Source organism: Bos grunniens, chromosome 9, assembly GCF_055505025.1.
Source record: "Bos grunniens cultivar Pamir isolate PY7600 chromosome 9, Bosgru_T2T1.0, whole genome shotgun sequence".
Classification (NCBI taxonomy): domain Eukaryota; kingdom Metazoa; phylum Chordata; class Mammalia; order Artiodactyla; family Bovidae; genus Bos; species Bos grunniens.
In genome coordinates, this window is record NC_141173.1 from 840268 (window position 1) to 984446 (window position 144179).

Sequence of the window (144179 nt, forward strand, 5' to 3'; positions counted from 1 at the left end):
CACATGTACCCCCGTGGCAGATTCATGTCAATGTATGGCAAAACCAATACAATATTGTAAAATAATTAACCTCCAATTAAAATACATAAATTAAAATAATAAATAAATTAAAGGAACATCAAAGTAAGAGATACAGGGACTCTCAACCCCTCAGGTGTCACAGTCTGCACTGCTATTCACTTTGTTGGTTATGTGTGGCCTTGTCCATGTAGGGAGACTCCCCAGAATGTGGGTTCAGGCCTCCATAGAGCTCAGTTCCCTTGCTCTGTTTACACCAGGTTTAGTGACATAGGGGAGCAGGCTGCATAGTCAGTTCAGTGATGGCAGGCATACATTTCAGGGTAAATAGTGGGTGAGAGCCGTGAAATAGGTGCCATTCTGTCCACGTGTTCTGAGGAATACCAAAGCTGTAGGGGAGTTCTTCTGATTTGAAAGCCTTCATCAGGTTCCCAAGAACCAGCACAGGTTATAGGAAAATGAGTGGAAAGTGAGTGAAGATCTAACTGTACATTCTCATAACTTCATGAGTGTCTTCCTTTTTAACATGAAAACATCAACACATATATTCAAACTGCACTCTTGTCCACGATGGGAGAAACTTTGCTGAATGTAGTAATAGACATCAATTAGTAGTCTGATGTCGAATCATGACTGGTTTGCAAGTTCAGATGGGGTCTGTGCCTATTTAGTTGACTGGTGGAATCTGACATGTAGCCCAATGTGTAGGTTGGTTTTGTTTGTGGATATTTGTATTTAAGGGCAGGTTGTGTTTTTGTGAGGATGTGTAAAGGCGAATGTTGTATTTGAAGGAAGTTTAGATTTCATACAGGCATACTCAAGGTGCGGATGGTTAGGTAATTGTAAATTGGTGTTTGGGGAATATTTTCACATGTGTTTTTTTCACCCATGAATTTGGAAATTTGTATGGGTGTAATGGTGAATTTCTGTATGCATAAAGGGCAGTGTTAGGAAAACTACTGGGGTATATTATTTTGGGTATACAGTCTTTTGTGTATTTGGGGAATGTAGGATGATCATTTGTGTATTCAGGATATCATTTGTGTATTGTGTATGTTGTATGGATTTGAGGTTTGTGCATGTGTGTATTTTCCAGAGCTGTCTCTGTGTGTTTTGCTGTGTAGGGGGCAAGTCTGTGGCTATTGCATGGGACTTGTGTAGGTGTTTTATTTGTGTGATTCTGTATTCTTCATGATGGAAGAGTTAATCTGTCTGAGAATTTGGGAATGTGGGGTTATGTATATGCCGATAGTGTGGTATTATATGTGTATTTGAAACAAAGGTTATATACTGCTCTATGTTTGCATATTTGTAGTGTAGTGGGTAATTGTGATTGTATTTGGGGCTTGTGGATTGTTGTGTGTATAATAGTTTGTGTGTGTATTCAAGGGGCATGGCCATTTGCAGGAATATTTGTGGCTGCTATGCATTTGTATTTTTACTAGGGGCCACTTAGGCTTACATATTTTGAGAAGTGAGTATATGTGTATCTGATGGTGAAGTGCAGTTCTATATTTCTACAGAGGAGATGCAGAATTGCATTTATATGTATTAGGAATATGTGATATGATTATTTGTTGGTCTTTGCAGACATAGGACCTGGCTCCTATTAGCGAAGGATAATCTGGCATATGGAAGGTATTTCCTAAATGATTTGCTGTAGGTATTTCTCTGTGTCTTCTTGTGTATTGTAATTTCTATGTCCATCACCATGTGCCTGAGTTATCAGTTTGTTCATAAGGTATGGAAGTGTTAGGTATATTCTAAGTGCATTTCTTTGGAGACTCCTAGGATGTTTATACATGGGTTTGAAGTAAGCAGTAGTCCGTTTGTATATTAGTCTGAGGGTAGATATATGTATATAGTATCTTTTGTTGACATTTTTTGGGATCAGTGGGAAGGTTGTATTCTGGAGAGGTAGCATAATGTATAGTGTTTGGGGCAGTCTCTACATTCAGGGGTTGGGAATGTTTGCACGTATGTGTCCATAGATGTGTGAGAACTGTGTATGTATATTAGTAAGATGCAAAGATTGTTGGTGTTTTTGTGTTTTGTGTGTGTCTGAGCATTTGGGGTGTATACACATGGGTGGTGTGTAGATGTGTGTATTTGTGATTTGTGAATATATCAGAAGGCTTAGAGTCCTCTTTGTATATGTCTCAAAATGTAATGCCTAAACATTTTAGTGATGTTGCTTGTATATGTATTCTCAGTATTAGTGAGTTGGACATATAAGTACAGTTGGCTCTGTAACATCATGGGTTTGAACCACACAGTCCACTCCTAGTGGTTTTGTTTTTTCTGTCTATTTTTAGTAAATACTATAGTACTGGATGAAGCACAAGCTGGAATCAAGATTGCCAGGAGAAATATCAATAACCTCAGATATGAAGAGGACACCACCCTTAGGGCAGAAAGTGAAGAGGAACTGAAGAGTCTCTTGATGAAAGTGAAAGAGGAGAGTGAAAAAGCTGGCTTAAAGCTCAACATTCAAAAAACTAAGATCATGGCATCCGGTCCCATCACTTCATGGGAAATAGATGGGAAAACAATGGAAACAGTGACAGATTTTATCTTATTGGGCTCCAAAATCACTGCAGATGGTGACTGCAGTCATGAGATTAAGAGACGCATGCTCCTTGGAAGAAAAGCTATGACCAATCTAAACAACACATTAAAAAGCAAGACATTTCTTTGCCGACAAAGGTCCGTCTAGGCATAGCTATGGTTTTTTTCCAGTAGTCATGTATGGATGTGAGAGTTGGACCATAAACAAAGCTGATGCCCAAAGAATTGATGCTTTTGAATTGTGGTATTGGAGAAGACTCTTGAGAGTCCCTTGGACTGCAAGGAGATCAGACCAGTCCATCCTAAAGGAAATCAGTCTTGAGTATTCATTGGAAGGTCTGATGCTGAAGCTGAAACTCCAATACTTTGGCCACCTGATGTGAGGAACTGACTCATTGAAAAAGACCCTGATGCTGGGAAAGATTGAAGGCAGGAGGAGAAGGGGATGACAGAGGATGAGATGGTTGGATGGCATCACCAACTCGATGGACATGTATTTGAGGTAGCTCTGGGAGTTGGTGATGGACAGGGAGGCCTGGCATGCTGCAGTCCATGGGGTTGCAAAGATTTGGACACAACTGAGCGAATGAACTGACTGACAGTACTAATACATGATCCATGCATACAGAAGCACTGAATGGAGGGTTGGCACCCTATACCCCAAGTTGTTCGAGGTTCAGCTGTATTTGATAAGTGTAGGTGGTTTGTGTCTGTGTGTGATTTGAGTTCCTGGAGTTATTAGGTGGGTATTCTGGTGGATGTGAGGATTCAGTAGACTGTGTAGGTTACGTATATGTTCAGAAATCTGGAGTATATGTATTTTAGGGCTGTGGGATTGCATGTGGGTCTTTTTGGAGTTATACATGAGGCAGTTGTGTACTTGCTGAGCCTGTGTGTGTGTGTATTCAGTGTGTACATCTCAGTGGTATATTAGTTGCACGTTTGTGTTTAGGCCCATGTTGTGTGTGTTATATATATAGTTGTAAGAGTGGCATGGACATCTTCAGGGTGAATAGGGCTTTGTCTGTAAAATTTTAGGTAGTAAAAGTTGCTCTGTGTGTATATTTATTCAAGATGAGGGTAGGAATGTATATGTGTGTTCAGAATAGATGTATATGAACACAAACATGCACACATATATGTATGTGTGTGTGTGTGTGTGTGTGTGTGTGTATAGTGTCCTTCTGCTTATATATCTGTGGTGGGAGTTGAGGGTCCTACTCTGGGTGTAAGTAGATTGTATGCACATGCTCATATGAAAAGATTTGGAATGTTCTGGAACTGGTTCATACTAGCATCAGATAGTCAATGGTACGTATCTCCTCCCAGCTCTGTGTTCAGTGATGTCAAGTAGGTAGCTTGAAATTGATCATGGTGGGAACATTTATGTAGATATCACAAATACAGTCCTCCTGCCTTTCTCAAAGAACTTTTTATTAAGCATTTATCATCACATATTGATGTTGTGTTTAGAAGTATATATGTGTCAGCAAGAATGTTTGGGCACCAGTGGGAACATTGTAGGACCCTCTTATGTGATTGTGTATCGGGCTTCTGGGGTTTTGGGCCCTTGTATGTGTGAATGGATGCCAGGAGCTGGCGAGAGGCACTCCACTCATGGCAAAGGTCATGAGGAAGGAGGCTTGGCATATGCAAAGGCGGGATCGAGCCTCAAGAGTCCCCCTGGATCTACCCCCAAAAAACCAGAGTCTGCCTACTTTACTGCTTTGTGCTCTTACCTCTGACTTTACTGGGGGCTGTCCCCCACCACCATCTCGTTCTCTCTGACAAAGAGTTAACTTACAGCTCCAATTATTAAAGTTCCTGGGCATTAGGAGTGTTTAAATCCAAACCCCTCAGATAGCTCTCTAACTGGCCTGACAAGTTTACCCAGACTCCTACAGCTATGCATACGATTGTTTACCGTCTCCCAGTCTCCAGAGGCACAGGAAGCTTAAGATATTCAAATAGCTTAGAGCCTCTCAGAGAGTTAGAAACTGTCAGAATAAAACTAGTAAAAGATTTCATTGATGAGCCAATGTTTGCTGCCAAGTTTCCACATCCCCTGTATTGTATGCTTGAATGTGTATTAATTAATATAGTTGGTATGTGGAAAAAATAAGTAGTGGCCTTGGTGTTAGCAACTTTAGACCCTTAAGGTAATAAATTCTTTCCTGTTGTAAACCCACTGCACCTCTGCCCTATAGGAATGCAACTTTATCTAACACCTTTGGAGGATGGCGCCAAACCTTAAAATAATTACTCTTAGAGAAAATAAGTCTTACGGTTGACAAACCTTTGTCAAGAGTTATAAAATGTTAATAGGCCTTCTGGCCAGAAGATGATGTAAATCACTTAAACCATTTGTATCTGATAAATTTGCAGGAAAGAAACCCTGGTTTTTGATAAGGATCAAAGACTGCTGACTTTGCATGATTTCACATCCCCTATTATCCTCTATGTGTAACTTAGGGTATAAAAGCCCCTGTTGAAAATAAAGCTACGGGCCTTGCTCACCGAAGCTTGGTTTCCCCATGTCATTCGTTCTTTTCACATTCCGGCTGAGTCTCCATCTGGAGCGTGGAGGTCCTCTGCGACCTTTATTTGCCTGGGCTTCTAAGACCCACTCGAGAAGGTGTCTAAGGTGGGGCACCTTCCGCTATTCGAGAGGGCGCCTGCAGCCTCCGTGGTCAGAGCTAACCTGGTGTCACAGGTTATACTGATTTTCTGCCTAAACCAAGCTACTCAGCCTCTTTTCTCCACTGAATTTTCCTACTGAGCTATTCTCATTCCATTACTCTTTATATCTCTAATAAATATTTAAATAAATCGCCAACACTGTCTCTCCTCCAAATACCCTGGGTCAGCCAGGGCTGGACCTCAGCAAATGGACCCTCATCATTCTGAATCATTGCATTGTTCCTATCAGGTGGGTCAAAGGATTCCCATCAATATTGGGGATTCCCAGCAGAAATCATGCAGATGGATAGAGGGATGTCTGTACCTCAGGCTGGTGGGCACTCCTTCAGCACTTGTGTGGTGGGTCCTAGCATCTGGGCCCCTAGAGGGGTGGGTCTGGTGGACAGATGGCCATGCAGAGGAGAACTCTCAGAGGTGTCTTGTTGGTGTAACAGGCAGCAGTCAAAAGTCATGGTGCTTCCTGGGTAAGAGGTCAAATAACCAAGTGCTCTCTCAGGAAAAGCCCCTGCAGTTTGGTGGGACATCGCCAGGTGGTGCTGGCTCTTCTGTGGGACAGCTGATGGGCAAGGACAACTCCATAGTGGGTCCAGGTGGTGTAAGTCTACAAAGTCATGTGTGCCTAAACACAGCTGCCCCAGGATGCCATGGGCACTATGGAGTAGCCATCTGTATCACAGTGATACAGTATCATCTGTATTACTAGGTCTCAACTAACCTGTGTGTGTGCGCTCAGTCGTATCTGACTCTTTACGACCTCATGGACTATAGCCTGCCAGGCTCCTCTGTCCATGGGTTTTCCCAGGCAAGAATACTGGAGTGGGTTGCCATTTCCTCCTTCTGGGTATCTTCCTCACCAAGGGATCAAACTCAGGGACCCAGGGATCAATCCACATTGTAGGTGGATTCCTTACGAGTAAGGCACGAGGGAAGCCCTTCAACCAGCTTAGATGTGTGGAAGCCTAACATCCCAGGGATACATAGGACCTCTGGGAATCAGTGAACTGACAAGGATGAAGGTGGGTGTTTTGCAGAAAGTTTTCACTTTTGTCTCAGATTCAAAGAATTTATTAACAAATTGGATGGGTTTTGACCAACACTCAGACATAAATAGTACTGGGAAGTCGCATGACATCACATATCTGGAGTCCCAGTTGGAAGAAGTTTCCAGGCAATGCGTGCACTCCATGAGTGAGATTTCAAATGTTACAATTTGGGATTCCAGTTTATAATCCAAGAACTCAAACTGATACCATCATCAATCTGTGAACAAACTGCAGCCCTGGTTTCATATTAATGCTGTTTGTTTGACATGCAAAACTGGAATGTTGTTAAACCTGGGACTTTGTTGGCCAGGGACCCTCCAGTTCAGTTCAGTTGCTCAGTCTTGTCTGACTCTTTGGGACCCCATGGACTGCAGCACTCCAGGGTTCCCTGTCCATCACCAACTCCCATAGCTTACTCAAACTCATGTCCATAGAGCTGGTGATGCTATCCAACCACCTCATCCTCTGTTGCCTGCTTCTCCTCCTGCCTTTAATCTTTCCCAGTACGAGGGTCTTTTCCAATGAGTCAGTTCCTCACATCAGGTGGCCAAAGTATTCGAGTTTCACCTTCAATGTCAGTCGTTCCAATGAACATTCAGCACTGATCTCCTTCAGGATGGACTGGATGGATATCCTTGCAGTCCAAGGGACTCTCAAGAGTCTTCTGCAACACCGCAGTTCAAAAGCATCAATTCTGTTTTTTTTTTTTTTAATTTTTAATTTTGTTTTATTCTTAAACTTCACATAATTGTATTAGTTTTGCCAATATCAAAATGAATCCACCACAGGTATACATGTGTTCCCCATCCTGAACCCTCCTCCCTCCTCCCTCCCCATACCATCCCTTTCGGTCGTCCCAGTGCACTAGCCCCAAGCGTCCAGTGTCGTGCATCGAACCTGGACTGGCATCTCATTTCATACATGATATTTTACATGTTTCAATGCCATTCTCCCAAATCTTCCCACCCTCTCCCTCTCCCACAGAGTCCATAAGACTGTTCTATACACCACTGTCTCTTTTGCTGTCTCGTACACAGGGTTATTGTTACCCTCTTTCTAAATTCCATATATATGTGTTAGTATACTATATTGGTGTTTTTCCTTCTGGCTTACTTCACTCTGTATAATAGGCTCCAGTTTCATCCACCTCATTAGAACTGATTCAAATGTATTCTTTTTAATGGCTGAATAATACTCCATTGTGTATATGTACCACAGCTTTCTTATCCATTCATCTGCCGATGGACATCTAGGTTGCTTCCATGTCCTGGCTATTATAAACAGTGCTGCGATGAACATTGGGGTACACATGTCTCTTTCCCTTCTGGTTTCCTCAGTGTGAATGCCCAGCAGTGGGATTGCTGGATCATAAGGCAGTTCTATTTCCAGTTTTTTAAGGAATCTCCACACTGTTCTCCATAGTGGCTGTACTAGTTTGCATTCCCACCAACAGTGTAAGAGGGTTCCCTTATCTCCACACCCTCTCCAGCATTTATTATTTGTAGACTTTTGGATCGCAGCCATTCTGACTGGTGTGAAAATGGTACCTCATAGTGGTTTTGATTTGCATTTCTCTGATAATGAGTGATGCTGAGCATCTTTTCATGTGTTTGTTAGCCATCTGTATGTCTTCTTTGGAGAAATGTCTATTTAGTTCTTTGGCCCATTTTTTGATTGGGTCATTTATTTTTCTGGAGTTGAGCTGTAGGAGTTGCTTGTATATTTTTGAGATTAGTTATTTGTCAGTTGCTTCATTTGCTATTATTTTCTCCCATTCTGAAGGCTGTCTTTTCACCTTGCTAATAGTTTCCTTTGATGTGCAGAAGCTTTTAAGGTTAATTAGGTCCCATTTGTTTATTTTTGCTTTTATTTCCAATATTCTGGGAGGTGGGTCACAGAGGATCCTGCTGTGATGTATGTCGGAGAGTGTTTTGCCTATGTTCTCCTCTAGGAGTTTTATAGTTTCTGGTCTTACATTTAGATCTTTAATCCATTTTGAGTTTATTTTGGTGTATGGTGTTAGAAAGTGTTCTAGTTTCATTCTTTTACAAGTGGTTGACCAGATTTCCCAGCACCACTTGTTAAAGAGATTGTCTTTAATCCATTGTATATTCTTGCCTCCTTTGTCAAAGATAAGGTGTCCATATGTGTGTGGATTTATCTCTGGGCTTTCTATTTTGTTCCATTGATCTATATTTCTCTCTTTGTGCCAGTACCATACTGTCTTGATAACTGTGGCTTTGTAGTAGAGCCTGAAGTCAGGTAGGTTGATTCCTCCAGTTCCATTCTTCTTTCTCAGGATCGCTTTGGCTATTCGAGGTTTTTTGTATTTCCATACAAATTGTGAAATTATTTGTTCTAGCTCTGTGAAGAATACTGTTGGTAGCTTGAAAGGATTCTTCAATATCCGCAAATCAATCAATGTAATACACCACATTAACAAATTGAAAAATAAAAACCATATGATTATCTCAATAGATGCAGAGAAAGCCTTTGACAAAATTCAACACCCATTTATGATAAAAACTCTCCAGAAAGCAGGAATAGAAGGAACATACCTCAACATAATAAAAGCTATATATGACAAACCCACAGCAAACATTATCCTCAATGGTGAAAAATTGAAAGCATTTCCTCTAAAGTCAGGAACAAGACAAGGGTGCCCACTTTCACCATTACTATTCAACATAGTTTTGGAAGTTTTGGCCACAGCAATCAGAGAAGAAAAAGAAATAAAAGGAATCCAAATTGGAAAAGAAGAAGTAAAACTCTCACTATTTGCAGATGACATGATCCTCTACATAGAAAACCCTAAAGACTCCACCAGAAAATTACTAGAACTAATCAATGACTATAGTAAAGTTGCAGGATATAAAATCAACACACAGAAATCCCTTGCATTCCTATACACTAATAATGAGAAAACAGAAAGAGAAATTAAGGAAACAATTCCATTCACCATTGCAATGGAAAGAATAAAATACTTAGGAATATATCTACCTAAAGAAACTAAAGACCTGTATATAGAAAACTATAAAACACTGGTGAAAGAAATCAAAGAGGACACTAATAGATGGAGAAATATACCATGTTCATGGATTGGAAGAATCAATATAGTGAAAATGAGTATACTACCCAAAGCAATTTATAGATTCAATGCAATCCCTATCAAGCTACCAAAAGCATCAATTCTATGTCACTCAGCTTTCTTTATGGTCCAACTCTCACGTCCATACATGACTACTGGAAAAACCATAGCTTTGACTAGATGGCCCTTTGTTGGCAAAGTAATGTCTCAGCTTTTTAATATGATGTTTAGGTTTGTCATAGCTTTTCTTCCAAGGAGCAAGCATCTCAGTATCATGACTGCAGTCACCAGCTGCAGTGATTTTGGAGCCTAAGAAATAAAGTCAGCCATTGTTGCCATTGTTTCCCCTTCTATTCGCCATGAAGTGATGGGTTCTGAGGCCATAATCTTAATTTTTTGAATGTTGAGTTTTAAGCTAGCTTTTTCATTCTCCTCTTTCACTTTCATCAAGAGGCTCTTCAGCTTCTCTTCACTTTCTGCCATAAGGGTGGTGTCATCTGCATATATAAGGTTATTGATATTTCTCCCAGCAATCTTGATTCCAGCTTGTGCTTTGTCCAGCCCAGCATGTCACATGATGTTCTCTGCATGTAAGTTAAATAAGCACGATGACAATATACAGCCTTCACCTACTCCTTTTCCAATTTGGAACAGGTCCGTTGATCCATGTTCAGTTCTAACTGTTGCTTCTTGACCTGCATACAGATTTCTCAGGAGGCAGGTAAGGTGGTCTGGCATTCCCATCTCTTTCAAAATTTTCCAGAGTTTGTTGTGGTCCACATAGTCAAGGGCCTTAGCATAGTCAGTCAATGAAGCAGAAGTAGGTGTTTCTCTGGAACTCTCTCACTTTTTCCATGATCCAAAGGATGTTGGCAATTTGATCTCTGGTTCCTCTGCCTTTTCTAAATCCAGCTTGTACATATGGAAGGTCACAGTTCACAAACTATTGAAAACACACATGGAGAATTTTGAGCATTACTTTGTTAGCATGTGACATGAGTGCATTTGTGCAGTAGTTTGAACACTCTTTGGCCTTGCCTTATTTGCGATTGGAATGAAAACTGACCTTTTCCAGTCCTGTGGCCACTGCTGTTTTCTAAATTTGTTGGCCTATTGAGTGCAGCACTTTCCCAGCATCATCTTTTAGGACTTGAAATAGTGCAGCTAAATCTCATCACCTCCACTAGCTTTGTTCATAGTGATGCTTCCTAAGGCCTACTTGACTTCACACTCCAGGATGTGTGGCTCTAGGTGAGTGATCACACCATTGTGGTTATCTGGGTCATGAAGATCTTTTTTGTATAGTTCTTCCATGTATTCTTGCCATCTCTTCTTAATATCTTCTGCTTCTGTTAGGTCCATACCATTTCTGTCCTTTGTTGTGCCTGTCTTTGCAGGAAATGTTCCCTTGGTATCTCTAGTTTTCTTGAAGAGATCTCTAGTCTTTCCCATTCTATTATTTTCCTCTATCTCTTTGCACTGATCGCTGAGGAAGGCTTTCTTCTCTCTCCTTGCTCTTCTCTGGAACTCTGCATTCAGATGGGTGTGTCATTCCTTCTCTCTGAGCCTTCCCTTCCCTTCTTTTCTCAGCTGTTTGTAAGGCCTCCACAGAAGCCATTCTGTCATCCTCAAGACCATCCCCAAGAAAAAGAAATGCAAAAAGTGTTCCTCCCAGGGCTCAGCAATTTCAAGACTCGTCCCCTATCTTACATATGGTGCCACCAGCCTTGCACTCACAATAGGCAATCAGGGTGCTCAGTGTTAGGGCAGTGTCCAGTTAGAAGCAGTCAAGTTAGAAGCTAGGTCAGAGGTCTGCTCTGCCCTGTCTCTGAAGCCTGGAAAAGACTATTTATTTAATTTCCCTAACAGTGGGGAAGTTGTGTCCCTGAGAGGGAGTTAAGGTCAGAGAACTGGAGAGACTGAGGAGTCCCACTATGAGGAGATATGGCTCTGATGTTCCCAAAGCCTTTAGACGTGCTCTCTGCTCTTTTGTGAAGACTTAGGATTCTTCTAGCAGTCGGAAGCTCAACTCAGTTTCATGTTTCACTGATGGGATGAAGTGACTCTGCCCCCTGCCACCTTTCCCTGCATCCGAAATTAGGGGCACAGTGTCCCACTCCCAGACAGTGAGGGGACTGCACACAAAGACATGTCCGTGCCCAGGGTCCGTGTCCGTGTCCGTACCCTGGCAGAGGCGGGTACTATGAGCAGGCTGTCCTCTTCTCCAGGGTGGAGGTGGACTGGCCTTTGGAGGCCTCCATGCTCCACACCACACACCCTTAGAGCTGAGAGTGTGTGGTCCTCATCCTCGCCACTGCTCCAGCACATGAGAAACACAGAGGAAGGGTGACAGGCCTGGTCCATCTCACTACAGCTCCATCCAGAAGAGGACAGAGCCATTCCAGGACAGAGCCATCTAATCCCACCATTACACGGGGACGTTCTCTCACCCTGGACTCCGGGCCAGCACTGCCCCAAAGTCCCCTCCTTATTCTGACATGTGAATTGTCTCTGACACTTTCTGAGCCTGAGCGGAATTTCAGCTTCTGCAAACTCCTCCCCTACAGCCTCACAATTTCAAGGTAGAGAGAGAAGTGGAGATGACAGAGCTAAATCCTGAGAAGAAGGAGATCTTTAGGTTTAGTTCATGTGACATATCCTGAATGCTGTTGCTTGTTTCTGTAATGCTGGTATTGCGGACACTGAGGTGCAGGGAGGGAATTAGGGTATGGATGAGTATCCATGCTGGGGTTCACTTTCCTTCCATGACCTTGTCCCATATGGAAGTCAAAGCAGGTACCTGGGAAGAGTGGACCCTGATCCATTTTCTTCCAGCCAGCAGGGCAGAAGAAAAAAAAAAAAATTATTTCAGGAAACTAACTGTGTGGTAGGAAGAAGCTTTTAGAACACAGAGGATGTTCTAACATGAGAGAACAATGTTTTCATATGCATGGTATGCATTTTTTTTGGAGAAGAGTTTTCCTTTCAGGAAAGCTGTGACAAGCATGTTTTGATTGACCACAAGAGGTGTATTTCTGAAGAAGACAGTGTCTTGGACAGTGGAGGGGATGGCCTGGGACACTTGTCACTCTTGATCCATGCTGACAGGCTCTGCCTGGAAGGGGACCTGACTCCCTGGGAGGGAAGGTCCACATACAGTCCCTGGGACTAGTCCACTTACTCTTTGTAGGGCAGCTGTGGCCCATGGGGGTAGCACACTCTTTGTCCCCAATTTGTCCCCCCCCCTGTTTTTCCATCACTCTCTTTTGCTCTTTGTTGGAGAGAAACTTATGGTAGCAGTAAGTATGGACCTATGGGTCCTGGAGTTCTCCTTTGTATCAATGAAACTCTGAAGCTGAGGTCCATGGTGAAGCTCCATCTTCTCCTCTAAGATCTGTCCAACAGCTGTCATGACAGCCTGATCCTCAACAGTCTTAATGTCCATAATCAGACTTCTTTGGACTGTTCCCTGGCTCTGGGCAGTGTCTGCTGCAGGCTTGACTTTTTGCAGGGGCTATTCTGGTCTTTTGATTTATTGGGGAAAATCCACTGCAGAAAGTGCTTAATCCTTTCTCTGAAGTGGTTTTCTGAAGAAATGTGTCCCTTCTTCAGGATTATCTTGTGAGACTTGCTTTGTAGGGACTCTGCTGATTCCTTTTTCTGGCCAGGGTGGCTCATCCTGCAGGCCTGGTAGGACTTCCGTACTGCCAATCACTTTCTATGCTGTCCCAGTTTGGGATTCCTATTAGTCTCTCTCACATCAGTGGAAATGAACTTCCTGTGCTGACTCTGATGTTGAGGCTGCCTTATCAGGGCCTCCTGCTGTCCCTGGCTGCTCCCCCCACTCGATGTAACATCACATGTGAGGGAATCGGACGTGTCTCCACTGGACAAGGTCTCAAAACAGCACAGAGACCCCTGAGAAGCCAAGGTGTTTATGGCAATGATTATATCCAAATGGCAGTCTTTGAGAAGCCTCTCAGTGGCATAGTCTTGAAGGAGCAGGAAAGTGGCCTGCCCTGAGCCTGTTTCTGCCAGTCTGTGAACCCTTGGAACTTAAGCTTTTGAAACTGTTCATCAAAGGATACATCTTCTGGATTTGTGGCAACAGATTTTGTGTTTGAGGAGGGATTTTTATGGGGCCTTGGATACCATGATTTCCTCATATCTACATTAATTATTTGGTGTTTGATTAAGAGACCAGGTTCAAAAAGTACCTTTCCAAGTAGTGTCTCTGCCCATTGCCTCTTGTTCTCCGGAAGATTGGGAATATTCATCGAGGTCCATGACTCTCTCACTAGAGCAAGTTTCTGGGGAGGCCCGTCCTCCAGATTCCTCCTGTGGCTCATTCATGAACAATGCTGGATTTGGACTGGGCTCCAGGCTGCCTTTGTCAGCCTCCACAACAGACTCATTGTGCCAAATTCTGTTCTATGTGGGGGCCTAAGAAGGTGGCTTGTCTTCCTGTCCAGTCAGAGGGGCCTCTGAGGGCCTCCGGATGCTTGCCAGTTGAGGTTCCTTCCAGAGCCCCCCGGGGTTTCCTCAGTCACACATTAGGGGGCAGGGAGGGGACTGTCCAGGGTGGGCACTGCCTACATTGTTATCAATTTCTCTCCTGGATGAGGGTGAGAATGTTTTCACAAGCCCTCTGGTAACTGGGCTTTTGGGTGGTCCCCAGAGTGGCCTTCAAGGTGGACCTTGGAAGGAATATACAGTGAGTACTTTTCAAATTCAAGCTAAAGGTGATCTTGAGGACCTTGGGTAGTAGGACCCATCTGTGCCTGATGCAAAACCTTGTCATATGCACTTCCAGCTCCTATTGAATATAAGGACTGAGGACAAGAGACTTCATGGGAAGTATTCATGGAGGCTTTCCTATCCTGAGAGGAACCTGCATTTTCTGTACCCGAAGGAGCATTTGACTCTCCAGGAAGGTCTAAGAAGTGGTTGGCAGTAAGCCTTGAATAACAGACACTGACAGGTATCCGTCACTCATACATCTGCTGTCCCTTCCTGCTTATAAGGACCACCAGGACTTCTGGATGCTTCCTGCCTGGGCTCAACTCTTTCTAACTTAGGTTTTGCACTTGAAACCTTCACTGGAGGGTTGGCTGAGATCATGTACAGATCTTTTAGGATCCTCCCCATGCTCTGCTTTACATCCTGGCACAGGTGTTTCCCTTGTGGGATCCTTGCTGGGTACCAGGACCTCATCTTTTGTGCATCTGGATTGCTTTTGCTTAGACCTCCAGAGGGACTTGAGGGCCCCTTCTTTTCCAGTGCCTGACAAGGCCTTAGGGAATAGCCCTGAATCTGCATCACTTTCTGAGACTCTTGGATTTTGCAGGGCAGGGCTCTCTCTTGTTGCATGAACCTTTCAGAAAGATGATACTCCAGTTTCTCCCAAACCTCAGGGCTGATCAAATACCTAGGAGTGATGGAAACAGAGGTATGGGCCTGAGAAGACCTGTTCCCCTGGGGAAGATTGGGGGTGACCTGGCTAAAGACTTGCTGAGATTTTTTAACCAAAGAGGATAAAGTTCTCCCACTTTTTAGTTGCTTTTTTTAAAAAATGATATTCCAGGATTTGAATTGCATTGGGGATCAAAGATTGTGGCTTATTTTGGATTATAGGGCAAGACTTCATAGTACCTAGTCTACAGTTGATAGGGAGATGGTTGGATTGGGAAATACAGTGTGAGATGGGCAGTGGTCTCTAACTGAGCCCAAAGTGGTCCTTGATCTTGGGGCATGGTTAGAGTCAAGAGTTGGAGTCGGGCCTGGATTGTCGTATGAGCCCCAAATTGTGGTTGAGAGTGAGGCTTGGTTAGAGTCAAAAGTTGCAGTTGGGCTGGGTTCTCTATGTGAGCCCGAAGTTGTTCTTGTGAGTGAGGCTTGAGTGGAGTCAAGGATAGGAGTTGGCCTGAGTCTTTATGTCAGCCCGAGTTTGTGGCTGTGAGTGAGATATGGTTGGAGTCAAGAGTTGGGGTTGGACCTGGGTTCCCATGTGAGCTCGAGGTTGTGGTTGAGACTAAGGTTTTATTGGAGTCAGCGACTGGGTCAGTCTGGGTCCCCATGTGAGCCTGAGGTAGTGGTCAGTGAAAGTGAGCAGTGGTTGGTGTCAAGGGTTGTGGTTGAGCATATGTGTCCACATAAGCTGGAGGTGGTTGTTGAAAGTGAGTCATGGTTGGAGTCAAGTGTTTTGATTGGATCTGAGTCTCCACTTGAACCTGAGGTGGTGGTTGACACTGAGGCATGGTTGGAGTCAAGAGTTGTCGTCTAGCCTGAGTCTTCATGTCAGCCCAAATGTGGTGATTGAATCTGGGGCATGGTTAGAGTTAAGGGTAGGGGTCTGGCCTGGGTCTCCATGTGACCCAGATGTGATAGTTGCAACTGGGACATAGTTGGAGTCAAGGACTGAGGCTGAGCCTGGGCTACAGCGTGGGTAACGGCTGGACCAATGACAGCTGTGAAGTTAATTTAGCTTGAATTTGGAATTGTTCAGCCTTAGAGCATTTATTGAATAAGATAGGGTGTTACTCTAGAGGGGACCCAGGTACTGTGTCAGTAGCCACCAGAGACTCACTTTGCAGAAAGGGGAGACCCCAGAAGAGGTGCCTGCATATCTTCTGTAGATGGTTCCCCAAAGTGTCAGGATATCAGGTTTTTTGGGGACCAAGCAGCTGTTCTGGTTTGTCTTCTATGTTCCAGAAGTTTTGGTGACCCAAGGTGTCCTGCTTGTAACTCAGTGACTTAATTCTCATCCCCAGTGAAGTCAGATGGTAGCCTGCCTCCTCCTCTTTTTATTTCTCCTTCCAAATCTTCAGTTCCACTCTCTTGGTAATTCATATCTCTAGCAGCTTCTGGACATACAGGTTGACAAGAGAAGCTACCAGCCTCTACCTGTCTGTTTCTGGGGTGTCTGTTTCTGGTGGGTGGCAGTGAAGGTGTTCTTGCTGGGACTCCAAATGTGTCAAGGTGTAGAAGCTCCATGCTCTGGCAGTCCCCTACCAACAAGACAAGTTTGAAAGAGGACAGCTTGAATGGACAAGCCCTGAGACAAGCTTGAATGGACAAGCTCCAAGGGGAGCATGGAGATGACCTTTGTGGGATGGTGCCTAGTGGGAGTGCCATGGAGTTAGCCTAAGTGAGACTCAGCATGGATCCTGATGGTGGTGAGGTGGAGGAGGGTGTCAGAGGTGGAGGGCAGGTCCCTTCATCAAGGTGACATGGTGGGGAAGGGGAAACAGCAAGTGGCCTTGGTGAAAGACTGTCCAGGGGAAGGAAAGGCTCTGATGTTGAGAGGCACTCAAGGATGAATTTGAGTGAGTGGAAATGAAGGAGGGAACTGAGCCTGGAGAAAAGGTGGAGGCTCAAGGCAGAGGTTGTTTGGGCCAAGGAGACATGGTGGGAGCAGGCTCTTCCCTGGAGCCTGCTGTTGGGCTCCAGTAGGTGTTGCTTTGCATGCCTCCCAGGAGTATCTTGAGAGAAGACCTGATGAAAGTCACCCTTGTCAGGGAACCTTCCCAGGTGTCTGCAGGAGACTTGAGGAGCAAGCTGCAGCCAGGAGCTACTGGGCCAGGAGAGATGGGCAGGTTGGCCAGGGTGGGCATCTACAGCCCACAGCCCTGCACGCTCCCCCCCCCCATACTGACTTTACAATGCTCCTGCTGTTCCTCACCCCAGGATTTTAGCCATAACCCACCCCCAGGACTCCCTTTCCCAGCTCAACCCCAGCCTACCTACAGCCCTAGGGTCACACCATAGGCTCTGGGAAGAAGAACCACCAAGGAGAGAAGAGGAAGAGTCTCTGCCTTTGCAGAAGTGATAGGTCCCAGACCTCTTCCAGTGCTTCCAGGCAACCTCTGCAAGCTGGAAATCAGCAGACTAGGTCATGGTGAAGAAGCCAGGACATAGGGGTACTATAGGAGGCTGATTGCTGTGTCCCTTTAAGGGGACACAACTGGGAGATTGGAATCCAAGTATCAGGGTCCAAGGCCACATGATCCCTTCAGTGATGGTGAAGCTTATGATAGGGTTTACATTAACAAAGTGCTTTCATATCCATTACCCCTTGATGCCCTCACCAACCCCTCTGTGGGGAAGAATAGACAGCAGTCACCACATAGACGAATATGAGAGAAGTTAAATGATGTGCAAAACTAATTATCCTCCTGTTAAAATAAATTAATTAAAACAAAAAATGTGTCCACAGTTGGACCTGGAGTCCCACCTCCCAATCCAGGTGCTATTGGCTCAGTGCAGCCCACAGGCACCTGCTGGGCCACACCTTTGGAATCTGGGTAGTATCTGGGTTCTGCTCTTCTTCCAGGAGCTTCCCTGAGGTTTCTGTTTCCCAAGGGATGGGCCCTGCCACTGCCTCTTCTGAGCCGATGGTCCTGGCCCTCAGGGCTGGAGAGATGGGGCTAACACCAGGGACACACGTTGCTGAATGGCCTTTCAAAACGTGCCTTTCAAAGCTCCATTTCCATCCCTACTCCCGCCTCCCCCTTTGGCTCCACTTGATGCTGAGACCCACCCAAACATATGAGGGCTTGAGACCCAAGTTTCAGGCTCCCCTCTCAAGAACTAGCATCAGACACTCAGTGTCCATACATAATATGATTGTCTGCATTTCACTAACAGAGCTCTGTGGTTTTTCTTTCTTTTCACGCATTTTTAAGGTGGATAAAAATATTTTCTGTTTTCATTTTTTGAAGAACATAAGGATTCTGAAGTGAGATTCACCTGGATATTTTGCCATTGTTCCTCTGCTCAAAAATGCACACATTGTCAGAACAGCGGCAGAACAGTGCCTTCTGTCAGGTGGGTCTCTGTTTCCCAAGTCCAGGGCCCCACTCCAAGACGCTCAAGACCTCAGCACTGTCCTCAGATCAGTCCTCGTCCAAGATACCTTTTCATGGCTGGTGAAGCAGTGCTCGCACGCCTGTGCTGTATTTGAGATTGAACTCAGTATCCAGTCCTTGGGCCCTGGTCACTGTGTTTGGGACATACCCTGGAGCCCTCAAACAGACCTGGACAACTGATACCTGAGATCTTTGGAGAGAAATGGTCACTCTGCCCAGCCTGGTTGTCCCCTGAGGGTGACATTTTATTCTTTCATGAGAATAGATGTCCTATTCTTTCCCTTCTCAGGGATCTCTCTAGATGATTCAGAAAAGTATAAATAATAATAGAAAAGAAATGAGGATCTCATACTTGTGGATCTCTGCCAAGGTTTCCTTCCCTTCCTGATGCTTCCACATTTCCTAGGAGGAGGAAAGGATGGGTTATTCTCGAGGTAGGGAAGAACCAGGAAAATGAACTCTAGTCCACACAGAAAGGCGAGAATGGTATCAATCGCCCAGGAAATGGAACTGGAGTTCAGCCAAATATCAAAAGTGCTTCTCAGATAAAAGAGAGGATTCTCCATTGCCTGCATCAGACTGCTGCCCTTAGGCAACTGCAAACAGGATATGTACTTGGGAACTAAAGTACTAGACCAACATCTTAGAGCTGTGGTCTGGTCACATTTGACTCCTGAGGGTGAGGAGGGAGTAGTAGAAGAGGAGGCTGAAACATGGCCCCTCCTCAGCCATTCAGCCCTGCAGTTCCATTCATCTCCCTTCTCTGACCTCCCATCCTGCCCTCTCATCCTGTTGCTGCTGCTGCTACTGCTTCTAAGTCGCTTTAGTCATGTCCAACTCTGTGCGACCCCATAGGTGGCAGCCCACCAGGCTCCCCCATCCCTGGGATTCTCCAGGCAAGAACACTGGAGTGGGTTGCCATTTCCTTCTCCAATGCATGAAAGTGAAAAGTGAAAGTGAAGTCGCTCAGTCATGTCCAACTCTTCAGCCTATCAGGCTCCTCCGTCCATAGGATTTTCCAGGCAAGAGTACTGGAGTGGGGTGCCATCGCCTTCTCCACTCATCCTGTTAGGCAGAGACATTAGTCAAGTTTCAGTTCATTCCACCTGGAACTCACAATTCTTGCACTTACTATGGTTTATATCAGCAGGATACAGATTAAAACCAGCAAAAGAATATAGATCAGAGCTAGCCAAAAAAAAAAAAAGATACAGGGAGCCATATGCAATCTTCCAGTTGTCTGGCCTAGTGGGGCTCTACAGACAGTGCTTAGTTCTCTCAGCAAACAGTGTGACAGCATGTGCAGAGTAGTGTCGACCATCATCAAGCCTTGAATGTCCAGGGTTTTTATTTGGGGGTGGAAACAGTGGCTGACTTATTTTTTGGGGCTCCAAAATCACTGCAGATCGTGATTGCAGCCATGAAATTAAAAGATGCTTACACCTTGGAAGGAAAGTTATGACCAACCTAGACAGCATATTCAAAAGCAGAGACATTACTTTGTCAACAAAGGTCCATCTAGTCAAGGCTATGGTTTTTCCAGTGGTTTTTCCACATGTATGGATGTGAAAGTTGGACTGTGAAGAAAGCTGAGCGCCAAAGAATTGATGCTTTTGAACTGTGGTGTTGGAGAAGACTCTTGAGAGTCCCTTGGACTTCAAGAAGATCCAACCAGTCCATTCTGAAGGAGATCAGCCCTGGGTGTTCATTGGAAGGACTGATGCTAACGCTGAAACTCCAATACTTTGGCCATCTCATGCGAAGAGTTGACTCACTGGAAAAGACCCTGATGCTGGGAGGGATTGGAGGCAGGAGGAGAAGGGGACAGCAGAGGATGAGATGGCTGGATGGCATCACCAACTCAATGGACGTTAGTTTGAGTGAACTCCAGGAGTTGGTGATGGACAGGGAGGCCTGGCGTGCTGCGATTCTTGGGGTCACAAAGAGTCGGACATGACTAAGTGACTGAACTGAACTAAACTGAGGTCACATAGGGATGAAGAGCCCATATACTTGACCTTAGTTACTTAGTCATTAGTACTCCTCCCTGAGATCAGACTGATACAGCCTTGCCAGGCCTCCATGTCAACTTAAAACAAGTGTACCCTGTAAGTCACATCATTTCCATAAACTATTTGGCAAGACCAAGGTCTCATTTATACAAATATGATCTTATCAAACAGGCTATTCCCAGGACTCAAAAGTTATCTTCAAGGATCGAAAGGTCAATGGTCACTCTGGAATGTGAAGGGCTTGAGGGACCTCAAGCTCATTGACTTAACACTTTGCTGCAACTTATGAAAGATGCTGGCAACTTATGAAAAATTTACCCTGAAGGCTTAACTATTTCAATTTGCTTTATATTTTGTGGCCTTGTAAATTTCAAATCATTTTTAATCTAATTTTTAATTCCCTGTATTTGAATATAGTAAAGATTAACTGATTTTTTTAAATTTAGTATCATAAGAGTAAAAATACATACGATTAACCAAAGTTAGAACTCCAGATTTTTATAAGTATTGATGAAGCTCAAGCAGTTATATTAAAGTAATCAGGAATTCTCTTGAGTTCTAGGTGGAATGAATCGACACTTGACTAATGTCTCTATATAACAGATGATAAGGTAGAATGATTGAAAGAGGAGAGTGAAAAAGTTGGCTTAAAGCTCAACATTCAGAAACCTAAGACCATGGCATCTGGTCTCATCACTTCATGGTAAATAGATAGGGAAACCATGGAAACAATGTCAGACTTTATTTTGGGGGGCTCCAAAATCACTGCAGATGGTGATTGCAGCCATGAAATTAAAAGACACTTACTCCTTGGAAGGAAAGTTATGACCAACCTAGATAGCATATTCAAAAACAGAGACATTACTTTGCCAACAAAAGTCTGTCTAGTCAAGGCTATGGTTTTTCCAGTAGTCATGTATGGATGTGAGAGTTGGAGTGTGAAGAAAGCTGAGTGCTGAAGAATTGATGCTTTTGAAATGTGGTGTTGGAGAAGGGACTCTTGAGAGTCCCTTGGACTGCAAGGAGATCCAACCAGTCCATTCTAAAGGATATCAGTCCTGGGTGTTGTTTGGAAGGATTGATGCTAACGCTGAAACTCCAATACTTTGGCTACCTCATGTGAAGAGTTGATTCATTGGAAAAGACTCTGATGCTGGGAGGGATTGGGGGCAAGAGGAGAAGGGGACGACAGAGGATGAGATGGCTGGTGGAATCACTGATTCGATGGACGTGAGTTTGAGTAAACTCCAGGAGTTGGTGACGGACAGGGAGGTCTGCCGTGCTGCAATTCATGGGGTCGCAAAGAGTCGGACATGACTGAGCAACTGAACTCAACTGAACTGAACTGAAGGTCAGATGGGAAGGCTCAGAGGAAGGGAGATGCATGAAGCTGAGGAGTTGGATGGTTAAGGAGGGGCTATAGTCCAGCCTCCTCCTCTGCTATTCCCTCTTACCCCCAAGAGCCCTTTGTGACCAGACCACAGCTCTATGAGGTGGGCCGAATACTTTAGTCCCCAAGTCCACATCCTGTGCTCAGTTGCCTGAGGGCAGCAGTATGATTCAGATGATGGAGAATCTGCTCTTTTCTCTGAAAAGCAATTTTGATATTTGGCTGAACTCCAGTTTCACTGCCTGGGTAGTCATTACCCGAATCACCTTTCTGTGTGGACTGGGGCTCTTTTTCCTGATCATTCCCTACCTCAAGAATAAGTCATCCTTTCCACCTCCTAATGAGAGGGTAACAAGTAGGAAGGCCAGGAGTCTCCAAACGGAAGAAATAGCCTGCAAGTGTCAGACATTTTTATCTCTCTTAAGCAGCAAGAGGAAACAAACTAGTGATAAATTTTTCCTTCTCTATACAAATTTAAAAGGAGGTTTCTCTTAAAATACTGTGCTGCCATAATGACATTTGGTTTCACCTGAAGTTAGCTATTCTCAAACCTTGAGATAACCAATGCATTTCCCTTATGGAAATGTTTGTCTTAAGCTATGCTAATGTACTGTACATTTACCCTAAACTCTGTCTTCAAGTCAGTTCCACCTCTTGGCTCAGAACCTACTTGACAAACCAGCATTTTATACTCAGATATTGTTCCCCTAATCTATGTAAATGAAACTATTTGTATGGTAATCTGTCTTTCTACAAGATTCAAGTTAATCATTTTATGGCCCAGGATGAACCATTTGGTGCCAAGATTATCCCAAAATGCATCTTATGGGTGAGGGGCCTGGTGCCATTCTGAGTTTTAAGACATTCCTTTCTTTCATTAACAGACTGCTGGTGACTATATAACATCCAGCTGAAGACTAGCAGGGGGTACTCTTTCTGCCCCCTTCTGATGCCTATGTCAGAAGCTTTCTCTATCTCCTTTATACTTTAATAAAACTTTATTACACAAAGCTCTGAGCGATCAAGCCTCATCTCTGGCCCCGGATTGAATTCTTCTCCTCCTGAGGCCAAGAATCCCAGCCAGGTTTTCATTCAGCAACAACCTTTCACTAAGAAACATGGAAACATCAGGAATGTAAGGAACTCTTGGTCCAGAGTCACAGGCACATATTTCTCTGTTCTTTTGTATTATTATTTTTACTGTTCTGAGTCAACTAATAAGACCCTTGAGATAGAAAAGAATAGGACATCTATACTCAAGGAAGAATAGATGAATATCTCTCTAGGGACAAATCAGGCCGAGGAGGGATACAGTGAACACTAGGATTTCTATTTAAAGATCTCAACCCATGTATCCAGGTCGGTAGATGGCTCCAAGGCAAGTCCCAAACACAGTGACCAGAGGCCAATGACTGGATCCTGAGTTGAATCTCAGCCAGAGGACAGACTCCTGAGCATCAGTTCAGCAGCCGTGAACAGTGTCTCAGACAGGACTGATCTTCTGGCAGTGCTGAAGCCCTAAGAGCCTCAGAGCAGGGGTTGGAGGGCTGGGGGCCTGGTATCAAAAAGAAGAGACCTACCTTATGGAGCTCAGATGCACCCATAGATCTGAGTATATGTGTGTTTCTTGAGCAGAGGAACAGTGATGAAAGAAGTCCAGAGTGAATCTCACATTGAAAATATTTCATTATGTTCTTCAAAGAAGGAAAACAAAATATTTTATCCCTTTTAAAAATGAGTGAAAGGAAAGAAAAATCACAGAACTCTGTTAGTGAAATGTAGAAAGTCATATTATGTATGGACACTAGTGTCTGATGCTTGTCTCGAGAGGGAAGACTGAGATTTGGGTCTTTAGTCCTCATTTTCTCTCTCTCAGCATCCAACAAAAAGAAGGGGAAGAAGCAGGAGCATCAGGAGAAATGTAACTTTGAAATTTGAAAGTGAGCTCTGACATCCATCCATGAGTGGCCCAAGTGTTAGTCCCCACCTCTCTGGCCATGAGAACCCAGTTCCACAGACTCTGAGGGGGTCTGTGGCATGACTTCTCCCTTGTGAAATGAACTCCAAGAGAGGCTTCTGGGAATGAGACCAGAATCCAGATTCTTCCCAGATTCCATGTGTAGAATGAAGCTATCCAAAACGGCATGCGGGCTGCATTGGACCAATAGGGCCTGGATTGGGAGGTGAGCCCCCCAGTACACGTAGGACACATGGTTTTACTTTGCTCAGATTCAACTGCAAAGTGATGCCTGCCCATTCTCTCCACAGGCAGGTTGTGAGGGCAGCAAGGGGTAATGGATATGGAAACACTTTGTAAATGATAAACGTTTTCAGAGCTTCACCATCACTGTCAGGGGTCATGTGGCCTTGGACACTCATGCTTGGGCTCCAATCTCTCAATGGTGTCCCCTTAAAGAGACAGTGCACTCAACTTCCTGTAAGACCCCTAGGCTCCCATGTTCACCATCATGACCCGTCTGCTGATTTCCAGCTTGAAGAGATTGCCTGGAAACACTGGAAGTGGTTCCAGACCTGACTTCACTTATGGAAAGGTAGAGAATCTTCCCCTTCTTTTCTAGGTGGTTCTTCCTTCTAGAGCCTTTGGTGTGACCCCAGGGATACTGGCAGCCTGGGGCTGAGCTGAGAGGAGTCTTCCCTGGGGCGGGTTAAGGCCAACGTCCTGAGGTGAGCAAAACCAGGAGCACTGTGAAGTCAGCACTGGAACCGTGCAGGCTGTGGGGTGCAGGTGCCCACCCCAGCCTGGCCCACCCAGCCTTCCAGGCCTGGCAGCTCCTGGCTACAGCTTGTTCCTCATGTCCCCTGAAGACACCTGGTGAGGTTCCCTGACAAGGGTGGCTATCATCAGGTCTAATGTCAAGATTCACCTGGTGAGGTTTGCAAATCAGCACCTGCTAGAGCCCATCAACCATGCAGGGAAGAGGCAGCTCCCACCATCTATCCAGCTCCTCTGACCAAGCAGCCCCTACCTTGGGCTTCTACCATTTCTCCAGGTTCAATGACCTCAGTTTCCATTCCCTCATGCTCATCCCTGAGTACCTCTCCAACACCAGAGCCTTTTTTCCCCCTGGAAAGCCTTTCAACCTGGCCACTTATACTTTCCCCTTCCCCACCAAGCCCCCCTTATGTGAGAGCCTGCCCTCCACATCCGACACCCTCCTTTGCCCCACCTCCATCAGGCTCCAAGGTGAGTCTCAGTCAGGGTGACTCCACGGCACTCACACTGGGCACCATGTGACACAGGTCATCTCCACACTCCCCTTGGAGACAAGCCATCACGGCCTTGTCCATTCAAGCAATTCTGTATCAACCTGGCCTGGTGGCAGGAGACAACAAAACCATGGACTTCTCCACCTTGACACACTTAGAGTTCCAGCAAGAACTCCTTCCCCTCTATCCACCTGAGGCCTCATTTTGGGAGACCCCACAAGCAGGCAGGTAGCCTCTCTTTTGTCAGTGTGGATGTCGAGAAGATGCTGGAGATACTAATCACCAATAGAGTAGAACTGAAGATTTGGAAGAATAAAGAAAAAGAGGACGAGGCAGGCTACCAGGTAACTTCACTTGCAAAGAGGATCAAGTCACTCAGTGACAAGCAGGATATCTTGGGTCACCAAAACTTATGGAGCATAAAAAGCAAACGAGAACAGCTACATGGTCCCAAGAGGCCCTGATATCTTGACACTTTGAGGGATCATCTACAGAAGACATGCAGCCAGCTCCTTTGGGGTCTCCTCTTTCTGCACAGTGAGAGCCTGGTGGCCACTGTCACAGTACCTAGGCCCCCTCTTGAGTTATGCCCTGTTTTATTCAGTGAACATTCTAAGGCCGAACTATTCCAAATTCAAGATAAATTAACTTCACAACTGTCATTGTTCCAGCCCTTGACTTACCTGTAGCCCAGGTTAAACCTCAAAACAAGATTCCATCCATGCCCCAGGTGCAACCGTCATCTCTAGGTCACCTCTAGGATCACATGGAGACTCACACCCGCCTCCAACTCTTGGCTCCAACCATGCCTCACTTTGAGCCACCACATCGGGCTCACATGGAGATCCAGGCTCGACCCCAAGCCTTGACTCCAGTCATGCAGTAGTTTCAACCACCACCTCAGACTCATATGGAGACCCAATACTGACCCCAAATTTGGACTACAGCCATGGCCCAGTTTCAACCAGAACCTTGGGCTCGCATAGAGATACAGGTCCAACCCTTACCCTGGTCTGAAACCTTGCTTCAATGTCAATCACCACTTGAAGCTTCCATAGAATCCCAGGCCAAATCCCTACTCTTTTCTACAACCATGCCCCAGTTTCAACCACCACCTTGGGCTCACATGAATATGCACGTACGACCTGTACACTTGAAAACAACCATGGCCCAATATCAACCACAACCACCTCGGCCTCTCATACAGACCCCAGCCATCTCCTACCCTTGACTCTAACCATGTCCCCATGTCAACCACTAGCATCTCAGGCTCACATGGAGACCCAGGCCCAACCCCAACATTTGACTCCAACCTTACCTCACTGTCAGCCACCTCCTTAGGCTCACATGGAGATTCAGGCCCAACCCAAACCCTTTACTCTGAATGTGTCAAGCATGACCTCAGGCACAGTTAGAGAACACTGTCCATCAATCACCCTCTCTCCAAGTCTGACCATCTTCTCAATACCAGATTGGGTCCTATGAAACATCTTCCCTACAGTCCCAAATGAGGCACATCTTTCATCTCAAATGCAATTGAAAACCTGGAATGTCACTTTTGGAAAAAGAGGCTGAACTTCCCCTCTTTAGTTAAGAAATCTCAGCAAGTCTTTATCCAGGTCACTCTCAACCTTTCCCAGGAAAATAGGTATTGCCAGGCACACAGCTCTGCCTCCATCCTTCCTAGGGAAAGGATCAGACCTGATATTTTGGAGGTACTGTGACATTAGTTTTCTTAAAGGTTGGTGCACCAAGAGAGTGGCCTGCCCTGCAGAATGCAAGCATCTGAGAAACTGATGCAGCCTCAGGATCAATCCACAAGGCCTTGTCAGGTGCAGGGAGGGGCCATCAAGGCCCTCCACAGGTTAGGCAAAATCAGCTGGGACACAGAGAAGATGAGGTCCGAGTGCCCAGCACAAATCCCGCCAGGGAGAGAGGGACACTATGATGTAGGGCAGAGTATGAGGAGGATCCTCAAAGATCTGTACCTGATCTCAGCCAACCCTCCAGTGAACAATCCAAGAGTGAAACCTGAGTAAGAGAGTTGAGAGTAGGCAGGAAGCATCCAGAAGTCTCAGGAGTCTTTATAAGGAGGAAGGCACAGGAGATCCACGAGAGTGAGATCCCTGTTGAATGTCTATATTTCAAGATTTGCTGACAACCTTCTTTTAGACACTCTGAGAGAGATGCATGCTCCCACGGAGATAGAAAATCCACACTGCTTTCAGGATGGGGAAGCCTCCATGAACACCTCCCATGAGTCTATTGTGGTCAGTCCTGATATGCAACAGAAGCTGGAAACACATGTAGTAAAGTTGAGGGTGAGACACAGGTGGGACCTAGCTTCAAGGTCCTCAAACTCATAGTTAGCTTGAAGGTGAAAAAGGCTCAAGGGTCCACCTTGAAGGCCACCTGTGAATCTGGGGACCCCTCAATAGCCCTATTAACCAAAGGGTTGGGAAAAGCTCCTTAGCCCCATGAAAGAAAGAAAGTAGTAACGAGAGGGGCCAATCCCTCCCTGGAGAGGCCGCTCCCCACTCCTTCACAGGTGAGTGAGGAAGCCCAGGGGCTCTGGGAGGACCCACAGCTGGTGACATTCGTAAGCCCTCAGAGATCCCTCTGAATGCACAGGAAAGCAAACCAACTTCTCATGCCGCAGCATACAGTTTAGGGATCAGAATTTGGCACAGTGCTGTCATGGGGGCTGACAAAGGCAACTTGGAGCCCAGCTGTAGTTCAGCAATGGCCAGCAATGAACCACAGTAGGAAGTTGGGGGATGAGCCTCCCCAGAATCTTACTCTATCATGACATTAGTGGACCTTGATGAATGTTCCACATCTTCCAGGGAACAAGAGTCTGTGGAAGGAGACCCTGCTGGAAAAGGTACTTTGGAACCTAGTGTGTGGGTCAAATCCCTACTCATTAATATGAATTTGAAGAGTCCACGATCTCCAAGGTCCAGTAGAAACCCTTCACTGAATACAAAGTCTCTTGCCTCAAGTTCAGAAGATCTAAAATTTGAAGCACATTTTCATAAGCTTGAGTTTCAAGGTTCACAGACCAGCAGAATCAGAATTGAATCTGGGCCACCAGGCTGCTCCTTCAAGACAGTACCATGGATACACTTCTTGAAGACTGTCACTCAGATATGTTCCTTGCTGCAAACATCTTGGCTTCTCAGGAATCTCTGTCTTGTTCCCAAACCTTGTCCAGAGAAGACACATCCACGTCCAATTCTCAGATGCTCTATGATGTTACATCGTGTGGAGGGAGCAGCCAGGGGCAGCAGCTGGCCCTGAGATGGAAGCCCAAATATAAGAGCCAGAAGTGTGTCCCCACTGAAGGGTGAGAGACATATAGAAGTCCCAAAGTAGGGCAGCAACAAAAAAGATTGGCAGAATGAATGGCTACCAGGTCAGAGGGATTAGTCGCTCTGGCCAGAAAAAGGAATCAGCAGAGTCCCTAAGAAGCAAGTTTCGACATTTAATGCTGAAGAAGGGACAGGTTCTTTCAGAAAGCTGCTTCAAAAAAAAAGGATTGATCTCCTTCTGCAGTGTATTTCCCCCAGTAAATGCAAAGGACTAGAAGAGCCACAGCAAAAAGACAAACCTGAAACAGCCACAGCCCAGAGCCAAGAGGCAGTCAAAAACACATCGACCACGGACAGCAGGGCTATTGAGCTCCAACTCTCATGACAGCTGTTGGACAGATCCTAAAGGAGAAGATGGTGCTTCACTATGGACCTCATGCCTTGGAGTTAAATTGGTACAAAACAGAACTCTGGGACCCATTGGGTCCCCATTACTGCAACCAAAGTTTTCTCTCCACCCAAGAACACACAAGAGTGAGAAGAGATATAGCCTGTGATTACCCAGTTACCCCCATGGGCCATAGCTCTCCAAAAGAGAATAAGCGGGCCAGTTCCAGGGATAGCAAGTAGGCCTCCCACCCAGGGAGCCAGGTCCCCTTCCAGGCAGAGCCTGCCAGCATGGCTCGAGTAACAAGTGTCCCAGGCTGTCCCCTCCACTCTCCAAGGCATTGTCTTCTTCAGAAATATGCCTCTTTTGTTCAATCAGAACATGTTTTTCACAGTATCCCTGGTAGCAAAACTTCTCCAAGGAAAAAATGCTTATCTTGCAGAGACCCTTTTTTCCCCCTCATATCAGTGCATACTGTGTGTGCTAATAGCTTCCTGTTACCACACTTTTTCTTTTTTTTTGTTCCTGAAATGTTTTTTCTTATGAGATCTGGTGGCCTCTGTCTGTGCCCTGCTGGGGGAAAGGCAATGGATAATGGTCCACTCTTTCCAGGTGCCTGCTTTGGCTTCCAGGTGGGATGGGGCCATGGAGGGAGGTCGACCCCAGAGTGGAGACTTACTTTCACCCCAATTCCTTCGCTGCAACTTCTGTTTCCATCATCTCAGCATTACAGAAACAATCAATAGCATTTAAAACATATCAAGGTGAACTAAATCTAAAGACCTCCCCCTTTTCAGGATTTGGCTCTGTCTTCTGCTCTCTCTCTACCTGGAAATTGTGGGGCTGTAGGGGAACGGTATTCAGAGGATGAAATACCCCTCAGGCTCAGAAAGTGTCAGAGACAAACTCACATGTCAGAATAAGGAGGGACATTTGCAGGCAGTGCTGGCCCCTCGAGGTAGGAGAAACCTTGTCCTCATGTCATGGTGGGATAGATGAAACTACCCTGGAAGCCCCTCCTCTTCCAGAAGGAGCTGGAATGAGATGCACCAGGCCTGTCACCCTACCTCTGTGTTTCTCGTGCTCTGGAGCAGAGGCAAGGTTGAGGACCACACACTCCCAGTCTGAGACTGGGTGGTGGCGATCATGAAGGCCCCCAAGGGCCATTCCATCCCTGTCCTAGAGGAGAGGACAGCCCTGCTCAGAGCACCCACCTCCCCTGGGTAAATGAGCCAGGTTCTTGGCTGTGTGTGGCATCACGTCATGGTCTGAGGGCAGGACGCTGTGCCCCTAGGGTGGGATGCAGGGAAGGAGGCAGGGGGCAGAGGTGTCCATAGACGGTGCAGTGACCAAAAGCCCGTGGTGTCCAACCACCATCTACAGGCCAGAGGAAAGAAGTTAGGGGCCCGGTGGCTCCTGGTGGCCCCACCTCAGACAGGCCTCCCCTCTACGCTGCTCCCAGAGCTCAGACAGAGGGAGAATTCCTAGAGCTCCTCCACAGAGGGCCAGGCTGCCAGAGGCAATGGAGCCTCCAAGAAGGGAAGCTGCACTTCTCCACAATGTAAATAATCAGATTTCACAGGACGGGGAGCCCAGGACAGACTCGTGGTATGTGATTTCTATCTGCACGTGTGGCCCAAGGAGGCTCCCAAGGGACAGGTGAGGGGCTCAACAGGCCCAGGGATGTGCAGGGGTCATAGCAAGTCTCACCTGCTCTCAGCCTCACTCAACCCAGAACCTGGAGAGGGAAGAGACCAGCAGACAGGATGTGTCACCGAGCAGGAAGTCACCTGTGGAGGAAAAGGGTGCTGTCAGCTTTCCTCCCAGGGCCCGCCCACACAGGAAAGTAGGGAGACAAGAGCAATCCCCTAGAACAACTGGGGGCTCTATGTCACAGTCACTCCCATGGTGGAGAGACCTGCTCCTGGAGGGGGTCCCTGATCCAGGAGCCAGCGGGAATGGCCCTGCCTCCATGCCTGTCAGGACCCCCACATGTGGGACCAGGCCTGGGGCTGTGGGGACAGAGGACAAGGGCCTGCTTGTGTTGTGTTTTCTCCCTAGAGACTAGTCCTACCTCTGCACCGCATCCTCCATGGTCAGCATGGCGGCTCAGCCAGGATCTGAGGGAAGGGGTTGCATCCTAGGCATCGAGTGCCCCCCAGAGTTCAGGAGAGGGGAGCACAGAGCATGGATCCTGAGCCCGCCTCATGCCAGGTCCTCTCAGGGGCGCCAAGAGGTGAGTGCTGAGTCGGGGGAGCTGGAACTAAGGTGCCTGTCTGGAGCAATGACACAGAAGGGACACTGAGAGAACAGCAAGGAACCAGATGTGGAGAGGCCCTTGCCCTTCTCCTGCCGTGAGGTACAGAAAGGACAGCAATGGAGGGTCCCCCTCAAAGAGTGGGTCAGACCCACACTGACCCCAGATAGGGACCAATCATATACCTGCACTGATCCAGCACACGGCCCCCAGAAACCCCACACAGAGACCTAGACAGATCCACACTGATCCCAGAGAGTGACCCTTGACAGACCCACAGTGTCCCCAAACAGAAACCTCCCACACACCCACACTGACCTTGCACAGGGCCCTCCCAGAGACCCACACTCACTCCAGAGAGGGACCTCCCACTGACCCACACTGACTCTGCATAGGGATCTCCCACAGACCCACAGCGACCCTGCACAGGAACCCTTGCACAGACCCACACTGAGCCCATACAGAGACCTCTGACAGACCCACACTAACCCCATACAGGGACTCCACTAACCTTATTCAGGAATCTCCCACAAATCCACACTGACCCCACACAAAGCCCTCTGACAGACACACATTTACCCACCCTAATGACACACAGGACCCCCTCACAAACCCACATGGAGCAATCTCACCCAGAGTTCTTTCAGATCATCATACAGAGACCCCCACATAGACCTCACAGGTGTTCTTTAGAATCAGAGTGTACATCTGATATCACTTAACAAAGCATGTGCACTGCTGTTTGGAATGTAAATTGGTACAACCAATATTAAAATAGTATGGACATTCTTCAAAAAAATAAAATTAGAATACCATGTGATCCAGGAATACCACTTCTGGTCATACAGCAAAAATTTTAAAAGACTGCAATAATTTCAGGTTATCTTTTCTGACCACAGTAGGATGAAACAAGAAATTCCATAAGAGTAAGAAAATAGGAAAATTGACAAATATGTGGAAAGTAAACAGTACATTCTTTCCCCCCATTCTGGTTTTATTGAGGTAAATTGACATTGACCACTGCATAATTTTAAGACATATAGTGTGATTATTTGGCTTACATACATCATGAAATGATTACCACAAGAAAGTTAGTGAACATCATCTCATACGGATAAAAAAAAAAAAAGTGTTTCTGTTGTGATGAAAACTCTTAGGATTTATTTTCTTAACCATCATATATAAAACACACCAATTTCAATTATATTTATAATACTGTATGACACTTTTTTAAAAAAATATTGAGTCAAAGACAAAAACCAAGGGAAAATTAGAAAGTACATTGAGACAAACTAAAATGGAACACAACACACCAAGACTTACAGGATGAAACAAAAGCAGTACTACAGGAGATGTTCCTAGTGGTAAATACATACATTAAAAGGTAAGAAAAACTTCAAACAATTTAATTTTAGGCTTCAAGGAACTATAGAAAATTAAAACACTAATCTCACATTTAGCAGAAGGAATTAGAGAATAGAAAAATAATAGAAATTTTAAAAAGTGGTGTTTTTTTTTAATCATAAATTTGACCGACTGTTAGCCAGATTAACTAAAATAAAAGAGTGAAGACAAATCAATGAAGTCAGAAATGAAAGAGGAGGCAATACAAATGATGTCTCAGAAATAAAAGAATCATTAGAGTCTATTATAAACAATTATGTCAACAAAGTAGATAACCTAGAAGAAACAGATAAATTCCTATAAACATACAACCTATCAACACTGAACCAAGACAAAACAGAAAGTTTGAACAGACCAATAACAAAGGAGATTGAATCAATCATATAAAAATATAGAAAATCCAGGACCATATGGCTTCACTGGTGAGTCTTACCAAGAATTTAAATAATTAATACCAATCCTTTTCAATCTCAACCAAATAAACTGGAGAGAAGGGAACACTTTCAAATTAAGTTTACAAGGCCAACATTACCTTGATACCAAAAGCAGACGAAGACATTACAAGAAGATTATAGGTCAATATCTGGAATGAGCACAGACTCAACAATCCTCCACAAAATATTAGCAAAGCTAATTCAAGAATAAATTAGAAGGGTCATACCCCATGATTAAGTGCGATTTATTCATGGGATGCAAGGATGGTTCAAAATACACAAATCAATCAACATAATACCCTACATTAACAAAATGAAGGGGAACACATGTAATACCTGTGGCGGATTCATTTTGATATTTGGCAAAACTAATACAATTTGTAAAGTTTAAAAATAAAATAAAAATTAAAAAAAAGAGAAAAAAAGAAAAACTCATATGGTCATGTCAATAGATGTGGAAAATGATCTGACAAAATTCAATATTCTTTCATGATAAAAACTCTCAGTTAATTGGGTATAGAAGGATTATACCTCAACACAAGAAAGGCATATATGAAAAAACCATAGCAAACATATTACTCAACAGTGAAAAACTGAAAGCTTTCACTCTAACATCAGAAAGAAGGCAAAAATGCCCACACCCACCGCTTTTATTCAACATAGCACTGAAAGTCCTAGCCAGAGGACTTAGGCAAGATGAAGAAATTAAAAGCATTAAAATCAGAAAGGAAGAAGTAACATTACCTTCGTTTGCAGATGACATGATCATATATGTAGAAAATCCTAAAGTTTCCAAAACAATAGTGACAACAGCAACAGAAACCATTAGAACTCATCAATGAATTTAGCAAAGTTGCAGGATATAAAATCAGCATATAGAAGTCATTATATAAAAGCAATGAACAACCCAAAAAAAAAGATATTAAGAAAGAAACACCATTCTTAGTCAATATAAAGAATAAAAGGCTGTGCCGTGCTGTGTTGTGCTTAGTTGCTCAGTCATGTCAGACTCTTTGTGACCCCATGGACTATAGCCTGGCAGGCTCCTCTGTCCATAGGGATACTCCAGGCAAGAATGCTGGAGATACACTATACTATCTCTCCAGAACACAAACTCCTCACCTCTCTCCCAACATATAAATAGAAAGACACTATACATGTATATATATCTTCAATGAATATACAAATATATTACCTATTACCTACTACAACACACATGTATAAACACCCTAGCAGTCTCCAAAGAAATACACTTGGATACTCCTAACACTCCACACATTATGAATACTTTCATAATTCATGCATCTGATGATAGACACATACAAACCAGTACACACAAGTAAGACACATAGAAATATCTCCAGGAAACCATTTATGAATTAACTTCCATATACCAAATGATCCCTGGCTAGTAGGAGCTGGCTCATACATCTGCATATACTAACAAATGAGCGTATCACATATTTCTAATACACTTAAATGAAATTTACTAAATCCCCTGTATAAACCTGGAACCTCACCTTCTCATCAGATACACACATACTTACTTCTCAAACTATATAAGCCTAGGAGGCCCCTACTGAAAAACAGAAATCCATAGCACTAGCAAGTAGTTCTCCAAATGGCCGTGCTTCTTGAATACACACATAAATTCACTATACACACAACTCTCCATAAGCCCCAAATATAACCACAATTACCCATTACACTACAAATATGCAAACATATAATTATATATACTCTTTGTTTCAAACACACTACCCACACTACCTGTATATGCTTACCCACATTCCCAAATTCTCACATAGAATTAATTTTTCCATCTTGCAGAATATAGAATCATCTAAACACTACTATAAACAACCTCTACCAGCCCTATAAAATAGCCACAGACTTTCCCCCTATATAGCAAAATATACATAGCTTCTGGAAATCCACACACACAGAAACCACAGACCCATACAACAAGCACTAAACACAAATGATACCCTCAGTACACAAATGATCATTCGACATTCCTCAAATACATAAAATAGACTGTACACCCAAACTAATACACAACAGTACTTTTCCTAACATTGCCCTTGCACATATGAAAAATCTACCATTCAACACATACAAATCCCCAAATTCATGGGTGAAAAAAGCACATGAAAAATAGTTCTCAAATACCAAACTACAAACACCTAATCACTAACTCCTTGATGCCTGTGTTACAATCTCAACACCCTCCAAATACAACACCCAACCTCACACCCTGTCACAAAAATAGAGGCATGAACTCAAACACAAATAGCCACAGACAAAACCAACCCACACATTGGACTATCTATCATACCAACCAATGAAATACGTACAAACCCCATCAAAGCTTGACAGTCAATCATGATTTGATATCAGACTACAAATCAATGTCTTTTACTACATTTGGCAAAGTTCCTCTCATCAGGTACAAGAGTACAGTTTGAACATACGTGTTGACTGATGTTTTCACCGGAAAAAGGAAGTCACCTGTGAAACTATGAGAATGTACTTTAGATCTTCACTCACTTTCACTGATTTTCCAATGACTTGTGCTACCTCTTTTTCACGTTCCTTCTTTTCATATTCAAAAGGAGACTCTTTAGGGGAGTCTCCCTACACCGACAAGGGCACAAGTAACCCCCAGGGTGAAAGGGAACACCTGAGCATTGAAGAATATGTGTCTCCCTTACCTCAAATACCTCAAAGTTCCTGTAATTGATTCTAGAGGCTGCCATGAGGGCCCGCCTCCGCCCAAGCCAGGATAGCTGTTGGGGCTCCACCCTCTTATTGCAGCGAGAGCTCCTGTCTTCCTGAGGGGACAATCTGAACAGACGCTGGGAGCAGCTGTTGGATAACGGCCGTCAGCCTGCCCACAGTGGGCGTGCACATGCGTGCAGACACGCGGCACACAGGCAACTGTCCCATAAGGTTGCTGCGGGAGAGGAGAGAAGTGGAGGGTCTGGGCACGCTGGGGAGGAGAATCCATGGATTCTCACCGGGAATCTTCGTAGCATTATTTTCTTAAAACTAGTTCTTGTGAGATGCATACTGGTGACTTTTACATTGCACACGTGAAATCCATGCATTTAGGTACAAGAGTTTTGGAGAACTCCACCCTAAGCACAATATCCTTAACTTGGAAAAGTGTTTTCATGCCTTTTCATGCACTTGGACTGCAGTTCCTTGGTTCTTATTTATGTCTGTCAAAAAAAACAGTAGGTTCTTTTCCCTACTAGGCCAAAAGTTTTCACTAAAGAACAATCTTAACAAAGAATTTCAGACCTGGGAACACTTTGAGATACTGTCTGCTGACTCCATTCCTAGACTATCCAAATGCATTCAGTTTACTAGAATATTTTTTCTTACTGTATTTATTTACTACATGGAGGTGCTTCAATAAATGTTGATTCTCAGATGTTTCCTTGCAGGTTTTTGTTACCAATAACTTTGATCAGGACTTGAAAATGTGGGTCAGTTTCAGTTGAGTAGCATGGGAATAATTTTATGCTCCCTGTCATTTTTATTTGAGAATTTTAGCTGTCAAACCTAAAAAAAACAAATAGTAGCAGAATCAACTTATTGACTTGGGTTGGTAATACTTTTGAAAGAAGATTCAATCATCATATTCTCTTAGTGATCAATTGTAAGATTAGTAACATTTTTACTTCACAGGATATCTCTTAAAACCCCTGGTATTTAACAATACTGAGAGCCTCCTAGCACACAGATTGAAAACTCTACAAGACATAAGCATGGGATCCCACTGTACTTCTAATGTTCCATGCTTCAGTAGAATATGATCGGTCATCTGAAGTCTGTGATCCATACCCAGAGATTTTTTTTTTTCCTCAGCAAACTTTACCTGCCCCCACCTTTCTGCATGAATAGTCGGAGATCATGGTAAAATGATTTCTAGTTACTCCCTTCTGTTGCCTGTCTCCCCAAATTACTTTTGGACTGATTTAATTATATCTGCCTCTGTGGTCTAAGATTTTCACAGAGTACAAAATGATTGTAGACATGAGGTGGGTTAATTTTTTTCACAATTCCATTTGTATGTCAGTGGCCCTGGGAAGGGCTCATTCAAACTCTACTCAGAGGCATGAATGAGACTCTTTTAACAACTGATTGACAGGACAAGGGGAAGAATCAGCAAGAAAGCCTGCCTTTCTGGAGTGCCAGGGTACAATATTTTACATCCCCATTCCTCTAGTTTGAAGTTACTGGTTAAAAATAATATCATATTTTCCCATGAGAAAAGCTCAAATAGTGAGAAATGTCTCCAAGTTGTTAATTTCTTCAACCCTTAATTTTTTTTTTAATTAAGTTTACTGTGATTTTCTTTAAATTGATCTCACCTAATCTTCTCAACTAAGGTCAAGGGAGAGGGCACAGAGTAGTTAACCAGAGAATAAAAAATAAAAGTTACATGCATATAAGAAGATATTTTTGTACTGAAGAGTACTAGAGGCCTGGGAAATATCTAGATGGACACATCATTCCCTTCAAGTGACTGGTAAAACTCTGAAACTATCCAATATATATATCATTGAAATCTTTCAGATTTAAAGTTGGGAAAAACGTTAGAAATTGTGAGAATATTAGGCAGGAGTTAAGGACAAATTTCCTACACAGTTGTAACAAAGAAGAGGAAAGAAACCTGAGCTCTGGATTCCCAATTCTCTTTCTTTTTCAATATGATTTAAATACAAAATTTTAAATTTTGAAACTTTTATAAGAAAAGGAGGGGAAAATCTTTGGGTCCTAGGGCTTGGTGAAGAGTTTTTACACATGAGAGCAAAAACATTACTCATAAAAAAAGAGAAATTTGGATTTTACTAAAATTCGGTATTTTCCTACATGAAAAACTCTGTTAAGGACGAGAAGAAGCTATAAGTTTGGAGAAATTATTTGCAAGTCACACATCTGAGAAAAGTTTTTTGTCTAGAGTGTATAAAAAACGATTAAAACTCAGTAAAAAGAGGAACAATTCAATTAGAAAATGGGGAAAGATATGAAGAGACATTTCACCAAAGAGGACACGTGTTTGGCAAGTAAATCATGAATAGATGTTCAAAACTCCTGGTCATTAAAGAAACTCAAATTAGGAACACAATGAGAATAATCACATGTTGATTTAGAACAGCTAAAATGAAAATTAACTTGTTAGTTGAGTATGCCATGAGATTGGATTTCTCATAGTGTTACTAAAGGAACTGTAAAATCATAAAGTCACTCTGGAAAGCAGCTTGTCTGTTTCTTAAAAAAAAAAAAAAAAAAAAAAACTAAATATATACTTACCATGTGGTCCAGCAATTGCATTTCTGGCTATTTACTCCAGGAAAATGAACACAGGGTAACAGGCATCTGGGTACAGTCTGCAGGAGTACAAAGAACAACGATATTCAAGTTCTGTAAGAAAGATCAAGATTTGAATTCCTGTTCCCACTAATTTTTACCTATGTCATGTATGAAAAACTACTTAACCCTGCTAGGCTTCCGTTTATCTTGAAAAAGCAGGTAGACCAAGATAATGCTGAACACTGAGTCAGTTTCAGGCAATGGGAACTGGCTGGGCTGGAGTTGACATTTGGTCCATCTGTTACGAGGAAGAGGTATGTGTTGGGATTCCCCGGTTAGAGGTCTAAGGACAACCAGGAGGGACAGAGAACCACCTAACTCCAGAAATGAGGTGTATGATGGCCAGGCCGCAGGGCACAGACAGCCTGGGACTGCTGGGGTTGGGAGGAAAATAAGAACTTAGGAGCAGTGGAGTGGCTACTAGTGCAGCTGAACTGCCTGAGCTCCCCTGATCTTCTGGAGAATGTGTGTGGACCTCATGGTGTGGTAGTAGCTCACTGACTCCAGGGCCCTGCGCAGTCTTGCCTGAGGATCCATAACTGAGTTCACCACCAAGAGAGGGAATGCTAGTCTTCCCCCTTCCAGAGACTGCTGGGCTCTTAAGGGCTGATGCTGGTGGTGGACACACGGCTAAGCATGGTGGTACCTCAGTGGTAGAACTCCAGCCAGAGGCAGGGACTGAGGAAATGTGTGGACGCTGGGAAGACACTTTCTTGAGACCTTCCAAGCTCATCTAGGGGAGAGAGTTCCTGTGCAAGTTCCTGGCTCCAGCAAGTGGTATCCATGTGAGAGTCCATGTGAGTCCATTTGTGCTCATCTGCCAGTGAGAATCCAGGACATGTGGGCAATGCCAGGATTGGAAAGAATTTGGCCTGAATCTTTTGAATAGCATCTAGTCCATATTGGATATGTGCTAAAGGGGAACTTTACCAGATTATCAGGGATTCTGAAGGCTGGGGCAAGTGCATTGTGAGGCTTCCCGGGATCCTACTGGCTACAGAAAGACTCTGTGACAGGCAGACTAGCAGGAAGAATGATGAGAGAATTGCTTCAAGGCTTATAGGCAGGGTCACTGAGTCCTGAGCCAGCTAAGCAGAAAGGAGACACTAGGCTTCTACTGCTGAAGGTGTGTGGATACCTTGGGAGGCTGACCTGGGCCCCTGGCCAGAAGGGAGCTGTCATGTGGGGTTGAGGGCCAGGAAGGTTCCTGTTGTCTAAGCCACATTGCTTGTAATATTTGTTATGGCAGCTGGAGCTAACTGATGTACTTCCTCCGAAGTCTGTGCACTTCCACAGCAGGAGTGGTGCATGCAAGTGGAGACGCCCTTCTCTCTCCCCCGCTGGACTCCAGTGTCCTCACCCCTGCCACCCTCCCCAACCCCCCGCTCTAATGCTCCTGCCAGTTGCTGTTCCCTTGTCCGGGGAGTCAGATGACAAACCTCAAGTGAAGGGTGAGTACTGAGGATCAGGAGGAGCAATAGGGCCCAAAGACAGGGTCAGGATGAGTCTTTTATTTGTTTGTATTTGGTTTTTCAAGCTTGGTTTGTGGGGGTCACAGCTGGTGGACAAGAAAGCCAAGACGGGACCACTGAGAGCTGATGAGGCTGAGGGAGGGGAGGGAGGAAGGTTCTAGCGAGGAGGCTATTGTGGAAACTGGGTCTGTGGAGGAGAGCAGGCATGGGCTCAGGGAGGGATGTGAGCCTCTGGATCTCATCGATCCAGTTGGTGATGTTGGTGAAGATGCTAGGGTAGATGGGGTGTTGGCTGCAAAGCCCCAGCTGGCCAGCCCCTTCAAAACCCAAAACTAGTGAAGTCACAGACCAGCCCCCCCCCCCCCCCCCCGCCCCCGCCCAGAATCACTCTAGGAAAGAAATGGGAGTTCAGATGGGTTACTGAGCCAGGTCTGAGAAGACCAGGTAGCAAAGTGGGGCTTATGAGCCTCTGCCCTCCAGCCTCACTTGGGTGGACCACTGTGAAATTCCAGATAGCAGCATCCCACTCAGACCAGCTTGATTAAGTCATGCAGGTAAGCACTGGAATCATGCCTCAGGAAGTTCCTGATTGACCTTCAGAATAATCACAAATGTAAATCCATCAATATGGAGGCTGTGCCCAGGAAGGGCATGGTGGTCCAGGAGAAAGCACTCTCCAAGGCCAAGAAGGGGCAGCTTCAGGATTTGAACCCAAGAGAGCTGGTCTGTGTGTGGAAACTGGCCAGCTGAAGCTGCTGAAGACCCGGCTTTTGCAAACTCTGAGCTGAAGCAGCACATCCCCACCTGAGTCATCCTCCTTTTTCATTCATTTAGTCTGGGCTTTAGTTTTCTCTCAACTTCTTGGCTGAGTTTCTTCAGAAATTGCTCATACCCAGGCCTGGTGGAGGCAGCCTGTATTGCTCAGGGAGCAGCTGAGGATCTCTTGAAAGCCTCTGAGAGTTATTGGAGTCCTGAAATGCTGTCAGGACAGGACCATCTGGGTGGAAACTCCCTTACTTTATTAGCCAAATGGAAGGTTTCATCATTGGAGGTATGTAGAGGAGCATGGACCATGGCTGTGCTTGGTCCCCTTCAAGCACCAGTCCAACACACACATACAGCATTCAGAGCAGCTTATGCCCTTGAGCACAGGGGTGAAATGACAAAGTTCCTTTCTCATGAAGCTTTTGCAAAGAATCTAACTAGACTGCCATTGTCAGACTTGACATGTGGAAGCAAACCATGGAAGGGACAGGACAGGAAGGGAAGGACGTTTCATAGGGTGGAAGCATGCAGCTTTCACGAGCTGAGATTCCAAATAGGACAACCCAACTTTCTGATGCTGGAGCAGAGGGAGCAGTGAGTGCAGACGAAGAGAGGAAGGATGGCCAGGTGGGTGGGAGGAAGAGCAATGACAAGTGGGAAGCAAGGCGGGTAGACGGGACTCAGGTTCCCAGGGCCTTTATGGTGGGGGTTGGAATTGATGCCCATGGAGAACTGTTAGGTCAAGTCTAGCACCTGGATTGCTCTGGTGCTGTGTGGAGAATTAATTGGTTTGGAGGCAGCTACAGGAGAGAAGTGAGAGATTATGGGTGGGGAGGGGTCAGGGCGGTAAGAAACAGTCAAATTTGGGACAATATGTTGAAAGAGGCAACAGGACCAGTCAAAGTTGAGCCTATTTCACCAAACAAGGAAGAAGCACAGAGGGGGAGGAGCAGGCTGAGCACAGAGCCCTGGGGTCTCCAGCATTTAGATGTGGGAAGGGAGGGGACCAGTGCAGAGTGGAGTGGCTGGCTGGTCCTGGTGCCCAGGAAATGGCAGTGAGACTTGCTCAAGTGCTGAATGAGAGAAGGACTCAGGTCCAAGGGTAGCTCTGGCAAGACAGGCTCTTGGAGACACTGGCCATGTGGCTCTGGTGGCACTGGGGACACTCATGTCCAGAGTGGGTTAGATTCAGGGCTGTTATGAGGAGTCTTTGGGGAAAAGGAGGCAGAGAAACTGGGCAGTAGCAGGAGGGAGATTGCCCTGCACATTCACACAGGAGCCATGAAAGGGCTCACGGAAGACATGGAGCAAGGGAGACTCTGGGTACCCAGAGCTCCAGGAGGGACTGACTAGGATGGGCCAGGAGGCTCAAGAGAGATAGAAGATGCTTTCTTGGGGTGAGAAGAAGTGGGCTGGGAAGATGAACGGGGTCTAGTCTGAGTGCTTTGATATTCTCAGTGAAACAGGAAGGAAGCTCTCCAGCTGAGAGGGAGGGGTGGGGAAGTGGCAACTTGAAGGAAAGAGAAGGGTACATGGTGTGGCTGGCCAAAAATCACCCTCAAAAATGGCCATTCTCATCATCAGAACTGTGGTTAAGTTACCTTACATGGCAAAAGGGACTCTGCAGCTGTGATGGAGCAGAGGATCAGGGAATAGGAAGATTATCCTGGATTATCTGGTTGGACCCAACATAATCACAAAGGTCCTCATGGGGAAAGAGGGAGGCAGGGGGTCAGAGTCTGAGGAGGAGATGTGAAGACAGGAGCAGAAGGAGGAGTGATGTGCTTTGGAGACAGAGGAAGGGGCCATGAGCCAAGGAATGCTGGGGACCTCTAAAAAGACATAGAGATGGCTAACAAACACATGAAAAGATGCTCAACATCACTCATTATGCAAATCAAAACCACAATGAGATAGGTACCATTTCATGCCAGTAAGAATGGCTATGATCCAAAAGTCTACAAGCAATAAATGCTGGGGAAGGTGTGGAGAAAAGGGAACCCTCTTACATTGCTGGTGGGAATGCAAACTAGTAGAGCCACTATGGAGAACAGTGTGGAGATTCCTTAAAAAACTGGAAATAGAACTGCCGTATGACCCAGAAATCCCACTGCTGGGCATACACACCAAGGAAACCAGAAGTGAAAGAGACACGTGTAGCCTAATGTTCATCACAGCACTGTTTATAATAGCCAGGACATGGAAGCAACCTAGATGTCCATCAGCAGATGAATGGATAAGAAAGCGGTGGTACATATACACAATGGAGTATTAATCAGCCATTAAAAAGAATACATTTAAATCAGTTCTAATGAGGTGGATGAAACCGGAGCCTATTATACAGAGTGAAGTAAGCCAGAAAGAAAAACACCAGTATACTAACACATATACATGGAATTTAGAAAGATGGTAATGATAACCCTGAATGCGAGACAGCAAAAGAGACACAGATGTATAGAACGGTCTGTTGGACTCTGTGGGAGAGGGAGAAGGTGGGATGATCTGGAAGAATGGCATTTAAACATGTATAATATCATATATGAAACGAATCACCAGTCCAGGTTCGACGCAAGATACAGGGTGCTTGGGGCTGGTGCAGTGGGATGGCCAAGAGGGGTGGTACGGGGAGGGAGGTGGGAGGGGGTTCAGGATGAGGAACATGTGTACACCCGTGGTGGATTCATGTTGATGTATGGCAAAACCAATACAATATTGTAACGTTCACTGCAGCACTGTTTATAATAGCCAGGGCATGGAAGCAACCTAGATGTCCATCAGCAGATGAATGGATAAGAAAGCTGTGGTACATATACACAATGGAGTATTACTCAGCCATTAAAAAGAATACATTTGAATCAGTTCTAATGAGGTGGATGAAACTGGAGCCTATTATACAGAGTGAAGTCAGAAAGAAAAACACCAATACAGTATATTAATGCATATACATGGAATTTAGAAAGATGGTAATGACAACCCTGTATTCAAGACAGCAAAAGAGACACAGATGTATAGAACAGTCTTTTGGACTCTGTGGGACAGGGAGGGGGTAATGATTTGGGAAAATGGCATTAAAACATGTATAATATCATATAAGAAATAAAATAAAATAAAATTGTTCTTTGGTTTGAAACAAAAAAATAAAATAAATAAATGTATAGTGAAAAAAAAAGAAAAAGCAAGAAAACATTTTCTCCTAGAGCCTCCAGAAGGGAGCAGCCAGGCCAACACCTTGCCTTTAGACTCGGATGTCTAGAAATGTAAGAGAATACATTCTGTTGTCTGAGCCACCAATTTAAGGTGATGTCACCAAAGCACCAAGAAAGTCACACCAGGGCTTCTTGGACATTGAGAATGTGCCATCATCACCTCAGCTCTTCTCCTCTGGGGTCTCTATCTGGGGTGCCCTCGGCCCTCCCCACAGTGCACCCATACTGCACTCTTTTAAGGCCGGGGAAGGCCAGGCCCCTGTACACTCCAGGCCTCAGGGATTCATGCAGATGAGCCTTGTGGTTGCTGATATTATGGTGGATTCTGGACTAGTATGAGGAAGATGGGAAGGGCTCCAGTAGCCTCCTGACCCCACAGGAGTTCTCAGAAGGCAGAGGAAGCCCCACCACTAGTATATCCCATGGAAAGTGAGCTGTGCTTAGCACTACTGAAAAGACAGAGTAAACTGAGTGTGGGTGTGTGGGTGTGTGGGTGTGTGGGTGTGTGGGTGTGTGGGTGTTGTGTGTGATGAGTGGAGCCAGGGCAGTGAATTTCACATTGGGTGAGAGGATAGGTCTAAGACAGGTCCAGAAGAGTAGGTACAATCCGGGTAGATGGAGACAGGCCAGGCCAGAAGATTGAAAGCCAAGACTTGCTAAGTACCTCCTGAATGCCAGTACAGTACTAAATTTCCTACAGGGACCTTATTAAGAGGAAGCTTTAGCAAATCTATTTCATGGGTGAGGAAACTCAGCTAAGGTCACAATCCCAGGAAATGACAGACTGAATACAGGAACCATGTCTTTTCTGCCCCACAGTCTAAGCGCTGAGGGCCCCTGTGGTCTGTCTCTACTCAGACCTGTTTCTGGATGCCCTGTGCCAGGGGGAAGGCACTTTCAGGGAGAGAAGAGGGGCCTGGGTTGGAGGATGGGAGCCAGAGCAGGTAATGTGGCAGAAATGAATCTAGATGGAGTCTCTCAGGAAGGTTGTGGGGACTGAAAGGCTAAAAGAGGCAGGAGTGGGGTGGGGGTTATATGCTGCCTTGGCTCTTCAGGGTCCATCTCAGTGGTGTCCTCATCCTGAGGAGAAATGAGATGAAGAGTTGGCACTATGGATATCCAGCAGGCAAGCAGACAAAGGGCCATGGAAGAGCTTGGCACATGAAGCCAGCTTGGGAGGCTCAGCCCTGAGGGCGATGCGGTGGAGGTCACATTAGGCTTCGAGTGAAAACACAGGGGCCCATGCTGTGCTGCCTTATTTTAGGGTAGCCACTTGTCCTCTTCAGGCCTGTTTTCTCATCTATAAAACAAGGCACTACACAGAGTGTAAAAGTTCACAATTAAAATATCCAACAAGGAATCTTCCTTGGTGGTCCAGTGATTAAAAATCTTCCCTCCTTGCAGAGGACATGGGTTCCATCCCTGGTCAGGGAACTAATATTCCACATGCCACGGGACAACCAAGTCTACATGCTGCAACTACTGAGCCCATGCGCTCTGGAGATCTCATGTGACAACTGAGAGAGGCCCACACTCTGCAATGAAGAGCCTGTGTGCCACAGCTAAGATCCAACACAGGCAAAGTAAAACAAACAAACAGAAAAAACACAAAAGCAAAAACATACATGAAAACGCAAATAGCCAACAATGGACATATATCTGGAATATATAAAATATATAAAGAGCCCCTAAAAGAAGAGACAGAGAACCCAACAGAAAAATAAGAGGGGGGAAAAATCTTGAAAGGAAACGTTACATAAAACAGATATCCAATAATAATAAATATGTGAAAGTATATTTAATTGGTCATTGGGAAAATGCAAACCACAACAGACTATTAAAATGAGAAAAGATGGAAAATGCTAAGTATTGGTGAGAATATAAACTCTAATCTACTGCTTGAATGAGTGGAAATGGTGAACCACTTTGGAGATGTTCAGTAATATTTGCCAAAGCTGAATATACGCATACCTTTTACTCCAACAATTCTACTCAAGGGTTTCTGTGAAATAGAAGGTAAAACATTTGGAAGTGAAATAAAATGAAAAACTTGGAAAGTAGTAAAATATCCATTAAGAGTGTAATTGATCATCAAATTCTATGCACACAGTAGAGTCCTGTAGAGTAAGGAGACTGAACAGGTAACAGCATGTATGAATTTCACAAATCTAATGTTAAGACTGCCAACTGGAAATAAATTCTACTTACAGAACATTCAGAATCTAATCCAAAGTATTAAAGGTGAAGATGGTGGTTTCTGTTGGGTGTTGGTGACAGGAAGGAAGTGTGAGTTGGGCCTCTGGGGTATTGATCACATGTGGCCTCACTATGTGAAAATTCATCCAGCTTATGAAAAGAGCATGGATATATTCTTTTGTATGTATGTTATGCTTCAGTAAAAACTTTAATATATGCCTCAAGAATAGATGCTGTAGATGCTTTCATGTGCAAGGAACTTAGGAAGGGGAGTTGGCCTGGGGGACACTGCCAAGGGATGGAGTCCAGGAAGACTCATAGAGGGAAGAAATGGGAAGTCCCAGGGGCTCCACAAAGAGAGCAGAGGCAACACAGTCCCTCCCCGAGAGAAACTGAAGCCCTGAGAACAGGTGAGGGAAAAACAGAAAGGCAGATTATTCACTTGGCAGATGGACATTCCTGTCGAGAAGTCCCCAGCACACAGCATGTTCACATGGACAGAGCAGTCTTGCCTTTTCTATCTCCATATAACAGTTTATAGAACTTGTTCTTAATGAAGCTCACCTTACCCTACTGGAGATGGAAGGATTCGAGCAGAGGTGCTGTGAGGATAAGGAGGAAATCAGGGAAGGATGCTGTAGCCTAGCTACAGAGCTCTGTCTCACCAGTCAGCAGTGCCCCCAACATGGGGTTTTCTCTGCACAGCACAGCTTTCATCCTTGTTTCAGTCTTCTATCTATGCCTAATATGCCCTCCCCTGTTTCTCAAACTTTTCCTAATTCATCCTATTCCCTCAACCTCTTTCATAGCAATAGGCCATACTCCTATTCCACAAAGGAAAAAGGCAAATCCTACCAACATCTGCCACTCACTGGTGCTTAGTAACCATTCACCAACCTATCTATCCTTTAACAAACCATCCCATCCACTCACCTTTTGTCTATCACTAACATTGCTTTCCATCCACCTGTTCCTCCATTCACCTACCTACTTTTCCTCATGTCCCATTTGCCCACTCATCTTTTCATCCATCTCTCCATTCTCCCCTCCATCAATGGACCCACTCACTCCATCTCTCTGCACACCATCCTTTCCTTCCACCCATCTTCCCTGCCACCCACTCGTCCTCCAACTTCCCCCATCCATCTTCTCATCATGACACTCATTTATTCTCCATTCAGTTTACTCATTTATTCATCTGTCCTCATGTTAAGTATCTTTTAACTAATGATACAGGGGACAGTTTTTAGTTGGGACAGACAGCGTAAATGGAATAAATAAGGAGCATTATTTTAGACATGATAAGTGGTGTAAAGGAAACAAAACAGGAAGATGTGCTATTAGGGTTGGCCTGTTTTAGCTCACGTGATCAAGTGAAACTCTTCAGAGGAACAGCTGAATTGCATAGGTAAAGAAACGACTCATGGCAAGGTCAGTCAGGACAGCAAACGAGTCCAGGGAGATAGTCAAGGTGGAGATATGATGTGGGAATGGCCTTGACATAGTCAAGGCAGGAAGGAGGCCTGCTGGCTGGGGTGGTGTGGGTGAGGGACACAGTAGGAGATGAAAGAGAGGAATGGGGCCTGAGATTCAAGGCAGGGAGTTGTGACCTTATTTTAAGTAGAAATGAGAAGGCACTGGGGGTCATGAGCAGGGAACTGGCATGACTCCTGCTCCAAAGCAAATACTCAGATAGCTATCAGGAGAGTAACATAAAGCACACAGGATGGGACCTGAGATCAGTCTGGAAGTCCAGGGAAGAAGGACCCGGGGGCAGCAGTGGGATACCTACCAGGTGCCAGGCCCTGCCTGAGGCATGGACTGGGATATCGAAACAAGAAAGACAGGGTCCCTGTCCTCAAGGAGGAACCAGTCTGTGCGTGTGTGCGTGTGTGTGTGTAAAGTGTGTATACATGTTCTGTATGTGTGTCTGTATGTGTGTGAAATGCATGTGTTGTGTGTCTCTGTATTGTGCCTGTGTGTGTGTGTGAAGTGTGGTATACATGTGTTGCATGTGTGTATGTGTGAAGCGTGGTATACATGTGTTGTTTGTGTGTGTGTCTGTGTATTGTGTGTGTGTGTGTGAAGTGTGTGTGTGTGGTATGAGAGTGCTGCAGACCTGGTTGTTTGTCCTATGATTAGGACGTGTTAGTGACATACTAATAGGCAGGGACCAGAGATGCTGGAACATACCACCCAATGAAAACAGCATCAGTTCAAAATGCCTGTAGTACCTCTGTAGAGAAACACCATATCAAATTATGACCCAACTTAATAATTACAAATAAGTACTCTTTCCCTCCCTAATTTTGCATCATAAGCATTTCACCCAATCATTAAAGTTTTTCTTTAATAAAACTTTTGCTCATAAGTTTTTGCCTACATGTCTCCACTTTCAAACTTAAGAAACACAGTTTTTTTCCTGTGTCATTCAGTTCACCTAATGAGCCTACAAAGTAGATGACTGAACTGGTTTGGGAGAAGAGCAAAGCGAGGTTTGGAATTGATCAGGCAGCCTCAGAGGTCAGAGGTCATACTTGAGTTTTTTTTTTTTTTTTTTTTTTCCCATTTTTCCCAAGTGCCTCCTATGGCACTGGGAAATCAGAGAGTTTGTCAATGACTTGGAAGGAGTCAGGTCTCAACCATGATCTTTGAGTTGGATCAAGTCATTCAGATCTATGGTTGATTTAAACCTTGGAATCAAGAACCAGAAAGACTTCAAGAACTCAGATTCTTGATTGCAAAGTCAAAGATTCCCAGACTTCAGAGCTTTACACTTAGGGAACACCAAAGCCTTAGAATCACACACTTTCAGAACTAGAACTAGAATGGGCCTGTCCTCTGGAAATGAAGCATAGTGGGCCAAGGGGACCTTTGCCTGGCAACATGTCAAGTGGAGACATACCTCCCTTCTTTGCTCCTCTGTCCTTCTCCCCTTCCTCCTCCTCCCCATTCTCATCCCCCCCAACTAACCCACACCCCCTCACTTTCCTCGTTGAGCATCCCCCAGCCAGTTTTCCAGCAGGATGAGTCACTGGGAAGCTTCATGCCAGGGACTGGGAGGCAGGCAGGGATGATGTAGGAGGTGAAGTTCACAGGAAAGAGCAGCTGCAACATGGCGATGTCACTCCCAAAGGGATGTAACCTCTCAAAGTCTGGGTGTGTGATAATCTGGATCACAGACACCTCCTGGGCATGCTGGTACAGCTGGGTGCTTCCTAACAGAACCCTGTAGTTCCCTGGGGCTTTGGAATTCCTGGAGGAGGAAAGGCACACTGTCACCATCATCTCCAAGTGGGAACTAGCTCTTTCCCTACATCCTCATCTAACTGCCCACACCCCTCTGGGCCCCTCCACTCCATGGGATGCCAGACAGCTTCTGTCTCCCCATTTCTATTGCTCAGGAGGCCTTCTTTCTTGAGGCTAATTGATATCCTACTTATAGTTTCAAACATATGGCTGGCTTCTCCATCACATACTAGAATCGGAGAAGCACTGAATCCTTGTTCTGGAAAACTCTGTGGGGTCATCAAATGAAGGCCTTTTGATTGTCCATGGCAGGCATTCTGACTCAGTCCCAGCTCTAACTTTACCCTTCCCGAGACTCCATACAACCCACCTTCTGGCCCCACACTCTTCCTGACCATCCCCTCTTTTCAACACCTACCTGCCGAAAGCTTGCTTCTCCACTGAGTTACAAGGACTTGAAAAAGATTCGGTAAATAAATGAGCAAATGAAGGCATGAAACAGAACCTTGCCCTGTTCCCCCAACACAGGTGCTGAGACTTCCCCCCTCCCTCACGGTCTTCACAGCTCATCTACGTGGAGGCCCTCTCTCAAGTTCCCTCACCCAACCCTTCCCCTCCAGCAAGCCCTCCCTCTCCACACATCTTCTCCTGACCCCCCACCCCATGTGCTCTGCCCTTTTCACCCATGCTGGGCTTTCTCTCCTGACAGGATGGAGACATGGTGAGGAAGGATTCGCCACCCCTGATGCCACTGAGGGCCTTGCACAGAGCATGGCACAGAGTGGGTGCCAATGGACTCTGAGCCCTCAGGGCTCCAGGGCCCAGACCTGGGCCGTGATGCCTGAACTCCTTGGTGAGCCCTCCTCATCCGTTAAGAAGCCAGTCACTGAGCCAGCCCCACCTGGCTAGGTGAATCAGACTCCTGGGCAGCCCTGTCACTCTCCCAGGGAGCCCACCTCCCCCTTATGCAGCCTGGCACCATGGCTTCCTGCATGCACACCAGTGACCATGACTCCTCCTGGGCACACAGTTTTGCAGGAGTAATAAGAAGAATCATTCAGCTGCCAGCCACACATGCGGTCCCAGGCCTCCATCTAGAGTCTGACACCTGGCAATAAGGGGGCACTGAGAAGAAGGTGTGATCTGAGATGGGTTCACACCAAATGGCAGCGAGGACTGACACTGCCACTCTCCTGAGGCACGCCTGTGTTGGGGGACGGACACAGGGGCCGAGGGCAGAGCATGAGGAGGATCTGGGCAGGTGAGCAGGGAGGACAGTCCAGGTGGAGGGTACACAGGCCAAAGGCAGGAACAACACACCTTGGAAGGCCACAGACTGCCCAGAGGAAAGCCCAGAGGAGCTAACGTGGGACACCATCCCACTTTTTTTGTCTTCCCCCGCATCCTCCTCCCCTGCAAGCACCTGTGCTGGCAGCCTAGGAAGGAGACTTACTTGAGAAAGCAATAGGTGGTGGAAAGGAGCCAGCTGGAGTTAATGAGGATAGCTCCACAGACATGCAAGCCCTAGGACCACAGCCTCCATGTCCCGGCCACCATAGATCCTTCCCATCTCCTTGGATTTCCCGCACACTATGGAGACTCCCCTGCCGCCTATAATAGAGACACTGGTGGTACTCCAAATGTTGCAACCAGGAAAGCCTCCCTGTTTCACATATGGGAAAATCAAGGTCAGGCCTCCAGCAGCCTAGCCAAAATGACAGGGCTACTTGGACTCTGCCTTCGCTGGCTGCCACTGAGGACTGGACAGCAGAGCACAACACATCAAGCCCTGTGAGGATAAGGACCCAGGGGTCTGGGGGGACCAGCTCACAGGAACATCTCCAGGCAGATGGACGTCCTTGAGCAAGGTTGCCAAGTGCTGGGCATGACACAGACCTCATTTCCCTCACCTAGCACACCTCAGTGCCTTGTCTTGTAGATCAAAGAACCAAAGGTCTCAGAAGTTGCCAACATTACTTTCTCAAGACCATGGCTTCTAAGGGCCTGTGCACCTCCACTTTACCCCATGTCTTAGGGAGGAAGACTTGCAGGCAGAAGTTGTGGTGGTGTGTGATCTGGGGCAATTCACTCCCCTCTCAGACTCTGCAGGAGTCTCCGTTTCTAAAAGAAGAAGGAGGGGGCTAATGAGGATGGCCCTAGTTCTGGGACTCACACCTGGGAGGGCAGGAGTGTGCCCAGGCCCCCTGAGCCTGGGCATCCTGGTCTAAGGCCGGGGCTACCAGGGCCTCAGTGAGGAGAATGAGACCCCTGGTCCCTGGACTCAGGCCTATTTACTCAGTAGTCCTAGAACTTTCCTTCACCCAGCCTCCAACCTCTGGGCCAGACCCTGCTAGTCCCCACTCCCACAGCCCTACAAAGGGATTGGGTCTTTTCCCACCCAGAAGCCTCACAGTGGAGGGCCTGACCCACCTGTGTGGGGGGTATCTCTGGGCTGTCTGGTAGGAGGGAAGGGCAGAGAAAAGATGAGGCTTAGTGGCTCAGGACACACAGGCCCTGGTCACAGCCGCCTGCCCTCAGGCCCTGTAGGCTAGGGGATCTTGGCCCGAATGGAGGCCCCAACGAACCTATAGCTCCAGGAGCCAACCGCTGTGGTCGCCAAGTCGGAGCTCCGGCCCTCAACGCTCCCCGATCGCCTGCAGTCCGGCTGGGGAACCTCGCAGCTCCAGGGTGGCCACGGTCAGCAGCAGCAGCCAGCTGCGGGCTGGCCTAGACCTTGGGGGATCCCCGCCTCTCTGTCCGTTGCCAGGGTTACTGACCCCAGTCTGAGCTCACCCTGCTCTGGCCCCGCCCCAGACTAACTCCAATCCCACTCTCATCCTCTTAGTAACTTTTTAAACAACTCTACTTCAATAAAATGTGTATACCATGATGTTCACTTATTACAAAAGACAGTTCAGTGATTTTCAGGAAATTAAAATATATATATATATATATATATATATTTACATAAACCTTTTACTTTAGAATAATTTTAGGTTTATGAAAATGCTGCAAAGATAATACAGACTTCCAATATCCCCCTCACCCCGTTTCCCCTAATGTTGAGATCTTGTATTACTACAGTACATTTATCATAACTAGTGAGCCAATACTGATACATTGATGTTAACCTTAGTCCATTCTTTTTTTTTTTCCTTCAGTTTAAGTTTGAGGTGCATAGTGTAGTGATTTGCCTTACATGCATCATGAAATGGTCATCACAATAAATTTAATGAAACCACATAGGTACAAAATGAAAGAAATTGGGAAAACAATGTATTTCCCAGTGATTAGAACCCAGGATTTACTCTATCAACTTTCATGTATAACATAGAGCTGTATTAATTATATTTATCATGCTGTATATTACATTCCTAGTACTTATGTATCTTAAAACTGGGAATTTTATTTTCCTAGTACTTATTTACCTTGTAACTGGGAATGTGTGTCTTTGACTGTAACTATCCAATTCCTACTTCCTGGCCTCATGTAACCACTAGTTTAATCTATCTCTTTCTATGCATGTGTTTTTGAAGTATACTTGACCTACAATGTTATGTTAGTTCCTGTTGCACAACATAGTGATTGTGATATTTGTACACATTTCAAAATGATAAGTTAGTTACGATACATTACATACAAAGACATTACATAGTTATTGACTATATTCCCCACACTGTACATTTCTTACCCATTTCATACTCATTTATTTTCAACTATATAAATACCATTTATTTATTTATTCTTTTTGACTGCGCTGGGTCTCTGTTGCTCCACAAGGGATTTGTCTAGTTGTGGAGAGCAGGGGGTACTCTTTGTTGTGGTGTGGTGCTTCTCATATGGTGGCTTCTCTTGTGGAGCACTTTTTCTAGGGTATGGAGGCTTTAGCAATTGAGGAACACGGGCTTAGTTGCCCCACAGCATGTGTTATCTTCCTAGACTAGGAATTGAACACATGTCCCCTGCATTGGCAGGCAGATTCTTAATCACTGGAGCACCATGGAACTCTTACAGCTGGAACTTCAATCTCCCTCAGCTTTTGCTTTCTTCCCCCTCAATCCTCTTTCTTCTGGTAACGACTTGTTTGTTCTCTGTGTCTATAACTCTGCTTATGTTCTATGTTTGTTCATTTATTTTTTAGATTTCACATATAAGTGTCATCATACAATGCTTGTCTTTGTCTGACTTATTTCACTTTAGCATAATACTCTCTGGGCTTCCCAGGTGGCGCTAGTGGTAAAGAACCCGCCTTTGTATGCAGGAGACTTAAGAAACAAAAGTTCAATCTCTGGGTTGGGAAAAGATTCCTTGGAGGAGGGCATGGCAACCCACTCCAGTATTCCTGCCTGGAGAATTTCATGGACAGAGGAGACTGGAGGGCTACAGTCCACAGACTGCAAAGAGTCAGACATGACCGAAGTGACTTAGCACAGAACAGAGCACATAATGTTCTCTAGGTCCATGCATGTTGACACAAATGGTAAGATTTCATTCTTTTTCAAATATGTGATTTGCCATATTTTCTCCAAGGCTGTGGCTTGTCTTTTAACAGTGGCTTTTGAAGAGCAAAAATGTTTAATTTAATCAAGTCTAATTTACTAATTTTTTCTTATATAACTCATACTTTTGATGTTATAGCTAAGAGATCATGATTTTCTCCTATGTTTCTCTGAGAAATTTTAAAGGTTGTTTCTTACATTTGAAGCCATGATCAAGTTTTAGTTCATTTTTGCCTAGTGTGATATAATAAGTTTCTGTTTCTTAGTTTTTGGTCTTTCTTGTGGCTATCCATTTGTACCAGTACCTTTTCTTGGTTAAAAAATCAAGATTAGAATTTCTCATATTGAATTGTTTTAGGACATTTGTTGAAAATCAATTCATGATAAAAGGTTCTATTCCTGGACTCTCAATTCTGTGCCATTGAATTATGTTCTTTTCCCATGCCAGATCCACTCTCTAAATTAGTATGTTATGGTAAAATTTGAAATCAGGTAATAAAAGTTCTACAACTTTATTCTATTGCCAAATTGTTTAGGCTGTTGTGAATTCTTCATATTTCCCTCTGAATTTTAGATCAGCTGTCAAATTCAACCCCCCCCCCAAAAAAAAACCCTGCAAGAATTTTCATTGGGACTGCATTGAATTTATAGACCAATTTGAAGAGAATTGCTTTCTTGATAATATGAAATTTCCTGATCCATGAACAAGAACTATTTCTCTCTTTGGATAGATCTTTAATTTCTGTCAGCAATATTTTGTAGTTTTCAGTGTACAGATCTTATAGTTATTTATTATGTTTACTGCTAGGTATTTTATCATTTTCCATGCTATTCTAAATGAAATTATTTTTAATTATTTAATTTTAATAAAATATTAATATTTTAATATTTAAATTTAATACATATTTAATAAATTATTAAATTTAATAAAATTTAATAATTTAAATTATTTAATTTAATTTTTCCCTTTTCATATTTTTGTACCTCATATATAAGAACACCATTTATTTTTATAAGAAATATTGCTCCCTATGAACTTTCTAAACTTCTTTCTTTATCCTAGTCTGTTTCATCTTGTTTTACTTTGCTCTGGTGGGTTCACTGGGGTTTTCTAACACATGCAATCATGTCTTCTGCAATAACAGTTCTAACTTTTGCATTTAAAGTTGGATTCCTTTAATTTCTTATTTCCCTCCTATCTTCTTTTCTCTTTCTTTTTCCATTCCTCCCTTCTTTCCTCTCTTTCTCTCTTTCTCCCTTTCTTTCTTTCCTCCACTTTATAGAGTTGGCATTGATAAGGATCCTGTTTTTAAAATATGGTCTATCAACCTTTGTCTTTAATTTTGAGTATTTAATCTATTCATATTAATGTGGTTATTAATACGGTTGGAATTACATTTTCCAGTTTGCAATTTGTTTTCTGTATGTCTCTTATCTTTCCTCCACTTTTGAGACAGACTGGGCCATGGGGCACTTTACTGAAGTGCTGCAGCGGATTCCCATACACTGGTGTACACATGAGTGAGTCCCACCTGTGAGTTAGAGTCCCACAGTCAACGTACAACTGGCTGGTTTCCAGGCTTGATCACTCCAGTGGGCAGTGCAAAGGGTGCTCCTTCCTTAACTGGCCCTTTCTGGAAGCACACAGGTTGGTGCCTGAATGGATGGACATGCACAGGGGGCGGTTGAAACTGCAATCTCTTTCTGTCATTTTCTCTTTTTTCAGTCTTTTCTGTCCCTCCTCCCTTTACATCTCCCTTAGTCCTATACCCGCACTCCCATCCTTTTAATCCTGAATACTTCTTGTTTGTGTCTTTCAGTTTCTGTCATTGAGGTTTGTCTGTCCAACTGTTCCTGCAAGTCTCTGCTGACATTGTGGGCATGGAGGAGCACCTATGCCTTGAAATACAAATACAATCTTCATTGTCTGAGACTCCAGCCTTGGGTTATTTTCCTGTGTGCTTTCCAACCCTTTGCCACCCTTTGGACTGTAGCCTGCCAGGCTCCTCTGTCTGTGGGGTTTTCCAGGCAAGAATACTGGAGTGGGTTGCTTTTTCCTTCTTCAAGAGATCTTCCCAACCCATAGACTGAACTCCTGTCTCCTATGTCTCCTGCACTGCAGGCAGATTTTTTACCCACTGAGCCAACTTAGTGGGAGTTTAAAGAACAAAAAAAGAAGAGAGGAGCCTGTTTTGCTATCCTCTGACTTTGCAATGTACTATTCTGCCACCAGGTTTCTCTGCTCATGAGATTCTCCATGCAAGAATACCATAGTGGGTTTCCATTTCCTACCCCAGGTAATCTTTCTGACCCAGGGATTGAACCTGCATCCCTTATGTCTCCTGCATTGGCAGGCAGGTTCTTTACCACTATCACCACCTGGGAAGCCTAGTTGGCCAGGACTCTCTCAGGAAATACCTGATCCATCTGTAGTCCCCCAGACTGAGGGGGAAATAAAAGGCCTTTTAGAATTCAAGCAGGAAAACTATGAGATCTCTGGTGTTGTAAAAATTAACTTGTCTGGCTTAAGTTTGTGGGTTTAATCAATACAGACTTCTTTGTATTATCAGCAATAAGTATACTACTTTCATTGTACCTAGAGTTATTGGAAGTCAATAAGTACATGCTGTTTCTATTGTAAAATCTGTCATTGAGGAAAATAAACTGATATGATTAAACTTCTAAGTAAATATAAGTGGGATAAGAGTTTTCAGTAAATTCTATGGGAATAATTGGGCTTCCCTGGTGGCTCAGATGGTAAAGAAGCCTCCTGCAAGGCAGGAGACCTGGGTTCCATCCTTGGGTCAGAAAAATCCTCTGGAGAAGGGAATGGCTACCCGTTCCAGTATTCTTGTGTGGACAATCCCATAGACAGAGGAGTCTGGTGGGCTATAGTTCATGGGGTTGCAAAGAATTGGACACAACTGAGTGACTAACACATTCACACTTTTCTGGGAATAATTATGCTTTGGAAATGTCCATCTAGAATAGTTCCTCCTAATTTTGGTAACTTGAAACCAAATTAAGTTAAAGAATGGTAATCTACTGAGCAATCAGAACATTTTAAATGAAATGAAATATTGGAACTTTAATTGCTAAACAGATCTAAATTTACCTATTCTTTTTCCTCTTGTGAGAGAGAAATTAAAGATGCTTGGCTTCATTAGACACATTTCTTGCAGCACATCAAGGAAAGAAATTGTGATTTGGAAAGATATGTGTTTCTAGAAGTTATGGGATATTCCAATTAGGGAATGTTAATGCAAAATGTAGTTCATGGTGGCTTAAGAAAAATAGTATGCATGTTTTCAGAAAAGAAGGTATGAGGAATGGAAATATACTTTGTTATTAATAAAAGGAAAGAGGTAATTTTGTCCTAGAGCTGGTTAGCTCTGCATGGATAAAACAAGGTACAAAATATGGCTACAGAAAATTGCAGAGGATTTCTGGGAAAGGAACACTGAGAAAATAATTTTGTATGAGGTTGAGACTGTCTAAGGTTGGATTACATTTAAGTAGGTAGATGGATTTTATTAAGAGTAAGCTGATATGAGACTGGATTTGGTTTCTTTCATAAGAGAATGAAATTTTCCTGAAACGCTGCTTTTGATAACAGGCTGTGAGTTTCTGTGATGTTAAGTGATCTGTACTTACTTTTGAATGTTTTTTTTTTTTTTTGCTCAAGGAATAATTGTTTCACAGCAACCTATGATTCTCTCTGACTGGGTATTTTAAAACTTTTTGGAAATTTTGAAAGATTTCCCAAACATCAAATTCTGGTTGAAATTCTTTTGACTTCCAGTAAACTTTGGAATGCTTCAAGGGGCCCATGGAGCATCCAAAAGAGAGATCCTAAACCAATTGTGCTCATTTAGTATGTTAAGTTACATGGGAAACCTTGTCCAAGCTCACTATTGCCTGTGTCAGATGGAAGTATCATGCTCTCCCCAATATTATTGTAGCTGCCAAGTAGGGGAAAGGGTTTTGGGTTCTTTAGTTGTTTATTCTTTCACTACCTAAAAAAAAAAAATCCCCTGTAGGAATAATCCCACCATTAGGCTCTCAAGTCCTGTTGCCCATTGCAGTTTTCACTGCATTCAACTCCCAGTTCTTTCAGGAGTTCTTTTTTCCACCTCTGGGATTCCCTTCACTCCAGGCCTTGGCAGCCCATACATACCATGTCACAGAACACCTGTTGTGCTGGTCACTTCCAAGCAGCCCACATCCTAGGCTTCACAGATGCTCATACTCGAGGAATACCACCCCCAGCATAAGAAAACCTATTATAGGGCAAAAGCCTCCAGGTGAGTGTCTCCAGGACACTGAACTACCTTTCTAGGGGCGCTCTTTCTGGATTGCAGGTTATTCAACATGTGAAGATGTAAGCCAGAAGAGAAACCTCTGGAGTATATCTTTAAAACCTGAAAATTTTTCAAAATAGACAGACTGAAAAGGGAAAAACTTAAAACTCTATTGTAGTATGGCCTGGGCCTTATATAAGTTGGAAAGTGGAGAAAGCATTGCCTGAAAATGGCCTGAAAATGGCTCTCTAAATTATAATACCATTTTGCAATTAGTTCTTTACTCTTGCAACATGGAAAAATGGATTGAGGTTCCCTATGTCCAAGCCTTCATGCTCCTGGGATTTCCCTGGTGGTCCAGTGGTCAGGACTCCAAGCTCTCACTGCTGAGGGGCCAGGTTTGATCCCTCGTTGGGAAACTAAAATCCCACAGGTCACTTTGGCAGACAAAAAGGGTTTCATGGTCCTTTACCAAAACCCTACTTTATCTTGCTCCTCTAATCAAAAACCTAGGGAATCAGTAAACACTTCTGATGTTTTAGATGATCCCCTTCCAACCTTCCCCAACTCTCAGGTGAGAAAAAACAAGCCCCACCTACTTCCCAGAACCAGCTACTTCTCTGGGGCCTTCTGACTGACCCCAAACTCTCCCTCCTTATGTTCCTTTATATCCTCTGTTACCTCAGGAGAGAGAGACTAGTCCCTCTGGGGTAATCTGTAGTGGAACTTCCTGTCACCCAGGCTCAGGTTCAAAGTTAGCCCCCACCTCTGCCCCACAAGGCCTTCACCCACTTTGGGAAGTGGCTGAAGGGAACAGAGAGATGACTAGAGTGCATGTCCCCTTCTGAATGGGACACTTAGGAATCTGTAAGGAGAGGTTTTGCAGGTTCTCAGAGAACCCTGAAAAGTTGAGGGATGAATTTATCAGGCTGGAGGTGACATTCTCTCTCACCTGGCAGGACATCATGGTTATTCTGGCATACAGTGGTAAAGGAGTATATTCTAATGAAGGCCAGGAAACATGCAGTGGGTCACTGATCCGTGCCACCAAATTTATCAGGTGGGTGGGGATGCAACCCCAGAACATGACCCACACTGGGACTGTGAAGATCCTATAGGTCAGGCTAGGGTGAGACATATTACTTGTCTATCAGAAGGAATGAAAAAGTTTATGGTGAAACTTTAAATTTCACCTGTAAATTATGATAAGATCTGAAAGGTTACACTGGAAAGAGATGAAAACTTGGCAGTCTTCCTGAACTGGGTGACAGAGGCCTTCAGGAAAGCCTCTGTCCACAGAAGGGAGGATACTATTGGCCATGCATTTTATCACCCAGGCTACTTCTGATATAAGGAGAAAATTACAAAAACTTGAAGCTAGACTCCCAACCCCCTTGTCAATCTTTTTTGTTTTTTTTCATTGTCAATCTTGGTAGAGGAGACATTCAAGGTCTATAGTAACCAAGACTTGATGGAAGAGTCCAATAAAGATAAGGGGCTAGTAAAGAAAACAATTTTGGACTGCTGTGATTCACCCACTGCCTCGAGTGGACCCTGGAGGGCTGAGATGTCTGGGCAGATGGCAAAGAAGCTGCCTGGGCTTGAACCAATGTGCCTTTTGTCATAAAGAGAGGCACTGTAAGGGGGAATGTCATGAGTGCCCTCCTATGGGATGCCTAAGGAGCAATCCCAACTGTCGCCAGGTCCTTGTGAATCTCTTGGATGAGAGAATCCCACACATCGAATGTTGGGGCCTGAGCACCTGCCTGGCTCCAGATTCCACTTGATCCATCCTCATTATTCCAGGGGAGTCTCGGGTCACCCCTGATATGGCAGGTAGGTGAACTGAATTTCTTGTAGACACTGGAGCTGCCTGCTCTGTTCTGACTTGGCCCTCTCTCCAACTGAGACTGTATTGTGATGAGAGCTGATGGACTGTCAAAGGGAAGGCAATTACATCTTCCCTCACCTGAGGAGTCCGGTTCATTATTACTACTCACTCCCTTTTGTATATTCCAGAGTTCCACGTCCCCCTTCTCAGAAGACTTGATAAATAAGATAGGAGCTAGTATATTATTAGGACGGGGTGAAGTCCAAGAAGGTAGACAATTCAAGCAGAGATTGCATCTATTAGCAACCCCAGATGACCCACCTGCTGGTCATCAAAATATTCCCACCAAAATCAGGGAACAAGTAGATCCTGCACTTGGGATACCTCAGGACCAGGAAAGGGAAAACATGCTCCTCCAATAAAAATAAGGTTTAGGCCTGGGGAAATATACCCCTGGGAAAAACAATATCCTTTAAAACTTGGGGCCGTGAGGGAAATCCAACTGTTGTTCACCAAATATCTAAAATACAGACTCATTGCTGCTGCTACTGCTGCTAAGTCGCTTCAGTCGTGTCCGACTCTATGCGACCCCATAGACGGCAGCCTACCAGGCTCCCAGTCCCTGGAATTCTCCAGGCAAGAACACTGGAGTGGGTTGCCATTTCCTTCTCCAATGCATGAAAGCGAAAAATGAAAATGAAGTCGCTCAGTCGTGTCCGACTCTTGGCGACCCCATGGACTGCACCCTACAAGGCTCCTCTGCCCATGGGATTTTCCAGGCAAGAGTACTGGAGTGGGGTGTCATTGCCTTCTCCGACAGACTCATTAGACCCTGCCAATCCCCTTGTAACACCCCTATCCTCCCCACCCCCACCCCACACCATTCAGGAGCCTAATAGGGAATATCATTGTACAAGGCTTATGAACAGTGAATGAACCGGATCAGATCAGATCAGATCAGTCGCTCAGTCATGTCTAACTCTTTGCGACCCCATGAATCGCAGCACGCCAGGCCTCCCTGTTCATCACCAACTCCCGGAGTTCACTCAGACTCACGTCCATCGAGTCAGTGATGCCATCCAGCCATCTCATCCTCTGTCATCCCCTTCTTCTCCTGCCCCCAATCCCTCCCAGCAGCAGAGTCTTTTCCAATGAGTCAACTCTTCACATGAGGTGGCCAAAGTACTGGAGTTTCAGCTTTAGCATCATTCCTTCCAAAGAAATCCCAGGGCTGATCTACTTCAGAATGGACTGGTTGGATTTCCTTACAGTCCAAGAGTCTTCTCCAACACCACAGTTCAAAAGCATCAATTCTTCAGGGCTCAGCCTTCTTCACAGTCCAGCTGTCACATCCATACATGACCACAGGAAAAACCATAGCCTTGACTAGACGAACCTTTGTTGGCAAAGTAATGTCTCTGCTTTTGAACATGCTATCCAGATTGGTCATAACTTTCCTTCCAAGGAGTAAGCGTCTTTTAATTTCATGGCTGCAGTCACCATCTGTAGTGATTTTGGAGCCCAGAAAAATAAAGTCTGACACTGTTTCCACTGTTTCCCCATCTATTTCCCATGAAGTGGTGGGACCGGATGACATGATCTTCGTTTTCTGAATGTTGAGCTTTAAGCCAACTTTTTCACTCTCCACTTTCACTTTCATCAAGAGACTTTTGAGTTCCTCTTTACTTTCTGCCATAAGGGTGGTGTCATCTGCATATGTGAGGTTATTGATATTTCTCCTGGCAATCTTGATTCCAGTTGATTTTTCTTCCAGTCCAGCATTTCTCATGATGTACTCTGCATAGAAGTTAAATAAATAGGGTGACAATATACAGCTTTGACGAACTCCTTTTCCTATTTGGAACCAGTCTGTTGTTCCATGTCCAGTTCTAACTGTTGCTTCCTGACCTGCATACAAATTTCTCAACAGGCAGATCAGGTGGTCTGGTATTCCCATCTCTTTCAGAATTTATTGTGATAAATTTATTTTATTATAGCTTAAGGTGATCCACACAGTCAAAGGCTTTGGCATAGTCAATAAAGCAGAAATAGATGTTTTTCTGGAACTCTCTTGCTTTTTTGATGATCCAGCGGATGTTGGCAATTTGATCTCTGGTTCCTCTGCCTTTTCTAAAACCAGCTTGAACATCTGGAAGTTCACGGTTCACGTATTGCTGAAGCCTGGCTTGGAGAATTTTGAGCATTACTTTACTAGCATGTGAGATGAGTGCAATTGTGGGGTAGTTTGAGCATTCTTTGGCATTGGCTTTCTTTGGGGTTGGAATGAAAACTGACCTTTTCCAGTCCTGTGGCCACTGCTGAGTTTTCCAAATTTGCTGGCAATATTGAGTGCAGCACTTACACAGAATCATCTTTCAGGATTTGGAAGAGCTCCACTGGAATTCCATCACCTCCACTAGCTTTGTTCATAGTGATGCTTTCCAAGGCCCACTTGACTTCACATTCCAGGATGTCTGGCTCTAGGTCAGTGATCACACCATCATGATTATCTGGGTCGTGAAGATCTTTTTTGTACAATTCTTCTGTGTATTCTTGCCATCTCTTCTTAATATCTGCTGCTTTTGTTAGGTCCATACCATTTCTGTCCTTTATCGAGCCCATCTTTGCATGAAATGTTCCTTTGGTATCCCTGATTTTCTTGAAGAGATCCCTAGTCTTTCCCATTCTGTTATTTTCCTCTATTTCTTTGCATTGATCGCTGAAGAAGGCTTTCTTATCTCTTCTTGCTATTCTTTGGAACTCTGCATTCAGATGTTTATATCTTTCCTTTTCTCCTTTGCTTTTCACTTCTCTTCTTTTCACAGCTATTTGTAAGGCCTCCCCAGACAGCCATTTTGCTATTTTGCATTTCTTTTCTATGGGAATGGTCTTGATCCCTGTCTCCTGTACAATGTCACAAACCTCATTCCATAGTTCATCAGGCACTCTATCTATGAGATCTAGGCCCTTAAATCTATTTCTCGCTTCCACTGTATAATCATAAGAAATTTGATTTAAGTTATACCTGAATGGTTTAGTGGTTTTCCCTATTTTCTTCAATTTAAGTCTGAATTTGGCAATAAGGAGTTCATGGTCTGAGCCACAGTCAGCTCCTGGTCTTGTTTTTGCTGACTGTATAGAGCTTCTCCATCTTTGGCTGCAAAGAATATAATCAATCTGATTTTGGTGTTGACCATCTGGTGATGTCCATGTGTAGAGTCTTCTCTTGTGTTGTTGGAAGAGGGTGTTTGTTATGACCAGTGCATTTTCTTGCCAAAACTCTATTAATCTTTGCCCTGCTTCATTCCGTGTTCCAAGGCCAAATTTGCCTGTTACTCCAGGTGTTTCTTGACTTCCTACTTTTGCATTCCAGTCCCCTATAATGAAAATAACATCTTTTTTGGGTGTTAGTTCTAAAAGGTCTTGTAGGTCTTCATAGAACCATTCAACTTCAGCTTCTTAGGTGTTACTGGTTGGGGCATAGACTTGGATTACTGTGATATTGAATGGTTTGCCTTGGAAACGAACAGATCATTCTGTCGTTTTTGAGATTGCATCCAAGTACTGCATTTCAGACTTTTTTGTTGACCATGATGGCCACTGCATTTCTTCTGATGGATTCCTGCCTGCAGTAGTAGATATAATGGTCATCTGAGTTAAATTCACCCATTCCAGTCCATTTCAGTTCGCTGATTCCTAGAATGTCGACATTCACTCTTGCCATTTCTTGTTTGACCACTTCCAATTTGCCTTGATTCATGGACCTGACATTCCAGGTTCCTATGCAATATTGCTCTTTACAGCATCGGACCTTGCTTCTATCATCAATCACATCCACAGCTGGGTATTCTTTTTGCTTTGGCTCCATCCCTTCATTCTTTCTGGAGTTATTTCTCCACTGATCTCCAGTAGCATATTGGACGCCTACTGACCTGGGGAGTTTCTCTTTCAGTATCCTATCATTTTGCCTTTTCATACTGTTCATGGGGTTCTCAAGGCAAGAATACTGAAGTAGTTTGCCATTCCCTTCTCCAGTGGACTACATTCTGTCAAATCTCTCCACCATGACCTGCCTGTCTTGGGTTGCCCCATGGGCATGGCTTAGTTTCATTGAGTTAGACAAGGCTGTGGTCCTAGTGTGATTAGATTGACTAGTTTTCTGTGAATATGGTTTCAGTGTGTTTGCCCTCTGATGCCCTCTTGCAACAACTACCGTCTTTCTTGGGTTTCTCTTACCTTGTGTGTGGAGTATCTCTTCACAGCTGCTCCAGCAAAGTGCAGCCATTGCTCCTTACCTTGGACGAGGGGTATCTCCTCCGTGAATGAGCCAGTCATCCCTATTTACCCACTGCTGCCAAACCTATGCACTTTCCTCAACCAAGTGCCAGGAAGCACTCAGTGTTTGTTTAGGACCACAAAGATGCATTTCTCTGTATTCCCCTACATCTAGACTCTCAATACCTTATTGCCTTTGAATGGAGGGACCCTGACACCCTGGAGGCTACTCAGTATCCCTGGACAGTGCTCCCACAGGGTTTTCAGGACAGACCCCATCTTTTTGGAAATGCAAAGGACCTGAGTCTTCATAAGGGTACTATGCAACAATATACCGATGGTTTATTGATAAGTAGTGATGTTACAGGGAAAAACAAAATCTGACTACTGTTGAGTCTGTTTCTTTCACTTTGACCTTTGCTACCTATTGCTTTTGTTTACTGAACGTATACTGTCTATACATAATGGTTTGCCTCAGGAACACTGTCTCTGCCTGTGTGTTAAACCAAGTGCCTTTGTTCAGAGAAACATCCTGACCCTGGCCACCTTTGAATAGCTGCAAGAAAGAAGAAGATATTACCACACCCTCTCCCAGAGCTTGGCTATTCAGGAGATATTTAGGAAAACTTATGGCCTTTTTCTTTACTTTTCCTCTAATTCCTCAGCTCCTCCCCATCTCTATTCTATAAAAGAAACTGGAATCCAGGCCCTGATAAGATATATGTTTTTTAAGACACTAGTCTGCCATCTCCTTGATCTGCCAGCTTTCTGAATAAAGTCATTCTTCCTTGCCCCAAAACCTCATCTCCCAATTTATGGTCTGTCACACTGCAGGCAGAAAGAGCCTGGACTCAGAAACAAATATGGTGAGCCAGTCAGAAACCTCGCTATTCCAGCCTAGCCAGCCCCAGTCAGGGAATACTGGGGCAAGGTCATAGAAGTTGCTAGGACCATTTTCCTGAAGATCTTCCCTTCAAAATTCCCCAAAGTGACACTGACTGCCCCAGCACTTGGCAATTAAGCAAGGAAACAACAAACTTCTGTGAGGTGATTGACTCAATTTTGTAGGGTAAGTCACTCCATTGTGCACCCCAGAATCATATTTCTCCCTCAGTTTGGGCTTTACCTCTACAGGACAAGCCAATTTGTTTAATTGGGGCACCTGATTGGAGAAGGGAATTGTAATGGCCTCTACTCTGAAGATCAGCCCTGGGATTTCTTTGGAAGGGATGATGCTAAAGCTGAAACTCCAGTACTTTGGCCACCTCATGTGAAGAGTTGACTCATTGGAAAAGACTCTGATGCTGGGAGGGTTTGGGGGCAGGAGGAGAAGGGGACGACAGAGGATGAGATGGCTGGATGGCATCACTGACTCGATGGACGTGAGTCTGAGTGAACTCTGGGAGTTGGTGATGGACAGGGAGGCCTGGCGTGCTGCGATTCATGGGGTCGCAAAGAGTCAGACACGACTGAGCGACTGAACTGAACTGAACTACCTGGTTTGGGAAGCAGTTCACTGGCTTTGTAGGCTAAGTCTATTTGATTTTGTTAGGTAGGTCGAATAGGGGGAAAGAGTCCAAAATGGCGGTGGCTAAAAGACAAGGAAGGGAAAAGCCCGCGAAAATAGAACAAAAGAAGGTCCGAGGACCAGAGTGAGGACCTCAGGTAAAACAAACACCACTTCTGACTGGCCCAGTTTACATAGGACAGGCCAAGGGAGAGATAAACATATAAATAGAAGAGCCAAAGCTAGCTCTTTCTCTCTCTCCCCCGCACGCTGGGGCGCTCTTCTCCTCGTGTCTTTGTTTTTTTTTTTTTTTTTTTTTAATTTTATTTTATTTTTAAACTTTACATAATTGTATTAGTTTTGCCAAATATCAAAATGAATCTGCCACAGGTATACATGTGTTCCCCATCCTGAACCCTGGATCGAAGTGCCCTCACCCTTCGAAGATGGATTTTCCTGCTATCTTCTAAATAAAACAGAGCTGTAACACTGAGCTGTAACACTGATTTGCCTAAGAGCTATAACATGGTCCATTCGAGACCTGAGAGCTATAATATGATCTATCCAAGACCTGAGAGATGTGACCCGCCGAGGGGGCTTTAATGTCCGTCACTCCAAATCTTTGTTGTGACTAGACAAAGAACCGAGGAACATACACTCACGTGACAATTTGAAAACTGGTTCATTGGTTTTGGTTTGCTTTTGTGTGCGTCGATGCTGGAATTTGTTTGGACTTTCTGTGTTGGAATTTGTGTCTTTTATGCTTTGGCATCAGACTTACAGAAATGAGGAATATTCCATTTATCCTGAAGGAGACCCCTTTGGGACATATATTAGATAAATGGGCGAAACCTAGCCATGAGCCTATGATTAAGACATGATATACCATGGTAATAGGTAGGGTATGGACCTAATATACGTCAGGATCAAAAGAGAGCCCCTGCATGGGTCTCATAGTTAGAAATGTTTTGCAAAAAAGCAGGGAAAAGAGATTTGATTCCATATGTAGAGGCATTTATGCTATGGCATCAGGAGGAAAAGTAGTCAGAGAATTCCCACCTTATGTGCAGCAGTTTGAAAGGAAACCCAGGAAACCTGTTCTACAAGGAAAGAGGGAAAAAGTGAGAGGGGGGACATGTTATTTCAAAACTTAACCCCTCCAGTGTATCCAGCTCCCCAGTAGTCAAGCAGGTGACATTGGTACTTGTTCCAACTGCCCTTTCCCCCCATGCCATCAACACATTCACCACCTCCTATTTCCTCTACTCGTGGAGATTAAGTAGTAGGTTCTATGCTATCCCCTGGCACACAGGGACCTTGTCTGGTATCACCATGTAAGACTTGATAGGGTACCCAATTTGGACAAGGAGCCACTTCCACAGCAGGGCAATTTCCCTTGCACTAATATCCTTTAATAGCCCAGAGGACTCCCTTGGACTTGAAGCATCCTATTTCAATTTCCCCACAAGAGTCCTGGGTAACTTTGACAGTAGGTAAGAAGTTGATGGACTTTCTAATAGATACCACTCACCAAACCTTCCTTATTTATCTTAGGAGGCTTGTAATTATAAAAAAAAAAAAAAAAAAAAAAAAAAAACCCAAAGTCATCCAAGGAAAACATGCCTGTATTTTTGAGTTGCAAAAGTCCTATCTGGTCTTCTCAGGAACTTTCATCTCTGCTATCTTTTTTAAATGCAGATTTTGAAAAGAAGGTAAAGTAATTTTGAAATTGAATTGTTAAGGCTAAATAGATACCATTAAGTGCCTTTTCTGTAAATATATAGCCATATATATAAGTGAGCTTAATTTGTTCTATTTGCCAGAAACCCAACTTTTATTGAACCTCTTTTGTAAACTGATGCACATAGGTTTAATAGAAGTTAAATGAAATCTTGCAGTGATTTTGGAGCCCAGGAAAATAAAATCTGTCACTGCTTCTATTTTTTCCCCTTCTATTTGCCTCCTCAGAAAACCGTTTTGCCTTCTTGTATTTCTTTATCTTTAGGATGATTTTTTGTTGCTATTTTAGGTACAGTGTTATGCGTCTCTGTCCATAGTTCTTCAGGCACTCTGTCTACCAGATCTAATCCCTCCAATCCATTTATCACCTCCACTGTATAATCATAAAGGATTTGATTTAGGCCATACCTGATTGACCTAGTGGTTTTCCCTACTTTCTTCAATTTAAGCCAGAATTTTGTGATAAGGAGTTCATGATCTGAGCCACAGTCAGCTCCCTGTCTTATTTTTGCTGACTGTATAGAGCTTCTCTGCCTTTGACTGCAAAGAATATAATCAAAGAGGAGCAAGAGGAGAGTGAAAAAGCTGGCTTAAAAATCAACATTAAAAAAACTAAGATCATGGCATCCGGTCCCATCACTTCATGGCAAATAGATGGGGAAACTATGGAAACAGTTACAAACTTTATTTTCTTGGGCTCCAAAATCACTGCAGATGGTGACTGCTCATGAAATTAAAAAACACTTGCTCATTGAAAGAAAAGTTATTAAAAAGAGAGTATATTAAAAAGCAAAGACATTACTTTGCCAACAAAGGTCCGTATAGTCAAAGCTATGGTTTTCCCAGAAGTTGTGCATGGATGTGAGAGTTGGACCTTAAAGAAGGCTGAGGCCTGAAGAATTGCTGCTCTTGTATTGTGGTGCTGGAGAGAAGACTCTTGAGAGTCCCTTGGACAGAAAGGATATCAAACCAGTCAATCCTAAAAGAAATAAATCCTGAATATTCACTAGAAGGACTGAAGCTGAAGTTGAAGCTCCAATACTTTGGCTACCTGATGCAAAGAGCTGACTCACTGGAAAAGACACTGATGCTGAGAAAGATTGAAGGCCAAAAAAAAAAAGGGTGCAGCAGAGGATGAGATGGTTAGACTGCATCACCAACTGAATGGACACAAATCTGAGCAAATTCCAGACATAGTGAAGGACAGAGAAGCCTGGCATGCTGTAGTCCATGAGGCGGCAAAACGTTGGACACAATTGAATGACTGAATAATAGCAACAAATATAATCAATCTGATTTTGGTATTGACATTTCATGATGTTCATGCATAGACATCTCGTGTTGTTGGCAGAGGGTGTTTGCTATGACCAGTGTAGTCTCTTGACAAAACACTGTTAGCCTTTGCCCTGCTTCATTTTGTATTCTAAGGCCAAACTTGCCTGTTACTCCAGGTATCTCTTGGCTGCCTATGTTTTTCCTTTCTCTATGATGAAAAGGACATCCATCTTTTTTTGGTGTTAGTTCTATAAGGTCATGTAGGTCTTCACAGAACCATTCAATTTCAGCTTCTTCAGCATCAGTGGTTAGGGAATTGACTTGGATTGCTGTGATGTTCAATGGTTTGTCCTAGAAACAAAGTGCGATCATTCTGTCGTTTTTGAAAGTGCACCCAAGTACTGCTCTTTTGGACCCTTGTTGACTATGAGGGGTACTCTGTGTCTTCTAAGGAATTCTTGTCCACAGTAGCAGATATAATGGTCATGTTAGTTAAATTCTCCCATTCCTATTTTAGTTCAGTGGTTCCAAAGATGTTGAGATTCACTCTGGCCATTTCCTGCTTGACCTCATCCTATTTACCTTGATTCATGGACTTAACATTCAAAATTCTTATGCAATATTGTTCTTTACAGCATCAGACTTTACTTTCACCACCAGATACCTCCACAACTGGGCACCATTTCTGCTTTGGCACAGCTGCTTCATTCATTCTGAAGTTATTCTTGATTGTATTCTGCTCTTCCCCAGTAGTGTCTTGGACATCTTCTGACCTGGGGGGCTCATCTTCTGGAGTCATATCTTTTTGCCTTCTCATACCGCTTATGAGATTCTCACAGCAAGAATTCTGGAGTGATTTTCCATTCTGCCCTCCAGTGGACCACTTTTTGTCACAGCTCTCCACCATGACACGCCTGTCTTGGCTGGTCTTTCAGAGCATGGCTCAGAGCTTCATTGAGTTACACAGGCCCATCACCACAAAAGGCTGCAATCCATGATGTGGCAGAATACAGTATGATAAATTATAGTTACCATGTTATACATTAGCTCCTCAGGCCTTATTCCTTCATTTTATTTCTCGTTGCATAACAGAATATTTGTATCTGCTTCTAGACCTGTTTTGAATTCCCCCAGGATCACCTACAGACAATTTCTACTGTGTCCTATGATTTCGTTTTTTTTTTGTTTGTTTGTTTGTTTTTTAGTCCGTCTAGTCAAGGCTATGGTTTTTCCAGTGGTCATGTGCTGGGGTCCAGCCCCGGTGGATCCAGGGAATTCAAAGCGGGGACGGCATCAGCGATCAGGAAACAATAGCTTATTTAAATGTTAATTAAAGATATAAAGAGTAATAGAATAAGTATAGCTCAGTAGGAAAATTCAGTGGAGAAAAGAGGCTGAATAACTTGGTTTACGTGGAAAGCTAATCAAATTCCAAAATAAGGAATTTACATCACCTACATAGGCTGCAGGCGTCCTCCCATTCTCCCGAAGGAGAGGAGACACTAAGGCCTCCCTGGTCAGATCTTAGAAGCCCAGGCATAGTTAGTAGGCTTGACGAGCCTCCCCGCCCCAGATGGGAATTCAGCCAGAAGGTGAGAGAAAGAACGACATGGGGAGACCAAGTTTCGGTGAACAAAGCCTGCACTTTATTTTCCAAAGTAGTTTTTGTACCTTAAGTTGTGCATAGAGGATAATGGGTAAGAGGTAGAGTCATGCAAGGACAGCAGTCTTTGATCCTAATCTAAGCCAGGCTTTCAAACTTATCATATGAAAAAGTTTAGGTGATTTACATCATCTTCTAGCCAGGAGGCCTGTTAACATTTTAAGACCCTTTCTTCAGAAAACTTATTTTTCTCTAAAGGTGATTATTCTAAAGTCAGGCGCCACCCTCCAAAAGCATTAGATAAAGTTGCATTCCTATAGGGCAAAAGTGTGGTGGGCTATAACAAGAAAAGAATTATCTCAAAGGTCCAAGGTTACAAACATTAAAGCTACTACTTACATTTTTATACACCAATTATATTAATCAATACACTGCCAGGGACACAGTAAGTAAGGGATATGGAAACTTAGCAGTAAACATTGGCCCAATAAGTGAAAAACCCTTCACCAATACAATTTCTAATCAATCTTTTAACTGCTCAAAGGAATCTGTATTTAGACAGTTTAGAACATCTCATGCCTTTCACAGTTGGGAGGCTCTGAACAATCACATGTGGCCGGAAGAACCTGTTCAGGCAGGCTAGAGGACTTCCAAAGGAGTTTGTAGGTTGAAATACTCTTGTCACACCCAGGAACTTTATTAACTGGAGCTGTAAGTTAACTCTTTTCAAGAGAGAGGTAGTGGGGGGCAGCCCCCCATAAAGTCAGAGGTGTAGGTGAGAGCACAAAGCAGAAAGTAGGCAGACTCTGGTTTTGGGAGTAGATGCTCAAGAATTTCCAGGGGGACTCCTGAGGCTCGATCCCGCTTTTGCATATGCCGAGCCTCCTTCCTCATGACCTTTGCCACGGGCAGAGTTCCTCACACTGGCTCCCGGCAGTCATGTATGGATGACAGAGTTGGACTGTGAAGAAAGCTGATCACTGAAGAATTGATGCTTTTGAACTGTGGTGTTAGAGAAGACTCTTGAGAGTCCCTTGGACTGCAAGGAGATCCAACCAGTCCATTCTAAAGGAGGTCAGTCCTGGGTGTTCTTTGGAAGGACTGATGCTAAAGCTGAAACTCCAATACTTTGGCCACCTCATGTGAAGAGTTGACTCATTGGAAAAGACCCTGATGCTGGGAAGAATTGGCGGCAGGAGGAGAAGGGGACGGCAGAGGATGAGATGGCTGGATGGCATCACTGGCTCACATCGTTGGACGTGAGTTTGAGTGAACTCCGGGTGTTGGTGGTGGACAGGGAGGTCTGGCATGCTGCAATTCAGGGGGTCGCAAAGAGTCGGACATGACTGAAAGACTGAACTGAACTGAGATTCCACACATATGTGTCTTTTTGCTATTAGGTTTATATTATTTAGCATAATGATCTCCTGGTTCATTCATGTTCTTGCAAATGTCAGGATTTATTTTTTTAGGCTGAATAATATCCCACTGTGTATGTTATGTATGTGTATTTGTGTGTGTGTGTATCACATATTATCATGTATTCTTTATGGATTCACCACGACAAACAGGAAGTTTCTCTCCAAGTCATTACTGTGAATAAATTTTCAAAGAACATAGAAAAATACTATAACTCTTTAGGGTTAAAAACTTTGTTTCCTTTTGCTATATGACCAGAAGTGAAATTGCTGCATCACCTGGTATTCTAATTTTATTATTTGAAGAATTGCCATACTATTTTAAATATTTGTTGTACCAATTTACATTCCAAACAGCAATACACATGGTTTGTTAAGTGATATCGGGCTTGCCATGAACTATCAAAGGGTGTACGCTCAGATCCTAAAGAATGCCTGGGAGATCTGTGTGGGGGTCAAAAGAGAGGTCTCTGTACAATGATCTGAGAGGACTCTGGGTAAGATTACTCCATGTGGGTTTGTGAGAGGGTCCTGTGTGGGGTCAGTGTGGGTCTGTCTGAGGGCTCTGTATGGGGTCAGTGTGGGTCTGTGAAAGGTTCTAGTACGGTAAATGTGCATCAGTCAGTGCCGGGAGCCAGCATATTGCATATTGAGTGCATATTGCATATTGAGTGCAGCACTTTCCACAGCATCATCTTTCAGGATCTGGAATAGTTCAACTGGAATTCTATCACTGCCGGGAGCCAGCGTGAGGAGCTCCATCCATGACAAAGGTCATGAGGAAGGAGGCTCGGCACACGCAAAGGCGGGATCGAGCCTCAGGAGTCCCCCTGGAAATTCTTGAGCATTTACACCCAAAACCAGAGTCTGCCTACTTTCTGCTTTGTGCCTTCACCTACACCTCTGACTTTACGGGGGGCTGTCCCCCACTACCTCTCTGAAAAAAGAGTTAGCTTACAGCTCCAGTTAATAATTCCTGGGTGTGACAGTGTTTCAACCTACAAACTCCTTTGGAAGTCCTCTAGCATGCCTGAATAGGTTTTTCCGGCCACATGTGATTGCTCAGAGCCTCCCAACTGTGAGAGGCATGAGATGTTCTAAACTGTCTAAATACAGATTCCTTTGAGCAGTTAAAAGATTGATTAGAAATTGTATTGGTGAAGGGATTTTCACTTGTCGGGCCAATGTTTGCTGCTAAGTTTCCGTATCCCTTACCTGCTGTGTCCCTGGCAGTGTATTGATTAATATAATTGGTGTAAGTAGTAGCTTTACTGTTTGTAACCTGGGACCCTTGAGTTAATTCTTTTTCTTGTTATAGCCCACCACACCTTTGCTCTGTAGGAATGCAACTTTATCTAATGCTTTTTGGAGGCTGGCGCCTGACTTTAGAATAATCACCTTTAGAGAAAAAGGCCTCCGGGCCAGAAGATGATGCAAATCACCTAAACTTTTGCATATGATAAGTTTGCAGGAAGAAAGCCTGGCTTACTGCATGACTCTACCCCTTCCCCCATTATCCTCTATGCATAACTTAAGGTATAAAAACTACTTTGGAAAATAAAGTGTGGCCTTGTTCACCAAAACTTGGTCTCACCATGTCATTCTTTCTCTTACCTTCTGGCTGAATTATTCAGCCTCTTTTCTCCACTGAATTTCCTCACTGAGCTATCCTTAATTCAGCCTCTTTTCTCCACTGAATTTCCTCACTGAGCTAACCTTATTCTATTACTCTTTATATCCTTAATTAACGTTTAATTAAGCAATTGTTTCCTGATCCTCGCGGACGCCGTCCCCGCTTCGAATTCCCTGGATCCACCGGGGCTGGACCCCGGCAAGTCAGGTCTCTGTGTAGGGTCCATGTGGGTGTTCTAGAGATCCCTGAGCAGAATCAATGTGAATCTGTGTTTGACCCCTGTGTGGGGTTAGTGTGGATTGTGGAAGATTCCTGTGTGAGGTTAGTGAAGCTTCTGTGTAGGGTCAGTGTGGGACTGTCAGAGGTCTCTCTATGGGGTCAGTGTGGGTGTTTTAGAGATCTGTAAGCAGGATCAGTATGAATCTGTAGTTGACTCCATACAGAATCAGTGTGGATTTGTGGAAGATTCCCATGTGAGGGTAGTCAAGTCCCTGTGTGGGGTCACTGTGAGTCTGTGGGAGATCCCTGTGTGGAGTTAGTGTGGGTCAGTGGGAGGTCCCTGTCTGGGGTGAGCATGGGTCTCTGGGAGGGCCCTGTGCAACATCAGTGTGGGTGTGTGGGAGGTTTCAGTTTGGGACACTATGGGTCTGTCAGGAATCCCTCTCTGGGGTCAGTGTGTTTGTCTAGGTCTCTTTGTGGTGTTATTGGGGGCCGTGTGCTGGATCAGTGTGGGTATGTGGGAGGTCCCTCACTGGGGTCAGTGTGGATCTGTCTAGGTCTCTGTGTGGGGTTTTTGGGGGCCCTGTGCTGGATCATTGTGGGATATGGGAGGTCCCTATCTGGGGTCAGTGTGGGTCTGACCCACTCTTTGAGGGGGACCCTCCATTGCTGTGCTTTCTGCACCTCACGGCAGGAGAAGGGCAAGGGCCTCTCCACATCTGGTTCCTTGCTGTTCTCTCAGTGTCCCTTCTGTGTCGTTGCTCCAGACAGGCACCTTAGTTCTAGCTCCCCCAATTCAGCACTCACCTCTTGGTGCCTCTGAGAGGGCCTGGCATGAGGCCGGCTCAGGATCCGTGCTCTGTGCTCCCCTCTCCTGAACTCTGGGGGGAACTCGATGCCTAGGATGCAACCCCTTCCCTCAGACCCTGGCTGAGCCTCCATGCCCACCATGGAGAATGCAGTGCAGAGGCAGGACTAGTCTCCAGGAAGAAAACACAGCACAAGCAGGCCCTTGTCCTCTGTCCCCACAGTCCCAGGCCTGGTCCCACATGTGGGGGTCCTGACAGGCATGGAGGCGGGCTTCCTGCTGGCTCCTGGATCGGGGACCCCCTCCAGGATCAGGTCTCTCCATCATTGAAGTGACTGTGACATAGAGCCCCCAGTTGTTCTAGGGGATTGCTCTTGTCTCCCTACTTTCCTGTGTGGGTGGGCCCTGGGAAGGAAAGCTGACGGCACCCTCATTCTCGACAGGTGATGTCCTGCTTGGTGACACATCCTGTCTGCTGGTTTCTTCCCTCTCCAGGCTCTGGGATGAGTGAAGCTGAGAGCAGGTGAGACTTGCTATGATTCCTGCACAGGCCCTGGGCCTGTTGAGCCCCCCACCTGTCCCCTGGGAGCCTCCTTGGGCCACACATGTAGATAGAAATCACGTACCATGAGTCTGTCCTGGGCTCCCCATCCTGTGAAATCTGATTATTTACATTGTGGAGAAGTGCAGCTTCCCTTCTCGGAGCTCCATTGCCTCTGGCAGCCTGGCCGTCTGTGGAGGAGCTCTAGGTGTTCTCCCTCTGTCTGAGCTTTGGGAGCTGGAGTAGAGGGGAGACTCTGGGGAGGGGCCACCAGGAGCCACCGGGCCCCTAACTTCTTTCCTCTGTGCTTGTAGGTGGTGGTGGGATGCCAGGGGCTCCTTTGTCTCTGTGCCATCAGTGAGCACCTCTGCCTCCTGCCTCCTTCCCCACATCTCACCCTAGGGGCACAGAGTCCCACCCTCAGACCATGAGGTGACTGCACACACAGCCATGCCCCTTGCTCGTTCACCCAGGGCAGGTGGGTGCTCTGAGCAGGGCTATCCTCTCCTCTGCAGCAGGGGTGGACTGGCCCTCGGGGGCCTCCATGCTTCCCACCACACATCCTCAGAGCAGGGAGTGTGTGGTCCTCATCCTAAACTTTGCTCCAGAGCATGAGAAAGACAGAGGTAGGATGACAGGCCTGGCACATCTCATTCCAGCTCCTTCTGGGACAGGAGGGGTTTTCAGGGCAACTTCATCTATCCCACCATGACATGAGGACAAGTTTCTTCCACCTCTCACTCAGGACCAGCACTGCCCCCAAACGCCCCTTCTTATTCTGACATGTGAGTTTGTCTCTGGCACTTTCTGAACCTGAGGGGAATTTCAGCCTCTGAACAGCACCTCCCCCCACAGCCCCACAAATTCCAGGTAGAGAGAGAGCAGAAGACAGTCAGATCCTGAAAAGGGGGAGGTCTTTAGGTTTAGTTCACCTTGATGTGTTCTGAATGCTGTTGGATGTTTCAGTAATGCTGAGATCATGGAAACTGAAGATGCAGTGAAGGAACTGGGGTGAAGGCAAGTATCCACACTGGGGTGTACCTCCCTCTATGGCCCCATCCCACCTGAAAGCCAAAGCAGGCACCTTTGGAAAGAGTGGACCATTATCCATTGCCTTTCTCCCCACAGGGCGCAGACAGAGGCCACCAGATCTCATAAGAAAAACATTTATTTCAGGAAGCAAAAATATTAGTAGTAACAAGAAACTATTGGCACACAGAGAATGTGCTAATATGAGGAAAAAAAAAAATGTCTTTGCAAAATAAGCATTTTTTTCCTTGGAATAGTTTTCCTATCAGGAATGCTGTGAAAAACATGTTCTGATTGACCAAAAGGGGCATATTTCTGAAGGAGATAGTGCCTTGGACAGTGGAGGGAATGGCCTATGGTACTTACACTCTTGAGCCATGATGTCCGGTTCTGCGTGGAAGGGGACCTGGCTCTCTGGGTGAGAAGGCCCACTTGCTGTCCCAGAGACTGGTCCACTTACTCTCTTTTGGAGAGCTATAGCCCATGGGGTAACTTGGTAATCAAGGGCTGTATCGCTTCTGACTCTTACTTGCTCTTGGTCGAAGAAAAACCTTTGGTGGCAGTAATGTGGACCTAATGAGTTCCGGAATTCTGCTTTTACCAATTGAACTCCAAGGCATGAGGTCCCTGATGAAGCACTATCTTCTCATTTAGGATCTTGTCCTACAGCTGTCATGAGAGTCTAGCCTCAACAGCCCTGCTGTCCGTGGTGATTAGGTTTTGACTAACACTTGCCTCTGGGCTGTGGCTGTTTTAGGTTTGTCTTTTGGCAGCGGCCCTTCTGATTCTTTGCATTTACTGGGGGAAATCCCCTGCAGAAGGAGATTAATCCTTTTTTTGAAGCAGCTTTCTGAAAGAACCTATCCGTTCTTCAGGATTAGCTGTTGAAACTTGCTTCTTAGGGCCTCTGCTCATTCCTTTTACTGGCCAGAGTGACTGATCCCTTGGACCTGGTAGCCATTCGTTCTGCCAGTCCTGTGTGATGCTGTCCTAGTTTGGGACTCCTATATGCCTCTCTCACTTCAGTGGGGACACACTTCTTCCTCTGGCTCTTATATTTGGTCTCCCACCTCAGGGCCACCTACTGCCCCTGGCTGCTCCCTCCACTCTATGTAACATCATAGAACGTCTGTGAATTGGACTTGGATGTGTCTCTTCTGGACAAGGTTTGGGAAAAAGACAGAGATTCTTGAGAAGCCAAGATGTTTGCAGCAAGGAACATATCTGAGTGACAGTCTTGAGAAGTATATCCGTGGCACAGTTTTGCAGGAGCAGTCTGGTGGCCCAGCCTCGATTCTGATTCTGCTGGTATGTAAACCCTTGGAACTCAAGCTTTTGAAACTGTGCCTCAAAATTTAGATTTTCCAGATTTGAGGCAACAGACTTTGTATTCAATGAAGGTCTTCAATCAGACCTTGGAGATCGTGGACTCTTCAAATTCATATTAATGAGTAGGGAATTGACCCACACACTAGGTTCCAAAGTATCTTCTCCAGAAGGGTCTCCTTCCACAGGCTCTTATTCTTGTTCCCTGGAAGATGTATCTTACTACAGTCATGATAGAGTAAGATTCTGGGGAGGCTCGTGCCCCAGCTTCCGCCTGTGACTCACTGCTGGTCATTGCCGAACTAGAACTGGGCTCCAGGCTGCCTTTGTCGGCTGCCATGACAGATGCACTATGCCAATTTCTGGTCACTAAACTGTATGTGGCAGTGTGAGAAGGTGGCTAGCTTTCTGTGCAGTCAGAGGGACCTCTGAGGGCTTACGGATGTCACCAGCTGTGGGTCCTCCCAGAGCCCCTGGGCTTCCTCAGTCACCTGTGAAGGAGTGGGGAGGGGCCTCTCCAGGGAGGGATTTGCCCCTCTTGTTACTACTGTCTCTCTTGCATGGGGCTGAGGAGGTTTTCCCTTGGTTAATAGAGATATTGAGGTGTCCTCAGATTCACAGGTGGCTTTCAAGGTAGAACCTTGAGCCTTTTTCAACTTCAAGCTAAGTATGAACTTGAGGACCTTGAAGAGTAGGTCCCACCTATGCCTCACCCTCAATTTTACTAAATGTGTTTCCAGCTCCTGTTGAATATCAGGACTGAGGACAGCAGACTCAAGGGAGTTGTTCATGGAGGCTTCCCCATGCTGAGAGAAGTGTGGATGTTCTGTCTTCATGGGAGCATGTGTCTCTCCAAGAATGTCTAAAACAAGGTTGCCAGCAAATCTCAAACTATAGACTTTCACAGGGATCTCACTCTCCTGGATCTGCTGTGCCTTCCTCCCTATCAGGACTCCTAAGACTGCTGGATGCTTTCTGCTGAGGCTCAACTCTCTTTCTGACTCAGGTTTCACTCTTGGATCATTCACTGGAGGATTGGCTGAGATCAGGTACAGATCTTTTAGGATCCTCCCCACACTCTGCCCTACATCATATTGCAGGTCTGTCCCTTGTGGGATTTGTGCTGGGCACTTGGACCTCATCTTCTCTGTGTCCTGGCTGATTTTGCCTCGATCTACAGAGATCTTTGAGGGCCCCTCCCAGCCCTGTTCCTGACAAGGCATTGGGAATTTATCCTAAGGCTGCATCAGTTTCTGAGATGCTCGAATTCTGCAGGGCAGGCCAAACTGTTGCTGCATGCACCTTTTGGAAAACTGGTGCTCCAGTTCCTCCCAAACCTTAGGGCTGGCCAAATCCTCAGGAAGGATGGAGACAGAGCTGTGGGCCCAGAAAGACCTGTTCTCCTGCAGAAGGTTAAGAGTGATCTGACTAAAGACTTGCTGAGATTTCTTAACAAAAGAGGGTAAAGCTCTTCCTCTTTCTAGTTGCTTTTTCCAAAAGAGACATTCCCGGTTTTCAATTGCATTTGAGATGAAAGATTATGCCTTATTTGAGACTGTAGGGCAAGATGTTTCACAGGACCCAATCTGGTGTTGAGAAGATGGTTGGACTCAGAGAGAGGGTGATTGATGGAGAGTGGTCTCTAACTGCACCTGAGCTTGTGCTTAACACGGGCATGTCTGGAGTCAAGGGTTTGGGTCAGGCCTGGATCTCCATGTGAGCCTGAGGTGGAGGTTGAAACTGCTGCATGGTTGGAAGCAAGGTTAGTGGTTGAGCCTGGGTCTCCATGTGAACTTGAGGTGGTGACTGAGAGGCATGGTTGCATGTCCATGTGATACAGAGGTGATGGTTGCACCTGGGACATGGATGGAGTCTTGTTTTGAGATTCATCCTGGGCCACAGGTTGAGTCAAGTGCTGGGCCAATATCAGTTGTGAAGTTACTTTTGATGAAATTTGGAATGGTTTGGCCTTAGAACTCTCATTGTTAAGACAGGGCATAACTCAAGAGGTGACCCAGGTACTATGACAGTAGCCACCAAACTCTCAGTGTACAAAAAGGGGTGACCCCCAAAGAGATAACTGCATATCTTCTGTAGATGGTTCCCCAAAGTGTTAGAATATCGGGGCTTCTTGGGAACAAGCAGCTGTTCCAGTTTGCCTTTTATGCTCCAGAAGTTTTGGTGACCCAAGGTGTCCTGCTTGTCACTGAGTTACTTGATCCTCTTCCCCAATGAAGTTAGGTGATAGCCTGCCTCCTCCTTATTTTTCTCCTTCCAAATCTTCCCTTCTACCCTCTTTGTGGTTAGTATCTCCAACATCTTCTGGACATCCATGTTGATAAAAGAGAGGCCACCAGCCTCTACCTGCCTATTTGTGGGGTCTCCCCAAAATGAGGCCTTTGGTAAGTGGCTGGGAAGGTTATCTTGCTCGGATTCTAAATGTGTCAAGGTGGAGAAGCTCCAGGCTTTGGCTGCCTCCTGTCACCATGCCAGGGCTGATACAAGACTGGTTGAACAGACAATGCCTGAGATAGCTGGTCTTTAAGGGGAGTGTGGAGATGACCTGTGTGGGATGGTACTCAGTGCCAGTGCCATGGAGTCATCCTGAATGAGACTCAGCATGGAGCCTGACGGTGGAGGGGCAGAGGAGGGTGTTGGAGGTAGACAGCAGGCACTCACATGAGAGGGGCTTGGCAAGGAAGGGGACAGGGCAAGTGGCCAAGGTGAAAGCCTCTCCAGTGGAAATAAAGGCTCTGGTGTTGGAGAAGCACTCAGGGATGAATGTGAGGGAATGGAAACAGAGGAGGTTACTGAACCTGGAGAAATGGTAGAAGCCCAAGGTAGGGGACACTTGATCAGAGGAGCTGGGGAGATGGTGGGAGCTGCCTCTTCCCTGCATGGTTGGTGGGTTCTAGCAGGAACTGATTGGCAAGCCTCACCAGGTGAATCTTTACATGAGAGCTGATCAAAGCCTCCCTTCTCAGGGAACCTCCCTAGGTGTCTGCAGGAGACATGAGGAAGAAGCTGCAGCCAGGAGCCCTGGGGCCAGGAGGACTGGGCAGTGCAGGCAGGGGTGGGCATCTGGACCCCACAGTCTGGCATGGCCCCAGTGCTGACTTCACAATGTTCCTGCTGTCCCTCACCCCAGGACTTTGGCCATACCCCGCCCCCAGAACTCCCCCTCTCAGCTCAGCCCCAGGCTGCCAGTATCCCTGGGGTCACACCTTAGGCTTTAGGAGGAAGAACCACCTAGAAATGAAAGGAAAGATTTCCAGAAATGGAATCAGATCCCGGCCCTCTTCCAGGGCTTCCTGGCAATCTCTTCAAGCTGAAAATCGGCATACTGGGTCATGGTGGTGAACATAGGAGCCTAGGGGTCTAAAAGGGAGTGGAGTGCATTGTCACTTTAAGGGTACACCACTAGGAGATTGGAGACCAAGCACCTGTGTCCAAGGCCACATAATCCCTGACAGTGATGGTGAAGCTCATGAAAGGTTTATCATTTACAAAGTGTTTCCGTATTCTTTACCCCTTGCCTGTGGGGAGAATGGGCAGGCACCACTCTGCAGTTGAATCTGAGCAAAGTAAAATCATGTGTTCTACAAGTCCTTGAGGGCTCACCTCCCAATGTGGGTGCTATTTGTCCAATGCACCCCACATGCCCTTTGGTACAGAGCCTTTTCCAGGCCCCTCACAGCTTCCTTCTAGTATCTGGGTAATGTTCTCCTTCCCAGAAGCCTCCCTGGGAGTTCTGTTTCTCAAGGGAGAAGTCCTGCCACTGGCCCCTCTCAGAGTCCATGGAGCTGGGTCCTCATGGCCAGAAAAGTGGGGACTAACTCTGGGGGTACTCATGGCTGGATGTCAGAACTCACTTTTCAAAGCTCCATTTCTCTTGATGCTCCTACTTCTTCCCCTCTGTTCCATTCAATGCTGAGAGAGAAAATGAGGACTTAGGATCCAAATCTCAGTCTCCTCTCTCTAGACAAGCATCAGACACCAGCATCCATACATGATATGACTTTCTACATTTCACTGACAGCTCTGTGATTCTTCTTTCCTTTTGCTCATTTTTAAATGGATGAAATGTTTTGTTTTCGCCCTTTGAAGGACATAAAGGATTTTCAACGTGAGATTCACTCTAGACTTCTTTCTTCACTGTTTCTCTGTTCAAGAAACACACACATTCTTAGACTATGGGTGAATCCGAGCTTCATCAGGCAGGTCTCTGCTTCCTGATACCAGCCTCCCCACTTCCCAGCTCCTGCTCTGAGGCTCTCAGGGCTTCAGCACTGCCAGCAGGTCAGTCCTGTCTGAGACACTGTTCACAGCTGCTGAACTAGTGCTCAGGAGTCTGTCCTCTGGCTGAGATTCAACTCAGAATCCAGTCATTGGCCTCTGGTCACTGTGTTTGGGACCTCCATGGAGCCACCTACTGACCTGGATACACGGGTTGAGATCTTTAAATAGAAATCCTAGTGTTCACTGTATCTCTGCCCAGCCTGGTTTGTCCCTAGAGGGATGACCATCTAGTCTTTCTTGAGAATACATGTCCTGTTCTTTTCCATCTCAAAAGTCATATTAGTTGACTCAGAAAAGTGAAAATAATAATAGAAAAGAACAGAGAAATATGTGCTTGTGAGTCTGGACCAAGAGTTCCTTGCCTTCCTGATGTTTCCATGTTTCCTAGGAGGAGAAAAGGATGAGTTATACTCAAGTTAGTGAAGGATCAGGAAAAAGAGCCCCAGTCCACACAGAAACGTGAGGATTGTATCAATCACCCAGGGAGCGGAACTGGAGTTCACCCAAATATCAAAAGTGCTTTTCAGAGAAAAGAGAGGATTCTCCATTGTCTGCATCATACTGCTGCCCTCAGGCAACTGAGCACAGGATGTGCACTTGGGGACTAAAGTACTCAGCCCAACTCATAGAGCTGTGGTCTCGTCACAAAGGGCTCTTGGGCATAAGAGGGAGTAGCAGAGGAGGAGGCAGGACTGTAGCCCCTCCCTAACCATCCAGCCCCTCAGCTTCATGCATCTCCCTCCCTTCCTCTGAGCTTTCCCATCTACTTTCTCATCCTTTTAGATAGAGACATTAGTCAAGTGTCGATTCAGTCCACCTAGAACTCAAAGAATTCCTGGTTCCTTTCACATCACTGCTTGAGCCCCATCACCACTTTTAAAGATCTGGAGTTCCCCCTAATTTTGGTTACTCCGATCTATTTTTACTCTTAGGATTTTTTTTTTTTTTTTAATTTCAGTTCAGTTCAGTCCAGTCGCTCAGTCATGTCCGACTCTTTGCAACCCCATGAACCACAGCACTCCAGGCCTCCCTGTCCATCACCAACTGCCGGAGTCCACCTAAACCCATGTCCATTGATTCGGTGATGCCATTCAACCATCTTATCCTCTGTCATCCCCTTCTCCTCCTGCATGCCATCTTTCCCAAAACCAGGGTCTTTTCAAATGAGTCAGCTCTTCCCATCAGGTGGCGAAAGTATTGGAGTTTCAGCTTTAGCATCAGTCCTTCCAAAGAACACCCAGGACTGATCTCCTTTAGAATGGACTAGCTGGATCTCCTTGCAGTCCAAGGGACTCTCAAGAGTCTTCTTCAACACCACAGTTCAAAAGCATCAATTCTTCGGTGCTCAGCTTTCTTTATAGTCCACTCTCACATCCATACATGGCCACTGGAAGAACCATAGCCTTGACTAGACATACCTTTGTTGACAAAGTAATGTCTCTGCTTTATGCTGTCTATGTTGGTCATAACTTTCTTTCCAAGAAGTAAGCGTCTTTTAATTTCACTGCTGCAATCACCATCTGCAGTGATTTTGGAGCCCCCCAAAATAAAGTCAGCCACTGTTTCCACTGTTTCCCCATCTATTTCCCAGGAAGGGATGGGACCAGATGCCATGATCTTAGTTTTCTGAATGTTGAGCTTTAAGCCAACTTTTTCACTCTCCGCTTTCACTCCCATCAAGAGGCTTTTTAGTTCCTCTTCACTTTCTGCCAGAAGGGTGGTGTCATCTGCATATCTGAGGTTATTGATATTTCTCCCAGCAATCTTGATTCCAGCTTGTGCTTCTTCCAGCACAGCATTTCTCATGATGTACTCTGCATAGAAGTTAAATAAGCAGGGTGGCAATATTCAGCCTTGATGTACTCCTTTTCCTATTTGGAACCAGTCTGTTGTTCCATGTCCAATTCTAATTGTTGCTTCCTGACCTGCATATAGGTTTCTCAAGAGGCAGGTCAGGTGGTCTGGTATGCCCATCTCTTTCTGAATTTTCCACAGTTTACTGTGATCCACACAGTCAAAGGCTTTGGCATAGTCAATAAAGCAGAAATAGATGTTTTTCTGGAACTCTCTTGCTTTTTCGATGATCCAGCAGATGTTGGCAATTTGATCTCTAGTTCCTCTGTCTTTTCTAAAACCAGCTTGAACATCAGGAAGTTCACGGTTCACATATTGCTGAAGCCTGGCTTGGAGAATTTTGAGCATTACTTTACTAGCGTGTGAGATGAGTGCAATTGTGCAGTAGTTTGAGCATTCTTTGCATTACCTTTCTTAGGGATTGAAATGAAAACTGACCTTTCCCAGTCCTGTGGCCACTGCTGAGTTTTCCAAATTTGCTGGCATATGACTGCAGCACTTTCACAGCATCATCTTTCAGGATTTGAAATAGCTCAACTGGAATTCCATCACCTCCACTAACTTTGTTCATAGTGATGCTTCCTAAGGCCCACTTGACTTCACATTCCAGGATGTCTGGCTCTAGGTGAGTGATCACACCATCGTGATTGATTACCTGGGTCGTAAAGGTCTTTTTTTTTTTCAGTTCTTCTGTGTATTCTTGCCACCTCTGCTTAATATCTTCTGCTTACGTTAGGCCCCTACAATTTCTGTCCTTTATTGAGCCCATCTTTGCATGAAATGTTCCCTTAATGTCTCTTGTTTTCTTGAAGAGATCTCTAGTCTTTTCCGTTCTATTGTTTTCCTCTATATCTTTGCATTGATCACTGTGGAAGGCTTTCTTTTTTCTCCTTACTATTCTTTGGAACTCTGCATTCAAATGCATATATCTTTCCTTTTCTCCTTTGCTTTTCACTTCTCTTCTTTTCACAGCTAATTGTAAGGCCTCTTCAGACAGCCATTTTGCTTTTTTGCATTTCTTTTAATTGGGGATGATATTGATTCCTGTCTCCTGCACAATGTCATGAACCTCCACCCATAGTTCATCTGGCACTCTATTAGATCTAGTCCCTTCAATCTATTTCTCACTTCCACCATGTAGTCATAAGGGAATTGGTATAGATAACACGTGAATGGTCTAGTGGTTTTCCATACTTTCTTCAATTTAAGTCTGAATTTGACAATAAGGAGTTCATGATCTGAGCCACAGTCAGCTCCTGGTCTTGTTTTTGTTGACTGTATAGAGCTTCTCCATCTTTTGCTGCAAAGAATATAATCAATCTGATTTCAGTGTCAACCATCTGGTGATGTCCATGTGTAGAGTCTTCTCTTGTATTGTTGGTAGACGGTGTTTGCTATGATCAGTGCATTCTCTTGGCAGAACTCTAAGAAGCTTTGCCCTGCTTCACTCTGTAACCCAAGGCCAAATTTGCCTGTTACTCCAGGTGTTTCTTGACTTCCTACTTTTGCATTGCAGTCCCCTATAATGAAAAGGACATCTTTTTTGGGTGTTAGTTCTAGAAGGTCTTGTAGGTCTTCATAGAACTGTTCAGTTTCAGCTTCTTCAGCATTACTAGTCGGGGCATAGACTTGGATTACCGTGATATTGAATGGTTTGCCTTGGGAACAAACAGAGATCATTCTGTCATTTTTGAGACTGTATCCAAGTACTGCATTTCAGACTCTTTTGTTGACTATGATGGCTACTCCATTTCTTATAAGGGATTCCTGCCCACAATAGTAGATATAATTGTCATCTGAGTTAAATTCACCCTTTCCAGTCCATCTTAGTTCCCTGATTCCTAGAATGTCGATGTTCACTCTTGTCATCTCCTGTTTGGCCACCACCAATTTGCCTTGATTTATGGACCTAACATTCCAGGTTCCTATGCAATATTGCTTTTTACAGCATCAAGCTGTGCTTCTGTCACCAGTCCCATCCACAACTGTATGTTGTTTTTGCTTTGGCTCCATCCCTTCATTCTCCTGGAGTTATTTCTCCACTGATCTCCAATAGCATATTGGGCATCTACCGACCTGTGGAGTTCATCTTTCAGTGTCCTATCTTTTTGCTTTTTCATACTATTCATGGAGTTCTCAAGGCAAGAATACTGAAGTGGTTTGCCATTCCCTTCTCCAGTGGACCACATTCTGTCAGGCCTCTTCACCATGACCCGTCCGTCTTGGGTGGCCCCACATGGCATGGCTAGGTTTCATTGAGTTAGACAAGGCTGTGGTTTGTGTGATCAGATTGGCCTGTTGTTTGTAATTGTGGTTTCAGTGTGTCTGCCCTCTGATGCCCTCTTTCAGTGCCTATCGTCTTTCTTGGGTTTCTCTTATTCAACTACAGGCAATTAAAAATTAGATAAAAATTATTTGACATTTACAAGGCAATCAAATATAAAGCAAATAGAAATAATTAAACCTTCAGAGTCAATTTTTCATAAGTTGCCAGCACCCTTGTTTCTGAAATCAATAAACTGAAGAAAAACTTTTGAAACATTCTATACACATACCCACACATCTTTTAATTTTAATTTTTAAATTAATTAATTAATTTTAATTGGAGGCTAATTACTTTACAATATTTTAGGTTTTTGCCATACATTGACATGAATCAGCCATGCATGCACATGTGTTCCCCATCCTGAACTCCCCTCCCACGTCCCTCCCAATCCCATCCCTCAGGGTCATCCCAGTGCACCAGCCCTGAGGACCCTGTCTCATCCTTTAAACAAATCAGCCCAGCATTTTCAAATCTAAGGATCAAGGTGGTTTTTTGTTTTTTTGTTTTTTTCCCAGTTCAAACATCTTCCTTCAGTATTTGTTATAAGTTGAACTGCTAACAGCAAATTCTCTCAGTCTTTTTTTTATCTGGGAATATTTTTATTTTACCTTCTTTTCTGAAGCATAGATTTTATAGACATGGAATCCTTGGGTGACAATTTTTTTCTTTCAGCTCTTTGAATATGGCATCTCACAGTCTTCTCTCTGCTGTTGCTGAGAGAAGTGATTAATCATACTGTGTTCCCCTCTTACATGGAGAACAGTTTTTCTCTTGTTACTTACAAGACTTTTTCTGGATTTTTCCACACTTTGACCAAGATTTGTCTTAGAGTGGATCAGTTTGCTTTCATTTTTCTAGAGGTAAACACTGCCTCTGGAAATTGTTTTCCATTAGAATTTTTAAGTTTTCAGCCATTATATCTACAAGAAATTTTACTCCTTCCCCTTTCTCTCCCTGCTTTCTGATAGTCTCTTTACTTCCATACTTGATGGTGTGCTGAATGGATGCCATGGATCATTTTCCCTCAACATTTTTTCTCTTTGTTTTTACATTGATTTCTATGAATCCATCTTCAAGTTTATGGATTATTTCTGCTAGCATCTCAAATGTGCTACTGAACCTGTATAATCAATTTTTCATTTTAATTATTTTAGTTTTCAAAGCCAGAATTTATATTAGTTTCCTTAAAAAAAAAAATAATTTGTAGCTCTTCATTAAGTTTCTCTGTTTGTTGACTTAGTATCATACTTTCATCTAATTGTTCAAACATGGGTCCATTATTTCATTTTGTAGTTATCATTATTTTGATACTTTATCTTTTGACCTTCATACTGAGTTTATAAGTGATATACTTATTTGAGTTATCAGTGGTATGTTATATAAATGCTTTACTCACCACCATTACAACATTAGAGTCTTCTGATTTTAACTGTATACTTACCTGTCCCAGCAGGTTGATAAGGAGTCCAAGCCTAAAGCCCCTTTAAGGAGGAGGCAAACTTTCTTTCTTTTTCACATTCTTTTGCCTTAGACAAGTAGACATTGTAGGGAGTAGTATCTCAGGTCCCAGGACATTCCTTTTTTTTTTTTTAAGCTTTGGGTGTATGTTATAGGAAAGGGTCTGGGCAAAATGCTCACATCCTTGAGGTGTTTTTTGTCTATTCTCAGAGGCCAGTTGAGAAGTATGTATGGCCCCGTTTAAATTAGTGAGGTGGGTACACTCCTACCCCCTTCTGATGTCTGTGTCAGAAGCTTTTTCTGTCACCTTCACTTTAAATAAAATATACACAAAGCTCGGAGTGACTGAGATTGTCTTTGGTCCCAGAGTTATATCTTCTTCAGACACCATGAATTCAGTGGCATCAGTCACCGTTGACTGCTAGGTTATCATCTTGGGGGCTTGTCCAGGATCTTCAAGACAAGGTAAGAACACTCAGAGTTGAGACTCTTTTGCCCTTTTACTGTGGTCTCTACTTTACTAAACAAAAGTATATGGACTGAACTTCTTTTCCCCGGTCAGCTTTTCCTGGTCCCTCTGATCATTTCATATCTCCTTGGGGAATTAAAGTTATTAACCTTGTGTGCCAGATTGTAGACTTTCAGGGGACTTGCAATCCATTCTGTTATTGTGTTTTTCTAGCCAGGCCCCCATTCCAAGTTTTACAGGACACTGCAGGCAGGAGCACTTTAGGGAGCTAGCTGGAGCTTTAGCTCCAGGGACATCTCTCAGACTGGAAATCACCATCCTGACCCCACAGACACACAGGCAAGTTCTTGTCATGGCTATGCCTCTGGACTATATGGATTGAAGCATTGCTGGTGAGCATGAGATTCCTGAGGACACAGATTGGGACACCCCAGATTTGGGCAGATTGAAAATGAATCAGGCTTCTTCCCTTAGTAGTGCTAGCTCTTAACAGACCAGAGAAAGCCCTCCAGTGGCTCTTGTCTCAACTGCTTAGGTATTCTTTTTGTACAGTCTGCTGGACAGGAATAGAAAGGATGATGTTGGCACTCCATGAATATGAAAGATTAGTTTTTCCTCGCAGGCAGGCCCTCCATTGCCTCCTTTGTTATTAAGTAGACTTGTGTGGCCACTCTCAGGAGGATGTCTTGGGTTTTCTGTTCGTACCTTTATGACTTGCCACTTCTACTGTTGTAAGGAATGTGCGTGGGCACACAGAAGTTGGGTGCTTCCCCTAGTGGTCTTGTGTTGGGGGCCAGAGTGAGGCACTCTGCCCATGGCAAAGGTCATGAGGAAGGAGGCTCCACATACGCAAAGGTGGGATTGAGCCTCAGGAGTCCCCCTGGAAATCCTCGAGCATCTACCCCCATAACCAGAACCTGCCTACTTTACTACTTTGTGCTCCCACCTACACCTCTGACTTTACGGGGGGGCTGTCCCCCACCACCTCTTTCAGAGGAGGAGTTAACTTAGACCTCCAGTTAATAAAAACTCCTGGGCGTGACAAGAGTGTTTTAACCTACAAACTCCTCTGAAGGTTCTCTAGCCTGCCTGACAGGCTTGTCTGGCCACATGTGATTGCTCACAGTCTCCCAACCATGAGAGGCACGAGATGCTTTAAACCTTCTAAAAACAGATTCCTTAGAAAAGTTAGAAAACTATTAGTATAAGTATAATGGGCTGATTAGAAATTGTGTTGGTGAAGGGTTTTTCATTTGTTGAGCCAATGTTTGTTGCTATGTCTCCATATCCCCTGCCCTTACACACATTAATGAATATATAGAAGAAATAAGTATTAACCTTTGATATAAATCACGTTAGACCTTGGGCTAAGTAAATTCTTTCCTTAACTAAAACCCACTATACCCTCACCCTATAGGAATGTAACTTTATTTGGGTGGCGTCTGTTTTAAGAATAATCACCCCTGGAGAAATAAGTGTCCTGGTTGACTGACCACTGTCACAAGGAGAGGGTCATAAATTGTCAGTAGGCCCCCTGGCCAGAAGATGATGTAACACCCCTAAGACCTCTGTATACATTTGTATGAAGCACCTGACTTTGATAAAAGTCAGGACTGCTGACCCCACGTGACTTTTGCATAACATCTCAGTGTATAAAAGTAGACCGTGGAAAATAAAGAATTGGGATCAGTTTCTCGAAATACTGGTCTCCCCATGTCGCTCTCTCTCTCACTCTGGCTGAGTCTCCATCTGGAGCGTGGAACCTGCCATGCTTACTAATTAGCCTGGGCTTCTAAGATCTGACCGGGGAGGCCTCAGTGTCTCCTCTCCTTTGGGAGAATGGAAGGACACCTGTGGCCTACGTAAGTGGTGCAAGCTTCTTGTCTTGAAGTTTTATTGGTCTCCCGCGTAAACCAAGCTACTCAGCCTCTTTTCTCCACTGAATTTTCCTGCTGAGCTATCCTTATTCTATTATTCTTTATATCTTTAATTAATATCTAATTGAAGCTATTGTATCCTGATCCTTGCCGACACCATCCCCACTTCGAATACCCTGGATCAGCCGGGGCTGGACCCCGGCAGTCTTGACTTGGCAAGCATCCAGAAAACTACTCTGCTCCATCCCAGGTGGCGCCAGAATAAAGGGGAAATCAAACCAAGGTTTTAATGGTGAGGACCTGGACATCAATCTGGGATGCCATCAGGTCTAACCCTGGTGCGTCTCCAACCACACCTGGGTGGTAGAACGAGGCGGGATGGGAGTAGGAAACCTTCGTCAGTAAGAGACAGGTTAGCTCTGGCCAGGGAAGGAAGGTTAGGTGGAAAATCAGTCTCCAACCCCATCTAGAGCAGGGGCAGACACCTCCGGTAGAAAAAAGCCATGGCACTGGGCACTGCTTTTTTCTCTCTTACAGATGGGAGCTAACAGTTCCAGAACCACCCCCTTGAATAATATCTTTAAAAACTGGGATAATTTTGATCCTCAAGGCCTAAAAATCCCTTATACACAGGGTTTATTTTCTTTAAGAGAAGACCTCACCTGCCCAGAGAGATAATCCCTGATGAGACATCTTATCTATCAGTCTACCCTTGTCATCAGAGCCAATTTGAACACTCCCTGGTTTAAATTTTAGCTATGAAGCTATGACTACAAGAAGGAGAGATGACATTTTGGACCCTGAATGGCCATGTATATTCTTTAGACTCCAGAGAAAACTAGTTAAAATGAAATCTTTTTGAAATTGCAAAACTGGTTCTTTTTGCACATGTAATTACTAAAAGTTTGACTTGTTACAATACTTTTTTGGGGAGCTCTGATCCTGCCTGAGAAACAGAAACATGCCTGGGGAAAAACCTGAGTTAACTCTTATGTCCTTTACATACACAGCCCACTCTATCTGGGACTCCAGCCATGAGCTGGAACTCAAGCCAAGAAAAAAAAAGAAGGGACAAAGAGACATTTTAAATTTCAGGCCGAAAACTGTGAGGTTTCTGTCTGTCCAGATTTATGTGTGTCTCGGTGTATGTCTCCACCCTAAGCGGTTCAATGAGCTCTAATTAATTGGCCTAAAGAGAAGTAAATGCTTACAAATCAAACAATTCTAAACTCAAGAAAATTAAAGTAAATGAATTTCAGGCTTGTGTGAACTGGGAAATAATCATTATTGAATTGATACATGGTATTGATGTTTGCTTATTGATCTAATTAACAGAGACATTGTGAAGATACTTTTATAAATGACATAACTTTTGGTGATTTATCCTTACCAATCTACAGAATGATGATGTAAAGTACAAGTCATGGTTGCTTAAGAAAAGTAAGATGTGTGTTTTTAATAAGAAGTAATAAGGAATGAATTACATTCTATTAAAAGGAAAGTAAGTCTAAACTTACAGGTGGCTGTCCTCTAAATGGACAAATGAAGTGATGAATACAGAAAGTGGTAAAAAAGGTCTGTGGCAAGTGAAAGAAGCGTTTTGTGCATGATACAAGTTTGTTACGACATTAAACTGCCTTTGAAGTCTTATTGTTACTATGACTAAGTGAATGACTATTGTTTCACAGTGAATATAAGCTGTTAGCAAACTGGAATTTGGTTTTCTCTCACTGATTAAAAGAACAAAGTTTTCTTGAAATGTGGCTTTTGATAACAGACTATATAGCACATATGAACAAAGCTCATTCTGCTTCTACAAAATTTAACCCCCTCTTCAGGGAATTTAAAATGGATTTAAAATGGCTATAAACCAAACAGTTGGGGCTATGAGAGGTCCGAGATGGCTGCTTGGCTTTTCCCGGCTCCCTGACAAACCTCATTTTTATTTGATAATGCCTTTCCTGGCTTCAGGATTAATATCTCAGAGTAGAAAAATGGTTAAAACGTGCTTTCCACAATCTCCAGTGATCAGGGCACCCACTTTGCTGGACAGGTCATACAGACAGTCACAAAAACTTCATGAGCTTCTTGGAGAGGATTGCTTTCACTGATGTCCTTGGTCATTGGGCAAGGACAATAGAACAAAGGGATCAATTGTATGGGATTGAGCAGACTGCTAAATATGACCACAATTTTCATGATTTTTTGTCTGACATATTGTTGACTTTTAATCTGTGTTTTCAGATATAAAGAAGCACTTCTCCTTGAGTTACTGATCGTTTAAAACAATCTAGTGATTTACTCCTATGGGTAAAATTATACCTTTTGTTCTCTCTGCCTCATCCCTCCAGAAACTGGAGACACTTGGGTTCTGAACAGCCTTATCAAGTAAATAAAAAGACTGTTTCCCGACATATACAGAAATCTCAACGTATGCTGGGGAGCTCTAAAATAAAAATCCACCAAACTGATGTCAGGCCTATGGCATCTATTATGTTTCACTGAATATTAAGTTCCGGTTTTGTTAATTAAGGTCTGTATTTACTAAGACTCACTTCTTAAATAGCTCCTTGTGGTTACTTTACATTGCTAAGAGGTTTAATTAAGTTATTAAAAAGGACACTCTGACTTTATTTCGAAAGCTTATCTCAATAACCAGTCTTTGACTAAAGATCAGATGCTCAGGATCTGCAACTGGGAGATCAACAGCAGGCTATAGTCATTTAACAAACTAAGTCAGATGACCTGGAGATGTCACTGGGCTATACCTAATAGAAGTTCTTGACTTAAGTTCTTACTTATGATTCTACTATTACTGCTAACTTTATTGTTTTCTATGTTTCCTGTTTCAAGAATTGTTGTTCCTTACATTATAAAATGTGTGACTGAGCCACTGATATAATAATAGTATACAGTTCCATATGAAATCCCTAGCTGTGAAAAGAAGAGAAGCGAAAAGCAAAGGAGAAAAGGAAAGATATAAGCATCTGAATGCAGAGTTGCAAAGAATAGCAAGGAGAGATAAGAAAGCCTTCCTTTGCGATCTATGCAAAGAAATAGAGGAAAACAACAGAATGGGAAAGACCAGAGATCTCTTCAAGAAAATTAGAGATACCAAGGGAACATTTCATGCAAAGATGGTCTCAATAAAGGACAGAAATGGTATGGACCTAACAGAAGCAGAAGATATTAAGAAGAGGTGGCAAGAATGCACAGAAGAACTGTACAAAAAAGATCTTCACGACCAAGATAATCATGAAGGTGTGATCACTCACCTAGAGCCAGACATCTTGGAATGTGAATTCAAGTGGGCCTAAGAAAGTATCACTACAAAAAAAGCTAGTGGAGGCGATGGAATTCCAGTTGAGCTATTTCAAATCCTGAAAGATGATGCTGTGTAAGTGCTGCACTCAATATGCTAGCAAATTTGGAAAAGTCAGCAGTGGCCAAAGCACTGGAAAAGGTCAGTTTTCATTCCAATCCCAAAGAAAGCCAATGCCAAAGAATGCTCAAACTACCCCACAATTGCACTCATCTCACACGTTAGTAAAGTAATGCTCAAAATTCTCCAAGCCAGGCTTCAGCAATACGTGAACCGTGAACTTCCAGATGTTCAAGCTGGTTTTATAAAAAGCAGAGGAACCAGAGATCAAGTTGCCAACATCTACTGGATCATGGAAAAAGCAAGAAAGTTCCAGAAAAACATCTATTTCTGCTTTATTGACTACGTCAAAGCCTTTGACTGTGTGGATCACAATAAACTGTGGAAAATTCTTCAAGAGATGGGAATACCAGACCACCTGACCTACCTCTTGAGAAACCTATATGCAGGCCAGGAAGCAACGTTGGAACTGGACATGGAACAACAGACTGGTTCCAAATAGGCAAAGGAGTACGTCAAGGCTGAATATTGCCACCCTGCTTATTTAACTTCTATGCAGAATACATCATGAGAAACGCTGGGCTGGAAGAAACACAAGCTGGAACCAAGATTGCCGGGAGAAATATCAATAACCTCAGATATGCAGATGACACCACCCTTCTGGCAGAAAGTGAAGAGGAACTAAAAAGCCTCTTGATGAAAGTGAAAGTGGAGAGTGAAAGAGTTGGCTTAAAGCTCAACATTCAGCAAACGAAGATCATGGCATCTGGTCCCATCACTTCATGGGAAACAGATGGGGAAACAGTGTCAGACTTTATTTTGGGGGGCTCCAAAATCACTGCAGATGGTGATTGCAGCCATAAAATTAAAAGATGCTTACTCCTTGGGAGGAAAGTTATGTCCAACCTATATAGCATATTAAAAAGCAGAGACATTACACTGCCACAAAGGTCCGTCTAGTCAAGGCCATGGTTTTTCTAGTGGTCATGTATGGATGTGAGAGTTGGACTGTGAAGAAAGCTGAACGCTGAAGAATTGATGCTTCTGAACTGTGGTGTTGGAGAAGACTCTTGAGAGTCCCTTGGACTGCAAGGAGATCCAACCAGTCCATTCTAAAGGAGGTCAGTCCTGGGTGTTCTTTGGAAGGACTGATGCTAAAGCTGAAACTCCAATACTTTGGCCACCTCATGCAAAGAGTTGACTCATTGGAAAAGACTCTGACGCTGGGAGGGATTGAGGGCAGGAGGAGAAGGGGACAACAGAGGATGAGATGGCTGGATGGCATCACCGACTAGATGTATGTTAGTTTGAGTGAACTCTGGGAGTTGGTGGTGGACAGGGAGGCCTGGCGTGCTGCAATTCATGGGGTCGCAAAGAGTCGAACATGACTGAGTGACTGAAGTGAACTGAATTATAATGGTGTGACTCTGTATATGAGAATAAGCAACAATAGGGAATATTTTCCTGGACGAAGAGACTACTGAGACAGCTGTGGTCCAGAGACTTTTGCTACTCAAGGGCTTGGTCCAATAACAGCACATTGAGTGGCCTATCATTGAAATCTTCGACAGACCTGTGAATGAGCCTTCCCAGCACCATGGGACAAGATGGCCATGAAGTGCCCCCCAAACCATAGTCAAAATCATGGCCATAAAGGGGCCCTGCTACTGGAAACTGGCACTTGCTGTCTGCCTCTACAGATTAAATCATGGACACTACATCTGCTGACCTTCAACATCCCCAGAATGGAATTCAGGGTGAAAATCAGAAATTACACTCACTCTGTGCTCTGAAAAAGATAGACAAAACAGTCCTTTGTATAGTTAGATATTTTCAGGTAAAACTTTTCTTAAGCCCAAATTCTTGTATCTTCTCATACCCAGAAAAACTCTAAAATTGTTAATGGTGACAACTACTTTGGCTTATATGTTAATAAGAGGCCACAAATTAAAAGGGCAAAGCCTACTTGGACAAACTTAGACAACTGGCTACCTGGCTATAAGTCTGCCTAAAACAGTTGACTACATAGGATTTCAGACTCATTCTTCTAAAAAGAAATGGTAAGATTTAGTTTGTCTGTTAAGGTTCAGGTTGTCACTCTTTCAGCTACTGCTAACTGGGTTTGTTTTATCTACATGTCAAATGGCTCCATTCTTATAAACAGGGCAGCCAAAGTGTTGACTGTATCCAGACCAGGATCAAAGTTACTACCAAATATAACTTGATTCTTACTCTTGCTTGGACTGTTAATTACAATAATTATTTTACTGATTCTTGGTCTCTTGACTTTTACTCTGCTTCTCTTATTTGTTCTTTCTAAAGGATACAATGGTTTCCCAGACAAAGTGATAGTGATGCAGAGATTCTGGTCACTCTTCAAAATGGACTCCCCTAATGTTCCACTCTGGTCACAGATACAAGCTTGGTTTACCAGCTCTCCTTGGTGAAAAACTAACTTGACTGCAGTAATTGTAATCATTCTGTTTTGTTATTTGCTCCTTACACCTGTAACTGTGTAATGAGATCCGTTTCTAACCGTCTGAAAACATTGAAATTACAAATGATTGTTCATACCCCTACAGTTTCTACTGCCTATGGCTATTACTTGGAACCCTTGAATCAGAAATCCTAATAAAAGGGTAAGGAAAATATGCTGATTCAGTAACTTAGGGGTGGCACCCCTCACCCGCAGGAAGCAGTTACTGACAGATTTCTCCACCCCTTTCCCTTCAGCAACAATATTCTCCTAAAAAGAAAAGGGGGGAATGAGAGAGTGACCTTAGGCAGGTAGATATGGAGTCCAAGCCTAAGGCCCCTTTAAGGAGGAGGTAAATGTTCTTTCTTTTTCACATTCTTTTGCCTTAAACAAGTAGGTCTCTTAGGCAGCGGTATCTCTTGTTCAGGCACATGCCTTTTTTTTTGAGCTTTAATGTATGTTATGGGAAAGGGTCTGAGCAAAATGCTCACACCCTTGAGGTATTTTTAATCTATTCTCAGCAGCTAGTTGAAAAGTATATAACGCCCCGCTTAAAGATGGGGGTAATCTCCTACCCATTTCCGATGTCTATGTCAGAAACTTTTTCTGTCACGTTCACTTTAAATAAAATCTACACAAAGCTCTAAGTGACTGAGACTGTCTTTAGTCCAGGAGTTAAATCTTCTCCTTTGAACACCATGAATCCAGCACCACCAATCACCATTCGCTGCTAAGCTATCACCAGGGAGTTTTATACTTTGATATATTTTCCTTTTGCTAAGGAGCATCATTTCGTTTCAGCTTGTAGAACTCCTTTTAACATTTCCTATTAGACTGATCTATGGACTTCCCTGGTGGCTCAGATGGCAAAGTGTCTGTCTACAATGAGGTAGACCTGGGTTCAATCCCTGGGTCGGGAAGAATCCCTGGAGAAGGAAATGGCAACCCACTCCAGTACTCTTGCCTAGAAAATCCCTTGGACGGAGGAGACTGGTGCCCATGGGTTCACAAAGAGTCAGACACGACTGAGCAACTTCACTTTCACTTTCAATGGTCATGAAGTCCTTCAGCTTTTGCTTGTCTGGAAAATTCGGTGTCTCCTTCACTTCTGAAGGACAACTTTGCTAGGTATTCTTTCTTTCCATTAACTTTTGCCCCCTTTCTCTACCTCTTGTCTTTCTCCCTTATGGAGAGGGCCCATGTCATAGGCCCTTGAATATCCTCAACTACTGCAAGGACCAAGGGCAAAGTATTTGGCTGAAAAAAACCACAATCAAGAACCCACGCTCAGCTGATTGGTGAATCTCATCTTCTATGTGAAAACACTCTATCAAGGCCTGTCAAGACTCAGATAGTTGGCTGTCTTATCTATGTGCAAAACCAACACAGAGAGTGAAGGAAACTGAAGAAACAGGAAAATGTTCCAAACAAAAAAATAACATAAAGTTTCAGAGACAGTCCTTATTGTTATGAAGAGAAGTGATTTATGTGATACAGTTTGAAATAATGGTTTAAAAGATGTTCACTAATGTCAGGATAACAAGATGTGAACAAGCAGAAATTTCAATGAAGAGATAGAAAGTATTTTATTTTAAAGTAACAAACAGCAACTGCAGATCTGGTTTCTTGTTGTTTTTTTTTTTTAATTTTATTTTATTTTTAAACTTTACAATATTGTATTGGTTCTGCCATATATCGAAATGAATCCGCCACAGGCATACATGTGTTCCCCATCCTGATCCCTTCTCCCTCCTCCCTCCCCATACCCTCCCTCTGGGTCGTCCCAGTGCACCAGCCCCAAGCATCCAGTATCGTGCATCGAACCTGGACTGATGACTTGTTTCATATATGATATTATACATATTTCAATGCCATTCTCCCAAATCATCTCACCCTCTCCCTCTTGCACAGAGTCCAAAAGACTGTTCTATACATCAGTGTCTCTTTTGCTGTCTCATACACAGGGTTATTGTTACCATCTTTCTAAATTCCATATATATGAGTTAGTATACTATATTGGTGTTTTTCTTTCTGGCTTACTTCACGCTGTATAATAGGTTCCAGTTTCATTCACCTCATTAGAACTGATTCAAATGTATTCTTTTTAATGGCTGAGTAATACTCCATTGTGTATATGTACCACAGCTTTCTTATCCATTCATCTGCTGATGGACATCTAGGTTGCTTCCATGTTCTGGCTATTATAAACAGTGCTGTGATGAACATTGGGGTACGCGTGTCTCTTTCCCTTCTGGTTTCCTCAGTGTGTATGCCCAGCAGTGGGATTGCTGGATCATAAGGCAGTTCTATTTCCAGTTTTTTAAGGAATCTCCACACTGTTTTCCATAGTGGCTGTACTAGTTTGCATTCCCACAAACAGTGTAAGAGGGCTCCCTTTTCTCCACACCCTCTCCAGCCTTTATTACTTATAGACTTTTGGATTGCAGCCATTCTGACTGGCGTGAAATGGTACCTACCTCATAGTGGTTTTGATTTGCATTTCTCTGATAATGAGTGATGTTGAGCATCTTTTCATGTGTTTGTTAGCCATCTGTATGTCCTCTTTGGAGAAGTGTCTATTTAGTTCTTTGGCCAATTTTTTGATTGGGTCATTTATTTTTCTGGAATTGAGCTGTGGGAGTTGCTTGTATATTTTTGCTTTCATTTGCATGTTATATTTTTCTGTCTCTTCAGTTTCAGTGTCTGTGTGTCTTTAGCTCTGAAGTGAGTGATTGTAAGCAGCATAGAGATGGGTCCTTTTTTATTTCCAATCAGCAACTCTACATCTTTTGATTGGATCACATTTTATGTCAAAATGACTTATACAAACAGCTTCATTCTTATATTAAAATGTTGTACCCTGCAACTTCACTGAATTTCCTTATTAGTTTTGAGACCTTTTTAATGACATCCTTATGGTTTTCTATATATACTACCATATCATCTGCAAATAATGATAGTTTTACTTCTTCCTTTCCAATTCAAATTCTTTATATTTCTTTTTCTTGTCCGATTGCTATAACAAGGACTTCCAATATGATGTTAACTAGAAGTGGTAAGATGGAGAATTCTTGCTTTGTTCCTAAATTTTAGAGAAATGGCTTTCAGCTTTTCACCATTGAGTTTGATATTAACTGTGTATTTGTCATAATTGGCCTTCATAATGTTGAGATATAGTCCCTCTAAACTTATTATGATGACAATTTTCATCACAAATGGATGTTGAATTTGGTAAATATTTTCCTGCATGTATTAAGATAATCATATGATTTTTATATTTTAGTTAATGTGGTATATGATAGTGATAGGTTTGCAAATATTGAAACATTCTTTCATCCCTGTAATAAACCCAACTCGATCATGGTATATGATCCTTTTTATATATTGCTGGATTCAGTTTACTACTCTTTGTTTTAGGAGTTTTTAACCTACATTCATCAAAGATACTGGTCTACAATTTTCTCTTTTATAATGTCTTTAGTTTTGTATCAGGGTAAATATGACCTCATAGAATAAATTGGAGAGTACTCCATTCTCTTCAAGTTTTTGCAATAGTTTAATAAGGGCAGCCTGCACCTCTTCTTTGTATGTATGGTAGAAATCCCATGTGGAATTGTCCAGTCTTAGACTTTTGTTGCTTGGAGGGTTTGTTTTTTTTTAATTACAAATTTAATTTCATTGCTAGTAACTGATCCATTCAAGTTGTGTGTTTCATTTTAATAAAGTCTGGGAAGATTGTATCTTCTAGAACTGTATCACTTTCTTCTAGGTTCTCCAATATGTTGACATATAACTGTTCACATTATTATTTTATGATATTTTCTATCTCTGTGCTACTGGTTGTTATTTTCCTTCTTTCATTTCTTATTAAGTTTATTTGGGTCTTGTGTCTTCTTTTCTTGGTTTCTTTCTGGAAAAAGCCTCGTCAATTTTATTTATGTTAAAAAAATCTTGGTTTCATTGATTTTTTTCCTATTATTTTTGTCCTTTGTTTATTTCCTCTATTCTGTTAACTTTGGGGTTTTATTATTCTCATTTTTATAACTACTTCAGGAAGTAGGTTATTTATTGCAGATTTTTTATTTGTTTCTTGAGGAAGGACCTTATCATTATAAACTTCTCAAACTGATTTTCCTGCATCTCATATAGTTTGCAGTAATGCATTTTCATTTTCATTAGTCTCAAGGTATTTTCCAATTTTCTGTCTGAGATCAGTTCAGTTCAGTCACTCAGTAGTGTCTGTCTCTTTGCGACTCCATGGACTGCAGCACACCAGGCCTTCCTGTCCATCATCAACTCCCGGAGTTTACTGAAATTCATGTCCATTGAGTTGGTGATGCCATCAAATTATCTCATCCTCTGTTGTCCCCTTCTTCTCCTGCCCTCAACCTTTCCCAGCATCAGGGTCTTTTCCAATGAGTCAGCTCTTTACATCAGGTGGCCAAAGTACCGGAGTTTCAGTTTCAACATCAGTCCTTTCAATGAACACCCAGGACTGATCTCCTTTAGGATGGACTGGTTGGATCTCCTTGCAGTCCAAGGGACTCTCAAGCGTCTTCACCAACACCACAGTTCAAAAACATCAATACTTCAGTGCTCAGCTTTCTTTATAGTTCAACTCTCACATCAATACATGACCACTGGAAAAACCATAGCCTTGACTAGATAGATCTTTGTTGGCAAAGTAATATCTCTGCTTTTTTAATATGCTGTCTAGATTGGTCATAACTTTCCTTCCAAGGAATAAGTGTCTTAATTTCATGGCAGCAGTCACCAGCTGCAGTGACTTTGGAGCCCCCCAAAATAAAGTCTGACACTATTTCCACTTTTTCCCCATCTATTTCCCATGAAATGATGGGGCTGGATGCCATGATCTTCATTTTCTGAATGTTGAGCTTTAAGCCAACTTTTTTCACTCTCATCTTTCACTTTCATCAAGAGGCTCTTTAGTTCTTCTTCACTTTCTGCCATAAGGGTGGTGTCATCTGCCTATCTGAGATTATTGATATTTCTCCCAGCAATCTTGATTCCAGCTTGTGCTTCACCTGGCCCAGCATTTCTCATGATGTATTCTGCATAGAAGTTAAATAAGCAGGGTGACAATATACGGCCTTGATGTACTCCTTTCCCAATTTGGAACCAGTCTGTTGTTCCAAGTCCAGTTTTAACTGTTGCTTCCTGACCTGCATACAGGTTTATGAAGAGGCAGGTCAGGTGGTCTGGTGTTCCCATCTCTTTCATAATTTTCCACAGTTTATTGTGATCCACATAGTCAAAGGCTTTGGGATAGTCAATAAAACAGAAATAGATCTTTTTCTGAAATTTTCTTGCTTTTTTGATGATCCAGCGGATGTTGGCAATTTGGTCTCTGGTTCCTATGTCTTTTCTAAAACTAGCTTGAACATCTGGAAGTTCACAGTTAACATACTGCTGAAGCCTGGCTTGGAGAATTTTGAGCATTACTTTACTAGCGTGTGAGATGAGTGCAGTTGTGCAGTAGTTTGAGCATCCTTTGGCATTGCCTTTCTTTGGCATGGAGATATTCACTGACAAATCGCTTTTTTGTTGTTGTTAGCATTTTTAGTCTCTCATGCTTTTTCTCATTTTCTTTCAGCCATTTATTTTTAATTTCATACTGGTGTGACCAGAAAAAAAAAAAAAATGTTTTCTATACTTTTTGTTCTCTAATTTTTTGAGATTTGTTTTGTGACTTAGCATGTGATGTATCCATATGAATGTTCATGTGCACTTAAAAAGAATCTTTATTATACTATTTTAGGTTACAATGTCTTGTAGTGATATATGAAGTCCAGTTGGTCCGACTCTGTGCAACTCCATAGACGGCTGCCCACCAGGCTCCCCCATTCCTGGGATGGGTTGCCATTTCTTTCTCCAGTGCATGAAAGTGACAAGTGAAAGTGAAGTCGTATCTGACCCTTAGCAACCCCATGGACCACAGCCTACCAGGCTCTTCAATCCATGGGATTTTCCAGGCAAGAGTACTGGAGTGGGTTGCCATTGCTTTCTCCTATATAGGCACTGAAAGTGAAAGTGAAGTTGCTCAGTCATGTCCCACTCTTTGTGACCCCACGGACTGTAGCCTATCAGGCTCCTCCGTCCATGGGATTTTCGAGGCAAGAGTGCTGGAGCGGATTGCCATTTCCTTCTCCAGGGGATCCTCCCAACCCAGGAATCGAACCCAGGTCTCCCGCAAATGCAGGCAGATGCTTTACCATCTAAGCCACCAGGGAAGCCTACTAGCAGTCTGTTAATGAAAAAAAGGAATGTCTTAAAACTCAGAATGGCACCAGGCCCCTCATCCCTAAGATGCATTTTGGGATAATCTTAGCACCAGAGGATTCATCCTGGGCCATAAAACAATTGACTTGAATCTTGTAGAAGGGCAGATTACCATACAAATAGTTTCGTTTACATAGATTAGGGGAACAATGTCTGAGTGTAATATACTGGTTTGTCAAGTAGATTCTGAGCCATTAGGCAGGACCGACTTGAAGACAGAATCTGGGGTAAATGCATAGTACATTAGCATAGCTTAAGACAAATATTTCTGTAAGAAAAATGCATTAACTCAAGGTTTGAGAATAGTTAACTTCAGGTGGAACCAGGTGTCATTATGGCAACACAGTATTTTAAGAGAAACCTCATCTTTAAATTTGTATAGAGAAGGGGGGGGGGGGATCACTAGTTTTTTTCCTCCTGCCACTTAAGCAAGATAAAAATGTCTGACACTTGCAGTCTATATCCTCCTCCATTTGGAGACCCCTGGCCTTCCTGCCTGTTACCCTCTCAATTCCTTCAGTTCCATTTTTTCTTTCTCAGGGTTACTTTGTTCATTCAGAGTCTTTTTTGTTATACAAATTAAAACAAATTCTTGTTATAGTTCTGTGAAAATTTTCATATGATCCTGTTATCCCGCTACTGGTCATATATCCAGAAAAAACAATAATTCAAAAAGATACACCCTAGTGCTCATTTCAGCTCTGTCTACAATAGTGAAAACATGGAGGCAACCTATTTGTCCTCTAACAGATAAAAAATGTGGTATATTTATAGGATGGAATAGTACTCAGCCATAAAAATGAATAACAGTGAATGAAATAATGGAATTTTCAGCAACATGGATGAATCTAGAGACAATCATACTCAGTGAAATAAACCAGGCTGAGAAAGACAAATGCTGTATGATATCACTTATATGTGGAATATGAAAAAAAGTGTTGCTGATGAAACTGTATATAGAATGGAGATAGATGCTCAGACATAGAAGAGAAACTAATGGTTACCTGAGTGGGGAAAAGGGGGACAGTTTAGGAGTCTGGGATTGACGTAAACACACGACTGTGTATAAAATAGATAGCCATAAGTACCTATTGTATAATACAGAAAACTATACTCAATGTTTTGTAATAGCCTTTAAGGGACAAGAAGATGAAAAAAATATAAATGTTTACATATGACTGAATCACTTGGCTATACACCTGAAACTAACACAGTATTGTAAGTAACTTATGCTTCAATAAAAATACAAAAAAAAATTGTCTTAAAACTTTAAACCTATCTCACCTCTAACATAATATTTATCCATTCCAATGCCTTGTACTTACCCAAGAGAAAGGACAGCAGATTTCATTGTATGCAAATGTCAATAGAAGCTTTATTTATATTAATCAGACCTTGGGAACAATCTGAATGTTCCTCCACTTGAGGATGAATAAGTAAATCATGACAAGTGAATTCCATGCTGCTGTAAAGAGTAATAAATTGTTGGTACAGACAAAAATATGACAACTCTCAAAATTATTAAGCAGAGTAAATAAAGGATGTCAGACTTAAAATATCAGATAATCTGAAATTTAGTTGCAAAAAAATTTGAAAATGATTCATTTATAGTTGCACAAAGCAGATCAAACAAGAAATCTCAGAAATAAACAAAAAATGTCATACAAGCCATACAATGTGGGGAAAAAAAGAAATTAGACCTCTTATAACTGCAAATAACCTGTTTTCTAATATAAAACCTCAAGGAGCCCCATCATAAATGTGAGTTCAGGAATCCCCTGGCAATTATTAGTTTAGCAAGATAAAAGGATACAAACTCAACAAGCAAATATCTTGTCAATACATATAATATATATATACATATATATCAATATATGAATATATTGATATAATATATAACATGCAGGAACCAAAAATATGCATATATGTGACTTTCCAGGTGGTGCAGTGGTAAAGAATCTGCCTGCAATCCAGGAGACACAGGAAACGTGGGTTTGATCGCTGGGTTGGGAAGATACCCTGGAGGAGGAAATGGCAACCCACTCCAGTGTTCTCGCCAGGAAAATCCCATAAACAGAGGTGGGCTACAATCCATATGGTTGAAAATTGTCAGATACAACTGAAACAACTGATTATGTACACATGCATGTGTATATATACATATAACATATGCCATTTACAATACAAAGGGTAATGAAATGGTAAGAAACTCAGAAAATGTGCAGGATATGTATGTTGAAAAGTATGCTGGCTAAAGAAATCAAAGATCTGAACACATTATAAGACATACTGAACTCATAGTATAAAATATTCCTAGATGGGAAAGAAAAGTGGAGTAGGAATTGAAATTGGACAGAATGAAATAAATGAAATGCTGCAATATGTATTTAAGGGGAAAAAGTTGCAAGAAGTTGTAACTAGTTGAAGATGGCAACTAACTATGAAATGAGAAAAATGAGTAACTAATGTCTGCCTCAGAAGTAGAGAAAAACAGCAAAAACAATTAAATCAAGGAAATAACAGGTCACATTTATCTAATGTGTAATTTTAACTCCTTTTAATTAAAAAAAAACAATATATTAAAAAAGAATTTTGACATTTCTCTACCATGTCACCCCTTTGAGAAGACCATTGTGGGCCTTTCCTAAATGTATTAATACATTTGAATCAAGAGCCCAATGTGCTAAAAGTAGGAAGTTAACTATGAGTGAAAAATAGGAGTTAAATAAGTACTAAACTAGTAAATATAAATTGTCCTTGATAATTATTGAAAGACCTCCAGACATTTTGATGTGTTCTCCTAGGCATTGGGGCTAATCAACAAATTGCTTGACTTCTCCTCAGGGAGAGAATTGAAAGTGAGGGAATCCATATATTGTTCTCACAGCCATGTGAAAAATACAGGAGGGAATCAACACAGAAACTTCATTACAGATAAAAATAATATGTCATGTGGTACAATATGCTACCAATATCCACAATATTTCAGTGACATTTGCAGAGCTCCACTTTAATTCTATGACGTAGATTCTACATTTAGTTATGGGATAGGGGGTGGGGTGGGGACTGAAATAAATTACATGTATTACGTCCTACTTGACCAGTTCCTCACTTACCCATTACTATAGCCCTGACAGAGACATAAAACCACAGTCCAGAGAATATGTTTATATGCATATGTATATGCAAAGAAAATCTCTTTCAGGTAAGTTACTATCACTATTAGAAACAAATAAACATAAAAAAAAAAAAACAAACAACCACTATGTATTTGACATTTGGGAACTATTTCCAGGTAAGATAGACTCATTGAATTATTGACTCTTCATGTATCTTTCCCCAAAACTTTGCACAATGTTTTCCATTATATATGGTAATAAAGAGTTTTAGATAATTTAAACCATTGACCCAGATTAACCCTTTGTTGTTCAGTAGCTAAATCTTGTCTGACTCTTTGTGACCCCATGGACTGCATCATGCCATGCTTCCTTATCCTTCACTATCTCTTGGAGTTTGCTCAAATTCATGTTCATTGAGTTGGTGATGCTCTCTAGCCATCTCATCCTCTGCTGCTCTCTTCTCACCATAACTGAAGGTACTGCATAAACTGCATTTATAGACATATATGTCCTATACATGGACATACATGTCTGATACATAGTCATGCATGTCCTGGTATGATTCACCATGCAAACAAATTTAATTCCCACTGTGGTCCATTATGCATTTCTTATTCATATCTGCCAGGTGGTGTGCTAAATTTTAATCAGTACCACCTGAAGGAAAAATATCTTTCATAGACTATGTTTTGAGTAGTGGGTTATATGAATTTTGGGAATTTGTGGTTTGAAAATGTATTGTATCATCAGCATATGCATTATATCCTAGACAACATATTAAAAAGCAGAGACATTACTTTGCTAACAAAAGTCCATCTAGTAAAAGTTATAGTTTTTCAGTAGTCATGTATGGAGGTGAGAGTTGGACTGTAAAGAAAGCTGAGCACCAAAGAATTGATGCTTTTGAACTGTGGTGTTGGAGAAGACTCTTGAGAGGCCCTTGGACTGCAAGGAGATCAACCAGTCAATCCTAAAGGAAATCAGTCCTGAATATTCATTGGAAGGACTGATGTTGAAGCTGAAACTCTAATACTTTGGCCGCCTGATATAAAGAACTGACTCATTTGAAAAGACCCTGATGCTGGGAAAGATTGAAGGTGGGAGTAGAAGGGAATGACAGAGGATGAGATGGTTGGATGGCATCACCAACTCAATGGGCATGAGTTTGAGTGAACTCAGGGAGTTGGTGATGGACAGGAAGGCCTGGCGTGCTGCAGTCCATGGGGTCACAAAGAGTCAGACATGACTGAGTGACTGAACTATATCTTATTGATGTATTTTTAAAATGCCATTATGTGATTATATCTTATAAAGAATAAAAAAAAACTTTAAGGAATAGTACAATAATTATCCATGTGTGTGTGTATGTGTGTATATATATATATATATATATATATATATATATATATATGAAATACTCCTTGGAAGAAAAGTTATGACCAACCTAGATAGCATATTCAAAAGCAGAGACATTACTTTGCCAACAAAGGTCCGTCTAGTCAAGGCTATGGTGTTTCCAATGGCCATGTATGGGTGTGAGAGTTGGACTGTGAAGAAAGCTGAGTGCAGAAGAATTGATGTTTTTGAACTGTGGTGTTGGAGAAGACTCTTGAGAGTCCCTTGGACTGCAAGGAGATCCAACCAGTCCATTCTGAAGGAGATCAGGCCTGGGATTTCTTTGGAAGGAATGATGCTAAAGCTGAAACTCCAGTACTTTGGCCACCTCATGCGAAGAGTTGACTCATTGGAAAAGACTCTGATGCTGGGAGGGATTGGGGGCAGGAAGAGAAGGGGACAACAGAGGATTGAGATGGCTGGATGGCATTATTGCCTCGATGGACGTGAGTCTGAGTGAACTCCGGGAGTTGGTGATGAACAGGGAGGCCTAGCGTGCTGCAATTCATGGGGTCACTAAGAGTCAGACACGACTGAGCAACTGAACTGAACTGAAAGGTTTATGATTGCTTAACTTCTCAGTTTTGCTTTATTATCTATTTTTACACAGCGCTGTCTAATTGTCTATGTTTCTATACCTATACTACAGTGCTTGTCAACCTGATACTATTGTGACTACTGGCTCAATATTGCTGCAGGTTGCATATTTGATATATTAAGATATTGAGCACTTTAACTGACCTATAAACAGTAGCAGCCAGTAGCATTTCAACTCTCAGTTATGACAGTCAAAATGTCTCCAGACAGTGGAAAAATATTCTTGGGGAAGTAAAGTCACTCTAATTGAGAATAGCTGATCTACTCTATTTATGTATATTTTAATGTGCTACACATGGACTTAATTTTAAATGTTCTAAATTGGAAATTTAAATTTATCTTACTTACCAGTTATGCATACTAACACATCTTAGAGGACATTTTACACAAAATCTATTGACTCTGCTGCTGTGTTGACCCAAAATAAGTTTCCTCATAAACCTGGATGGAAGCACAGAATGGAACAATGCTGAGTGAATTCATCCTCATGGGAATCACAGACCGTCCTGAGCTGCAGGCTCCATTGTTTGGGCTCTTTCTCATCATCTATGTGATCTCTGTGGTGGACAACTTGAGCATGGTCATCCTCATTAAGGTGGACTCCAGGCTGCAGACACCCATGTACTTCTTTCTCAGGTACCTGGCTTTCACTGATCTTGGTTATTAAACAACTATGGGCCCCAAAATATTTGTAAATTTTGTGGCAGATCAAAATAAAATCTCCTATTTTTTTGCACTACACAGCTCACTTTCTTTCTTGTGTCATTATTAGTGAGCTTTTTATTCTGGCAGCAATGTCCTATGACTGCTATGTGGCCAAATGTAACCCTCTGCCCTACCTAGTGGTCATGTCACAAAAGGTATGTCAGGTGCTGGTGTCAATGCCATATCTCTATAGAATATTTGAGTCTCTTCTTATTGCTGTAAAGATATTTGACTCATCATTCTGTGGCTATAATGTCATCAGACATTTCTACTATGACAGTCTCCCCTTGTTATCTTTGCTCTGCTCAAATGCAATTGAAATTGGACTGATTATTCTTTTCTCAGCAGGTTTTACTTTGGTTTTCTCTCTTCTGATAGTTCTTGTGTCTTACCTTCTTATCCTCCCATCCATTCTCAGGATAAGCTCTGCTGGAGGCAGGCACAAGGCTTTTTCTACCTGTGGGTCTCACCTGATGGTGTTCAAAGTGTTCTATGGGGCTTTAATATTTATGTATGTGCAGCCAGAGTCTAACCATGCATTTGACACAGATAAAATGGCATCTGTATTTTACACTCTGATTATCCCTATGCTAAATCCCTTGATCTACACTTTGAGGAACAAAGATGTAAAACATGCCCTACAAAGGATGTGGAAAAGACTATGCAATTTTTTCTCTTAAGCCTTCTGTACAATATGAATCCTATAATTTAGGTGGTGGGCTTCAAACTGCTCTCTGTGTGTTTCTAAAAAGGATAAAAAGTATGGAAATGTTCAACACATATTTAGAAATTTGCCTTCTAAGGTCTAGTCATACTTCTATGTGCTATATATACATTAGCACACAAAGGGGGAAAATATCTGCTTTTCTTGAGGGGAAGAGATGAATTACAAATATAAATAAGTAAATAGCACCATGCCTTAAAATGAGTTAGGACACTGTAAGCACAAGTAAATAGAATTGAGTGAGGAAGAATAGCATATACAAAAGGATTCAAAGGATAATTGTTATTCCCAACTATTAGAATACTAATTTCCTAGTGTCTACATGTGTTAGTGCATGTACATGTGGTTTTATGTAAGCACATAAAACTCTTCTGTTTTTTATTCACTATATTTCTCTAAGGCATGTATTAAAATTAAACTTATGGTGGTTTCTAGGAGGCTCAGTATAGTACAATGATTTGAATTCATCATTCATCTAAATTAATTCAGATGCTCCCTTATCACATGGAAGATTTTAGGATCCTGCTCTGTTCTCATCAGTGAAGTTACTGTTGTATATGAGCCCTAGAAAGTCTTTAGACTCAGCACACTTAGCAATTCAGTAACTCACAATATCTTATTTATCTAAATCAGACAGTTTCTCTGTAAGTTCAAATTCAGTTGCTCAGTCATGTCTGACTCTTTGCTACTCCATGGGCTGCAGCATGCCAAGCTTCCCTGTCCATCACCAACTCCCGGAGATTGCTCAGACTCATGTCTATCAAGTCAGTGATGCCATCCGACCACCTCATGCTCTGCCGTCCCCTTCTCCTCCTGCCTTCAATCTTTCCCAGCAAGAGGGTCTTTTCCAATGAGTCAGTTCTTCGCATCAGGTGGCCAAAGTATTCTCTGAACCAGATACATTTTTTAATTTTCTTTAACAATATTCTATACATGAAAGTCACTAAGAAAGTGGGCCTTTTAAATATTCTCACCTCAGGAAAAGGAATGATAATCATGTAATGTGAAAATGTTAGCTAGTGCTAAATTGTAGCCATATTGAACTATATAAATGCATCAAATCAACATGTTATAGACTTTAAATTTACACTATATTAACTGTCAATTATGTCACAATAAAGCCAGAGGGAAAAAAGGTAAATTTCTTGAGAGTCTCCCATGGAAGCTTTGAGCTGTATTTTTATATTTTATTGGTATCTTGATTCTTATCTGCTTTTTGATCAAACAAGATAGTTACATTTCTTTATCTGTCTGAAAAACAAAAATATTTCTTAAAGTTTGTGTTCTAATTTTTGTACTTTTGCATAAAAGGTCTACTTTATGCTGAACTAGCTTTGTGCCTTTGTTATGGGATAACCTTCTTCAGTATTGGTTCATAAGAGTGTAAAAAATCTTTTACTATATATGCATGCATTAATGTGTACTGTATTATATATTGTATTTTAATATATTTAATTATATTATATAATTTTTATTCTATTGTTTGATTGCCATGATTTTATCATATCTTTGTAGCAAACAAAAGACAAAATTCTATGATTTGGTCAATATTTCTAGGAAAAATGTAATAAGATATGTAACAATTTGTTATATATATAATATGCATACAAATATCCTCTTCTAAATTGTCACTTTTTGGTTTAATTTTGTATTTTTAACATTTATGAAATTTTATTTACATCATAGACAGACTGCACTGTTCTTTGTTCACCGTCCTTAAAAACTCAAAAACATTTTCACTAAATCAAGAAAAAGGCAAGTATGACTCTTCTTTCCCATGATATTGACATTTTAATGGAGGTGGTATTCAATATGGCAAAGAAAAAAAAATCCAGATTGGAAAGAAGGAATTTAAACTGTGTTTATTAGTACATGATGAGATTGTACAGGTGGAAATCTAAACTATAAAAAAAAGCATTGAATTAAATGGTGAATTTAGGATGGTTTCAAGGAGAGATCAGTACACACAATAATTTTTATTTCTTTTTTTTTTTTATCTTTCTTTTTTTTTTTTAATTAAAAAAATTTCAGGTATACACGTGCTCCCCATCCTGAACCCTCCTCCGTCCCCCCTCCCCATACCATCCCCCTGGGCCGTCCCAGCGCACCAGCCCCAAGCATCCAGCATCGTGCACTGAACCTGGACTGGCATCTTGTTTCATACATGACATTTCACGTGTTTCAATGCCATTCTCCCAAATCTTCCCACCCTCTCCCTCTCCCACAGAGTCCATAAGACTGCTCCATACATCAGTGTCTCTTTTGCTGTCTCGTATACAGGGTTATCATTACCATCTTTCTAAATTCCATATATATGCGTTAGTATACTGTATTTATGGTTTTCCTTCTGGCTTACTTCACTCTGTATAATAGGCTCCAGTTTCATCCATTTATTTCTATATACTACAAATGAAAAATTAGAAATGGAATTGTTAAAAGTTGTTTTTATTGTTCAGTTGACAAATCGTGTCTGACTCTTTGTGACCCTATGGACTGCAGTACGCCAGGCCGTTCTCTCCCTCATCATCTCCTGGAGTATGCCAAGCTCATGTCCATTGAATTGCTGATGCCATCCAACCATCTTATCCTCTGTGACCCTCTTCTCCTTCTGTCTTCAATTTTTCCCAGTATCAGGGTCTTTTCCAATGAGTCGGCTCTTCACATCAGCTGGCCAGAGTTTTGGAGCTTCATCTTCAGCATCAGTCCTTCAGGGTTGATTTCCTTTAGGACTGACTGATTTGATCTCCTTGCAGTCCAAGGGACTCTCAAGAGTCTTCTCCAACACCACAGTGCAAAGGCATTGATTCTTAGGCTCTCTGCCTTCTTTATGGTCCAACTCTCATATCCATATATGACTACTGGAAAAATCATAGCCTTGTTAAATTGTTAAATACCTGTTTTAAATTCATCTTAGTTATGAAATGCTTGAAGATATATACAAATATGCAAGCCTTTATGGTAAAAATTAGAAAATATTCCTGAAAGATATTAATGGAGGCATAAACAAATGAGATCTTACCATATTTATTTACTGATTTATTCAATATTAGCTAAATATAACAATTTCTCAAATCAAACACAATTAAAATTTAAGCAGAAATTCTTTTTTGATAAGAATTGAGAAGCTAAAACCAAAATACATAAAGGAGCTAAAATCAAACCATACAGAGAAAAAGATCTAGAATAGCTGAACTAACTTTAAAAAGTGTAATAAACTTGCAATATGAACATTAAGACAAGCAGTAATGATATCCAGTCTTATTCCAAAGCTACAATTATTTTTTAAGTCTGCTCCTGATATAAAAATTGGCAATATGTATCAATGAAAAGATATTGATAGATCAGAAATAGACTCATTTGTATATGAACAATTAATGTTCCACAAGTAAAAGAGAAAAACAGAAAAAAGCCATTTTTGTGGAGAAAGGATAGACTTTCAAGTTCTCTTTTCATCTTATTTCTGTCCTGAGACCTTGTAACCAGTGGGGACATTCCCTCTGGTTTCTGCTGGCTGAAGATGCTGGTTGTCAGACTTGTATCAAGGCAAGCCAGCTGGCTGGGGCCAGAGTCATGAAGTGACAGGCAGCATTCCCTTGTCCAACCATACCAGTTCTCAGGGGAGTTAGTCTTAAGAACAAGTTCCAATCCATAAGAGAACTTTGTCACTTTTATCTTCATTGCTGGAAAATATCCAGTTCTGGAAAAATCCAATCCCAGTATTGCCTACCTGTTGTCACAGCTTTGTAATTCTGTGGCTGAAGGCACACAAAGGACTTTGCTTTCTTAGGCTATCTTTGGAAGGAAATCTGGACCTTGGGGGAAGAAGCTGCATATTTTGCCCTTCTTTTAGAATGTCTCTTGCTTCCATAGATAAGCCATGTCATCATTGTTTAGTCACTAAGTGTGTTTACTCTTTTACAACCCCATGGACTACAGCCTGTCGAGCTTCTTCTGTTAATGGGATTTCCCAGGCAAGAATATGGCGTGGGTTGCCATTTCTTTCTCCAGGAGATCTTCCTGACCCAGGGATTGAACCTAAGTCTTTTGCATTAGCAGGTGGGTTCTTTACCACTGAGTCACCAGGGAAATCCTTAGATAATGCCATACAAAGGCCTATTATTAATACTTATGAGTTAATAAAAAAGCTTGAGCCTTCCCAGGTGCCTCAGTGGTAAAGAATCCTCCTGCCAATGTAGGAGACCTGAGTTCCATCTCCAGGTCCAGAAGATCCCCTGGAGAAGAAAATGGCAACCCACTCCAGTATTCTTGCCTGGAAAAATCTCATGGCCAGAGGAGCCTGACAGACTACAGTCCATGAGGTTGAAAAGAGTGGGAAACCATTTAGTGACTGAACAAATGAATGGATGAATAAACAAAGTATGATTCTAAAGTACTCAATGAGTGTAATCACTTTTATGCTAAATTTGATATATATTTTTAAAACATGAGGTTGAATACTCCAACTTTGTCTTTAGGTGTTACTTTCATATTACATTTGACCTGCAATGAGCTTTCAGTACCAAATTGATTGCTGAGATGAAGCAGTGAAGGTTCAAACAAATCACATACCTCATTGGATGACATTCAAATTTAGAGTCAATGTTCTAAAAAATGTTATCCTAGACACTTAAACCAAAACATGGGTAGTTGGAATGTCATCAGATTATCAGATTATTGTTAAATTAAAGAAAAAGCAGACATCTCAAATTAATGAATTAGCATCTTTCTATGAATGGAAATATGCAAGAGTCTGGGCTCATTGAAATTATTGCTTTTACATTCCCAGAAAAGTGAAAGTGAAATGGTTAACTGCTTCAGTAGTGTCCGAGTGTAAGGAAAAAGAGAAAATAAAAGAAAAAAACACTAATAAAATTCATAGAAATTTCATAGAAAGAAATGAAAACATCCCTATTTGCAAAAGATATGCTTTCTTATAGAAAATTTCCACAAAACTGAGGAAAATAAAATAATCTGCAAAACATGAGATCACAAAGGAGGCCAGATATGTGATTAACAAAAAGTATATAAATATAAATATAAATATAAATATAAATATAAATATAAATATAAATATATATATATATATATATATATATATATATATATATATATATGAGTGAGTGAAGTCGCTCAGTTGTGTCCGACTCTCTGCAACCCCATGAACTGTAGCCTACCAGGCTCCTCCATCCATGGGATTTTCCAGGCAAGAATACTGGAGTGGGTTGCCATTTCCTTCTCCAGGAGATCTTCCCAACCCAGGGATTGAACCCAGGTCTTCTGCATTGTAGGCAGATGCTTTACTGTCTGAGCCACCAGGGATAGATATTAATAAAACAAGACCATTTACAGTCACTTCATTTCTAATGAAAATGTACATAAAAACTAACAAAGCCTGCACAGGATCTGTATGCTGAAAAGTACAAATCCTAATTTTAAAAATCAAAGATTTTAATAATTTAGTAGATATATTTAGCTCAGATCAGTATACTTAAGATAAAATTCTTCCCAAATTGATCCATAGATTTAATGCAAACCTAAATAAAACCTCAGCAAGATTTAGTGCAGAGGTGTTTTTATACTGAATTTTATTGAAAAGTTAAGGGCAGAACATAGATGAAAACACATTTTAAAATTTGGTGTAAAAATAAAAATATCCCACTGGAAAAAAAAATTAGTATAACTAGGAAAAAACACTCCTTCATGTTAAGATTAATTATATAACCAAATAATCAAGATTTTGATATTGGTAGAAACACAAACATATAAATTAATGGAACAGAATAGACAACACAGAAATAGATTTCTATAAATAGTTCAACTAATTTCTCATAAAGTTGCAAAGGTAATTCAAACGAAGGGGTGTTTCCTTTTAAAATCATTGTGCTGAGGTAATTAGGGATATAGAGGGAAAAATAAGCAAGCAAATAAATAATGTTGACCTAATAAGTGAAAAAGTTGACTTAAAGCTCAACATTCAGAAAATGAAGATCATGGCATCTGGTCCCATCACTTCATGGGAAATAGATGGGGAAACAGTGGAAACAGTGTCAAACTTTATTTTTCTGGGCTCCAAAATCACTGCAGATGGTGACTGCAGCCATGAAATTAAAAGACACTTATTCCTTCGAAGGAAAGTTATGACCAACCTAGATAGCATATTCAAAAGCAGAGATATTACTTTGCCAACAAAGGTTTGTCTAGTCAAGGCTATGATTTTTCCTGTGTTCATGTATGGATGTGAGAGTTGGACTGTGAAGAAGGCTGAGCGCCGAAGAATTGATGCTTTTGCACTGTGGTGTTCGAGAAGACTCTTGAGAGTCCCTTGGACTGCAAGGAGATCCAACCAGTTCATTCTGAAGGAGATCAGCCCTGGGATTTCTTTGGAAGGACTGATGCTAAAGCTGAAACTCCAGTACTTTGGCCACCTCATGTGAAGGGTTGACTCATTGGAGAAGATTCTGATGCTGGGAGGGATTGGGGGCAAGAGGAGAAGGGGACGACAGAGGATGAGATGGCTGGATGGCATCACTGACTCGATGGACGTGAGTCTGAGTGAACTCTGGGAGTTGGTGATGGACAGGGAGGCCTGGCATGCTGCGATTCATGGGGTCGCAGAGAGTTGAACACGACTGAGTGACTGATCTGATCTGACCTAATACAATAATTAACTCAAAATGAAGAACAACTTAACTGTAAAATGCTAAACTATGAAACATTTAGGGCTTCCCTGGTGGGTCAGTGGTAAAGAGACTGCCTGTAGTGCAGGAGACACCAGGTTGGGAAGATTCCCTGGAGAAGGAAATGGCAATCCACTCAGTATTCTTGCCTGGAGAATTCCATGGACAGAGGAGACTGGCAGGCTACAGTCCATGGGTTCACAATAGAATCAGACATGACTTAGCAACTAAATAACAGCCACAAATAAAATATTTAGATAAAACAATAGGGGAAAATCTATATCTAGGATCTAGGTCTGGTGAAGACTTCATAGATGTGCTCAGTCCCTCTGTTGTGTCCAACTTTTTGGACACCATGAATTGTAACCCACCAGGATCCTGTGTCCATGAGATTTTCCAGGTAAGAATTCTGGAGTGGGTTATAATTTCCTTCTCTGGGGGATCTTTCTGACCCAGGAATAGAACCTGTGTCTCCTGCTAGGTAAACGGATTCTTTACTACTGAGCCACCTGAGAAACCCATCTTTAATTTCCTATTTTTCGATAATGAAATAGGACAGTGCTTAAACATTTCTATATCATCATTCATCTGAGAAGACCACTGTGGACTTGCAGACTTAGTGGGCATTCACTAGAGATGATAGGTTTAATTAAGAGACTTGTATACTACAAAAGGAAAGTTAACCAAGAGTTAAAAAAAAAAAAAATAGTAGGAAAGAATAAAGAAGAAAGAAATAATTGCCCTAGAAAATTGAAAAGACAATCTCTAGATATTTTGTTGTGGTCTCAGGACTTTAGGGATGGTCAGCACATTCTTTGACATCTCCTCAGGGAGAGTATCAAAAGGTGAAAGAAATCCATAAATTGTTCCACTTAGCCATGTGAGCGCCGCATGAGGGAGTCATGACAGAGACTTCATTACAGGTAAAATGATAGAATATTTCATGTGATGTCTTGTTTCCAATATGTTGACAGCATTTCAGTGACAAATTCAAAATTTCACATTAATTCACTGGCAACGCCTGAGAAAAATGAGACCATTTCTGGTTCAGTTCTCTCAGCTTTCTACCTCTCTGTAATGCCTGAGCAGGAATAGGAATCCTCTTCTCTTTTCATATTAATTTTTTGAAAATATTCATATGGATTTACAGACTAAATGCTGAAAAGCATTTCTGAAACATCATCATGATACACATTTATATAAATAATGATATCTCTAGTGGAAGGCAAAACTAAGAGTCAGTAAAGCAAAACTAACGATGCATGAGGGCTTCCGTGGTGGCCCAGCTGGTAAAGAATCTGCCTGTATCAACCCTGGTTCGTTCCCTGGGTCAGGGACATACCCTGGAGAAAGAAATGGCAACCCACACAAGCATTTTTGCCAGAGAAATCCCTTGGACAGATAAGCCTGGCAGGCTACAGTCCATGGAGTTACAAGAGTCAGACATGCTTTAGCGACTGAAATACCACCACTGCCAAAAACGCATGAATATTTAGAAACTGGCAAAATTAAGAAGCCTCATGTATTCAATCTCTTATTGTGATGTTCTTCTGACATCTTAGTCATTCAGTGCTCTGGGTGTTTTTTTGTGACAGTTTCAGTATAATTTAATATTTAATGATTATGTACATCAGTATATAAATATGATTATTTCTGGATCCCTTGATGGGACAAAAGAGCATTTCCACCTCACAGTGAGATGTGGAAATCATTATTTGGTTATTAGCAGGCTTTTAAGTACCTAGTTTTATGGCAATGGTGCAATTTTCAGCGTGTCCTTCAATTTCAAGTGGAATCTTGACAGCAAATTAGATAAAATTATATCACGGGCCACAGCTTTAAAAAATTAACAATCAGGATTTTAACAAAAATGCTAAACTATGAGATAGCTATTTGGGTCTTTTCATAGAATGATAAAGCTTGTGAGAAAAGAACCAAAAACACTTCTATCTTTTCTTACCTTTACAGGAAAATCAGAATTTACAAAGTCTGATTTTTTTTTAGCTTTTCAGAATTGCAAAACAAAAGAAAACAAGAAAAAAAAAAAAAACAAGAAATTGCAAAACAAAAGAAAACAAGAAAAAAACAAGAAAACAAAGTGTATACTACTTATTACATTTACTGAAGATATTTCTCTACAATAACTTTTGACTGATATACATTTCATGTTTCTGATATTAGAAAATTGTCTGCATCAAGTTCAGGAAGACTATCAGGAGGTCTTAAAATTGCAAACAATATTTTAAGTGAGCAAAATGCTAATTAAATATAAACAATTTTATACTTAATGTTATAAAATTTTTAAATTAATTTTCTTACAGAATACTCAGAGATTTCAGTCACTGAAAATTTATTGTAATCAATGTTATTTATATTTTTTAAAGGAAGCATTTATGCTGACAATACTTTGCACCTAATAATCCTCTTACCTTGATCTGCCATCTACCTCTTACTTTAGCGAGTTAGTTGCTTAAATGTATCTGACTCTTTGAGACCCCATGGACTGTAGCCCGCTGGCTCTTCTGTCCATGAAATCCTCCAGGAAAGAAGACTGGAGTGGGTAGCCATTCCATTTTCTAAGGGATCTTGCCAACCCAGGGATTGAATTCAGGTCTCCTGGATTGCAGACAGATATTTTATCGTCTGAGCCACCAGGGATGGTGTATTTTACTATGTTTATTATTATTATATTCAGATACATTTTTATTCGATTTTATAAAATGTTGATTTGTGTTTTGTATTACATTATCATTTGGTGGAGTTTTGTGGCCTTAAAATACAAAAAAAAGTTAAGTAACACCCCTAATCCATGTATATCTGTTTAATGTATTTTATTCACATCTACAGTATTGTGTGGGGCTTCCCTAGTGGCTCAGTGGTAAAGTATCCACCTGTCAATGCAGGACCTATCCCTGGGTCAGGAAATGGCAACCCACTCCACTAATCTTGCCTGGGAAACCTCATGGACAGAGGAGCCTGGCAGAATACAACCCATGGGGTCACAAAGAGTCAGAAAGGAATTAGTGACTAAACAACAGAATAGCATTGTGTGACACAGTAACCTTACACATTTTTTTTTTTTTTTTAAGCACAGCATCTTCTTTTCCAAAAGGAGTTTTTAATGAATCTTCATTATGTGGAAAAAATGCCAATGACTCCTCTTTCTTTCAGTTTACTTAGATCTCCTCGCATTCTCCTGGGTTCATGCATGACTACATGTATTTGAGTTGTTACATACAAATTAGTATATGTCAATTATAGTGAAAATGCTCCTAGGGAAAGATTATGTTTTAGGAAAATTTGCATCATAATGAACTTTCATTTTTGCTAACATAGTAAATAAAACTAGAAAATAAAGAATCCACTTTATGGACTTCAGAGGTCCAATTTTAGTCCTACAGAGGGGAATAGCGAAGGGCTTGGAGTAAGTTAAATGTGCTCCATTCTACTTGACCTAGTCCTCACCTATTGATCATTATATCATAGCCTTGACAAAGAACATAATGCCACAGTACAGAAGAACTGACACACAAATACACAGAGAAACTCTCTTTGAGCTAAGTTATTGTCACCCTGTAATACATATATATATATATATGTATATATATGCATATATATATGCATATATATATTTAACCTGATTTCCAGGTAGCCTAAACATATTGAATCCTTTAATCTTCATTTTTCTCTCCCAACCACCCTGTAAAGAAATATCAGTTTCGCATAAGAAAATGAAGATTTTCAGATAAATTATTTGCCCAAAGTAATCATTTGTATATAACATAAAAGAAAGTATAGCAGAGATTATATCTATATACATATATGCCTCACATATTTTTATAGAGGGATAATTCTCGCTGCAATCTATTATATTTTTCTTATTTATACAACTGTCCAATATTTGTTGTCTGTTAACTGTTTCAGTCTGTATCACCTAAATAAAGGATTTTTAGGACTATGTATTGAAATAGCAGGTTCTATGAAAGTGAAGTGAAAGTGTCCAACTCTTTGTGACCCCATGGACTGTAACCAGGCTCCTCTGTCCATGGAAATCTCCAGGCAAGAATACTGGAGTGGGTAGCTACTCCCTTCTCCACGGGATCCTCCCAACCCAGGCATCAATCCCAGGTCTCCCACATTGCAGGCAGAATTTTTACCATCTGAACCACCAGCGAAGCCCAGTGCGTTCTGTACATTTTTGGAATGCATGGCTTTAATTTTTATCATAATTCTTATATAATTGAATAATACAATTTTTATGTTAAGCTATATGATTAAGTGATATTATCAAGTATAATTTATAAATATCACAAAGTGATTGCAATTACATAAATGACTAATAGAAAGCTTTAAATATGTATCATATGTTTATATTTGTATAAATTTATATATGTATCACACTTTTAATTTTTTTTCAATTCTAATGTACTTCTATGCATACATTCGAAGAGTTGACTCATTGGAAAAGACTCTGATGCTCGGAGGGATTGGAGGCAGGAGGAGAAGGGAATGACAGAGGATGAGATGGCTGGATGGCGTCACTGACTCGATGGAGGTGAGTCTGAGTGAACTCCGGGAGTTGGTGACGGACAGGGAGGCCTGGCGTGCTGCGATTCATGGGGTTGCAAAGAGGGAGACACGACTGAGCGACTGAACTGAACTGAACTGATGCATACATTTCTGTATCTTTATCTATGTATCTATAGGTATCCACACCTATATGTGTATCTATATATTTATATGGGGCTTCCTAGGTGGCTCTAGTGGTAAAGAATCTGCCTGCCAATGCAGGAGACATAAGAGACACAGGTTCAATCCCTGGGTCAGGAAGATTCCCTGGAGAGGACACGGCAATCCACTCCTGTATTCTTGTCTGGAGAATCCCATAGACAGAGGATTTTTATCTATCTCTGTATTTATGTCTAGATATACCATCTATAACATTCTGGTTTTTCAGCTTTAGCACTACTGAGATTTTGGACTGATAAGGGGTGTTATGAGATATTTATAAACATAACTGACCATTGACCATTATATGCAAGTACCACTTACCTTCCAGTTGCAATAACCTTTCAGTTGTTTTTCAGATGTTGACAATTTGAAAACTAGTGAATATTTCAGACTGTCTCTATCTTTATTTATGCATATTATTATACATAGCATATGGGATTTTTTAAAATATCCTGTTTTGGAAAGTTAGGATATATTTTACTTATACAAGCTTCACATATGAAAAATCTACCAGGTGATAATACATGAAATCTGCTTACTATGTTTGATGTCTCAACACAGAATACATATCCTGATAAACCTGCGTGAAAACACAAAATCTAACTGTGCCAAATGAACTCATCCTCACGGGAATCACAGACTGCCCTGAGCTGCAGGCTCCATTGTTTGGACTCTTGCTCATCATCTACGTGACCTCAGCGGTGGGCAACTTGGGCATGGTCATCCTCACTAAGGTGGACTCCAGGCTGCAGACATCCATGTACTTCTTTCTCAGACACCTGGCTCTTACTGATGTTAGCTATTCAACAGCTGTAGGACCCAAAATGTTGGTAAATTTTATTTTGGGTCAAAATTCAATCTCAAATTATTGGCGTGCCACACAGCTGGCTTTCTTCATCATGTTCATTATAAGTGAACTTTTTATTCTGGCAGCAATGTCCTATGACCGCTTTGTGGCCATCTGTAAACCCCTGCTTTACACAGTCATCATGTCACAAAGGGTGTGTCGGATACTGGTGGCAATCCCCTACCTCTATAGCACATCCGTGTCTCTTACTGTCACTATAAAGATTTTTAATTTATCCTGCTATGGCTACAATGTCATCAAACATTTCTACTGTAACTGTCTTCCCTTGATATCTTTCCTCTGTTCAAACACACAAGAAATTGAACTGATCATTCTGATCTTCTCATGTGTTAATATGATTCTCTCCCTTCCAATAATTCTTATGACTTATCTGCTCATCCGTGTAGCCATTCTCAGGATGAACTCTGCAGAAGCTAGGCACAAGGCTTTTTCTACCTGTGGATCCCACCTGACAGTGGTCACAGTGTTCTTTGGGACTTTGGTATTTATGTATGTGCAACCAGAGTCCAAACACTCCTTTGACACTGATAAAATGGCATCTATATTTTACACCCTTGTTAAATTTATCCCCATGTTAAATCCCTTGATCTACAGTTTGAGGAACAAAGATGTGAAATATGTTTGCAACATTTCCTCTTAAAGCCTACGTACAATATAATTCCTATCACTTAGATTCTGGACTTCAAACATTTTTCTATGTGTCTTTAAGTGGAATAGCAAGCACAAATAAGTTCAATGTACTTTTAGAGATGGCCTTTTATGCACCAGTAACACTTTAATGTGTTGTAATTAGACTAGCATACAAAGCAAGAAAAACATCTGCCTTCTTTCAGTAAGAGAGATTAATCATAAGTATAATTAAGTAAATGTTATTATACAGGAGAATTGATTAGGACACTACAGAGTATTCAAGCAAGTAAGAACATTGAGTATGCTGTATGTGAGAAAGGAAGAATAGTAGATATAAAGTGAGAGAAGTGAAGTGAAGTGAGGTCACTTAGTTGTGTCCTACTCTTTGCAACCCCATGGACTGTAGCCTGCCAAGGTCCTCTGTCCATGGGATTCTCCAGGCAAGAATACTGGAGTGGGTTGCCATTTCCTTCTCCAAGGGATCTTCCCAACCCAGGGATCAAACCCGAGTCTCCTGCATTGCAGGCAGATGCTTTATCCTCTGAGCCACCAGGGAAGCCCCAGTAGACATAAAAGGTGAGTTTAAATGATTATTGCTTTTCTCAACTACAAGAATAAATATTCTTCCCCATGACTATGTGTATGTTTGAGCATATGCATATGTTTTTTTGTGTGTATAAGAATATCTATCTGTTTGAGTCTCCATATACTTCTAAGGCATAAGAAAAATTAAACTTCCCTGGAAAAGGACATGGCAACTCACTCCAGTACTCTTGCTGGAAAATTCCATGGACAGAGGAGCCTGGTGGGCTACACTCCATGGGGTCACAAAGAATTGGACATGACTGATCACACAACACAAAAATTAAACATTGTGCTTTCAAGGCTGTTCAGTGTAGTGTAATGATTTGACCTCAGCAATTATCTGATGTTTCCCAGATGTTTCCATACCACATGGAGGAGGTTAGAGTCCTGCTCTGTTCTCATCAGTGAAGTTACTTTCATACATGAGCTCTAGAAAGCCTATTAACTCAGCACACTTTGCAATTCAGTAACCTACAAAATCAGCCTGATATTTTATTTGAATCAGTTCATTCTCTGTACCAGTGGACATTCCAATTAAGATCAATTTCCTTGATTATAGTTAGCAATCTGTACTGTGTATACCTGAAAATTAAGAGAGCAGCATTTAAATGTTTTCATCACAAAAGAAAAGGTAATATGATGGAGGTATTGGTGGTGGTGGTGTTCATTCACTAAGTCAAGTTCAAGTCTTTGCAACGCCATAAATCACAGCACTCTAGGATTCTCTGTCCTCCACCATATCCCATCTTTACTGTTTAGTTGCTAAGTTATGTCTGACTATTTGCGACCCCATGGACTGTAGCCAGCCAGGCTCCACTGTCCATGGGATTTCCCAGACAAGAATACTGGAGTGGGTTGCCACTTCCTTTTCTAGGGGATATTGCTGACCCAGGGATCAAACCTGCATTTCCTGCATTGGCAGGCAGATTCTTTACACTGAGCCACCAGGGAAGCCCAGAGTTTGTTCAAATTCATATCAATTGAATTCGTGATGCTATCTAATCATCTTATCCTCTGCCACTCCCTTCTCCTTCTACTGATAGAGGTATTACCTCATGCTAACTTGTAATCATGCTGCAGTGTGTAAGTGTATCAAATAACACATTGTACACCACAAACTTACACAATGCTGTAAGCCAATTATATCTCAGTGATGCAGAAAAAATAAATCTCTTGAGGTATCCCACAGACACTTTCAATTTTGTATTTATAATTGCAGATTTTGATTACCAACCACTTCTGTTTGTTTAATGTTGTTGTTCGGTTGGTAAGTCAGTTCCGACTATTTGCATCCCAATGGACTGCAGCATGCCAGGCTTCCCTGTCCTTTGCCATCTCCCTAAGCTTGATAGACTCATGTCCATTGAATCAGTGATGTTAACTAACCATTTCATTCTCTGCCGCCCCCTTTTCCTCTTGCCCTCAATCTTTCCCAGCATCAGGGTCTTTTTCAATGAGTTGGCTCTTCCAATTAGGGGGCCAATGTAATGGAGCTTCACCTTCAGTATCAGTCCTTCCAATGAATATTCAGGGTTGATTTCCTTTAGGATTGACTGGTTTGATCTCCTTGCAGTCCAAGAAACTCAAGAGTCTTCTCCAGCACTGCAATATGAAAGCACCAATTCTTCAGTGCTCAGCCTTCTTTATTGTACAACTCTCACATCTGTACATGACTACTGGAAAATCTAAAGCTTTGACTATGTGGACTTTGTTTCATGAGATTGTTACATTTCCTTACCTCTGTGAAGAACAAGAATATTTCTTGTTTAATATTTGTGCATCTTTACATAAGAGGTCTATTCTATATTAAATTAGGCTTGTGGTCTCTTTCATGGGGTAACTTTCCTCAATATTGGTTCATAAGCATTTATAATATACTTTATTAAGTTCAATTTGATAATCCTTCTTATAAGAAGCAAAAGAAGGTGATTCCATGATTTGTTCTATAGTATGTTTCTAGTGAAAGTGTAGTAAGATATGTACCAATTTATATAAATATTATGTCTTGTGAATTCTCCTAACCCTTCTAAATTTCCACCCTCTTTGGTTATATTTAGTATTTTAACACTCATTAAACTTTATTTACATCACAGAGTAAACTTTTTGTTTTTCCACTGTCATGGATTAAATTCTTCATGTAGTCAATCAAATTTGAGTTAAAATAATTTATTGGAATAAAAAATAATTATAAGTACTCTTTCAAGTGAGGTAATATATATATATATATAGTTTATATAGCTGATTTTTTTAAATTACTAAGAAAAATATGTACTGAGTATAAACATTCTGAATATAAATACATGAAAATTTTGGTTTTTGGAAAATATATGTTGGAAAAACATACAGTAAAAGGATGATTACTTATGATAGCTTCTGAGAACATGAAAATGTTTAAATTAATATTTTTGGATATGTACTTTTCTAAATTATCTTCAGTAAGTGTGACTTTTATAACAGAAAAAAGTAAAAGTATCTAATATCTGGATTTGAAAAAATAAACTGTGACTATACGTATCCCAATATCCCATTTCTAAATTAAATCCTGCTATGTAATTTATAGTTCCCCAAAAAATAAACCAGAAGGAGAACAAAATATGTAGAGATATACAAAGTTTGCTAATATATTTTATTCATTTTAAATGCTGTTCTTCAGTCACTAAGTCATGTCTGACTCTTGTGACCCCATGAACTGCAGCATGTCCGGCTTCCCTGTTCTTTACTATCTCCTGGAGTTTGTTCAAACTCATCTCCATTGAGTCAGTGATGCCATCCAACCATCTCATCCTCTGTAACCCCCTTCTCCTCCTGCCCTTAATCTTTCCCAGCATTAAGATCTTTTCCAATGAATTGGTTCTTCACACCAGGTGGCCAAAGTACTGGAGCTTCAACTTCAACAGCAATCCTTTCAATGAATATTCTGATTTAAATTTATTTGTCTTTAGTCTTCCCATATATTTTAGTGACTTGCCTACAACTGGTGCTTTTGGTTCAGCCTAGCATATAAACAATTGTGTGCTCAGTTGTGTCTGACTCTTTGCAAACCCATGGACTAGCCCACCAGGATCCTTTGTTCAAGGAATTTTCCAGGAAAGAATACTGCAGTCAGTTGCCATTTCCTATTCCATGGGATCTTTCTGACCCAGGAATCAAGCCCAAGTCTCTTCTGTCTTCTGCATTGGCAGGCAGATTCTTTACCACTACGCCACCTAAGAAGCCCATATAAGCAATTAAGCCTACCCATTTCTTGGATCTTAATTAGTCTGCTGATAACTCCCATCTATACATACAATTTACTAAAGAAAATAAATATGGTTTGGTCCTGTTAACCTTATGTCAATCTAATAATTAAGCCAGGAAAAAGCCACTAAGTGTGTAAAGAAGACATTTTTCTTTCCCTTGAACTAATTGACCAGTAATAACCCCTTGACCAGTAATGCTGAAGAAGCTGAAGTTGAATGATTCCTGAAGATCTACAAAACTTTCTAGAACTAACACCCAGTAAAGAGGTACTTTTCATTATAGGGGACTGGAATGCAAAAGTAGGAAGTCAAGAAACACCTGGAGTAACAGGCAAATTTGGCCTTGGAGTATAGAATGAAGCAGGGAAAAGGCTCATAGAGTTTTGCCAAGAGAAAACATTGGTCATAGCAAACACTCTTTTCCAACAAAACAAGAGAAGACCCTAAACATGGACATCACCAGATGGTTAACACCGAAATCAGATTGATTGTATTCTTTGCAGCCAAAAATGAAGAAACTCTACATGGTCAGTAAAAACAAGACCAGGAACTGACTGTGGCTCAGATCATGAATTCCTTATTCCAAAAATCAGACTTAAATAGAAGAAAGTAGGGAAAACACATAGACCATTCAGGTACGACCTAAATCAAATCCCTTACATTATACAGTGGAAGTGGGAAATAGATTCAAGGAATTAGATTTGGTGGACAGCGTGCCTGAAGAACTATGGATGGAAGTTCCTGACATTGTGCAAAAGATAGGGAGTAAGAACTTTCCCAAGAAAAAGAAATGCAAAAAAGCAAAATGGCTGTCTGAGGAGGCATTACAAATAGCTGTGAAAAGAAGGGAAGTGAAAAGCTAAGAGGGAAAGGAAAGATATACCCATTTGAATGCAGAGTTCCAAAGAATAGCAAGGAGAGATAAGAAAGCCTTCCTCAGGGATCAGTGCAAAGAAATAGACGAAAACAATAGAATGGGAAAGACTAGAGATCTCTTCAAGAAAATTAGAGATACTTAGGGAACATTTCATGCAAAGATGGGCTTGATAAAGGACAGAAATGGTATGGACCTAACAGATGAGATCAGATCAGTCACTCAGTCGTGTCCGACTCTTGGTGACCCCATGAATCCCAGCACTCCAGGCCTCCCTGTCCATCACCAACTCCCGGAGTTCACTCAGACTCACGTCCATCGAGTCAGTGATGCCATCCAGCCATCTCATCCTCTGTCGTCCCCTTCTCCTCCTGCCCCCAATCCCTCCCAGCATCAGAGTCTTTTCCAATGAGTCAACCCTTCTCATGAGGTGGCCAAAGTACTGGAGTTTCAGCTTTAGCATCATTCCCTCCAAAGAAATCCCAGGGCTAATCTCCTTCAGAATGGACTGGTTGGATCTCCTTGCAGTCCAAGGGACTCTCAAGAGTCTTCTCGAACACCACAGTGCAAAAGCATCAATTCTTCGGCGCTCAGCCTTCTTCACAGTCCAACTCTCACATCCATACATGACCACAGGAAAAACCATAGCCTTGACTAGAGGAACCTTTGTTGGCAAAGTAATGTCTCTGCTTTTGAATATGCTATCTAGGTTGGTCATAACTTTCCTTCCAAGGAGTAAGCATCTTTTAATTTCATGGCTGCAGTCACCATCTGTAATGATTTTGGAGCCCAGAAAAATAAAGTCTGACACTGTTTCCACTGTTTCCCCATCTATTTCCCATGAAGTGGTGGGACCGGATGCCATGATCTTCGTTTTCTGAATCTTGAGCTTTAAGCCAACTTTTTCACTCTCCACTTTCACTTTCACTTTCATCAAGAGGCTTTTGAGTTCCTCTTCACTTTCTGCCATAAGGGTGGTGTCATCTGCATATATTAGGTTATTGATATTTCTCCCAGCAATCTTGATTCGAGTTTGTGTTTCTTCCAGTCCAGCGTTTCTCATAATGTACTCTGCATATAAGTTAAATAAACAGGGTGACAATATACAGCCTTGACGAACTCCTTTTCCTCTTTGGAACCAGTCTGTTGTTCCACATCCAGTTCTAACTGTTGCTTCCTGGCCTGCATACAAATTTCTCAAGAGACAAGTCAGGTGGTCTGGTATTCCCATCTCTTTCAGAATTTCCAACAGTTGATTGTGATCCACACAGTCAAAGGTTTTGGCATAGTCAATAAAGCAGAAATAGATGTTTTTCTGGAACTCTCTTGCTTTTTCCATGATCCAGCGGATGTTGGCAATTTGCTCTCTGGTTCCTCTGCCTTTTCTAAAACCAGCTTGAACATCAGGAAGTTCACGGTTCATGTATTGCTGAAGCCTGTCTTGGAGAATTTTGAGCATTACTTTACTAGCGTGTGAGATGAGTGCAATTGTGCCATAGTTTGAGCATTCTTTGGCATTGCCTTTCTTTGGGATTGGAATGAAAACTGACCTTTTCCAGTCCTGTGGCCACTGCTGAGTTTTCCAAATTTGCTGGCAATATTGAGTGCAGCACTTACACAGCATCATCTTTCAGGATTTGGAAGAGCTCCACTGGAATTCCATCACCTCCACTAGCTTTGTTCATACTGATGCTTTCTAAGGCCCACTTGACTTCACATTCCAGGATGTCTGGCTCTAGGTCAGTGATCACACCATTGTGATTATCTGGGTCGTGAACATCTTTTTTGTACAGCTCTTCTGTGTATTCTTGCCATCTCTTCTTAATATCTTCTGCTTCTGTTAGGTCCATACTATTTTTGTCTTTATCGAGCTCATCTTTGCATGAAATGTTCCTTTGGTATCTCTGACTTTCTTGAAGAGATCCCTAGTCTTTCACATTCTGTTGTTTTCCTCTATTTCTCTGCATTAATCACTGAAGAAGGCTTTCTTATCTCTTCTTGCTATTCTTTGGAACTCTGCATTCAGATGTTTATATCTTTCCTTTTCTCCTTTGCTTTTCACTTCTCTTCTTTTCACAGCTATTTGTAAGGCCTCCCCAGACAGCCATTTTGCTTTTTTGCATTTCTTTTCTATGGGAATGGTCTTGATCCCTGTCTCCTGTACAGTGTCACGAACCTCATTCCATAGTTCATCAAGGCACTCTATCTATCAGATCTAGGCCGTTAAATCTATTTCTCACTTCCACTATACCATCATAAGGAATTTGATTTAGGTCATACCTGAATGGTCTAGTGGTTTTCCCTACTGTCTTCAATTTAAGTCTGAATTTGGCAATAAGAAGTTCATGGTCTGAGCCACAGTCAGCTCCTGGTCTTGTTTTTGCTGACTGTATAGAGCTTCTCCATCTTTGGCTGCAAAGAATATAATCAATCTGATTTTGGTGTTGACCATCTGGTGATGTTCATGTATAGAATCTTCTCTTGTGTTGTTGGAAGAGGCTGTTTGTTATGACCAGTGCATTTTCTTAGCAAAACTCTATTAGCCTTGCCCTGCTTCATTCCGTGTTCCAAGGCCAAATTTGCCTGTTACTCCAGGTGTTTCTTGACTTTCTACTTTTGCATTCCAGTCCCCTATAATGAAAAGGACATCTTTTTTAGGTGTTAGTTCTAAAAGGTCTTGTAGGTCTTAATAGAACCGTTCAATTTCAGCTTCTTCAGCGTTACTGGTTGGGGCATAGACTTGGACCTAACAGAAGCAGAAGATATTAAGAAGAGGTGACAAGAATACACAGAAGAAGTATACAAAACAGATTTTCACGACTCAGATAATTACAATGGCATGATTACTCACCTAGAGCCAGACATCCTGCAATATGAAGTAAAGTGGGCCTTATGAAGCATCACTACAAACAAATCTAGTGGAGGTGATAGAATTCCAGTTGAGCTATTTCAAATCCTAAAAGATGGTGCTTTGAAAGTTCTGTACTCATTATGCCAGCAAATTTGGAAAACTCAGCAGTGGCCACAGGACTGAAAAACGTCACTTTTCATTCCAATCCCAAAGAAAGGCAATGCCAAAGAATGCTCAAACTACCGCACAATTGCACTCATCTCACATGATAGCAAAGATGTGCTCAAAATTCTCCAAGCCAGACTTCAACAGCACATGAACCACGAACTTACAGATGTGCAAGGTCGTTGTAGAAAGGCAAAGGAACATGAGATCAAATTTCCAACATCCATTTGACTATCAAAAAAGCAAGAGAGCTCCAGAAAATAATCTATTTCTGCTTTATTGACTATACCAAAGCCTTTGACTGTGTGGATAAAAATAAACTGTGGAAAATTCTGAAGCAGATGGGAATAGCAGACCCCTTGACTTGCCTCTTGGGAAATCTGTATACAGGTCAGGAGAAGAAGAACTGGACATGGAACAACAGACTGGTTCCAAAATGGGAAAGGAGTATGTCAAGGCTATATATAGTCACCCTGTTTATTTAACTTATATGCAGAGTACATCATAAGCAAGGCTGGGCTGGGTGAAGCACAAGCTGGAATCAAGATTGCTAGGAGAAATATCAGTGACTTCAGATATGCAGATGATACCACTCTTATAGCAGAAAGCAAAGAAAAACTAAACAGCCTCTTGATGAAAGTGAAAGAGGAGAGTGAAAAAGTTGGCTTAAAGCTCAACATTCAGAAAACCAAGATCATGGCATCTGGCCCCATCACTTCATGGGAAATAGATGGGGAAACAGTGGAAACAGTGTCAGACTTTATTTTTGGGAGCTCCAAAATCACTGCAGATGGTGACTGCAACCATGAAATTAAAAGACGCTTACTCCTTGGAAGAAAAGTTATGACTGACATAGCGTATTAAAAAGCAGAGACATTACTTTTCCTACAAAAGTTTGTCTAGTCAAAGTTATGGTTTTTCCAGTAGCCAGGTATAGATGTGAGAGTTGCACTATATATAAATAAAGCTGAGCACTGAAGAATTGATGCTTTTGAACTATGGTGTTGGAGAAGACTCTTGAGAGTCCTGTGGACTGCAAGGAGATCCAACCAGTCCATCCTAAAGGAAATCAGTCCTGAATGTTCATTGGAAGGACTGATTTGAAGCTGAAACTCCAATTTTTTGGCCACCTGATGTGACAAACTGACTCGTTTGAAAAGATCCTGATGCTAGGCAAGATTGAAGGTGGGAGGAGAAGGGGATGACAGAGAATAAGATGGTTGGATGGCATCACTGACTCAGTGGACATGAGTTTGAGTAAACTCTGGGAATTGGTGATGGACAGGGAGGCCTGGCATGCTGTGGTCCATGGGGTCGCAAAGAGTCAGACATGACTGCGTGACTGAAAGAAACTGAACTGAGCTATTTATTTATTTATTGTGGTGGCCAAAGCCCAGAGTCAGCAGAAATGTCCCTCCACTTGCTGTCAAAAGAACCTAGAGGAGTAAGGAAATTTTTCATCACCAAAAATACAATCACTTCTAAGTCAAAATTCATGGTAGCTCTAATTATCATAGTAGAAAATGGAAAGAACTCATAAGTCTCTCAGTAAGTGAATATTTAAACAGATTACCAATATCAAGAATATTATTCAATAACGTAAGGAAGAGATAATCTATACACACAAAAGTACCAAAGATTCTCAAGACATTTATCTTGAGAGAAAATTCCAATCCCTATTCTCTATATCACAAAGTGTAGAGATCAAAAAGATTAGTGATACCAAGGGTTGGGAATGGTGGCAGAGGAGGAAAGAGGTGTAGTTATAAAAGGCAGGCACATAGAGCATGTAATGAAACAGGTGCTATTGGATAACACAGACTGGAATAACTAAAATGATAGATTATGCAGTAAAGAATAATTTAAAAAAGCAAAGCAGAATTTGTAAACAGCCATGTGATAGAAATTCATGATGAAACAAGAAGTAACAGTAACTAATTTCTGTCTCTGAGAGATAAGAAAAAACAGTTACGTTGGCAACAAATCAAGGAGGCAACACCTCATATCAGCATAATGTATTATTTTAATTTCCTAAATACAGTAAATACTGTAATAGAACAATGTTGAAAATTTCTCCACAGTCACACGTTTGAGGAGAACCTGTGGAAATACTGACTCTTGGTTGTGCATGCCCTATAGATGCAAGATTTAGTCAAGAGTCCTGTGTGCTACACAAGAAAAGTTAACCAAGAGTGAATATATATCTATATATGTGTATATATATGATGGACAGGGAGGCCTGGCGTGCTGCGATTCATGGGGTCACAAAGAGTCAGATACGACTGAGCAACTGATCTGATTTTATATATATATATATATATATATATATATATATATATATATATATGCAAAGAAGGAAGGAGGGTGGGAGGAAGGAAGTCAGAAAGTAAGAAAGGAAAGAAAAATGTCCTCGGCAATTGAAAGACAATCTCTGGACATGTTGTTTTGCTCTCAATACTCTAGGGATAATCAAATTGCTTGGCATCTCCTCAGGGAGAATCTCAAAAAGTGAAAGAAATCCATAAATTCTTCTCACTTAGCCATGTCAGAAGTAGAGGTGAGAGTCATGAGAGATGCTTCATTACAGGTAAAATGACATGATATTTCATGTGATGCCTCATTTTCAATATCAACAGTGTTTCAGTGATATATTCAAAGTTCCAGTTTAGTTCAATGGCAAAGCCCAAGAAAAATGAGACCATTTCTGATACCGTTTTGTTTGTTTTCCACTACTCCATAAATCCTGAGCAGGAATAGGACGTCTCTTCTTGTCTCTTCATATTAATTTATTGAATGTTATTCCATAGGATGACAGACAAAATGCTGAAAAGTATCTTTGAAACATCACCATGAAATTTGTTTTATATAAACAATGATATCTCTAATGGAGGGCAAAGTAGAGAGCAAATGACACATAACAAAAGAGATGTGAATTTTTAGAAACAGAAAATTCAGAAACTGGGGGTGTTGTCTTTCTTTTATAACTCCTTCTGAATTCTTAGTTATTTAGTGCTCCACGTGCTTTTTTGTGACCTCCCCTCAACATAATTTAATATTTAATGATTATTTAAATAAATGTGAAAGTATAATTCTTTCCAGATCCCTTGATGAGGCAAAATGAAATTCCCACCTCACACTGAGATGTAGAAAACAGTATTTGCATATTAAGAGACTTCTAAGTAGCCAGTTTTATGGTAATGGTACAATGATCAACATGGTCTTTGATTTCAAGTGAGCTCTGACAGAAAATATAAATGATAAAGATAGCTGAAGTCCATGTAGACCAAAGATAATTAGTGCAACAAGTTTATTAATTCTATAGAGTATTACTTTGTAATTCTAAATTCCTTTCTTCCAAATTTTGTTCAGAATTGCACACTAGTTTTAGTTAAAGCAGGGACTGTGTATATGATACTAACTTGTTTCTTTTTTAAAATATTTATTTATTTATTTTTGGCTCATGGCTCCAGAACACAGGCTCGGTAGTCATGGTGCACAGGCTTAGTTGCCACGTGACATGTGGGATCTTCCCAGACCAGAGATCAAAACAGTGTTTTTATCCTCCAATATGTAGTTTGGTTAAAGCTTGAAGACCTTAATTTCATAAGCTTTGACAGTGCTTCTAGATAGAGAAGCCCAGATTGTGTATGCTCCCTCAGAGAGGTTGGGATTGCATTATGTAAATACATTAAAAAAATGGATATCTTAATTATTTGTGATATGGCATCTTTTTTGTTAAAAAAACAGAATTATTTAAAATTCAGATTTAAAGATTTGTGAAAGTGGTAAGTGCCAAATACTCATTTAAAGAATAAATGACTAAATGGTTTTATTTACAGAATTTGTTATTTTTTAAACAACTAAAACAAGTGCAGTGAGAAAGAAAAACAAAAGAAACATTAGAAGAAAGACAAATTAAACTACAGGACAATATTTGTCAGGAGAAATGTTGAGGTTCAAGAGTCTAAGCCAGAGAGATATTAAAATAAATTGTTAATTGACTCAGACAGATTGTTGAAAAAAGTTTTTCAAAGGGAGAAGTGTTTCATTTGAAACACTGATTTTCATAGAAAATCAGACTGTATCTTAACAGACACCAAAAAGCAACTGGGGGAAAATATCAAAATACACTGGAATGCCAACAATATTGCAGAATGCCACAGATAATGTGATAAAGAAAATTATTTTATAATGTTGAGGACTATATAGTCCCTGACACACAGTTTTCCCAATGAGATATTTAGGGAACTTTCCTAGTGGCTTAATAAAAAACAAGATTCTTTTAGGGCTACCATAGATATTTCAACTTTTTTCAAAGTAATTTTTGCCAAAGTGTTGATGCCCAGAATTTTGTTGTTTCCTACTGCAAGCTCCCCAGGACAATCAAAAAACCCATACCTTATTTTCTCCCATTTCCTGTGATCACCACAATGTTCATGACAGTATTCTTCATCAGACACCCAATTTTTCAAGACATTTGGTTCAGTGAACATTCTATTACAGTTATCCACAAAGGATAATTTATAAGCCATAATATTACTACATACCATTGATTATTGGAATCCAATTTTCTATTCACATGATGTTTGGCTACAGTCCATGCGTGCGTGCACAGTCACTTCAGTTGTATATGACTCTGCGTACCTGTGGACTGTAGCCCACCAGGCTCCTTTGTCCATGGGATTCTGCAGGCAAGAAGACTGGAATAGGTTGCCATGTCATCTTCCAGGGGCTCTTCTCCACCCAGGTATCGAACCCAGGTCTCCTGTGTCCTCTGTGTAGCAGGCAGATTCTTTGCCACCAGGCCACCAGAGGAAGCCCAGGCTACAGTCTATGGACTCACAAACAGTTGGACATGACTAAGCAACTAACACACTTTGACTTTAGTTATGTAAGGAAAATGTCTTGTAATAGAATAATATAGTAAGATATGTGCCCAATATCAATCAGTATATTGACTGTTGCCTTCTTTAGTTAGTCAACATATTAATATTGGTATGTATACATCATGCACCAGATCCAGGTTTTGTAATTATTGCTCCAGAAAGAAGTGAACATTGAACTGTACAGTTCTTAGAAGTATTGTATATATCCTCAGCAACCATTTAGTCATAGTCTTTCAAGGAAGAAAAGTTATATTTATACTTGCTACATCCAAAAGATTTAAAGAGAAGTAGCACATAAATCCCGGAGAAGGCAATGGCACCCCACTCCAATACTCTTGCTTGGAAAATCCCATGGACGGAGGAGCCTGGTAGGCTGAAGTCCATGGGGTCGCGAAGAGTCAGACACGACTGCACGACTTCACTTCCACTTTTCACTTTCATGCATTGGAAAAGGAAATGGCAACCCACTCCAGTGTTCTTGCCTGGAGAATCTCAGGGACGGGGAAGCCTGGTGGGCTGCAGTCTATGGGGTGGCACAGAGTCGGACACGACTGAAGCGAATTAGCAGCAGCAGCAGCACATAAATCCGTCTATAGAAACAGTAGTTTCAAAATGTTACTTAATATAACCATTAGTGAACTAACCTATGTTATCAAACATATCAATGCATTGAGCTTCGTAGTTAAAAGGTTTACTTTTAGATTGAAAGTGCAATCTAAGCATTTTTTGAAAAGAGTTTGCATTCAGTTCAGTTCAGTTCAGTCGCTCAGTCATGTCCAACTCTTTGCGACCCCATGAATCGCAGCACGCTAGGCCTCCTTGTCGATCACCAACTCCTGGAGTTCACTCAGACTCACCTCCATCAAGTAAGTGATGCCATCCAGCCATCTCATCCTCTGTCGTCCCCGTCTCCTCCTGCCCCCAATCCCTCCCAGCATCAGAGTCTTTTCCAATGAGTTAACTCTTCACATGAAGTGGCCAAAGTACTGGGTTTCAGCTTTAGCATCATTCCTTCCAAAGAAATCCCAGGGCTGATCTCCTTAAGAATGGACTGGTTGGATCTCCTTGTAGTCCAAAGGGGCTCTCAAGAGTCTTCTCGAACACCACAGTGCAAAAGCATCAATTCTTCAGGGCTCAGCCTTCTTCACAGTCCAACTCTCACATGCATACATGACCACAGGAAAAACCATAGCCTTGACTAGAGGAACCTTTGTTGGCAAAGTAATGTCTCTGCTTTTGAATATGCTATCTAGGTTGGTCATAACTTTCCTTCCAAGGAGTAAGCATCTTTTAATTTCATGGCTGCAGTCACCATCTGTAGTGATTTTGGAGCCCAGATAAATAAAGTCTGACACTGTTTCCACTGTTTCCCCATCTATTTCCCATGAAGTGATGGGACTGGATGCCATGATCTTCGTTTTCTGAATCTTGAGCTTTAAGCCAACTTTTTCACTCTCCACTTTCACTTTCATCAAGAGGCTTTTGAGTTCCTCTTCACTTTCTGCCATAAGGGTGGTGTTATCTGCATATCTGAGGTTACTGATATTTCTCCCAGCAATCTTGATTCGAGTTTGTGTTTCTTTCAGTCCAGCGTTTCTCATAATGTACTCTGCATATAAGTTAAATAAACAGGGTGACAATATACAGCCTTGACGAACTCCTTTTCCTCTTTGGAACCAGTCTGTTGTTCCACATCCAGTTCTAACTGTTGCTTCCTGACCTGCATACAAATTTCTCAAGAGGCAGATCAGGTGGTCTGGTATTCCCATCTCTTTCAGAATTTCCAACAGTTGAATGTGATCCACACAGTCAAAGGTTTTGGCATAGTCAATAAAGCAGAAATAGATGTTTTTCTGGAACTCTCTTGCTTTTTCCATGATCCAGCAGATGTTGGCAATTTGCTCTCTGGTTCCTCTGCCTTTTCTAAAACCAGCTTGAACATCAGGAAGTTCACGGTCACGTATTGCTGAAGCCTGTCTTGGAGAATTTTGAGCATTACTTTACTAGCGTGTGAGATGAGTACAATTGTGCCGTAGTTTGAGCATTCTTTGGCATTGCCTTTCTTTGGGATTGGAATGAAAACTGACCTTTTCCAGTCCTGTGGCCACTGCTGAGTTTTCCAAATTTGCTGGCAATATTGAGTGCAGCACTTACACAGCATCATCTTTCAGGATTTGGAAGAGCTCCACTGGAATTCCATCACCTCCACTAGCTTTGTTCATACTGATGCTTTCTAAGGCCCACTTGACTTCACATTCCAGGATGTCTGGCTCTAGGTCAGTGATCACACCATCGTGATTATCTGGGTCGTGAAGATCTTTTTTGTACAGCTCTTCTGTGTATTCTTGCCATCTCTTCTTAATATCTTCTGCTTCTGTTAGGTCCATACCATTTCTGTCCTTTATCAAGCTCATCTTTGCATGAAATGTTCCCTTGGTATCTCTGATTTTCTTGAAGGGATCCCTAGTCTTTCCCATTCTATTGTTTTCCTCTATTTCTTTGCATTGATCGCTGAAGAAGGCTTTCTTATCTCTTCTTGCTATTCTTTGGAACTCTGCATTCAAATGTTTATATCTTTCCTTTTCTCCTTTGCTTTTCACTTCTCTTCTTTTCACAGCTATTTGTAAGGCCTCCCCAGACAGCCATTTTGCTTTTTTGCATTTCTTTTCTATGGTAATGGTTTTGATCCCTGTCTTCTGTACAATGTCACGAACCTCATTCCATAGTTCATCAAGGCACTCTATCTATCAGATCTAGGCCCTTAAATCTATTTCTCACTTCCACTGTATAATCATAAGGGATTTGATTTAGGTCATACCTGAATGGTCTAGTGGTTTTCCCTACTTTCTTCAATTTAAGTCTGAATTTGGCAATAAGGAGTTCATGATCTGAGCCACAGTCAGCTCCTGGTCTTGTTTTTGCTGACTGTATAGAGCTTCTCCATCTTTGGCTGCAAAGAATATAATCAATCTGATTTCGGTGTTGACCATCTGGTGATGTCCATATACAGAGTCTTCTCTTGTGTTGTTGGAAGAGGGTGTTTGTTATGACCAGTGCATTTTCTTGGCAAAACTCTATTAGTCTTTGCCCTGCTTAATTCCATATTCCAAGGCCAAATTTGTCTAACTCAATGAAACTAAGCCATTAGTTTGGGCCACCCAAGACCAGCAGGTCATGGTGGAGAGGTCTGACAGAATGTGGTCCACTGGAGAAGGGAATGGCAAACCATTTCAGTATTTTTGCCTTGAGAACCCCATGAACAGTATGAAAAGGCAAAATGATAGGATACTGAAAGAGGAACTCCCCAGGTCAGTAGGGGCCCAATATGCTACTGGAGATCAGTGGAGAAATAACTCCAGAAAGAATGAAGGGATGAAGCCAAAGCAAAACAATACCCACTTGTGGATGTGACTGGTGATAGAAGCAAGGTCCGATGCTGTAAAGAGCAATATTGCATAGGAACTTGGAATGTCAGGCCCATGAATCAAGGCAAATGGAAGTGGTCAATCAAGAGATGGCAAGTGTGAACTTCAACATTCTAGGAATCAACGAACTAAAATGGACTGGAATTGGTGAATTTAACTCAGATGACCATTATATCTACTACTGCAGACAAGAATCCCTTAGCAGAAATGAAGTAGCCATCATGGTCAACAGAAGAGTCCTAAATGCAGTACTTGGATGCAATCTCAAAAACAACAGAATGATCTCTGTTTGCTTCCAAGGAAAACATTCAATATCACAGTAATCCAAGTCTATGCCTCAACCAGTAATGCTCAAGAAGCTGAAGTTGAACAGTTCTATGAAGACCTACAAGGCCTTTTAGAACTAACACCCAAAAAAGATGTCCTTTTCATTATAGGGGACTGGAATGCAAAAGTAGGAAGTCAAATTTGCCTGGAGTAACAGGCAAATTTGGCCTTGGAATACGGAATGAAGCAGGGCAAAGGCTAATAGAGTTTTGCCAAGAGAATGCACTGGTCATTGCAAACACCCTCTTCCAACAACACAAGAGAATACTCTACACATGGACATCACCAGATGGTCAACACCAAAATCAGATTGATTATATTCTTTGCAGCCAAAGATGGAGAAGCTCTATACAGCCAGCAAAAATAAGACCAGGAGCTGACTGTAGCTCAGATCATGAACTCCTTATTGCCACATTCAGACTGAAATTGAAGAAAGTAGGGAAAACCACTGGACCATTCAGGTATGATCTAAATCAAATCCCTTATGATTATACAGTGGAAGTGAGAAATAGATTTAAGGGCCTAGATCTGATAGATAGAGTTTGCTTTGCATTTATATATATAAACTGCCTATTCAAGAGCATTTACCAAGCAAACATAATCTATACTAAAAGGATTTTGCAACTATTTGGTCCTTTTCTCTTTTGTTTTATTTCTGCTTAATATAAAAATCTAATGAGAACCAAATTGCAAGTTATATAACTTCAAATTTGATATTTAAAACAGTATATTTTAATTGTTATCTTAAAATATTACTGAATATGCCAGACATTACATGATGCATTCTTAAATTTTCTAAATCATTTTTGTGTTAGTAACAGATCTTTATTAAACTACACACAGACACACAGCACACTATTTTTGTTTCTGATTTTTTTTTTTTTAATTTTTGCAATGCTGTGTTGGTTTCTGCCATACAATAATGCTAATCAGCCATGATTATACATGCATCCCCTCCCTTCCTAGGCTCCCTCCCCTCTCCTCATTCCATTCCTCCCAGTCATCACAGACCACCAGACTGGGCTCCCTGTACTGGATAGGAACATTTGGTTATGACCCTTGGATGACAAACAAGAGTTAAATTCCTATCTCTAATGCCAGAAATTTTGCTGTATATTCCTAAACAATAAAAGATATGATTTAGCGTAAAGCATTATGGTAAACATTTAATTTTCATAGAAAGCTCTAAATCATTGAAGGAAATGTAGTATTTAATATGTTGAATTATAACTACAACACATGGCCCCTCCATGCTGCTGCTGCTAAGTCGCTTAAGTCGTGTCCGACTCTGTGTGACCCCATAGACGGCAGCCCACCAGGCTCCCCCGTCTCTGGGATTCTCCAGGCAAGAACACTGGAGTGGGTTGCCATTTCCTTCTCCAATGCATGAAAGTGAAAAGTGAAAGTGAAGTCGCTCAGTCATGTCTGCCTCTTTGCGACCCCATGGATTGTAGCCCACCAGGGTCCTCTGTCCATAGAATTCTCCAGGCAAGAGTACTGGAGTGGGTTTCCATTTCTCCTCCAAGGGCTATTCCTGATCCAGGGATTGAACCCGGGTCTCCCGCATTGCAGTCAGACACTTTACCATCTGAGCCACCAGGGAAACCCGTTGAGGGAAGCCAGTTGAGTGAAGTGAGTGAAGTTGCTCTGTCGTGTCCAACTCTTAGCGACGCCGTGGACCGTAGCCCACCAGGCTCCTCCATCCAGGGGATTCTCCAGGCAAGAATACTGGAGTGGGTTGCCATTTCCTTCTCCAGGGGATCTTACTGACCCAGGGATCGAACCCAGGTCTCCCGCATTGCGGTCAGAGACACTTAACCGTCTGAGCCACTGGGGAAGCCCGTTAGTAAGACACAAATAGGTAAAGGCAAGTTCTTATATTTAATCTCAATCAGTCATTTCCTTAAAGCAATCCAATGATCCAGCAATTATTAAAACCTTTGGTAAAACCAGTCATAGTCATGGATTCTCTGCTTTTGCTATAGAATTACCTGGAATTATCAAGAAAGAATATCTTTGATGAGGTATGTTTTAATTACTCTTTGGTGAATATTGAGCCAGGGTTTTCCAGGTGGCGCTAGTGGTAAAGAATCTGCCTGCCAATGAAGGAGATGCCAGAGACTCTGGTTCAATCCTGAGAGGCCTGGATTAGATTCCTGTATTGGGAATTCCCATAGAATTCCAATACTGGTGACCCGCTCCAGTAGTCTTGCCTGGAAAATTCCATGAACAGAGGAGAGTGAGGGGTTACAGTCTATGGCATCACAATGTCAGACCTGACTGAGAAGGCATGCATCATACAGGCACAAATATTGAGCCAACTTCTTCATGTCACCCTATACCCCTGACCTAAAACATAACAGCTCTACAAGAAGCAAAAATTTTCAAAACTTGCCTTTGAGTTTAGCCTTCTTTTTTTTTTTTTTTTTACTTTGACTCAAACACAGATGAGACCCAAACAGGGACTTGATTGCTTCCAACATAAGAATGGTCCAATGGTCCAGGTCTGTAGACTGGAGGTTAGTTGGTCCCATTAGCTCAGCCTTGAAGCTTGAGTGACCTGCCTCGTATCAGCAGAGCTGCCTCAGTAAACTCACTATTTCGAAGATAGCTGTTGTTGCAACATACTGGAGTTCATAAATGTTTCTTTTTCATCAATAAATAGCTAATGCTTTACTGAAATCTGTACACTAAATCTTAATTAATTTGTTGGTTGTTATATTACACTATCATGGGAGAACTGGTTTAAAGATACTGTAACTTAAAATGAATCAAAAATTACCTGAATAAAATTTCCAGTAAAATAGATAAATAAAATTTAAAATGTACAGCCACAATGATGTAAGTGGAAAAACTTAAGTGATAGGTATATATTATATCTCCAATGTTTGTATTATTTTCTTGCACTAGCATATAGAAAATATTTTATATCTGGTTATATTATCAATTATATTTAAACTATACCATATTATGAACTATTTAAGTTAGATATATTTCAAATTTTTCTTTATTTGCCTGGAAATCTTCCAAAGCCAAAGTGTTTCTTATGGAATTAATAAAGTTTTAAGATACTTAGAGTTTTATGCTGAGCAGCTCTTAATGTACTACTTTTATATTAAGACATAAACTTCCTTATTGTAGACTATAACTCTTCAGATTCTTTTAAAAGTCCTAAAGTTCACATGACTTGAATTAAACCAAAATTTAACCAGCATAAATACAAAGTCAGATATTATATACAGAAAAAATATCAATTCAATATTTGTATAAAAATTTTATCTTAAGTAGTCTTTTATTCCTATTTTTATTTGTAATTTTAAAGTTACTTTAATAAAATAAAAGAGTGAACAGAATTGGCCTGTCAATTACAAGGTTAAAATAGGTTCATGATTTGATTTGCTATTGAGAAACTCTTACTCAAAAAATCTTTCTAGCTTTGCGTTTTATCACAGAACAATTTAATATTCATTAATTTCTTTACTGACTCTTTCACATCTTTGTTCCTGAGGCTGTAGATCAGTGGGTTCAGCATGGGGATGATCACTGTGTAAAAGACAGAGGCCACCTTGACCGTGAGCCATGAACTTCTGAAGTTAGGAACACAGTGAAGGAAAAGGATGGTCCCATGGAAGATGGTAATGGTGGTCAGGTGGGAGGCACAGGTGGAGAAGGCTTTGTGGTGCCCTCCAGTTGAAGGCATCTTCAGGACAGTGATAAAAATGCAAACATAGGAGGTGCAAATAATCATCAGGTTGCTTGTTTCATTAAATGTGACAGAGAAGAAAATGATCTCCTGACTAATGTAGGGGTCAGAGCAGGAAACAGCAACTATGACTGTGTGCTCACAGACAAAGTTATTTATGATATTATTTCCTCTAAGGGACAATTCAGATAAAAGGTTGGTACGAGTCAGGGAACAGACTGTACCCCCAAGTGTATTATGCACCCACCAATAAGGAACAAAGCTTCGGAGACATCATATCAGTGTAGAGAAGAGGGTTGCAAATGGCCACAAATCAGTCATATGCCATCACTGCCAACAGGAACGTCTCTGTCACCACAAGTATGCAGGCAAAGAAGAATTGCATGATGCATCCTGTGAAGGAGATGGTTCTGTCTTCAACAATCAAGTTTTCTAGTAGTTTGGGTGTAACTACTGTTCAGTAATAGAGATCAACAAAGGACAAGTGTCTGAGGAAGTAGTACATAGGGGTGTGGAGTTTGGGATTTATCTTGATAATTAGGATCATGCCCAGGTTCCCCAGCACAGTGACGGAGTAGATAGTTAAGAGTAACAGAACGAGGGGTATCTGGAGTTTGGGACATTCTGAGAAGCCCAAGAGAATGAAAGTAACTTCAGCACTCTGGTTTTCCTGGTTCCTGTGGGCAAAATATAAAAGTTGATTCAGAGAAATCTGAAGCAAAATTTGAATGAAATGTAGTGTTATTTTCTCAGTCTTGTCAGACGTTTTTGTGACTCCGTGGACTGTAGACTGGCAGGTTCCTCTGTCCATGAGATTCTCTGGGCAAGAACACTGGATGGGATGTCATGCCCTCCTCCAGGGGATCTTCCTGACCCAGGTATAGAATGAGAGTACTTATGGGGAAAAAGAGTGCATTGAATTATTATTATTTTTTAATTAGCCTCATTTCTTCCAAAATGCCTCTACTGTCTTTTTCTGACATTAAAATTCATTCTTTTCAAAGCTACTTCCTAAATTCTTACTGAAATCTGAAATAGCAATCAGTATAAAGGGAAGTTCATGCCACATAGAATTCTCTAAAAATTCTATATCTCATTAGGAGTTGAAATTAAACACTCTGTTATTTTCACTCAGGTTTTATAACTTTATACTCCAAGAACACATATAACACTTCAAGATTTCCTGTACATGTATAACTATGTCATTCACATACTCCCCCACTCTTTTTCTTCAGGTGTTCCTTTACATTCCTAAATATGTGATTAATTCCTGATTCCCTGAGAGTATGTTTCAATTTAACATACAAATCATAGACTGCATATTCTCTAACTGAAAACACTTTTTCCAAAAGTCAGGATGTGTTCCCTATGTTTATGGTACCAAAGTTTGAAGTCTGACACAACTGAGCGACTTTCACTTTCTCTGTATCTGAGGGACATATTGATGTGTTTAGATGTAAAACTTATACAATATGAACCATATTATAGTGTTTTTTGTCCTTTCTTTAACATTGTGTTGTGTTTTATTTTCTATAAAAACCATTGGTTTTCTTAAGATAATACAACTTGCATTACTATTACAAATATGAGCACAATTCTTTTTTATTCTTACATTTTTTATTGAAATTGCAAAAAGTTGGTATTCTATTTTTCAATTTATAGTCCAGGTTTATGGGACATATAGTATATTTATTATTTAAGAAGCTGCCATATCTTAACATATAAACATCTCAACTCCAGTGACTTAATTTAATAGAACAGGGAGCAGCACTTTTTTCTGGAAAAAGCTGTACAGTAAATACTTCAGCCTTTGTGGGCCACATAGTCTCAATTTCAGCTATGCACTTTTGCATCTTGCAGCATGGATTCACCTGTAGAAAATACATAAATCAATAGGCATGACTCTGTTCCAATAAAATTTTATTTATAAAAAACAGTAGGACAGATTTGGTTTGCAGATTACACCTTGTCGACCTATGCAATAGAAGGCATTTATTGATTGTTCAAAGTCTAAAATTATTTCCAGATCAGTAGGCAGATGTCCTCTGAGTGGCAATGCAGAGACTTAAGCTTGTTCTCAATTATGGCTTATGATAATGTGACTGGGTGCATGTGTGTTAGGTCATTTTAGTGGTGTCTGACTCTGTGTGAGGGTATGGACTGAAGCTCGCCAGGCTCCTCTGTCCATGGGATTCTCCAGGCTGAACTCTGGAGTGGGTTGCAGTGCTCCCCTCCAGTCTATCGTCCCAGCCCAGGGATCAAACCTGTCTCTCTTGGATTGTCAGTTGGGTTGTTTACCACTAGTGCCACCTGGGAAGTTCAACAATGGGATTGTTATGGTTTAATTATAATGTAGTGAGAGAAATAATAATTTGTTTAAAAAATACTACATTTTTCTGCATTGCCACTGTGCATAATATTTTTGTGTTTTGCTTATTTATTTTTCATTAAGCTTTTGTCAAGCATATTAAGAGTGCTCTTCACATGTTGAGATACTTGAATAATGACCAAGATATTTCCTGATCAATAAAATCACAATAGGACTTTGAACTCTGAGTCAAACTATAGTGTTAAGATAGATTGAAGGGATAAGAAAGAAAAACAAAAGACATTTTAAGCAGAAAAGACAGTCTGAACCAAGGTAGGAGTTTGAATGTTCAATTTTTTTTTTCAATTAGAAGTAGAGTTTATACAGGGCAAACTTTGGGAGATGGTGAGGGACAGAGAAGCCTGACATGCTGTAGGACATGGGTTTGCAAAGAGTCTTATATGACTGCGAGACTGAACAAAAACAAAAAGTATGAGATATAATCAGAGGACCAGAGAATCTAAATTGTATAATGAATGCAATTAGGATTAGTACCAACTGCTGAATAGAGTCGAAATAGAGTTCCATGCCCACAGGACAAGTATGTAGTAATGAAAAGGTTGTGATTGTAAAACGGCATCTACAATGGGAATGAAATTGATTCAGTGTCAATATTATAATCATGGCATTCAGTGTGGTTGCATTAGTAGTTGATGTAAACAGAAAGAAGTAACTCCCATTTTCATTTTGATTCAGAAACAAACATTATGTTCTTGACAACATCTCACTGCAGACGAGTCAATGATTCCCAGAAACTAGCAATAATTATATGGGCACCTGCAGTGTGAAGTAATAAACAGTGAGGTGTAATATGGGAGCTAGAGCATCTGATAAACCAATCCAGGGCCTGAAGACATCTGGAACACAGAAGGAAAACAAAAGG

General features: G+C 42.1%; 1 protein-coding gene and 9 pseudogenes across 2 annotated transcripts; 4 read left to right on the forward strand and 6 right to left on the reverse strand.

Annotated features, from left to right (window-relative positions):
• Positions 1–12318: 12318 nt before the first annotated feature.
• Positions 12319–13704, reverse strand: LOC147365514 (spermatogenesis-associated protein 31E1-like; annotated as a pseudogene).
• Positions 13705–14020: 316 nt separating this feature from the next.
• LOC147365515 (spermatogenesis-associated protein 31C2-like) lies at positions 14021–15674 on the reverse strand (annotated as a pseudogene).
• Positions 15675–15851: 177 nt separating this feature from the next.
• Positions 15852–18339, reverse strand: LOC147365516 (spermatogenesis-associated protein 31A6-like; annotated as a pseudogene).
• Positions 18340–24614: 6275 nt separating this feature from the next.
• LOC147365517 (spermatogenesis-associated protein 31A6-like) lies at positions 24615–25800 on the forward strand (annotated as a pseudogene).
• A 207-nt stretch (positions 25801–26007) lies between these two features.
• On the forward strand, positions 26008–30737 carry LOC147365518 (spermatogenesis-associated protein 31E1-like; annotated as a pseudogene).
• Positions 30738–35198: 4461 nt separating this feature from the next.
• On the reverse strand, positions 35199–74224 carry LOC147365519 (putative serine protease 47; annotated as a pseudogene).
• A 1634-nt stretch (positions 74225–75858) lies between these two features.
• Positions 75859–80088, reverse strand: LOC147365520 (spermatogenesis-associated protein 31E1-like; annotated as a pseudogene).
• A 26895-nt stretch (positions 80089–106983) lies between these two features.
• On the forward strand, positions 106984–107923 carry LOC147365521 (olfactory receptor 8K3-like; annotated as a pseudogene).
• A 12033-nt stretch (positions 107924–119956) lies between these two features.
• Positions 119957–120883, forward strand: LOC147365522 (olfactory receptor 8K3-like; the record flags this gene model as incomplete). The annotated part of the gene is made up of 1 exon (XM_086316731.1): positions 119957–120883. A coding segment is annotated over one exon (927 nt), but the record flags the coding sequence as incomplete, so codon positions are not given.
• An 18655-nt stretch (positions 120884–139538) lies between these two features.
• LOC147365523 (olfactory receptor 5D3-like) lies at positions 139539–143824 on the reverse strand (annotated as a pseudogene). Its single transcript, XR_015132555.1, has 3 exons — positions 143792–143824; positions 141132–141640; positions 139539–141100 (listed from the first exon to the last, which is right to left on the reverse strand). The product of XR_015132555.1 is annotated as an olfactory receptor 5D3-like (transcript).
• Between the last annotated feature and the right edge of the window lie 355 nt (positions 143825–144179).